Below are 120,220 nucleotides of genomic sequence, written 5' to 3' on the forward strand. Positions count from 1 at the left end.
CCGTGGCCCAGAGGCAGTACCTGCTCTCAGTCTCTTCTGCTCCTACAGCCCTTCGAATTTTTGTCCTTTGTAGTAGCTCATCACTTTCTGCTTGTTAGAATTCGTTGCCTGAGAGTTTCCCTGTTCTGGCTTTTGTCTCCCCACTGGACTCTGACACCGATGTGTTCAGGGTAAGTTACATTACAGCCAGTTACTCATTAATATGAATAAAATTTGTAACTAAATATTTGAAATTTGTCTACAAAACTGGCGGGAAGTTTCTGAAGGTTACTTCCAAGAAGCACTTTAGTGTTGAAGGTTAAACAAAACTTTGCCCCAAAATGTATTTTAAAAATGCCTTCCAAGAAGACGGCACCGATTCGCACTTTGACGGGTAGGAGACGTGAGGGTCCGTTAGGAAAATGTGTGCAGAGATGTTGGGATTATGTATCTTTGCCATATTGGTGGTGAGAATGGGGTCTCAGGAAAGGCGGGGTTTCATCTGATTTTTAGAGAGATTTCAGCTTTTCTGCGCTGACTGTTCCTTTACAAATCTGTTGTGGTTTCTTCGTCATATTGCCTTCCCTTCCCATGTTAGCTCATTAATTCACATGCACTGTCGTAACCGGTGGGTTTTGTCTTCTATTATCTTCTTGTATGCTTTCGGGGATGCTGTCTCTTTGCGCTTTCTTTTTGTTGGTGTGGTGTAATACTTCTCAGACCTTTCCATCAGGAGCTACCTGAAAGCACATCCATTTTACGTTTATTCTCAAAAAAATGATCTTTACATTTGAAAAGGCAGACATCGGGCTGGAATGATGTGGCCAGGCTCACGTAAGCCAGGCCCCCGCCCCCCAGAGGATAAGAAGTAGGAGCCTCAGCCCCACCCCGACCGATGCTCCAAGGTTCCCTCGATGTCTGCGGACTGTCACCTGTGTGGGACGTGCATGATGCTCCCGTCTAGCCGGACAGGGCGATAAGGGGCCAGGTGGCCATCAAAATCCCCAGGAGGGCAGAGAGCCAGGCTCGCGTGTTACACTCCAGGAACAGAGCGACAGGAGTCACGTTCAGGAGAATCACCAGCACCCACGACAGGGGACTGGACACGGCCACAGAGGCCAGTGTCTCCGGGGCACACGCACCAGGCAGCAGCACCCTGGGTCCCTTCTTCTGGCTCATCGTCTGGCGAACCTAGGCCACCGGCATCACGCAAGGAAGGGGTTTGCCACGGCGCCCTGTCTACACATTGAGTGACAGGGAAACGGCCACCGTCAGCTCCTTCGTCAAGAAGAGACACATTCCAGGCTTGTCCCCAGATCTCCCTCTGCTGGGGTAGCAGGCTTGTCCTGTGAGCCAGGAAGCACCCCAGAGCTTTGTAAGGATGGACTGAAACTCCTCACCCAAATCCGCAGAGGCTAAGTACTGTGGTCACTTTACAGACAAGGAGTGCAGGTGGCACAGAGTGGTTTAGTAGCCTGGCTGAGGTCACACAGGATACAAAGCAGGGCAGCTTTGTCTGCGGCCTGCGTTCTTTCCCATTTGCACTCTCCAAATGTCGATCACGGTGACTTCACACTTGACATGACTTTGGTTTCGCCCAGCCCTTCTGATCACAAAACACTTCATGCTTCACGTGCTCAGCACAGAACACTTTACGTGCTCAGCAAAGGCTTGAAAAGTCGGTTAAAGAGGACTTCAGTGCGCTCCCTCCCTGGGACAGGATGGGTTCCTGTTACAGGTGCATGCCCCGCCCCCACTTGGCCCCGCCCATCTTGGCGCAGGTGCACAAGCCTGAAGTGCCTTCACCCCCAGGGGCCTGGTCGCAGGTACCGGGGGAGATGTGGTCCAAGAGAAGCACGCTGGAAGTCGGTCCCCGGTGCCACCAGCGTGTCACCAGGCCCGAGGCGAGCGTGCCCGGCCTGGGTCTGCTCCCCGCCCGCTGGGGCCAGGGCTGGGAGCAGACCCTGGACCCCGGTAAATGAGAGCAGCGTCGCGGCGCCATCCATCCTCGTGGTTTTCGCTCCCGGCCACCCTGCTCCTGCCCATGGGGCTGGCGGGGCTGGTGTGGAAGCTTCGGGACAAGGGGCAGATGGAGGGCGCCACCTGCCCGGCAGCTGGGAGCAGGTCCCCCCGTGCGGGAGGACTCCAGAAGGTGCGGAGCTGCCCGCCCACCCGGTCCCCTTCCTCCACCCCTCTCCCTCCTTTGCTGTGCGTTCTGGGGGGAAGGCGGAGGCCTCTCTGGGCAGTCAGACCCAGCCTGCGCTCTAGAAAGAAGGGAAGAAGGGGCTTCGGTGACTCCCTGAGGGCAACGGGGGGTGGGGCTGCTCACTTTTCATACACAAACATACTGTTTGTTGGTAGCGAGATAAATAAAACCTTATGGCACGGAGGGAAAGCACGTAAGCGCATGGCTGTCCTTAACACTATGTGGTTTTGTTGCAGGAATAATACAAGAATACGTTCACATGACTTAAAAAAATAAAGCATCCAGCCACGCCCACTGTCTGGGGTGGGGGAGGCATCCATGGTGGGCTGCGCCCGCCCCGTTCTGTTCTGTGCTTTGGGGGTCACACACACACACACACACACACGCACTAAACGCATCCTGGGTACTTTTCCTCGTCTCTAAGGGCCGGGAAGTATTTCCGGGGCTGGCTGCACCTCGGCTTATCTCACCACTGCCCCCTGGAGGCGCCTTTAGGTTGGTTCCAGGGTTTTCCAGTTTCCAACGCAGGAGGATCGGCCACGGAACCGCCCCGGCCACTGGGTGGCGCCCTTGCTTCCTGGCTTTGGGAGGGGCAAGTCCGCCCCGGCGGAGGTGGCTCTGTTCCCCCCCCGGATCCACCCGGGGGTGGGGGGGCGGCACCTGCGGAGAAAGACCTCCCGCCCTCTGCACTGAAGGCAGGGCCCTTGAAAGCTGCAGCCCAGCCCCCGGCCACCAGTCCCCTGCCCCCAGCGCCTCACGCAGGCGTTTGCTCCGGCTTCTTCCTGGACCCCCATTCCGTCAGATGGGTATTTCCTGTGTCTGTGCTCCACTCAACGTTTGGCAACCTTTTAGTTTGTGAAAAGCTTTACCTCTCAAGTAAACAAACAAAGGGACACTCCTGGGAGGATTTCACAAGTGATGCTGCGTTTACACACGCTGTACAGGAGTCCCGAGCAGTCCTACATTCCTGGCCCGAAGCCACCTGTCGACTGGACACGTCAGCTTCATTTTTCCGAAACTTCTGTTCTATAGCCGACAAGCATTGTTCTCTCTCTCTCTCTCTCTCTTTCAAATGTTTATTTATTTATTTTTGAGAGAGAGTGAGAGAGCGAGCAGGGGAGGGGCACAGAGAGAGGGAGACCGAGAATCTCAAGCAGGCTCCAGGCTCCGAGCTGTCAGCACAGAGCCCGACATGGGGCTCGATCTCACGGACCATAGCATCCTGACCTGAGCTAGATCAACAGTCAGATGCTTAACCTGATCCCCCCGGGTGCCCCCATCACTCTCTATCTTGCATCCAACATGGTTGCAAGTGACTGGTTTCCGTCAGCACTCTTCTTGCAAAGAAGCCTGAATTCCGTTACCTCTAGGTAGGTACTCGATCCTTTTTGGAGGAGTTGTGGCAAGGACCCACTGGGTGCAGGGGGACCCACTGGGTGCAGGGGGACCCACCTCACAAACCAGCCAGCTGCTCCCACACTCGTGACCCAAGGATCGTGCTTCAAGAAACTTCCCAACTGCTATGTGCTGTGGACGGCAGTGAAGAGTTAAGTCATTGGCAGTAAATTTACACGTGAGAAGGATCCGTTGTCCACACCACAGCACGGTGAGAGGAGGGTCGCAGCACGAATGATGTAAGTAAGGAGGAGGAAGACCCCAAGGTTCTTGGGGGTGATGGCGTGACAGCTGTGTCTCAAAGGAGGAATAAGACGTTTTGTCATCAAGATAAAATTCACCATCTTAAAGTGCACAGTTCAGTGGTTTTGATACTGGCCGTGTTGTTGTGCAAACACCCCAACCATCCAAGTCCCAAACATTCTCCCCCTCTCCCCACCTGCAGGCACTGCTCTGCTTTATGTCTACGGATTTGCATATAAGGGAAGCGCAAACCAAAACCACAATGAGATACGGCTTCATACCCCCTAGGGTGGCTAGAATTGAAAATTCGAGTAATCACAAGTACCGGTGAGGATGGGGGAGAGCCAGCCCCTCCCACATCGCTGGTGGGAACGTCAAATGGTAAAGACAGTTTGGAAAGCAGCTTGGCCGTTCCTCGGTGAGTTACACACCGAGTCATCATATGACGCAGCATCTCACTCCCAGGTGTATACACAGGAGAAGTGGAAGCCGACGTCCAGACAGAAACTTGCACGTGAATGTTCATGGCAGCGTTGTTCGAAATGGCTAAAAAAAGTGGGCATGACCCAAATATCCATCAGCCAATGAAGAGATAAATGAAATGTACATCCACACAGTCCAGTGTCGCTCCACCAGGAAAAGGAATGAATTACTTCTCCCTTCTGCTCAGGCAGTGAAATAGGGCAGACACAGAAGGTGACGTCACTGCATGATTCCATGAATAGGAATAAGACATTAGCAGGTGAAAGGGCGCCTGGGGGGCTCAGCGGGTTGAGCGTCTGACTTCGGCTCAGGTCACGATCTCACAGTTCGTGGGTTCAAGCCCCATGTCCGGCTCTGTGCTGACAGTCTGGAGTGTCCTTCGGATTCTGTGTCTCCCTCTCTCTCTCTGCCCCTCTCCTGCTCATAGTCCGTCTCTCTCTCTCTCTCTCTCTCTCTCTCAAAAATAAACATTGAAAAAATAATTAAAAAAAGACATCAGCAGGAGAAGAGTGAGGGGACCCAGTGGGTAAGCAGGAACAGCAGAAAGAGCCACAGTGAACACTTACTCTGCACAGGAATTGCCTCGCCATCCTCCACACAACCCACAAGGCAGATATTATTTTATCTCCATTTTACAGACGAGATAGGTCCCAGGCTGAGACCTCACCGAGGAGACACGGTGGACCCCCAGCAGGCTGGCGGGCTCCAGAACTCAAGCCCTTCCCAAGCAGGAGCCCGAGTGCGGGCTCCACCTGCTGCCGAGGAGGTGAGAAAGGAGCCCCTTCACCCTTTTGCCCTCAGTGTCTGCCCTCAAACGCCAGGCCAGTCGCCAGGCTGCATCTGACATCCACCGCGAACTCCCTCTCAGAGAGTAGGAGCACCGGACCCCCGCAGGGGCAGGGGAGTGGTCCCTGAGCTTGAGCCCTGCCCTGAAGACGCAGGCCCATTGTCCTGCTCCCCACGAGGCCGATGACACATCACAGCCTTAGCATCACTGGTGCCCAGAGGGATGCGCTGCTGAAGACGTGACCCCCTTCCCCCTCGCTGCCCCACAGCGCCCTGTGTCTTCCCCACGGTCAGCCCTCGCCGCCGTGCGGTCCCTTCTTTGCCGGCATGAGGAGGCAACGTCTACAGAAGCTGGGACCATGACCACGTCCGCCAACAAGCCACTGCTTACCTCATCTGAAGGAGGGAGGGAGGCAGGGAGGGAGCATTATGGCTGTATGTTGGTGTCCCCCAAAGCTCCTGTGTCAAAGCCCTAACCTCCAGTGGGATGGCATTAGGAGTGGGGCTGTGGCAGGTGGTTAGGTTTGGAGGAGGGTGGAGCCCCCTCCAAAGGTCCAGCGCCCTTTGGTGGAGGGTGGAGGATTAGTGTCCTTTCTGTAGAAGAGGGAGACCGATCTCTCCCTTCGCAGGCATGCACCAAGGAAAAGCCCCATGAGGACAGTGAGAAGGCAGCCAGGCACCAGCCGGGAACCAAACCTGCTGGCACCCCGACCGTGGACCTCCAGCCTCCAGAACCGTGAGCAGTAAATGTCTGCCACGGAAGCCGCCCAGCCCGTGGCATCTGTCGCAGTGGCCAAGCTGACGAGGACTGGGGAGAGAAAGCAGTGGGTTGGGGTGGGGGGCTGAACTGCGTCCTCCAAAAATGCACATCCACCAGGAACCTCAGAGTAGGATGTTGACTGCAAATAGGGTCTTTGCGGATGTCATTGGGTAAATTAAAATGAGGTCTTAACTGGATTAGGGTGGGCCCTAACCCCAAACCGGTGTCTTGAGAAGAGGAGGGAAATGGACACAGACACGGACGCAGAGGGAAGGCGGCCATGGGGGGACGAAGGCAGTGATCGCAGCGAGGTGGCCACAAGTCAGGGCCCGCCAGGGACTGCCAGCCGCCATGACGGGCTGGAAGAGTCCAGGCAGGGCGCTCCCCCGGAAACTTCTGAAAGACCATGGCCTCCCAGTGTGTGGCACTTTGTTAGGGTGGCCTGGGGACGCTAGGACAGCCTCTGGTGAGTTTCTTTTTTTTTTTTTTTTCTTTTTTCTTTATTTATTTATTTTTTTTTTTTTTAAATTTTTTTTTTTCAACGTTTATTTATTTTTTTGGGACAGAGAGAGACAGAGCATGAACGGGGGAGGGGCAGAGAGAGAGGGAGACACAGAATCGGAAACAGGCTCCAGGCTCTGAGCCATCAGCCCAGAGCCTGACGCGGGGCTCGAACTCACAGACCGCGAGATCGTGACCTGGCTGAAGTCGGACGCTTAACCGACTGCGCCACCCAGGCGCCCCCCCTCTGGTGAGTTTCTATGCAGGACAGCCATGTGCGTCTGGGCTTTTCAGGCCCTGGGGCTTCAGCGCTTACGGAGCCCCGGCTGGGCCCACAGCACCCCTCCCAGCCCTGTGCACCTGCTGTGCTAAAGGGACAGAAGAGGCAAGCCAGGAGGCCTGGGGGCAGAGGCCGCTGAGCTGCAGGTGAGGGTCTCGGCGAAGGGGGGGGTCACGCACGTCTCCTACCTCCTCCCCCTCCCCACCAACCTGCTGATATTACCATCGCTATGTCCTGGGGCGTGACGGGCATTTAAACACATCAGGAGGAGCCAAATGCTCAGAGCGGTGCCTGGGGCACAGTGAGCCCCGTGTGGACCGCTAGCGAGTTGTGTGTATGTATGTATGTGCTTCTGGCTGGACAGCCTCTTCGCAGGGGCCCGAGAGCCCACACACGGCCGCCTCCTTTCAGCCACCAAGGAGCTCGTCCTCCAGAGCCGGGCCTGTGTAATCAATACCAGCCTTCAATCAATACCAGCCAGGGGCCTACTCTCTTCCTTCACGTCAAGAAGGGAAAGGTCAAGTCAGGATGAAAAGGTTAAGTTGGAAAGATCATCAGCGTTCCTGTCATTTTCTAGGTCAGGTGGGTTCCACTTGAAATGCTGTCAAACAGAAATTTAGCTGAAATTGTTTCAGGGAGAAAATGCAATTAGAAGAAGATGGAACCAACGGGGCCCGATCACAAGCCGCCGGGTGATTATTTGACAGGCTCTGCGTTGAGTTTGACTGTGTGTTTTCCTGCCCCCCGCACACTCACCCACATAGGTGTGCACACACATGTACGTATAAGTGTGCACACACACGCATGCACGCCCGTAGAGGTGAGTGCACACGTCCATACACGTCACTGACCATTAACACCCATTCCATCAAATTGCATCATTCGAGCCTTTCCCAGATGCAGTCTCTGAAGCAGGATGTTGTCCTGGGGCAGGGAGGGTGTTGGGCTGGGAAACAAGCATGCGATTCTTTTTTTTTTTTTTTTTTTTAATTTTTAAAAAAATTTTCTAACGTTTATTTATTTTTGAGAGATACAGAGACAGAGCGCGAGCAGGGGAAGGGCAGAGAGAGAGGGAGACACAGAACGTGAAGCAGCCTCCGGGCTCCAAGCTGTCAGCACAGAGCGTGACGCAGGGCTCGAACCCACGGACCGTGAGATCATGACCTGAGCCGAAGTCGGACGCCCAACCGACTGAGCCCCCCAGGCACCCCCTGTGCAGTTCTTCTAAGTCATCAATCTGCCTGCAAGAGTCAGGCTGGGGGCAGGTGGGCTTCATGCAGGTGACATTGGATGGGTCTTGGAGATTCAGTAGTGCTTCCAGGTGGACAAGGACAAGAGCTCCCAGCTGTCGCGGAGAGACCACGGGCCTGGGGGTGGGGTGGATGCCAGCATCCCCGCAGCCCTGCCCGGACCAGTGTAGGCACAGGCCAGTCACATCACCAGCTCTCACGGCCACAGCACACCGCCATGCTTGGCCCTCTCAGCAAGTTGGGGCTCCCTCCAGTCACCACCCTTGGGAACACCAGGGACTGTGCCCATCCCTCCCCGGGCTGGCTGAGGAAAAGCTCCAAGAGCCCCGGCAGCTGTCCCTGGAGGCCTTAATGTCGTAGCTGCACCAGAGACACAGGAGCAGCCGGGGAACCAGGCACGGCTCACCTCCAACGCCGCAAAGGGAGACGCCGCCCCCAGATAGCCGGGGCCCTCCCAGGACGGGGCTTGTGAACCCCCCACCACAAACCCCACCAAACCCCACGCGAACATCAAGTATCCGGGGCCCACGGCAGCGGAGCAGAACGTACCCATGAGCCCGTAGCCCCCAGCGTCAGGCTGCGCACTGACCAAAGTGAGGCGGGCCAAAGTCACGTGGGGCTCAGCCTCCGGCAGCCGTCCCCGGTGCAAGCAACCCCGGACCGTGACCCTGCCATGCCGAGCCCCCTGCCCACGCACGTGGGCACCAACCAAGAGCAACAGAAGGAAAAGCAAGATAGCACCCCCCCCACAGCGGAGTCCCCCCCTTGGAGGGGACGTGCGCCGTGGTCTGTTTCTTGGGGAGCGCGTGTTAGGAACGCTGACCAGTAGCATGCGCCCTGTCACCACGCAAAAGCATTTCCAAGACCTCGGCTTGAACAGCTATTCTGGACACGTGGGTGATTCCCGCGTCCAGGCCGTGGGGGGCACCAGGACCGCCTCCTGAGACGGTGTGAGTGGCGGCCAGAGGCTCACTCCCCTCCGAGCCCCTCTGGTGTCTGTCCCCGTGCGCGTGCTGAGAGAGGTCGCAGATGTCGCCACATGGGACATCTGAGTGTGTGAGGACGACCCCCCGGAGGCCTGGAAGTGAGGCAGGAGCTGGGCCGTGTCCCTTCCGTCACCTCAGAGCCGCCTGAAGCCCGGCCCTCCCAAAGGAGGACGCGTGCTGGGTTGACCTCCTTGTGACGGCAGGCCAGGCCAGTTAGGTGCTCGGAGCTGTGAGTGATTTTTGTCCCCAGGGCTCTGGCCTCACTGCCCTGCACGACAGGGTGCCACGTTCACCTAATTTAAGGAAGCGCACGTCAGCACTTTCTCTCACTCCTCGGGGAGGCCCCTGCGTCTCCCTGTGAACCAAGAGCGCGAGCAAAAGGACTTAAGGGCACAAGTGCCGGGCCCAGGGCCCTTCCTCCTGCCTCGGGAAGCCCGAGGGGTGACGTGTCAGCCCGCAGCTGCTGTAAAAGATGGTCACAGACCTGGTGGCTCAAAATGACACCGATCTTTCCCCACACAGTTTTGCAGGCCGGAAGTCCAAACTCAGTTCGCAGGTTAGCGCTGAGGCAGGGCCGGCTCCTTCTGAGGGGTCGGAGGTCACACCTGCCCCTCGACCCTTCCAGCTGCACGTGGCTGCTGTCATTCCTTGGCCTGTGGCCACGTCACTCTGATCTCCACTTCTATCACTGCGTTGGCTTCTCTTTCTCTGTCGTCAGACCTCCCCCTACCTCCCCCCACCCCGTAGGATACTTGTAATTATAGTCAGGGCTCACCCACGTCATCCCAGGCAGTCTCCCCATTTTAAGCTCCTTAACTGATGACATCTGCAAAGCCTCCCTTGCTGCACACGGCAACGTCACAGGCTTGGGGGATGAGGACACGGGCAGCTGCTACGGGCCTGAACCTGCCCCCCCAACCCCCCCCCCCCCAAAATCTCCCACTGAAGCTCTAACCAGTACCTTGGACCATGACCTCATTTGGAAATAGAGCTGTTGTGGATGTAACTAGCTGATAGGACGTCACCCTGGAGCAGGGGAGGCCCCTCATCTGACAGGTGTCCTTATAAAAAGGAGAAATGTGGACACAGACTCGCACACACAGGGAGAAGGCCATGTGCAGGTGCGGGCAGACAGGGTGATGTGTCCACAAGCCAAGGGGTGCCAGAGATGGCCAGGAAACCCTCAGAGACTAGGGGAGTAGCCTGGAACGCATTCTCCCCAGGCGCCTTAGAAGAAAATAGCCCACTGACCCCTTGACCGTGGACTTCAGGCCTCCAGAACCGTGAGACAATGAAGGTCTGTCGTCCAGGCCGCCCGGTCTGTGATATTTTGTTACAGTGGCCCCAGGAAACTGACCTAACATCTTGGGGGCAGGACTCAGGCCAGCCGCCGAGCGGGTGGCCTATGTGGTGACCTGAGGTGGCGCCCAGGGGAAGTGGGGTCAGGTGAGGTGGGGGAAGTGAGATGGGGCCCAGGTGGGGTGGGGGGAGGTGAGACGGCAGGGGGAGAGGTGAGGCGGGGGGAGGTGAGGCAGGGGGAGGTGAGGGGGGCACGAGGCCACCTTGCTCTCCAGTTTTTCCTCCAAAGATGAGGAGCAAGAGCCGTGCACCCCAACCTCTGAGTCCACAAACTGCACCCCACCCACCTGGTCACCTGCTGTCAGCACCGCAAATGAGAGACCCCCACCCAGGAAGTTCCTGTGCGCGTGCCCGTCACTACAAAGGAAGCCCGTGGATGGCTCTTGAGGACAGTGGGACCCCGCACATCCCTCCGTCGCCCCCCGTCCCTGGAGCCTGGCCCTGCCCCCCAGCAGCAGCGGGACCAGGAACGCGACGCAGGAACGTGTTCCGTGCTGAATCCCCTCTGTTGCCCTCATCCTCAAGCCCCGTCTGCGAATAGCAGCCCCCGGAGTATTGTTGGGGTCCTCAAATCCCCCTCGGTTTCCGTGGTTTGCTAGAAAGACTCAGAGCACTCGGAAATGCTGAGATACTGGGGTTTACAGCGGCAGCAGGATACGGGCCGTAACCAGCAAAGCCTCGAGGGGCGAGCCCAGGACAGATGGCGCACAAGCTTCCAAGGGCCTGTTCCGGGGACCTGTGCGGACGGCCCTGAATTCTCACAGCAGGGACGCGTGGCCACACACGTGGAGCACTGCCAGCCGGGGAAGCTCACCCAGAGCCTTGGGTCCGGGGATTTTGTGCGTGGCCGACCTCAATTCTCAGGCTTCAGCCCCTCTGCAGGTCAAACCGAGGCAGTGGGCCCCGCGGCCCCCGTGAATCACGTTGCCCGCCTGGCAGCTGTCAGGGCCCAGAGCCCCGGATAAACAGAGACGCTCTTGTCGGGCAGGACATCACAGGGGCTTAGAGGTGACCCCTGGGAATGGTTAAGGACCGCGCGTGTCTCTTAACGCTTCCCCGCACGCTGCTCCAACCAAGCCCAGTCCCTGCTGGTCACGCCGGGAGGCCCTGGCAGGCAGATTCCTTCTGCGCACCTCTGAATCCAGCCGCCCGGACAAGACCCCATGCCTGGATCTCGCCGGATGTAACCGTCTGTGGACGTGAGTCAACGACTGCCCTGCTAACCTGAGGGCATCTCACCAGATCCCTTCCTCCAGTTGGAAGAGAAGCCCTTCCCCGCCAAGGTCTCCACATCCGAGTCCACAGGCCCCATTTTTAGGGCCTTGAAGAGCAGTAGCACAAGGAGCAAAAAGGGAATTGGCTTCATAACTCTTGTAACTTCTTCAGTGTTTATGACAAATCAGTTATAGATTTTTATAATAAATATAAGGGCGGCATAATGAATCTGTGAAGCTGTGGCCATAAAACCCACTGCCCTCCAGGGCGGAGTTTGCTGGTTCCAGCGGTAGAGTGGATTTGGAGTCCACAGAAGATATTCCTCACTCTTAGGATTTTGCAGATCTTTTTTCCTTTTTTCAGTTCTAGAAAAAAAGGGGCAGCCTGATTTCCCTGTACTTGTTTTTCACCACAGCACATGGTTTCCTTTCCAATATTAACTTATTTCACAGCCCACCTGAGGGGGGGGGGCACCCACCCACCCTCAGGGGACCCTCTGGCCAGGGGTGAGTGAGCCCTGTGGCCAGGGAGGGAGGGAGGGGTGTGGAGGTTTGCAGGGCTGAGGGAGCCTACCAGTGAGGCAAGGGCGCCCTCTCTCTTCCCTGCAGGGAGACAGCAGCCAGAGCTTCTGGAAGGCCGTGGCAGCGGGGAGGGGGCAGGAGGGGGGTGGGTAGACCGCGATGCCCACCTGACACCCCCTCGCCCCACTAGCAGGCAGCAGCGGGCAGTGGGGGACACATGTCGGCGGACACAGCCCATCCAGGAACCCGATAAAGCCGAAACAAAGCGTCGGCCGTTACGTGGCTCCCTCCTGGCTTCAGCTTTCCTTCTCCCAGTGCAGAAGGCGGCAGGCACGCTATCGAAACACCGAACTCCACCCTCCGGTCACAGCTAAAAGGAGGACTTGGTATTTTAAAAATCTTGGTTCAGGGGCCCCTGAGTGGCTCAGTCGGTTGGGTGTCCGACTTCGGCTCAGGTCACGATCTCAGGATCTGTGAGTTCGAGCCCCTTGTGCTGACAGCTCAGAGCCTGGAGCCTGCTTCGGATTCTGGGTCTCCCTCTCTCTCTCTGCCCCTCCCCTGCTCAGGCTGTCTCTCTCAAAAATAAACATTAAAAAAAATTAGAATAAAAATTCTGGTTCGTATCTGGATTCCAATTTTCCATAAAAGAAAAAAAAAAAAAAAGCACCTTGATTCCTAAATCTAGTTGCTGCTGCTTTTGGTAACGTGAAAAAATTTTTCACTCACTAAAGCTTTGCTGTCTGTTTGTTCCAGACTTTCTTTGGTATGTAATAACGGAAGCAAGGGAAACGTGACCACGTCCCCATAATAGTTTTCAATTAGCAATAATCGCGCCTCGGATCAACCTCATTGGCTACGATGCTGCCACTGCACAAAGCTACGTCCCCATAATAAACCAGTGAGCATCTCAGGCAATTTCTGGGTGGCGCCCAGCAGGGTGCTGATCCTGGGAGCAACATGCTCACAGGTGCGTGCACAACCCGCCCCCCCCCCCCACCCCGCCTCCAGAAGGTTCGTGATCTATTAGGAAGATGAAATTGAAAAGGAAATGCCACTTTCTTGCCATGATATAGCAGATGTCAAAAGGAAGATCAACTGGCCAGTGATGATTCCAGGACTGAACACCAGAAGAGACAAAAACAATCCTTCTGGACCCCTTCAGGTGGCTCTGGGGGGAGAAGGGACCCACGTGACGTGGGCGAAGGGGCCCGTCCCAGAAAGGGTGGACAGAGATCATGGAGGACGAGGTGGCCCCCGAGGACAGCCGACGTTCGCTCGGCGCTCCAAGAGACATGGGACACACAGGTGGAGACCGAGGGTGTCAGGGCCTCCCAAACTCAGGCAGGACCCCCTTCCCGGCACCAGACCTATGCCTGGGGTCTTCTGAAAGTTTGCAACGAGCTGAAAATCCAGGACACGAAGAGCGAGGGAGGCCTGCCCCGAACACCCCAACTGCTTTGATCTGTACTCCAGACAGAGTTCAGCACCATTCACTGTACCTGGATCTCTGTGGACCCCGCCCATCTGAGTTTCTCGAAAAGCGGCACATAGGGTGCTTAACCTCTCTGTGCGACGGTTTGTTCCTCTGGAGGTGGGAAGGACCCCTGCGCCCTGGCAGCGGGGGTGGTGACGGCGTGCCAGGCCCCTGAAGTCATTAGCTCACGTCCATGAATGGTCCAGGCCCAGTGCCCCAGCCATGCCGACCCACCAAGTGCTCACGACTGCAGCCTCCTCTCAGCGTCAGGCCCACCTGCGTGGCCTTGGCCGGAGGCCCCGGTGTCCCACACCTGCGTGTACCGGGAGAAGGGCCGAGGGAGGGGAGGAGGCGCCAGGGACAGAGGAAGACGGCAGAAGCTGCCAGAAGCTGGGCGAGTCAAGATGGAGCTCCAACTACCGGCTGGGTTTGGAGCGTGCTTTTCCAGAGCCCGCCTTGGCGAGGACCCGCACGGTAAGCGTAAACACCGACCGCGAAGGCCAAGGCCGACGGCAAACCTCCACATTTCACGAACCAGGAGGCTTTAGCCTCACCATCGAAACACATCAAGCCGGGCGGCTCTCATCACTGGTTGCTGCGTGATGAGAATTTCCACCGTCCGGGCCAGCTGTCCACAGGGAGCCACGGATCAGGCCACAGTCTGGAAGCTCACGGGACTCAATGATGGAAGTGGAGGTTTTTCTGCCCAAACCGGGCAGCGGCTCTAAGCTCACCGGAGGACCAGAAGGGTGGCCGCGCTGCTTGTGAAGAGCCCCCCACCCCCACCCGCCACAGTCCGGATGTGTCATCACTTCTGTCCCACCTCAGGTCTGCCTTGTGGCCCCGAGACCCCGCTCCCAGGGCCGGGCTTCAGTGTCCTCACCTGGGGCAGAGCTGCCCCGGCTGGGCTCCAGAGCCCTTCCGTCTTCACAACCCTCTCGTGATTCCCCTGGGGCCGAGCACACACCTGCTGAGTAGGCTTGCATTTGGCCACAGCCGTCCACACCCATCACCGTGGAGACACTCGGGACTTCGGGAGATTCAGGCAGGAAGAACTGAAATCTGCGAGCCGCCCGCTTCTTACCAAAACTTTAAAGGACCCACAAGAGAACCTTCGTGTGACCTGTAACACTTGTCAGTGCCTCAAATATCCGGGTTCAGAGGTCACAGAGCGCGCAGCATCTGCAAGAACCCAAGTTGTGTTTATTGATCTTGCCCGCAGTTCACTCCAGGGCCTCGTAAGCCGTGGGCTGGCCCTTGCCCGGGACCCACTGAAGCCAGGAGACTAAAGGTGCATGGAACCGCCAGCTTTGTCCACGGTGTCTCGTGACAAATGACTTCTGAACTGCCCCACCCCCACGGAGCTGTGGAAGCACAGCGAGGAAACCGAGTTTCAAGCCATTCTTGACAAGAATTAGCCCCAACTGTGGGGTGTTTGGACTGTTGTGTGTTTCATCCTTTCTCGGGCAGCCTCCTCTGGTCATGTAAGTTACCCCACGATGGGCCAGGACTCTGCCACTTAGCAAATACCGACAGCACACCCTTCTCCTCTCCCAAGTTTCAGGAAGATCATCACAGGGCGAGGGCAACAAAACCGTGCACACGTGGGCTGGTCTGTCTGCATCGCAGAGGTCCCACCTCCTGCACTGCACACAGAACGCCAGGAACCTGGGAGAGAGACGGCGAGGACACGAGGCCCCAAGCAACTCCAAGAGGCGGTCACGGAGCAGTGGCCACAAGGGAGCTAATTTGGAATCGTGGGATGTCCCGCGGACAGAGTCACTGTCGTGACCTGCAGGTGACCGACCTGAAGCCGTCACAGGACAGTGGGTGCAGGTATCCCCAACTGGGGTGGGTGGGGGTGCTCACGTTTCAGGTAACTGCAGTCTCCCCATCCCCCTCCCCGAGGCCCCGGGCTCACAGGCGTGACCTACCAACTGAGCGGGCTTCTCCCGGAGGCCGGGGGCTCCGCAGATCGCGCCTTTCAGAGAACCGTGGGCAGAAACCCACCGGGGGTGTGGGGCCACTGCCCTCCCACCCTGCCCAGTCCATCAGGTGGCCTTGCCGGTCCCATCCCACCTGCCCGTAGCTGCCCGCGGCCACCCCTGCTCACCGGGGCCACCTCAACGTCCTCCTCCTGCCCGCTCTCCGATGAGCGGCCACAGTGACTTAGAAGCCCTCCCACTTCCCGTCCGTCCTGGCTCACCTCCCTCTAGCCTCTGCTTCTGCACCTGCTCCCGGCCACCGGCCTCTTACGGTGCCACCAACGTGCCAGCTCCTTAACCCTAACCCTAACCCAGCTCAAGCCCTCTCCTGGTCGGTCCTATTCGCAGACACACCTGTCACTCTGCCTCCAGCCACAACAGGGACATCTGGCACATCAGTTGCTTTCTGGGGGTTTCTGCAGCCTTGCTGGAAGGAACTCAGGTGCACCTGCTTGGAGCACCCTCGAAACCTCTGTGGAAGGGAGGAGCGGATGAGTGAGGGTTGTACCAGGCTGTGGCTGAGGAGTCTGGCACGCGCACTCCACGCAGGGGGGCGGCGGGGGGGGGGGCTGCAGCTGACACTCACTGCTCTGTAACAATTTTTAGATACTTCCTTGTAAGTTCTAAATGTGTCACATTTTAAGTTACATTCTGTTTGGCTGTTTCAAATGTGTTATTTCTGAGTGATATAATTTGACCTACGAGAGACGGAGACGGACGCGTTTCACTGGAAAGTCTTATCAGTACGCAGTGGTATCACACCATCCCCTTGTCAGAAACGGCACGTAAATAGCGTCGTTTGAGTGGCGTTCCTGAACCCGCCGGGCTGGCGTGGAATGCGAGCGCAGACTGCCTTTCGGCCCCATTTCTTCTGCGCACAGCCTGGCACGTCAGCTGGATTCCGATTTCCTGAACCAGTGATAAAATAATTTTTCGCTGCTCTATTTAGAAACTTCAGGGATATGAACTTAGAGAAGCTCCCCCTCCTCTTGAAAGGAAAGCAAACGTTCAAACACAGACACCACCTGGTTTCCAAAGTTTATTAAAAATCAAAGAATAGAAAAACTTTACATAAAAATATGTCAATTTTAGCTTCCACATTGTTGTCCACACACAAAAAAAAATCGAAACATGATATCGTTTTGTTCAACCTGTAGTGCGTGACCACAGTGGTAGCCAGGCCAATTCATTCGGTTCACCATGACGGGGACGGGGTGTGGCGCCTGTGTCTACGAATCGAGCTTTAAAATGCACACCCCCCGGGGCCCTCGCCCCGCGGTGGCTCCTTGATGTAGGGTTACAGTCAATATTGCTAATGTGCGGAGATTAGTACAGGCCTACGTATCAGTTTTTATAAATATTTCTTTATCAATAGATTCACAATTTAAATATCTTTAAATATTTTTGATAACTTTCAATCAACAAGAACTGCAGACATGTGCTACTCTGTTCTGGAACGCCGCCCCCCCCCCCCCTCCCACCCCGACAGCCCACAGCCCCAGCTCTCGACGGCGCTGTGAGCCAGTCCTGGGTCCGAGGCCGGCCGCAACAATGCGGAGCCGCCCTCCCTGGGGCCCCACCACCAGGCCGCACTCCAGAGCGCCCACTCGGCACATCGATCAGGTGTCATGGCAGTAAGTCTTGCGACTCGACATTCTCCACTAGTGGACTTCAAAGACCAGCCTACCTGTAGTGTTCAGCAGGGCCGGAACCCCCATTTTAGAACTGGGGGCTCAGACGGCCTCTGAGATGCAGCCAACAACACCCAGGACAACTGTGGTGCTCCGAAAACTCAGGGTTAGGCAGGATGGACATATTCTTGTTGAGAACAAGGCCAAGGACAGTGGCCGCCGCGGCAGACTGCGCCCGCGTACTACGCCTGTAGGCTTCTCCAGTCGGGCGCCAGCCGCCCCCGGCCCCACCCCTGGGCTGTGCTCTCCTGCAATACGTTAAAAATACTCCCCACGGTGCACTGAGCAGCTGAAGGACTCCTCATAGGTTTGCTCTTAACAGAACGAAGGCATACTGCTATACAGATTCCTCAACGGAATCAACATAATTCCTTTCTCCACATTCCTAAAACTGGGTACCATTGTCCGTACTGATATTCACCAGACCCATCCTTACAGGCCACGTTACTAAAACTGACGGAAGCATCTCAAAGTTCACATTTGTTTTTTTAGGATTTTATAATGTGACAACCCTTTCTCCCCTTAGAAAGTTCTGGCACTTTAAATGCTGGATTTGTTGTCTACTTTAAAAGAACCAAAAACCAAAACGTTAAGCTCTGCGGTCAGAGCGAGACAACAGACGGGCCGGAGGGCAGGGCCGGCGGGCAGCTGGTCAGAGGGCTTGGGGGCCGAGCCGCTTCCGAGAACCGCCGGGGCCACTCGGCTCCCCCGCCGGGCGCTGAGAGGCCTCGCCCGCGTCTGACCAAAGGAAAACACGAAAACAAACCCCGAGCCCCTCACTCGCGGTGTTGGTAACGGTGCTCATCAGACAACCAGCCGACACGATGAACCCAACTTAGAAAATGCGACTCGGGAAAGGACCTAAGCTTGTTTAAAAAAAACCTCCTCCCTTAAATATAACTTATGTGAAAATATGAATTAAATAAAAATATCTGAGTTATTGCACAAATCATAACTTTTCAGTATTTACATAGAAAAACAGTTCTGACACGGGACACGAAGCGTGAGGGCAGTGAGACGATGGCGGCCTCCCCGCCCCGCCCGCCGAGGAGGACACGAGACCGGGGTCGGCCTCTGTCGCGCCGACAGACGCGCCACGAAAACAGCCGCACCGCGAGGGAGCCAGACCCGCGGCCGAGGAGCGCCGAGGCCGACGTCGTGTCCTGCAGGCCCCGTCCAGGCCCGCCCAGGCGCCGAGGGAGACGCCCGGGCAGGCGGAGGACAGCGTCCGCGCCGAGTAAGGCTTCACAGACGAGCACAGGGAGCTGTTCTTGAAGATGGACGCGACCACCACACGAGGAACATGCAGAGTGAGCGGCGGCGGGCGCCCCGAGGGGCCCGGCCCACGTGCTGGATGCTGGTCTCAGTTCCCGGCCGGGCGCGAGGCCGCCCGGCGTGAGTCTGCGGAGAGCGGGGGCCGGGAGGCGCCGTCGTGGCCATTATCTGCTCAGACTGACGGGCAGGCTGTCCCTCGTGTGTGTGTGTTTTTTCCTCCTCCAGCCGGTGCGGTTGTACTGGTGGTGGCCCCGGTTGCCCACGGGGGGCCGCACGCCTCCGCTGCCCACGGAGCCGTATGTGCCGCCCTGGCCGTGGCTGTGCGAGCCTTTCATGGACAGTTTCATGCCACTGTGCTGCTGGAGAGACAGAGGGGACACCAGGGTCACAGGCCGCCCCGGAGCCACCGGGCGCCACGGCCACGGCCACGGGAGGCCCCCCACGCGGCTGCCGCGGAGCGTCCCCCAAGCCACGTTCCCCCCCACCCCCACCCCGGCTGGAGACCGGCCCGGCCCGTGCACGGGGACGGCGCACACAGGCTGCCCGTGGCGGCCACGCAGCAGTCTGGTCCCCGCTGCACGCACAGTGTCCCCGTGACACTAAATGTGGAGGAGCTGAGAGAAAGTCGCCTCTTCCAGGTCACGTCGGCCACTGCATGTGAGGCGGGAAGTCCCACGCCCACTCGGCGACCCACCCGGGTCAAACCACACACGTTCCCGCCCAAAGATGTTAGCACCACACTTCCAACTGGTCCTATGTGTCCACAGAACTAAGGGGCCCCTCGGTTTTTTTCCTCCGCTTTGGCTCTGAAATTCTGGAACACGTGCACGAGCTCTGTGCCCAGGAGGCTGGGAGCTTGAGCCCCCGGGGGTGTGACGCTGGACACGCCGTGGCCGGCGCTTGGCGCTCCTACACCCGAAGCTCCACGCAGAGCAGAGCGGAGGAAACATGCCCGCGGTCAGGAGTGTCGCAGCAAACAAGCAGCAGGGGGTGGGAAGCAAAGCCAAGCAAAGCAAAGGCTCACGAAAGTGCCTCCCTTCTCGAAGTCGTCCCTTCACCCTGTTTCTAGCAGGGCAGCATGATGCCCGTGGGGTGCCATGAACACCCCTCGTGACAGGATGGGTAAATCCAGGAAGGAATGTCTATTACTCGGCCCCAAATAGAAAAACCAGTCAGGACTTAATGACCTAGCTCCCAAGAGCCAGACCTTAAGCATCAAAAATTCACTGGCAAAATACGATCAGATAAGCATCAGAGGAACTGACTGGAGTCATCGAGGGGAGTGTCCCCGTATCCTCAGAGACAGGGGACATTTGCCTGGGGACACTGCACCCTCATTCCCATGGGCAGACACCTGCTCTCGGAAACACTCCGGCACTTTGAGAGCATACGAAGTTGATGATGACCTGTTTTCCCATCACCCAAGTTTCTCACGTGCAGCATCTGGAGAAGCCACAGGGGGAACGGACATGAACATTCTCAGGGACCCCGGTGAAACCAGGTCAGATGAGGGCCCTCTCAGCGCACCCCGGCCCCTCTCCACCCCTGGGCGCACACACAAAGAAGGGGGGTGAGATCACACGGCCACACCTTGCACTGGGCCACGCCAGCATTTGTTCTGGATTGTACCACTGGCTTCTTGAAATCCAAAGCATTTGGCATATAATTAACAAATGAACATGAAAACAAAATATTCCCCACTTTCAACCTTCTTTCCAACTTCAGTTTTATGCTAACAGGTTCAATCAAAGAATTATGGGAGATGCTTAAAACTATATTACACTTGAAAATATCTTAATACTTTTCTTTCATTACAAACAAAAGCAAACATGCATTTTGTTATGGATTATCAGAAAAGAATTCCATCTTAAAGAACGTCTCTGTGGGGCAGTTAAGCATCCGACTTGAGCGCAGGTCACGATCTCGCGGTTCACGAGTTCAAGCCCCAACGTTGGACTCTGTGCTGACAGCTCAGAGCCTGGAGCCTGCCTCGAATTCTGTCTCCCTCTCTCTCTGCCCCTCCCCCCCCACTCGTTCTCCCTCTGTCTCTCAAAATAATCAAACTTAAAAGAATCGTAAGAGTAAATAAATAGTAAAGAGCATCTCTGTGGAGCCCTGTCTCGGGCGGAGAGAGCATGGAGCCCCGGCCTGTCACAGACCCGCGTGGGTGGGCACCACCAGCAAGGGGGGCGGCCTACCTTGTGATACAGGTGAGGACTCGAGAGCGGGTTGGGAGATGCGGACGGAATGGCCGGGGAAGACATGTGGTGAACGGCTTTCAACGCTGGAGCTCCTTCGACGCCAACCTGTCTGCAAGCGACAGGGGCCACCCCGAGGGTCGGTGGAGGTATCGTGAACCTGGTCTAGGAACAGAAGGAGCAGAGACATCAGCGAGGCAGCAAGCCGACAGAGGTCACGGTCCCAGTTGTCATGCTGAGCCCGAGAAGGGAGGGCGCTACTTTGGAACAGCACTTGGCAAACAGGTTCACGAACGTCGTTTGTGTTTTCCTATCACCTGACAAGACTTTGTTTTGCCGCAAGAATACTTCACATTCTGAAACAGCATTTGCAGTATAAAGTCTGCCCGGGAGGCCAAGTCATAAAAGCTTTTGCTCTTCCTGGAAGACCAAACACCAATGTAACAAACGAGTCATCAGAGTGACAACCACCCCTCGCATCTCTGGAAAGAGCTGAAGCATAGTCCCCGCCCCAACACAGGCTCAGAGGCCGCGCGCTGGCCTGTGGAGGGGTGCTGGGGAAGGCCGGCCCCTCCCCGTCCTCTCCGGCCCCTGGACTGCTTCTGTTTCTGCACAGGGTGCCCCTGGGAACTCTCTCAGACCGTTGAGAAAGGCACTGCCCACATCTTAGAATCCTCCGTGTGCCCCACAGACCCCTGGGGACTGCAGCCCCCACCCTGAACAGCGCCTGGAACAGGTTGCCGGGACAGGTGCTGGGGTGTCCCAGATGGCACTCTGAGGCTGTGACACCTGCAGCCGCAGGGCGACAAGGGCACCGGACACAGGCAGTGGCCCTTCCTTACGCTCTACCAAACGAAGCTCCCCACTGGGGCCTGCGGCGCACACGGGCCCTCTCTCTTGTCGGTGGGCGCTCTGCCCTGCCCAGGAGCTGGCATCACCGGGAAAAGCCCACTGGGTCTGACAGACTCATGCCCCAGCTCCACGTGCCCATTTCGTCTCGAGCGGGGGACACCTCCATGGAGACCGCACGCACGAGATATTGCAGACAGGAGCGGTTTACTCAGTTACTCTGCTAGAAGTAATGTCTGAAGTTCAGAAAGAAAACCAAGTGGGCCTCAAGCCGTGGCTTCAAATCTGAACGACCGCAGCTTTAGGCTCACTCACTGTCAGCACGAGTGACAGAGCAGACCATGGCACCAGCACCCGGCCTTCGACCCGTCCCCCAAACATTCCTGCACTTCCTGCCAGAATCACACGGTCGGCATTGGCTGGACCACCACGCGGCGGCCGCGCTGGCCTTTGGGGGACCGGGGGCCTCAGGCAAGGTCAGACCCGATGACTGATCCAGGAAGACCGTGGCCACTACCACCCCCAGAGTTCGTGGCAGAATATATTTTAATTTTTTTTTAAGTTATTTATCGAGAGAGAGAGTACGAACAGGGGAGGGCCAGAGAGAGGGAGGGAGAGAGAATCCCAAGCAGGCTCCACGTGGACAGTGTGGAGGCCGACGTGGGGTTCCAACTCACGAACCATGAGATCATGACCTGAGCCGGAATCAGAAGTCGGACGTTTAACCGACTGAGCCCCCCAGGCGCCCCCAGAATCCACGTTCATAGCACAGGAAGCCGCCTCAGCACTACACCCGCACGCAGTTCCCGGGAGCTCTGGCGGGGCCCTCCCGCCTGCCACCGCCGCCACCCCGTGTCGTGGCACGCTGCCCTCGGCCTGCGGTCTGGGGCACGTCCTGTGAGGCCACCCTCCCGGGGCAAAGCTCCAAGCCACAGAGAAATGAGCCCGTACGTTTGCGCCCACGTCCCTCTACGCTCACCTCATAACCCGCACTGTAGAGATGACCTTTCTTGAAAGGCAAATCCACGTGTTGGGTTTCTCCACACACGTACTCAATTGTGTGTAATTGGGAAGAGCCACCAGATTTAGTGTTTTTTGAGATTACCTTTCAGACATCTAGTTTTGTCTAAATTAAAAAACAACAACAACAGGAAACATATTCTAACAGAAAAAGCCCTATAAATACTGCCTAATGAGTGACATGAGACAGTCGAAGTTTTTGGAGACCGGGAGAGGACGCCGAGACCACGGCCCCTCCCTGCCCAGGGGCAGCGCCAGACCCGCCAACGACAACAGTCGCACGCGGGGCTCAGAGGCGTCTTGAGACAGACGGTCGGCCCGCTCCCCGTCAAGAGCCCTGTCAGGGTGGGAGGCCAGCTGTCCCCCCAGTGCACGCCTGCCCAGAGTGGGCCTCGGGGACGCGCTCTCCCGCAGAACGACCCAAGTCACAGCCCACCAATCCGCGAAAGACGAGGGTTTCCTGCGAGGCAGAAACGTGCCTGCCGCAGACTTCAGGAGTCGTTTACGCTTCAACAGCATCGGCCGGTCCCAGGGCCCGCCCCCAGGACGGGCGCCGGCCGGCCACGTACCTGAGTGTTAGTTGTCACCACCAGCGTCCTGGAGGTGGAGGGCTGGGCTTTGCCGCTTGTCATCGGCAAGGCGGTGGGCAGGCTGGCCAGCAGGGGGGTGGGCGCCTGCAGGCTGAACTGGTAGACGCTGGGCGTCACGCAGGGCGGCGTGTCGGAATCCTGTAAGCAGGAACAACGGCGGGGAGCTGAAGACGGGCGCGCCGACGTGAAGGTCGGGAGCCCACGTGCCCACCGGCCCCCCGCCACAGGAGCCCGAGGCTGCCCAACGGGGCCTCCAGTCGTCTCCAGACGGAACGGCATTCGAGCCGCGCAGGAGACCCCTCGCGTCAACGTTTCGTCTCCAGACGGCCTTTGAAAAACCACTCGAGGGCGTCCGCCCTAGCGACGTGTGGACGGCACGCCGGCTCCTGGGGCCCGCAGAGACCGGGGTCCCCGAATGTCGGCAGAGGCCCGAGGCAGAGCGGGGACCCGTCGGTGCGGTCTTGGGGTGCCCCCCACCCACACACGCACGGAGGAGAGAGGACCCCCGGGCTGCTAGAGTTCAAAGGCCAGCCAGAGACGTCTTCCGGCCGGCGCACTCACAATGTCGCTTCCCGACAGCGAGGACACGGAGGAGGTGGAGGAGCCGGACGAGAGCAGCTGGGGGCTGGGCAGAGACAGGGTCAGGCGCTGGCTGTAGGCGGACTCCGGGTCCCGGCGCTGCGGCTGGTCCCCGTCACAGGCGCTGATTCGCTCCTTTATCTTAATTCTGTCGTCTGCGGGGGAGACAGGCCTGAGTGACCTCACTGAGAGGATTGGGGGGGGGGGGGGGGCGCGGGAGGCCACAGGTGCCGCTGGGCCCGGACCCGGTGCGAACGAGACCGACCAATTCAATTCCTAATTTTATTCAATTTTCTTAGTTTTTAAAGCTGTGCGTTTCAGCACTGGGACACCTTCAACTGTGCTTAGAACAAGGTGGCTACAGGAACAGTTTCCGGCTGTAAACCTTACGAAATCTGAACACGCAGCCCGTGTCTGGGGAGCGTGCGGTGTGCACGCAGGGTCTCACGGGCCCAGCAGCACAGGAGTAAAATCTCTCAAAAATGTTTTATACACGTCGCGTGTTGAACAGAAGTTGAATAAAATACGTGAAAATGAGTTTCACCTGTTTCTTTTCACATTTTTAATGCAGTTACTAGAAGAGACGCTACAAGTCCACGTGTGGCACATGTCGTACGTCCAGGGGCCTAAATCTCATGGCTGCAAACTCTTACGTTACAGAAGACGAGGCACTTAGTCTGACAGTTACCACGGAAGGACCGAGAGGCACTGCCACACGAGGTGCCAAAGTGCGCAAGTGACAGACGCGAGCAGGGAAGTCTCACCAGGCTCGGGCGCGGGGGGAGCCTTGCCGCCCCACTTCTCCTTGATCCACCTCCGGTAGTCGATCACCTCCTGAGTGACCTTGATGATTCTTCCCAGAGTGCTGCGGGAGGACACGGCGGGTGGTGGTCAGCGGAGGGCGGCAGCTACCATGAGCCCACAAGCCCTTCCGACCGGCTATTCTCTACTTTTAACAACATATCCCTTTGCTAAGTGAAAGGTAGTAGGAAGAAAGCTAAAATAAGTTTACAAAACATATATGAATTCTGATGCTTGAGCCCAGATGTGCTTTGAGATCATAGCATAGAAATGGTGGGCTCGCTTACACAGACGTCCCGGGACCTACAGCTACCTACAAAAGACGGTTTCCAGGAGGTGTCTGAGCAGGGGAGTGCCCCCCGCCCCCGCCCAGCACTCACGAAGGTCGGACATGGCGTTATCTCCTGCGGAGGCAGCCAGGGCCGAGACTCCCAGCACCCAACACCCAGCACCGGGCCGAAAGCCCTGCCGGAGAGCACCGTGCGCGGAATGAGGCTCGAAACCCTCGACAAGCCGATCACCGGTAGTGCCGGGCCTCAAACTCCCCGTCCGTCCGGCACAGTTTCCACGAGCACTGGCCACCACCTCATTGTTCTTCCTTCCCACCGCCCCCTCACTCCGTCCGCCCCCTCAGCCATGCCGCAGGCACGTCTCACAACCCGTAAGAGTCCTCTGAAATGGAGACTCAAGAACGAGCACGCAAAGGGAGGAGGGCTGGGGCCTGTGCGCCCAGAGGCCCAGACGCACTCACTCAGAACTCAGTATGTGCATTTTGAAGACAGCCTCAAGGGAATGCATCACGTTCCCAAGTTTTAAAAAGCCAGAAATCACTTCCCCAAAATCAAACGCCCTGAAGAAACCGCCAAGTCCCCAAACAAGAAAGTTTCGGTGCCGAGCCACCCTGAACTCCCGCCCGGCCTTCCTCATCAGCATCTTTCTGGGCTACAAGGCGGGGGCACATCTGCCAGTGACTTCACGGAAGCAATGACAGGGGCAGGCTCCGCAGAGGCCGAGGTGTGTGGCCGCCACACCGCGGGGGCCGCGAGCCCAGGACAGCGACAGGGGACTTGCGTTACCTTTCCGAGTCTCTGTTTGGATAGGACCTCGCGAGGGGCGACACGGCATGACTGAGAACAATGTAGGCATAGTCAAACACCTGCTTCACCTGCATGGCCCCATAGGAACTGCGGCCCACGTCATTTCCTGAAAGAGAGAGGCAGCTGTCAAACCCTGCCCAACATCCGGCCCTTGATCCAGATGTTTCCCGTCTTCTCCCGTGAGTCACTCTGCAGCGGGCCCTCCCCACTTCTGGACGCACCAGGAAGGCCGAGCCAGGCGCCTGCCAACACGCTGCCCGTCACTGGCGCCATCTCCTGACATTCGCGGGCTACGATCCGGGTCTACCTCCGTGCGATGTCATTCAGAGACAGAGTAACAGTCCGTGAAAAAGTCAGGCAGCTCCCCAGGTGGCAAAGACACCAGAGAGTCAAGGCAGCGACTGTGACCGACCACGGTGGTGCTGGCCAGGCGTGCACGAGGCGGGCGGCTGGCCCGAGACACAGAAATCCCGTCAGCACCGCCGGGACCCGCGGGGAAGCCCGCCCTTCGGGGCGGAAGGCCGCAGGCCCAGACTCTCCCACGGTGAGGACCGGCCGGGCACGGGGCGCATGGAGCCAACAGGGAAGTTACCAAGTGAGCCACAGTCGAGGAACTTTTGTCACAGGACAGTTTTGAATTTTAATCAGCATCCTTCACAATCCAAGTAAGCAGGACTTTTTTAGGAGACATTCTAAGTATTGGGATTTTTCCTTTTCCAGATTTGGTAATACAATCCAGTGATAACGTGGGCTTTCCTCTTTTAAGTACATTTAAGCAGATAGTGAAGACACTGGAAATACCTCCAACTTAACTGATTGGACACAGACAGACGTGAAACGTGTTCCTACACTGCTGGGGAATCACTACAGAAAAAGCACGGCATTAAGTCACGTCATTTATGAACGACAGAACAGTCAGCACATTTCCTTTCAAGAGGCTGTTAAGAAGTAAATTCCACACTCCAGCAGCCCCGAAACAAAACAAAACAAAAAAACTGTTACACTTGAGGACATTAAAAAATATATAGTAACTGAACAAGAAATGCCAAATACAGATGTGAGAGACAAGCTGGGGAGAAATAAAGGACAGAGTGATGACAAGGAAAGCTTCCCTAACACTCGCGCAGGATCTCCCAGAACCACTCAGGGTGAAGGGCAGTGTACCTGGAGCTGACATCCCGCCCCCCCCACCTTCTCTGTCACCTGTCCGTCACTGATTTTATCACCAACAGTAAGAACAGTGTCTCACCTAATAGACGCTCAATAAACATTTGTGGAATCGATAGATAAAAATTGGGTCAACCTCACTAAACCACGAAAGAAATCTAAATTCGGAGCACGTGGGTGGCTCAGTCGGGTGGGTGTCCGATTTCGGCTCAGGTCATGATCTCACGGTTCATGAGTCTGAGCCCCGCATCACGCTCTGTGTTGACAGCTCGGAGCCTGGAGCCTGCTTCGGATTCTGTGTCTCCTTCTCTCTCTGCCCCTCCCCAACTTGTGCTCTATGTCTCTCAAAAAATAAATAAATGTAAAAAAAAAAAAAAAAAAAAAAAAGAAAAAGAAAGAAAAAGAAATCTAAACTCAATGAAAATTTATACTACGTGGTTCTGTTAGACCAGCAAAGATTAAGAAGACTGTCCCTACACTAACGGGGACATGAGCGCCATCAAATCTGCTCGTGGGAGTAAAAGTGGAGAAAGAGGAGGCCGCCTCAGGACCGTCTGCGCGGCAATCCTTGTAGCAGAACACGCCTACGCACAGAGGAAAAGGGCCTGGGATGCGCTGTTAACTAGAACGACGAGTTGTAAAGCTGTGTGCATTATGGGGGCCACTTAATTAGTAAGATCACAATAATAAATGTTAATATCCGTGTAGGAAAAACCTGGAGAGATAACACGCCGAAACGGAAGGGGATTGCGGCACACTTTCATTTTCTGTGTGACCTGCTTCTCAGAAGTGAATGGTCTACGATGGATATGTGGATATGTTATACTTTACTAATCAGAAAAAATACACTTTTCTTAATTTTCGCTTTCTACATTTTTCTGGTTAATCAAGGAATGGAAACAAAACTCCGACGTTGTAAGAACTAGAAGCATTAAACGAAAGAGTTCTGAAGGTATCCCGCTTAACTGTTAGCACAGTAGGAACCCGCCTGGAACCCAGTGCACTGCCCTTGGCTGCAGGGACTGTAGACACGCCCCCTCCCGGCCCCGCCCCACCACGGCCACGGCGTGCACTGGAGATACCAGCTAACTCGGAGCAAGGTGCCCTTACCTGGCAGCAGAGGGTCCTCAATGCACAGCATCGATGGTCTGTACCCACTGGTCATGGCTTTCATGATCTCTTCTTTGGCGATATAGGCACCTCCTTCTTTTATTCTAATACCAGTTTTCAAGTAATTAAAATTTCTTCCGTAGAGTTCAAAAAATTCTACAAGAAGCATTCCAAGGTTTTCATCAGCTCTCCGGGCATCAATTCTTGGATGCAACTGTAAAAGCAATATATCCACAATTTGGATTCAAGTCACTTTCTAAATAGACGGCATGAAATCAGGAGACCTACAGGTCTCTCCAAGGAAACGCCCTCCGGGGCACCTGCTCTCACCAGTTCTGTGAGGACGCTCCGAGCAGCAGAGGGGAGGCCCTAACCGAGCCTGGAGAGCCTTCGTCAACAGAGAGAGTTCAGAAGAAATAAAACCTTCTCATCTCTGTTTTTTTATTACAGTTTAATTCTCCGAAATTCGTGACCCACAGAGCGTCTTCCTACTAACGCAGACATGTGATTAACCACAGATTAGCAAATACCGATAAACACGCAGAACGTCTTCTCCACAACGTAGAGTCCTCTGGCTGGTGAATGCAACGTTACAGACTCCATCCAACCTTAATTCCGTTATTCCAAAATACAACCCATAGAGGGCAGTATCAGACCGGAGAGTGTCACAGTGTGACATACAACCAGAACGTGAGATTAATTTTAACTGTGTACAGGTGATTAGTACTGTGTCATAACATTTACACCAAATTTACATCCCTGCTCGTCACACGGATTAGTGCCAGCCTCAGTTTGGTGCCCCATTTTCTGTAAGCGGGTGACGGACTTATTCTGAACCTAGGACGCAGCCTCTCGATACCCTCCTGGTTTAAGAGGCTCGGGAGGCAGGCCTGCGCTGCCCACAGTGACAGCCACAAGCCATGTGTGGCCATTCATAGTTAAATTAATTAAAACAGATTAATTGAAAACTCTGTCGGCCTTGCTGGCCAGGCTGCGAGGGCTCAGTGGGCACGTGTGCTCATGGCGCCACTGCGGGACACGTGGGGCGTCACGCCGGCCGGGGCGGGCCTGGAGAATGACGGCCACGTCCGGGTGAAAGCCACAGTTCCTGAAAACTCACACAGGTCCCTGAGGAGAGACAGCTCCTGGCACCGACAGGTGTTTCCGGGGCTCACAAGAACTGAGGATGTGCACGTGTCAACGGCACAAGGGCAGCATTCGTGCTCCTGCCCTCCCCGCTTCTCTTCCTTCCTGCTTGCCCTCCAGTCAAAACCAAGTACCTGAGCACCACCCAGTGCAAGGTTGGGGCTCTCACCTCTGTGGGCCGCGAAATGGACTCAGACGCTGCTAGGGGCCCAGGTTCGCGGCACGATGCACCGGGCAGCAGGGGGCACGAGGCCAGTGGCAATCCCACGCACACCGCGTGTGGCCTTCTGCGGGGTCACAGGACTGCGCCCGGGACCCCGTGGGGAATGTGCCAGGAGGCACCGAGCTCAGTGCCCGGCACCATACAAACAGGCAGTAGCCATGACGACAGGCGACTGAAATAGTTCCAATCAGGAAATCGGGAGGGAATCAGAACAGTAGGTTGTACTTAGTTCAAAATAATGGGAAGAATGGGTCCAAGGGCAGCATCACGGAGGCCAAAGTGGAGGCAAAGCGCTGGGAGCAAACTGTAAGAAACTGTAAGAAAACAGGTGTGGAATCCCAGTGTCGCTCTTCTTAACGCATCTCCGGCAGAGACGTGCCCCGGAGTCAGAGGAGTCAGACGAATGAGAGGCGGTGTGACCATGCCTTGAGCCAGCAGTATGAACAATAAGGAGAAAAAGGGGCCAAACCTTGGATATCAAATCCCAAGCACGATCACAAGTACAAAAATCAACGGTAAACATGGAGGAGTAGCCCGGCACAGCTAAAATACACACGCAAGGTTTGTGTGACGAACACAGAATCCTTCAAGAAAATGTAAACGGGGTCATCAAGGTTTCCATTCACTTAGAAACTGTCTTACATGGTAACAAGCGTAAGCACAGTTTATCAACGTCCCAGCATTGAACACTCGGGGAGGTTTTCTACTGACAGGCTGCTCCACGGTCCTCAACAAAACAAGGGCAATGTAAAATTCAAGACCAAGTATTTGTGTCTTGTCAATCTGAGAAAAAAGACTCTCTTTTCAGCAACTTTTCAACTGTATATGGCACCCAATTTTCTTCTGCGACAAATTTTTAATAAGCCACAGTTAGTAACCAAGAAAACCAGCTTTTTATGGTCTATCGAGGCACGAGAGCATCCACATGTACGGAGCCCTCGAGTTCAGACTGGTGCACGCCTGACTGCTCTGAGCAGACAAGCCTGCCCTCCCTGTAGCAGCTCAACCAATTAAAAAAATAACCTATAAAGGAGAGAAATGAAAGAAGCATTCATGAAAATAATTTTGTCTTGGCAATCAGAGGTTCATTTCTCCTGGACGGGAGCACAGGAGTGAAGGGCAGCCAGGACCGTGGGAGCACGTGGAGCAGGGACTCCGGAACATCACGGAAGCATCTACTCCTACAAAGTCTCAGTGCCAAGGTCTCTAGGGAGAACACACACACACACACACACACACACACACACACACACACACACACACACACTCACCTGTAGAAAGCTAATGGCCATTAAAATTAGGCTGTATGAGCTAATTCCACCTGTAAAAACTTCATTCAGGTCCCTCTGCAGGAGGAACTGTTTCAATACTAAAATCAAGTAAGGCAGCAATGAATATTTCTGTAAATTCCAAAAAAAAAAAAAAAAAGAGGGAGAGAGAGAGAAAATATTGGTTAGTTAATATACCTTTAAAGATTTCACATAGCCAATTTCACATAGTAGGAAGAAAAGCTTAATCCTCTTGCCACTTGGAAGGCTCTGGGCCCGTCATCCTCAAACTTTAGGGGCCTGAGAATTCATTATGTGAGGGGCTTATTAAGACATGCCCCACCCCCCACCAGGAGCCACATCCAGGGTTATGGTTCTGCAGGGATGAGGTAGGGACACTTGCATGAACAATCCCCAAAGAGGAGGTCAGGGAACAATGAGTGTATTCCTTCAAATGATTTCCCATGGCCCGGCTTGCCCTGTGACAGGTGCAGGGTGGGGGGCGAGGAGGCGCAGAGGAGGGATGTGGCAGTGAGCCAGGAAGAACCCGGAAACAACACCTGAGGCACCCAGAGAGGACCAAGTGGGGTGTGTGTGTGCAGCTCGTGAGTCGGGAGGGCAGGAGCAGAGGGCCACGGACAGCAAGGTGAAGGGAACAAGGAAATGCAGAGGCTGGAGAAGCAGGGGGGTGGGGGGTGAGGGGTGGGGGTGGTGGGGAGACAGTGTGGAAGCTGCTGTTGTTTTTCACGTTCTGCTGTGGCAGAGGAAAGGGAAAACTGAAGGACCAGGGTCCCTGGGCCTGCAGGAAGAGGCAGCGTCCAGGCGGTGACACTGGGGTTGCCTCTGTGAGGGGCCTCACCTCCTTCCCTGTAACAGGAGGGAAAGACCGCCTGTCGCACTGGACCCCCACACCTGTTGGGCTCAGTGAACAAGTCGGCTACCCCGCCCTCAGGCACTGAGACAATCCAAAGTAAGCAAACTATGTCAGGACGTCTTCCACTTCCGGTAAACTACCCCTTGCAAATCAGGCACACTGAGCTCCAGGGACGGTCAGTTTGTAATAATGAGAAAGAACATTTTAACCAAGCTCTCTAAAATAACACTCTACTTCCTGGTCAGCGTGGAAAGTGAAAACTTACAAAAGAGCTACACAATTTCAAAGCATCTCTAGAAATAATATCGGAGATAAGCAATTCAACTGTATTGCCTTTATCATGAAGACTATCACAGAGTTTAAAGTGAGATGCTGACGTAACAAGGCCCGTTTTTACAGCGCTAACGCGGACGACAGCACCTTCATGTAATTCTTGATGAGCTCCGCTGCCCGGACCCCAGTCTCCATGTTAAAGCTGATGTCGACTTTAACTTCAGTCTCCTGGTCTGTGAGCTTTATTATCGGTACCTGCAGAGATTGAATTTTAAAAAAACAACTAGGTTCTACTGGCCAACATTCACCACAGTCTGATATCAAAATGTTTCCGAACTTGTACAGAGGGGTTTTCTTTTCTGTCTCACAAAAGAGCTGAGAGATCATGAGTCCCAGGCTTTAAAGAAGAAAAGAGATTTTGCAGTGTGAACCTTGACCTCATGGGTCCCTGGAGCCCCAGACCCTCCTCCAAACCCCCCAACAACAGCTGGTGCTCACCTCTGCCCAGCCCTCTTGGCCGGACTCAGCATCAGTCATGGCCACTACCTGCGGGAAGGCTTGGGCTCCACAAGGAGAAGCTGGCTAAGTTCTTGTCCCGCCCCCGGGGGCACCTGGTGATGGGGCGACACTCCAGGTCCCCAAATTATGTTTGCGAGAATTTTTGCAAACGCTCAAAGGAACTCCAAAGCCAGCTTTTAAATTATGTTTCGTGCTGATGTTTCTCCAAACAATCCTACTTTGGGTTTTCACTAAGACAATTTAACTAAAAAACAAAACCAAAGCAAAGCAAAACAAAACACAAAAAACCACTTTCCTGAAAACCCAGAGTTAAGAAGCTAGACTGGAAAGGTTCTCATCATAAAGACGTGCAAAGTGCTCAAAACCTGCCTCGTGAGGGCTGCCCAAGCAGCCATACTGACCACACCCCTCCGCACCCCACCCCCCACAGAAAATGAATTGTGTACTTCCAGAACAAAAGGCAGCCTGGAAGCTACGAAAAAGCACTTTCCCTCACCAAAACGACTGGTCTAATTAAAGGTCTGGATACAGGGTGCGCACCTCTTCTGGGCCCTGAAACGCACCTGGCAGGAAACTGCCAAGGCCACACAGGGATGTGACAGGGATGGGCCAGCGGGTGGTGACTGTGACTCCTGGAGACCAGCAAGACCAGAAAGCATGGGCCGCTACAGTGAGTGTGGTCCAAGAGGGCAGAAGACCAAAATGCTTTCCCAAAGAACTTCCCAGACGGTGTTTCAGAAGGAGCCCACGTGTCCACAGCACAGTCAATTCCTCATGAACAATCCCTGCTCCCCATCACCGCTGGGCACGGCACCTCCTTGTCTACACTCACGGGACGCTTTCCCAAAACCCCTCCCGGTGCTCGCCTGGCTTACACACACACACCCACACACACCCTCCTACACACTCACAGATTCTAGAGATTAGCGACAATACCACAATACTTATTTCTCGGTCGCTCAATACAGACAAGCTTCCTTCTTAAACACCGCTCTCAGGCTGGCCTCCGGAGCCCGGGACGAGAAGCAGGTGAGGCCACCAGCAGAAAAGGCGGCCCAGCGTCAGCTCATGCTTAGAGAACCGAGCAGTGCCGGACCTGCATGGCTCGGTTCCCCTGAAGTCTACACCGGGCCCCTGGCAGCAGAGGGAGAGGTGTGCACAGCAGCTCCTGTGACACCGACTGGACCGTCTGTCCGCCCCATGCTCCGAGCCAAGGGCAAGCAGGGCCTTCTTCCGCTCCTCTGCATCTAACCCGGACATTGGTCAGAGACCACCGCCATCTCGTTCCCGTCAAGGACAAACGGCAGAGCCCCAGAGGGCAGGGTGGGGGGGCTCTGAGAGGCACCACGCGAGGCGCCAGTGAGAGTCGAGGGCCCGAGCAGAGTGTGCCCCAGACTTGGACTTGGGTAAACCTGGATGAGTGCACGTCAGAGCACCCGCATCTTGCAACTTGTCCCCGAGATAAAGGTCTCCACAGGTACGTGTCTGAACGATGAAAGGAACGGGCAGGTTCTTGCTTAACTAGAAGCCGGCAAACAGTCATTGTCTTCTGTGTAACAAACGCCGTGTTTTAATCACTGGGCTACGGGAGCGAGACTGGGCAGCACAGAACGCGTCGGTTCCTCACGCATCCGGACGGAGGCTGGCCCTGGCCCGAGCATGCACTTCAGCGCCAAGTACCGTGTGATGCTCTCACAACGTGCCATGAGGTACGTGCTCGGCTGGTAGTCCTAACTACTCGAACACGGCTACATTTACACCGGAAGTAGAGAACTCTTCAGAACCCTACGCGGTGACGCCCATAAACAGCATGAGCTCAGACACAGGAGAGTCACCGCAGCTGGCAGGTGTGCAAAAGCGCCAACCGGGGCTGAGGGGCCCGAGCCGCCCGCACTTACCGTCGCTTTGTCAAGGACTTTGATGGAGCACGGCTCAGCCACGTTGTGCTTCCGCAGGGCCTGCTCCAACAGCTGCAGAGGAGGCCGCTCCCATTTTCCAAAGACCACTAAGTCGATGTCGCTGGACAGAAGAACACGTGACCGTGAGCCACCCGCTCACATCACTGTGCAGTAACACGCGAACGTAGGGCACACGCTCACAACTCCTTCGAGGGGCACACCCACCCCCACCGAGCACATCCCTCTGAGGGAGAGAAAACGCGGTGTGCGAGCTGCTGGTAACGTGTGGGCGGAGAGCCGAGAGGCGGGAAGAACCTCCCAGCATCCTCAGGTAAGTAAGGAGGTTGAAACGCTCCTTGGAGGTTTCCTGGCCCTCCGTCTACACTGTTGTCTACACTGCACCACTCTGGCTGACCTGTGGCTCCTGGGTACCCGGGATCTGTTCCGTTCCCTCCGGGCCCTGCCACGGCTATCCCCAAATCCTGGGATTACAGCCCTGTTTAGTCTCCAAGTGTTAAGAGTGGGTTCGGAGAAAATAAGCTGTTAATGAAACACTGCACATAAAACTGATCTGGGTACCAAGATAGTTCTTGACGAGGAAATACTGAAGCACAACTTTAGGAGGCTACCTCGTTGGCTGCTTTTCAATAAATACAAATACAAAATACTGTTTGAATAGAATTCTGCTGGAATCTTCATTGAAACATCAGATCAGTTTTCAAAAACACACCCAAACTTTCAGAGTTTTCTCTACCGCGTTGTCTTCCCGCTCATCTTTACGTTCCTAACGGCCAGCATTTCTGCGACACCCCAAATCAAGCACAAGACAGGAAATGCAATCAGTTATTATAACACTAGATTAAACGCTATTTCCTGCCCTGTTCCCTCTGTGCTGCCGTCTCTTCCTTTAGCTTACGTTTCTAGCCTGGGATCTGAATATGAGGAGCCTGCGTTTAGCCCTGACCGCACACTCAGATGTCGCCCGCCCCGGCTGAGTGGCCGTCGGGCCGGCCTGTGCAGGGCAGCCTGGTACTCACCTCGTGGGAAGATAGAGGCCTGTACTAAAGCTGCCGAATATCTGTACCTGAAAGAAAAGAGTGGTCGTCTTACAGCACAGGCCAGTGTGAGCAGGCAGCCCTCCACCCCCCCCCCCACACCCCCCTGCAGAAGAATTTTTTAAAACTCAAAATTGAGAGATGAAACAATTACTGGCCTTTCCCACAAGTGCTCAGAGCAGAGGACTTTTCAGAGCTGCTTTCAAACCCTCCAACCCCAGGGCGCAGAGGTTGAAAGACAACCGTGTGGGAGGTCATCTTCCAAGAGGAAGGGAATGCAGTGGCCGCCCGTGCCCACGGGGACCCCCCCCACCCCGCCGCGCCCTCCACCAGCCCGGCCATCAGGAGGGGGGCCCACATCAGGATGGGTGCCGTGGGCACAGGACGCTTGCGGAGTGAGGGCAAGGGGTCGGATTTCGGAGTCCGGAAGGTGCAAGGCGGGGGCCTGGGAACGTGCATTTCTAACAAACTCCTGGGTGATGCCTGCTGCCCCCCCAGGGCCGCCCCTGGGGAAGCACGGCCCCGGGCAAGGAGAGCCCAGGTCCTGGCCTGACACAGAAGCACAATGAACAGGGCACCCACATCAGCTGCTGGCCAGAGGTCCTTAACCACCGTTTCGATCCGTTTCACCACCTCCCGTCTCATGGCTGCTTCTTCAGGACAAGGGGACATGAAGTTATAAAAGTCAATTATTTCCTCATGAAGTCTGGTGGACAAAAGAGAAAACACACGCATTATTGCTCTGAAAGTCAACCACGTCCACTCTGCTGTTCGATCAACAGGACTCTGGAATAGCCGTTGGGCCCAGAGCACCCCAGCTCTTCTCCCCTCGGCAAGCACAGGACGGAATGAACACGCCGTGGGCGACGGTGGCCCGGCACGCCTGGCCACCACGGGCGGACTCGGGGAAGTCTGCCAGGACACAGAGGCTTCCTCTCGGCCCTGCAGGACCCTCCAGAACAATCCCCACGGGGACCACGTTCAGAAGCCGAGGGAAGCCCGTCCACAGAGCGCAGAGCGGGGCCGGCCTGGCATCCAGGCCTCCGATCCCACCGCACCCCGGGGACGAGAGCCCCCTCGCCCTTGCCACCACACTTGGGGGTACGCCCCCCAAAGGCGCCAGCCGACCAGGAGGCCCACAAGCAGACACGGGCGCGGTGCCAGTGCGAGGCCCTCTCTCCCTAACAGAGATCTCCTTAAGTAGCAGCCGGAAAAGCCCATCCCGTGGCAGGCCCTGGCTCATGGGGCTCGGTTTCAGGGCCAAGGATCTACACGGAAGCCTCCTTCTGCAGGAGGGAGATACGGTCATCCTCAGTCACTTTCAGGGATTAAATTATGGGGCAGGTGATCTAATCCTGGGAAGCAAAACAAATCCAATTCACCTACTTCCTCTCTAAGTCTGATCAGTGAACAAAGAAATGACAAAATAGAATCTGCTCGAAAACAACATAACGTTACTGCGACAGCCAGCGGAACAGTCCGCATGACAGACGGCGACACTTCTCAACAGCACCTGTTAGTGTCAAGTGACAAAGGCAAGGGGCATCACATCCCCTCACGAGTCACATCGGCCCTCCACTCCCTCGCCTGGAGCTCTGCCCCGGCACCCCCGAAATCCCTGTGCAGCGACCGTTCCTAGCACTCAGCAGCCGGCTGACAGGCTCCTGGAGGCCGCTGAAAGCTCGCTGGGGGCTCTAGCTGGCAGTCGGCGATCCCCCACACCTCTGCCCTGGGTACGCCCGCACTGGATGTAGGCCAGTTAGATTCAGGCCACCACTGGAGCTTAAAATCAGGTCTATCTTGTTCAGCTTCGTAGGAAATCAAAAAAAGAAAATCCCACCCAAGCACGCTGCTGCCTGAGCCAGCACAAGAGCACACGGGCTCCAGGGCCTCTCAGGACCCCTCTGATGACAGAGGTATGAAATTTGGAGGCAAAATTATAAAGACACAGATCTAGAGAAGTTAAACAGCTGACCGACCCAAGTCGCAGAAGGGGAATACCCAAGCCAGCATCTGGAATTCTATCCACATCCCACACGCCTAACCCATGAAAACATCTGGCAAACGGGGCGTGCCACTTTCCCACAACGTCACTGCAGGCCGGCACCTGCAGGGTAGAAGGTACCGAGGACCGTCAACTTCCTTCTAAGCCGTGTGCAACTCAAGTGACAACCTAAGACTTTCAGCCCCCGACGTCCCAGGCCTCTGCCCTCATCACCCTCAAGGCTCCAGAAAAGGGAGGAGCAGGAGGGACCCCTCGCTGTCGTCTGCACAGACACCACCAGCGAGCGTCGCGCCGTGTCCTTTTAGCGCAGGTCCGCTGACCGGCTGGAGACAGAAGACGGGGCTGCCTGGCGTCTCCCCTCCCACCCCCGCCCACATTTCAGGAGAGGTCGAGGCAGGCCCACGTTCCCAGAGCTCGAAGCGGTGCCAAGTGCAACACGAGGCCTCCCGGTTTCAGGGTCGCGTTCCGCCGAGAAGAGAAGATGCACTGACAACGCACCGACCTGAAATGCGGCCTTCGTCGGGCCTAACCGGTAACAGCTGTGACAGGGACCAGACAGCAAGAGGACTCCTGCTTTGCCTTCTGGGAATAAGAAGGGCACTCCCGGCGCACGCAGGGACTGGATGAGAAGCCCCCGCTGGCCCTTTCTGCAGGCGAGCAGGGTCGGCGAGCCACAGTGCGACTCCTGCAGCTGCGGGGACCACGGCGCTCTGGGCTGCGATGGCACCGTGGGCCAGACGGACAGGAAGCTCTAGCCATCACCACAAGTGGGCAGACCCCAAGAGCCCCCTCGGCTGCTTGCTCTTACTCAGCAGGGTCCTTGCGGAGCCCTCCCTCAGCTGAGGAGGCACCCAGGACTGGGCGAGGAGGGTGGGGGACTTGAGCAGGGAGCGGACGACCGCCCAACCCCAACCCGAAAAGGACTGTGCCATCAGAGCAATTCAACAGACACCACAGGACAGGGGCGCCTGGGTGGCTCAGTCGGTTAAGCGTCCGACTTCGGCTCAGGTGGTGATCTCACGGTTTATGAGATGGAGCCCCGAGTCGGGCTCTGTGCTGACAGCTCGGAGCCCGCTCAGATCCTCTCTCCCTCATTCCCTCCACCCCTCCCCCACTCTTTCTCAAAAATAAACATGAAAAGAAAAAAACAAAAAACACAGGACAAGGGGGACAGCACGCCTCTGCCCTCCCACCCCTCCCCCTTCACTGCCCCCTGCGTCCTTCCCGCAGCGTGGCGAGGGCCTCCCCGCTCACTGCCTGGCCTCCAGCGCCCGAACAGTGCTGGTTCCTGGGGAGCATCTGACTGGAGTGTGTGGGATGAATCAAAGCAAGCTCTGATTAAACGAATGCTTTGCTTAGGACCTTGTCATTTAACGTCTACATTCCCCATGAAATACACCCAAACTTAACATTCCAAACAGGGCTAAATACAAGTTTGAATTATTTTATTCACGCCTAACATTACGCGTAGTTTTCATCACTTTAAGAAAGTGCATCTTATGTTGTCGACGATACACTTTCACAATGAAGTGTTATCAGCCACAGGCCCAACTGCAGGCATCAGACACCCCACAGGTCAATTTATTAGTCTGTTACTCCCGACCCTGAATCCACCGGCACACTCAATTCTCCAAAGTGGTTCAGAGTTTCGTCCGTCATCATTTATGTCCACGTGATCATTTCCACACAGCGACAAAAGCGAGGAGGCTCACTCTTCTCACACATCAAAACCTCAAAGGCATTGCACATCTGACAAGACACCTACATAAAACCACACTGAAGTCTCCGTATCTACGATTAGTCATGATCTCTTAGGGCTCAATGTCAGCCACCAGCATTCGGTCTCCAAATCTTCCATGGAAATTTCTGTGCTGTGACCATCATAGAAAAATCTCCTCTATTAACGGATCACAGAGGGGGCATCTCAAAACCACCAGGACACTACGATTATTTAATGAGATTTCCTGGCAAGGTTTCTTAAGGGAAGAGAGGCCCACGCGATCGATTGCGAGAAAGGCCCCAGGTATGGAACAAGGAGGGCAGGTGAATGCAGTGGGCCAACCCCATGATCTAGACTGGACCACCAACACCCCATTACTCCTGTTCTCTGTAGCCAAACTGAATCCTGAACAGGAGCCTAAAAACAACGGTGTAAGAGTCCCACCTTGTTCGACACTTGAGAATGTAATACAGATGCAGAGTGGAACTTTTTAAGTGAAAAAAGCCAAACACGAGAAGGAAAAACCCACAAGGAACCATCAGCAGCTTGGACTTGAAGACGGCCTTTCTACACTCTCATACAAAACGACAACAATCACAACACAGAGACTGAAGAACTTCTCTCCAAAAACATGCTGACAGTAAACAAATTAAAAAGCGACCGGCAACTGCACATGGCAGAAATAGGACGAATCCGACTCTGCAGAAAGACCAGGCCCTGGCATACTCTGGGGTAAGCTGACAATTTATCAAAAGGCTGAGCCCAGTCACTCCACTTCCGGAAACCTGTGCTGAGACCCTGAACCACCCCCGGAATCTGCAGGGCCTGCTCAGTGCAGGACTGGGGCCATCAGGTCTGGGCCATTGGACCTGGTCCCACAGGAGACGCTGTCCACTCATTAAGAACACGGAAGACGTGAGTGCCCCGGTGAGGAAGATCCCACGACAGCCTGCTGGTACGAAGACTGATAACAGACCCGGCCCCACTTGCGTCTGAGTGCCCGGCCCCTCCCTGTGTGCAGCACTAAGCACAGGACAAGGTCTAAAAGGCCACCTGGTGACGCTCACAGCGTTTCCCACCCAGGAGACTCAGATGGGCTGGCCTGAGAACAGTCCACTTTCGAATCTCGAGACTTCTATGCAGATTGGGTTTTTTTTTTTTTTTCCAAGAACGTGCTCATCATACAAATTAAAAAATGAACACAAAGAGTCAACTGCATTTTAGACGACCAGAGTGTGATTTTTAAGTTCTCTTTGCCTTGTGCATTTTCTAACGATGAATATAGATGCTGTGAAAAGAAAAGAGGGTATCGAGTCAGGCCTCCCATCTGCCCCACACGAGGCAGTGGACTCCGGGAGAGGTCTCCCAGAGCAGACCGGCGAGGGGCGCGCAGGTACCAAGGCCGCCTCCGGGGAAGGAGGGGTACCTGCCCCCCACACGGTTGGCCGTGGGGATGGCACGTGCTGTGCGAGGGCCACTGAGCACCCGGGACGTAGTACTGCACGTGCACAACCGCGGACCCGGGGCTCTAATCTGCCTGAACGTAAATCTAAACAGCCACACGCGAACTAGCGGGCCTCTCGCGCGGCCCTGGCGGCCGCTTCCTGACTCCCCCCCCAGGACAGGCTAAATGAGACACGGGGCAGGCAGGGGCAGCCCCACTTAGGGCACACTTGTCGAGCTTTCCCAGAACTGCACGCACGGGCTCTGTCTCATCCCCCAGATCCTCCCTCTTCTCGCCCTTGGCGGACCTGGCAGCCCCCGAAAGCAGAAGTGACCCCCCCACCCAAGGATCGGTCTCGCTTGCGGGGCTCCACCAGGCACACACAACCCTCCAACCAGAGCCCAAGTGGACAAAAACTCACTGTGGTAAATAATGCTGCAAAAGAACACAGGGAGGCACAGACCTTTTCACAGCACTGACTTCGTTTCCTGTGGGCAAATACCCGGCAGAGGGATTGCTGGATCAGAGGGTAGCTCTGTGCACATTTAAGGAGCCCCCAGGCTGCTCTCCACAGCGGCTGCACCAACTGACGTTCCCACCGACGGTGCACAGGGTTCCCTTCCCTCCACGTTCGCGCCAACACCGGTTATTTCTTGTGCTTCTGGTACCAGCCATTCTGACACGTGGAATCTCATCATGGTTTTGAGTTGCATTTGGGCGTCTCTTCGCGTGTCTGTTGGCCGTCTGTACAGACAACGCGTGGAGGCAGCTCAAGTGCCCTCTGACAGACCCATGGACAGACATGTGGCGGACCTACACAACGGAATATCACTCGGCCACAGAAAAGAGCGACATCTTGCCATCTGTGACCACAGGATGGACCTGAAGGGCATGTTATGTGAAGTGAGTCAGATAAAGACAAACAGCATATGATTTCACTTATATGTAGAATCTAAAAAATAAAGCAAGCAAGCAAACAAAAAACAGAAGTGGACTCATAAACACACAGAACAAACCGGTGGTTGCCGGAAGGGAGGGGGGTGCGGGGATGGGCAGATAAGCGAAAAGGATGAAAAGAGGAAGACTTCCAATTATAAAATTGGTCACGGAGATGAATGAACAGTACACCACAGGGACCAGAGTCAACGGTACCGTAATAACTGCACGGTGACAGATGGTGGCCACATCTGAGTAATGTAGGGAACTGGTGAATCAATGTTGTGCACCTGAAACTAACACTGCATACCCACTCTACCTCAATTAAAAACAAACAAGACAAGGCAACTTCTAACAGGTCTTGGGACTCTCTTTTCCAAACTTTTCTCCAAAACGGATGTTCTTAAATCTCAGGGCTAAAAGTGGATAAGAGAGAGTCATGTCTGTCAAAACTATACATTACAGTTCTTGATAGAATTTAGACACATACTTACTGTTACATTTACAAAACTGTGGTTTAACAGCTTAACAAGATGTTAGTAACAATGGTGCCTGATTATGGCATTTTCCAAAGATGCTGATCTAATTACAGAACTGGGCAGACTATTCTTCCAGTCTCACTGGAAGGCACTCTTTTCCCCCAACGTTCTAACATGCCTGGAACTGGGATGCAGTTTTCAATCAATGCCCGGGCATCAGATCAATTTTAAAATTAAACACTTTTCTTCCTTCATGGTACATTTCACAATGGTGCATCTTTTTCGGGTCAGCTGATCTCTCCAGGAAGTTGTCTATATGAAGTTTATATTTCTGACCCACGAAAATAACTTCAAATGGGTCAGGGTTTTGCATACAATGGCACCAGGACCCAAAGAAATGCGGGAACTAGAAGCTGACCACAAGGCGTCCAGTCCCGGGGAGGCAACAAGAGTAACAGCAAGGACCCCCAGGAACGTGACGCCTTCCCCGCCACACTCTCCAGCCTCAGAGCCGTGCGCAAACCCTGGAGCCTCTGCGCAGCGCAGACTTCCTACTAAGCAGAGAAGCCAGGTGTACGTGCTGCTGGGGGCCGTGACACTGCTCTTCTGACTGCTCAGTGGTGGCGTCGCAGCCTCATCGGAAGCGGATCACCAATTTGGGCAGGCGCGGTGGTAAAGGAAGCCGCGAGCAGCGTGTGCGTCTCTGGGCGGTGGAACGCAGGTGCTCCAGCAAGGCGCCCGGCCCATTCGGGTCGGGTGCGCTCTGAGATCCCATGTGGGAGATCTCACCTTTGCACGTGGCACTCGCTGCAGAGAGCCCTGAACGATGCATTTTCTGGTATTTTAAGAAAGACGGGAATGGTGAGCGCAGAGTTTTCAGTAAATTTCAGTTTTAATCATGAAAGTACTTGACTTCTGAAGCACCATTTCCCAGCGTACTCTTAAACTAAGGATTAGAAAATACAGTTCTTTCAAAAACAAGACACTTCTCATCCACAGTTTGCTCTCTTCCAAGAGTCCAACCCCATTCAAAAGGTAATGACTGCTCGATTTCTAGTCGGTTTTGCAAATTCTGCTTTTAGTACCAAATATGAAGATCAGTAATGTTTCAGTATCTATCTTAGCACCTGGTGTATGGTTGCTGTAAATATCTATGAAACCCAACTCCGTGAGCTACTTGGAGGGTGAAATGTACTATTTGGTTAGCAAACCCAACCATCTGATTTAGCAGCTCCTGGGGCTACTGATGAACACAGACGACCACTGCGGGAGGACGTCTGATTTTAGAAGCTGAGCTGGCGGGCTTACACGGTTCCCAACTTCGTCTAATCTGCATCGAAGCCAGCGAGGAGGGCTGGCTGGTTCCGAAGGTGCTGCAGGGCGAGCACCCCCCTCCCCCAGGGAGGGGGGACTTGGTGCCCAGCCCCAGGCAGAGCCAGCTCTTACCCCCCTCCCAGCCCCGGCACCCTCTGCCAAGTGACCCAAAGGTGGCTTCTCTGTACCCACCACGCAGGACAGGTAGGGGTGCTGCTGCAGGTAACGGACACAAAGACACAGGGGCCAGAAGCAAAGATGATCAAACGTATTGCAAGCAAGACACACGGGAAGAAAAGTGGCAAAGGAAACGTGCTGAACAGGTAATGATGCTGGCCCGGGAGGCGGGAAGCACAGGTGGGTTTGCCTGTCCCCCTAGATTTCAAATCCCGCGGTTTCTTCCAAGGAAAGCGATGGCCAGAGGTGAGGGTTTGGTCACCATCTCCTTAAGGGAAAAGGGATGCCAACGAACGTGCACAGGGCCTCGGACGCAGCCCCGATTTAAGCACCCGCCTCTCTAAATACGAGCTGTGCTCCACAGGGCCACCAGGGTGGATGTTCCTGGCTCACTGAAGTCTCAAACCCTAAACACTGGTCCCCAGACCCCTCCCTGGTCCCCATGGTCCCTGTCAGTCCTGTTAGCCACGCGTTCCAGTACACCTTCACCATATGCCCCACGAACCTGGTCAATTCCAAATGCTGGGGGAGAAGCAAGCTTTCCATTACAAAGGAAAATGCAATAGAAAACACCAGAAATTGCGTTTGACTGTTAACTTATTCCCTCCTCTCCCCCACTTCCTCCAACTCTTCTTAAAACCTTTCAAAAGCGTCAGAGCACCTGAGTGGCTCCATCGGTTAAGCGTCTGAATCTTGATTTTGGCTCAGATCATGATCTCACAGCTCCTGGGCTCAAGTCCTGCATCAGGCTCTGTGCTGAGCGCGGAGCCCGCGTGGGACTCTCTGCCCCCGCCCCCGCCACTGCGCACCAGCAAATGCTCTCTCTCAAAATAAATACATAAACTGTAGCAAAACAAAAAACCATTCAAAAGCCTTAAAAAGCCAGTGGTTTCTCATAAACTGGAGCTCCTTCCCCTTGACTCCACATGTTCACTGTTGACATTTTTGCCAAAACCACTGCCTTGATGAAACTATCTGGAGTTAACCACTGGAGTCTGTCCATTTTGAAGCACGCGCCGATGAACCTGCAGGGGGACGAAGGACTCAGACTCCACCCCACTGCACAGACGGCAGAGAGGGAGGTGCTGACTCAGATCCGAACCGAAAAGAATGGGCTGCTAAGCCAACGGCAAGTGCAGACTTCCACGAGGGAAAGGCTGAATCATTTCTATTTTCGGGGGTGAACGATCCTCTTTAAATTACCCATTTACGGGTACGGTTAATGAACTAATTATGAATCATTTTTATTTATTTTTAATTATATTACAAGGCAATTAACATCCGCACCAAGTATTTAGAAAACCTTGAAGAAGGCTTTCAAAAATTTATTTGTTTTTTAAAATACAAGCTCACTGGGGTGCCCGGGTGGCTCAGTCGGTTGAGTGACTGACTTCGGCTCAGGTCATGATCTCACGGTCTGTGGGTTCGAGCCTCACGTCGGGCTGTATGCTGACAGCTCAGAGCCTGGAGCCTGCTTCGGATTCTGGGTCTCCCTCTCTCTCTCTGCCCCTCCCCCACCATGCTCTGTTGCTGTCTCAGAAATAAACATTAAAAAATTTTTAAAAATAAATAAAATAAAATAAGATAAGATAAGATAAGATAAGATAAGATAAAATAAAATAAAATAAAATAAAATAAAATAAAATAAAATAAAATAAAATAAAATAAAAATACAAGCTCAGAAGTGGAAGGAAAACCACCAGAACTGCAGATCAGAACCCAGTGCTTCCAGGGCGTTCCTCTACTTCTGCTGTTGACGCGGCAGCTCCACGCCAGGCTCCCGTCAGCCTGCGTGAAGGGCCTGCACCCCAGCACTCCCGCTCCAGAGACCCACCTGTGTCCCCGTCTCTCCGCAGAAGGGCTTTGAACAAAGCTGACCTGCACGTGGTGTAACATGTGAGTGGAAGAGCGAGGCCCTTGGGAAGCTGCTACAAAGGGAGGAGGTTGAGAGCAACAGAGAGGAAGAGGAGGTACTCCCTGGGGGAGGGCAGGCAGGATGGGCTGGGAGGGCACAGCTGCCGTGGGGCAGGCCACGGCCAACCCAGGTTGAAGAGGCTAAACCCAGATGGCATTCACAAAACAGCCAGGTCAGAAGGGCGCTGCAGCTTTGGAATCATCAATGCTGTAACTCTGGTCCCATGCACATTCAGCTCCCAATAAAAGTGCGCTTTCTATCCCCTTCCGTCCAAGACCCCTCCTGGGATCGTTCGGCCGACAGTGAGTCCTGGTGCAGGCAGATGTCTGAGGGCCTTTCAGAACCTAAGCTGAAGGCCAGCAAAGGAAATGACACTCTTCTACCTTAGCAAAGCAAACCCAAGCGCACTGCACATGCCAAGCAAAGGCCCTGGGGCCACTCAGACACCACAGATCCACAGCAGTCTTCTCTTCTCCTCACAACAGAAAGCAAGAACTCAGATACCAGAAGCTTATAATTAATCCATGACAAAAGTACTTAATTTAACGCATTTCTCCTGAACTCACTGCTAGAGAAGAAAGGATATTCTGACATGGCTTCTAGAAAGAGAACTCTAGTGAGGCACCCGGGAGCTTCCTACAGACCAGAGTGAATCTAACCCAGCATTTCACAAGCTGAGTCAATAGAAAGTCCAGTGGTGGGGTTAGTGCTACTCAGAACCATTTTGTATTATTACCCCCGAGAACCTATCCCATGCCACGGGTACCAGCTGGAGAAAACCCGTTTGCTTATTAGCACGTCCACAATCCATCGGGGCAAAAATGACCAAAGGGCTCAGGCTCCTGACACTGGTGCCCTACAGAGCCCACAGTGCAATCCACGACCTACAAGTCTAAGGACTAGCTCACAGCCAGGAGAGCTGCTGGGGGGCAAGGAGAGGCCAAGAAGGCACTCTGCTGAGCCACATATGCTGGCTTTCTCCTGCGCCGGCTCAGGCCATTGCCACCAAGACTTGCACAGCAGCCACGGCACAATCAGGAAGCACCGTGGCCACCTGTAGGGTGCTCAGGGGGAACCGTATGGCTGCATCTAAAAGCCCAGATCCCGAGCCCTGTTTGCCAGCTCGAGTTGCTGCACCATTTTTGAAATGAACACAGCTATACGTTCTGTCCTCGTTCCAGAGATCCCGACCCTCCATGAAGACAATCATCGTTTGAAGAAGATTAGTAAGAGTCTGAAAACGTTAATATTCCGGAATGCTACACAGTATCGTCTACGTTACCAGCATTTTCATGAGCCTCCCAGTCCTGAAAGCAAATACTGTCTTCTCCTTACAAATGAGAAAACTATTCGTTAGGCAGGTGGTAGCCAGCCCAGGATCATGCAACCGAGACTCAGACCCAGAGCTGTGTAGTTTGAACTTCAGCATTTAGCCACAAAGCTGGGAAGCCACACTCAGGAGGTGGCCCGACATACAGAAACCTGTGCAGAAACTTCTGCAACGTGGGTCCCTTTATAAAGAATGCAAAGTCATGACTATAACTCTCCTTGGGGAATAACGTACATCCACATAACGTTTTTAAATTGTTTAAAAGAGCTTTCTTTCCAATGACCGAGGAAGCACTGATCGCGAATTAGATTTGAACAAACACAAAATGACACCTGTGCAGTGTATTTAAAGTAGCACTAAAAACAGCAGAGAAACACACTTGAGTGCCAGCAGGAAAATCATGGGTGACTCCTCTTCCCTATTGTCCAGGTCTCTTCAACAAGTACATTACTGCTCTCATAACCATAACCCACCAAAAAACCATCCCATCAGCTTCGTGAACTGACACCTCTCTACCTCCGAAGGTTCCAGGGCAGACATCCCTGTACCTGTGGTAAGTCTTCTCTAAAACCCTGGTCTCCTGCCCCTACGTCTCGGGCACACCAGCAAGGGTGCGTCCTCTGGCCCTGTCAGCCCACGAGAGAGCCGTGCCCAGCGCCGCGACTCTCGAGGAGACTCCAGGCCCGCTCAGCTCCGAGGCCCCTTCACCGCTAACGTTCTGGTTCTGGAGCCAGCCAAGCCACTGGTTCAGGAAGCTACTGCAGACCGCAGCGTTCACCCCCTGCCCCCGCAATGCCCACCCAAGGACGGGGCTCCTGGAAACACTACCCTCACGTTCCCAGAAAATCCTCCGCAGGTGCCAAAGGATGAACCCAGAGGAGACGTGTGCGAGGCTCTCTGGCCACCCCACACCAGGCACGGCTGACAGGCCCGCTCTGCTGGGCCAGGTCATCAAAGGCACTGCTGCCCAAGGGCTGCATGTGGAAGGAGGTCCGAAGGCTACACGTGGACTCGCGAGAAAAACCCCACAACTCCCTGGCCACATGCGTATCATCAGCTGACATGTACCACCGGCTTGCTCTGTGCAGGCACCGCGGGACACGTTTCCTGAGCGCGACCCGGGTAACCACCAGCATCACCCCATCCGACGGGAGGCTCGGCAGTTCAACACCCACCGGGGCTGCGCTCCTGCACAAAGAGCTGAGGCTGGTCAGCGCCCCGGCGGCCTCTGCTCCCGCTGCGCAAAGTGCTCCCTGGAGCCTCCCACTCAGCCGCCCTCCCGTGTGCTTCCTGCAGAATCTGGGACCCCCAGCCTCCACCGCCACCCACTGCTTGCCTGGCCTTGACCACTCAGCAGGACCAGAGGCACGCACAGTCTCACTGCCGGTGCTGTTCTAAGGAGACAAGTCGTCCCGACGCCCCTGACGGAGGACGTGAGGTCACCTTCCCTGTCACTAAGACCGGAAAGGCACTGGGTAAGGCCTACATCCGGTTCCAAGTGGCCCCCCCAGACAGGCACACGGCAGGCGGTCATCACCTGCCCGGCGCCAGGGCCGCGAGCCCCCATCCACCCCACACGCTGGCGCGTTCGCCTCCCCGGGACCTGCCCACGTCCGGTACCACGTGTGTCACAGTTCAACGTCCACTCCCCAAACGAGAAAAGCTCCCGGGACTTTCACTTACTGTATGCATACTCTTCAGCCAGCCACGACTGCTCCCGTCCAGTTTACAGGACCGACTGTCAGGGGCCCACGCGGGACACCACAGCCTCTTTAAGGCTCGGGAGAGGGTTCAGCACTCAGCAACCTCCCAAGGTCCCTCCAAGAGGACTGAAAACGTTTTTAAGAAAAAGCACAACAAGGGGCGGCTGGGTGGCTCAGTCGGTTAAGCGTCCGACTCCGGCTCAGGTCATGATCTGACGGGTCCGTGAGTTCGAGCCCCGCGTCGGGCTCTGTGCTGACAGCTCACAGCTCAGAGCCTGGAGCCTGCTTCGGATTCTGTGTCTCCCTCTCTCTCTGACCCTCCCCCACTCATGCTCTGTCTCTGTCTCAAAAATAAACATTAAAAAAATTAAAAAAAAAAAAAAAAGAAAGAAAAAGCACAACAGGACTGGGTAATTGCTGGGGAGGGGAGAGGAGGAGGGGGAGGGCTTAACGGATCCAAAGGTTTAAGGCAACACGAAGTGCAGAAAGCAGACGCAAGTCCTCTCTCTCCAGTTTCCTCCCGCAGACCTACGAGACAGCAGGCACTACCCTGCTGCTGGCTCTGAGTAGGGAGCACGACGAAGTAAGTAAGGCCCTTGCTCAAAGTCTGGGAGAGCAGAGAGGGCAGCGCGGAGAGGGGAGGCAATAACCACACGCACAGCCCGGCCGTGCCCGTGCTGCCGGAGGCTGGGTGCCGAGGGGCCGGGGCTGGTGCTGGACTCTCAGGGCCAGCAGCAGCCAGACCCCACAGCTGAGGGGGCAGCGTTCCGGGAGAAGGACGTGCGGCAGGGTCCCCGCGGCAAGGGTGAGCTCGGGAGGCCTGGGGAAGCGGAGAAAGCCTAAGCCCGGGACACAGGGGCAGCTCCCCTGGGCTGACTCCCGAGCAAACAAGACTGTGGGCATGTGAAGACACCCCATGGCCAGAAGGAAGAGGGCCCAAGAGGCCTGCAAAAGCCGGAGTCATTCAGGAAGACTCCAGCCCCCACAAAGGTGCCCGCCGAGTCCCCCAAGCCTCTCCTCTAGACCCGCAGGGCTGCTAGGTCCCGGAGAGGCCGGCCTCGGACACGGCCTTTCAAGCCTGAGCTGAAGCTTCTCAGTGAGGTGGGAAGGGTACAGCAGGAACACACTTGTGCCACGTGGGCACAAAGGTGGCCTGTGAGGAGGAGGGGGGGGGGGGGGGGAGGAAGAGAAAAGAGAAAAGAAACAGAACACAGCGAAAAGAAAAGCTAAAAGAAACGAAATGAAACACAACACAAAGAAAAGAGAGGAACCCAGTACGCAACGGAAGCAAGGAAGTCAGCCGGGAGGCAGGCACAAGCGGAGATCAGGACAAGTGTGCTCTGGAGCCTTGTTCTACAGAGAAGAAACCTCGGTAAGAACGTGCCCAGGAAGTCGGGGTTACCCGACTTCTGCTGACAAACAGCAGAGTGAGGGGCGGGAGTGGTCAGTGCTAAGCACACCGACTGGGAGCTGAAGCAACAGGAGCCTCGTTCCACAAAACAAGCGCAGGGTAGGAGGAAGTGACTGCAGTCATCCGAGGGGAGAAGGTTCCGGAGGGAAAAGACACCCCATTAACAGGAGGACGAGGCGTTCGCGGCACAGCCGGTCTCCCTAAAGTGAGGGCAGAGCCCGCTGTGCGGGTGCGACCGACGCTGGGACAGCCGCGGCACAGAGGACCGTGCCTAGGCGAGGGGAAGGCTTGGGACAGGCGACTGACAAACCGACCAATGCGAAGCACCCTCACCCACGGGGGAGTCCCACCTGCCTCCGATCTCGGACAGCATCCACAGCCAGACACACGGCCAGGTTGAGGCAGGGAGACTGGCACCGGGGCCCACAGCGGGCCTCCGGGAACGTGGCCCCAGTTAGAGCTCCCCTTTAGAGACCTGAGTGCAGGCACATACCAGAGAGACTCCAGAGGCTTCTGCACGCAGAGCTGCTGAGTACGCACAAGGGCTGCCGGGGGCCCCCGGTGCTCAGCGGAGCTCCATGCGAGGAACAGGGGCGTCCCGGCCAGAGCAGAGCAAGGCCGGGGTCACGGCCAGAGGAGCAGGATCTGCTCCTGCGACGCCGACGACAGCACCTTGAAGGCAAGAAGGCACGGCTCCTGAGAGCTCTGCCAGCGAAGCCGCACCCTCGGTGAGGCCCACTGGAAACAGCGACCCCGCCGAGAACTCGGAAATCTTCAGGAACCCCGTAAGAGTCCTGGTGGTGAGCACCGAGTTGACATAAACACAAAACCAAGACTAATCGATTGTAAACTGTGGTTTCCGGTGTCCAGGCAGCACTGCAGAGTCACCAGGCATCCAGAAGGCCTGGGGTCAGAGGCCCTGCTGCTTTCCAGCTGGGAGACCTCGCGGGGCCCTGCGCTGTTCCACGTGAGACACGCGGATGCGCACGGTGCCCACCCCTCTCCCCCCCCCCCCCCACGTCACTGTCATGAAGATTTAATGAATCCAGACGAAGCACTTAGAATAGGATCTGGCACTCAGTAAAGGCTCAGTAAATGGTAGCGATTCTAATTGCAGAACAAAATACAAACGCTTAACTCATGATGACAAACAATGTAATGCAAATCGGGAGGTAAAGATGTATAAAAGGGCTCTTTTAGTCTGCTCAGGCTGCCGTAACAGGGCACCACAGACCAGGCAATTTCAACAAGAGAAATGTATTTCTCACAGTTCTGGAGGCTGCAAGTCCAAGATCAGGGCGCCGGCGTGGGCAGGTTCCGGCGAGAGCCCTTTTCCCGGGGTGCACACGGCTGCCTTCTCACGGACAGGGCCTCGGAGCTCTCTGGCCTCTTGTCTCACAGGCACTAATCCCAGGGTGAGACCCCCACCCTCATGACCTCATCTACACCTAATCACCCCCTCAAGGGCCCCTTCCCCAAATACCACCACACTGGGGTTTGGAGCTTGGAGCTTCGACAATGTAGGAATCCAAGGGGGACGTGATTCAGTCCTCAGCAGGGGCTTAACATCTCTATCTTACACAGCAGGAAGCAAACTGCTATGATTTCATTAAAAGTTTTACTCTGATCTTTTTGCACTTAGCCACTTAAGGTGTCCATCTTTTTTTTATGTTCTTGGTCTTCACAACACCTCTCAGAAGCTAGTATTTCTATCTGATGCTCAACATTACTTTCACTTTAGGCAAAATTAATAATGTAGTGAGTGTATTTAAAGAGACGTGAATGGTAATGCAACTATTTCTGTTGGTCAATCCACGTGTCCACCCGTGCGTGGGCTTAGAGAGAGAGGTCCCCAATGGCAGTCACCTAATTGCACTTTGCTTTTCTCCAGGTGGTGAAAGTAATGATTTTTAAGCTTTCTTTTTTTAAGAAAACACAAACACACACAAATCCATTTAATAAAATAATACACTTATTTAAAAATCAGCAGAAAGCACTCTTGGAAACTCCCTCTAAAGCAATTAGGGCACAGGGGCACCTGGGTGGCTCAGTCGGTTGGGCATCCAACTTCGGCTCAGCTCATGATCTCATGGTCCCTGAGTTCAAGCCCTGTGCCGGGCTCTGTGCTGACAGCTCAGAGCCTGGAGCCTGCTTCGGATTCTGTGTCTCTCTCTCTCTCTCTCTCTGCCCCTACCCAACTCGTGCTCTGTCTCTCTCAAAAATACATGTTAAAAAAATATCAAAAAGAAAAAAAAGCAATCAGCACACAGAACTGTAAGAGGCACAACATCACATGTGGCAGTGGCATCACTGGCCGCTTACAGGAATCACTTCGAAATGCCGGGTGACGGCACCAGGACCTCACACTTGGGTTTGTCCGAAACTACTTCGGGCTCCTTCTGGGGAGATCAAGGCACAGAAGCCCACCTTCGGGGTCCCTGCCTCGTTCGGAGCCTGGGCAGAACTTCAGGCTGCCACCTGCAAGCCGAGAGACGGGAATTCAACGTAATCATTTTCTTCCTATTGCTGTACCTCTTTGAACAATTCCCTCTTTGCTCTGCACGTCTCGCGGTTGACACGACGCACTGTGGACTCAGACTGCCTGGGACCCAAAACCAGCATGGCACCTGCCAGCTGTGTGAGCCAGGGGCCACCCTGCCCAGAGCCACACCCTCCTCCTCTCCCGGCCGTGGGCCACAGGAGCCGCTACACAAAGGGGTGAGAGTCAACAGGGCCAGTGATTATCATTACAGTGACAGGTGCTGTAGGCCATTGGCTAGACGGGAGCAAAGGGAAGACTGGAGTGCTCGCCTGTGAAGGAAGACTGGAGAACGGTGAGCCATCTTCCCCAACCACAAGCTTCTCACTTCTGCCCGTCTTTACCCAAACACAATCTTAAAAGGCCATTTTCACTCTTACCAATTTTGCAAGCTTCAGTTCATTCCAAACTTTAACCTGTGACAAATTCTCACCTGGAATTGGTCTCCGTTCCATGCTCGTTTACGTTGTGCTTGTATGCAGACCTGCATCTCTTGTGAGTCGGTCTCTGATAGAGCCACAAACTCTCTAGACAGACTCATCATCAGCTTTTTCCCAGGAGCTCACTTATAGCAAGACCTTGGGATGTCTGCATTTCACAAACCCATGTAAGGTATCCTCTTCTGTATTTTGGATCACTCAGAGTTGTCCTTCAAGTTTTAGAAATCTCTGCTTAAACTTAGAGATGACGTCTATAACCAAGATACTCCACTGCGTTGCCCTATGGTTCCCTTCTCTGCCAATTCACCGAGTCCTCGCGTCTTGCTCCTAACCCGAGCACACCAGTTCTGCTCCCGGAGGGGCAGTGGCGAGGCCTGGGGGCTCTGTGGTCAAGCGGGCCCGCCATGGGGCTGCAGCTCTTCTGGTTTTCTAGGTGCACCCTGGACAAGGTGCCTCATCTACTAAAGCTTATTCTCTCTTTAAAACGAGCTCTTGTCAAGAAGAACCGGGAGGAGGCAGTCCAAAAACGCTCACGGGTCCTGCTCTTGGCCTTCAGTTGTGTTCAGCTAAAACAGCAACTCATCACGGGCTCCACTTTTCCTAGATGGCAGCTCGTAAGGAAGCTCCAGATGGGAGGAGCCCTGCTCCCTCCAGGCCGGTTCTGGAATGTCTGCAGAAGGCAGGAACCGCAGCTCCCAGGGCCGCAGGACTGGCTCCCTGTCCCCGAGCCTCCCCCACAGCATCTTTGTCATCATCTGCCGTGTCTCACAGCCCCCACAGGAGGACCTCGCCCTCCCTCTCCCCCATGCCATCTCACTCTTCAGGAAAGCAAACACATTGGAGCCAGATCTGCAGGGTGAGCTGCGAACCGTCGCCCGCGAAGACGAAGACGTCTCCGTCATTCAGCGTTGCTTGGAGCTCCTGACGTCGACACTGGAACGATCGTGTTTGCCTGTCTAGGCGTTAGTTACTTTTCTGTCTGCAAGACAGGGGTGGTATTTCCCATTTCCTGGGCCTGCTCTCAGAACACAGGGAGGAGGCTCGCGCAGAGAGCCGAGCCCCACAGAGCCTCCGTGGCCGCTGCGTGACAGGGAAGACGGGACCGTCCAGGTTCCGGCACGCGCCCGGCAGAGGGGGCTTGACACCACCGCCCACGGGCCAGACTGGACGCTCTGATCCACACGCAGTCGTTCCGTCTGGTACCCTGCCACGGACGGAGCCCAGGCTTCGTGTGCCACCGAAACAGCAGCCCTTTGAAGAGGATATATGCTAGGAATTCCAAAACGCAATTTCTAGAGCTTTCCCAGTGGGGACCGGCCGAGCACCACGGCTTTTGCTGTTGTTCAGGTTTGGGCTCGTTTAGGCAGCAGCTACTGAATCAAACTTTGTGTTTCGAATAAAGAATCTAAAGTTACCCTAGTTCGGTGCCGTCCAAACACAAGGCTATCTAAGTTTTCATTAAAATTAAATGCAACTAAAACTCAGTCCCACAGTTGCATCAGCCACACTGCAAGCGCTCGAGGGTCACGCGTGGCTGGTGGCTACCGTACTGGACCACACAGACACAGAACTCCTCCATCTTCCCAGAACATTCCGCCAGACAGTCTGCTCTACGTCGCAAGTTCCCTGCCCCTTCCTGCTGTGTGCACCACCACACCAGAACGGAAGTTAGAAGCTGCAAGGAGCTTCTAGAAATAACACAGAAATAACACAACAGCCACTCCTACCATGCACACAGGACAAAAAAACCCGCAAGGACTTCAACCAGGTGACATGCGGAGACAGACCTAAGAGATCAGGAGTGCCCTTAAAGCTCTGGAAAGACGCTTATTTAAAAACTGCAGAACGCATTACTCAGGCACAGTTTAAATTTTTAAACTTGGAGAAGAATTCCTTCAAAGGGAGAAGCGTCTTCACAGCATGGCAGGGGCCCCAGAGGACTTGGAACTTCAGGCTTTAGCAATTTCTCCGAGAAAAGCTTTGGCCGGAGGGGGAAACTTGTATTTTCAAACCCGGAGCGAAAGGCTTTTTCTGTCCAGTTGGCAACAAGCACCGCCTAATTTTTGGTTTCCATTTCCTCAGAGAGAAGAAAAGGGGAGGCAAGGAGCGGCCGTCCCCGTCCTCCACGTGACAGCTCACATGGCTCTTCCAAGTCCCCTTTATTCGGTCCGTCCTGCGAGGGCGATGTGGCAGACTGCACTTCAGAGATGGGGAAACTGAGGCTCAGAGGTCAAAACCCAACCTGCGAACGAGGCCCTGGGGTGCGGGAAGCAGGCCAACCGAGCTCCAGGCCACAGGCCCGCCTCAGCGGTGGGAGACAGACTCCCGTCAGAGGGTTCAAAACAAGAAGGAAATGATGTGATTCTGCATTTCCCTTGGACTCCTGCATCCCAGCCACTCCTTCAGATCCACGGGATCGCAGAAACAGGAGGATCACACACGGAAAGATAAAAACTACCTACATCCACATGTTATCACTTAGGAAATGAACTCCAGTCTTAAACCACAGGGGAGCCTAAACGGTTCCACGGAGCGGCTGGTTTAGGAATTAAAAACGAGCACAGACCCACCATAAAAAGGCACGTCGCTGACAGTGAAAGACATTCCTTGCCAACGGGAACCTGGGCACCTCCAAGACACTGCCATCGAGGCTTCCCTGTCAGTGGCTAACCTGTGCAGAGGCCTGCTGAGCCTGGAGACCCAGCCCTGCCTCGCCACTGGCCACCGACACACGGGAAGCAGGCCTCGGGAGCTCAGGACCCCCTACGTTGATCATCGGGCACGCACCAGGTGGCCGAAGGATGGGCAAGCTGTCTTTATACTCTTAGTGTTTCCTAACTTTTCAGGGTTAGGTATTAATTTTACAATAACAAAGAGAAACTGGCTAAATCTAAATGGATGCCTTTCAAATACAGGATTTTTTTTTTTAAAGCTTTCTGCTTTGTGTTCTACGTTGCAAGATATTAAACTGGTTTAACCACGCTCTTTGGGATGATGAGCAGATAAACTGCAATCAATTTTATTTTAATGTTCTGCATTAATATAACTTCAGGTTGGCCATCAAATCTTCAAAAGTTCTAAGACAAACCATATGAGTTACCTTCAGCATTTGACTTCAACTATACAGCCCTGCCCCTCCTCATCCGTTCACCTAAGTGGGCAGATCCTGCTATTCATTCCCTCCCTCGGTCACCAGGCGCTCACTGGGAGGTGGCCGCCAGCGGGTACTGGCACTGGGAAAGCAGGCTGAGACCCGGGGCTGCAGGAGGACAGAGGTCAGCAGTGTCAGAGCAGAGGGAATCGCAGGAAGGGACCAGGGAAGCACCGTGTGGGGTTTTCATGCTCCGCCTGGAGGCGGCACAGGGCTCTGAAGCCAGGGTCACCCCCACGAACTTGGGCCTCCGTCTAAGTGGTGTGGCGTCTTCTCAAAGCAAAGACGGACTGCTATGGATTTAGAAGTTCCAGAGACAGCTTGATGGATGACCTAGCACCCCTGACCTCCCCCCCGCCCGACCCCACCGCAGGAAGGACAGCTTTCCTAAGCGGGCCCATGCAGGATGCCTCCTGAATGGTCCGTCAGTCACTACAGTTCTCGTGCGTTCAGTCACACGGCTTCCACGTACACTTTTCTCTGATGACAGATTTTAAGAGAAGTTCACATGAGAGAGGCACAGAAAGGCACTCAGAGCTAGTCACTCTGGTTGTCCGAGTTCAGTTGTGACAGCCAAGCCCGAGGACAGGGACCAGAAATCTACCAGAGTCATCATGATGGGCTGGAGTCCAGTCAAGGGAGAGAAGAGCTGGCAAAAAAAACCACAACCTCCTTGTCACCTAAGGCAGGGAAGTCTACCTACAGGAGCACGCCTCCACACATGGCAGTCGGCCTCCAGAAGATTCTGGGCCCCAACCCCCAGAACCTGTGGCTAAGACGACATCACCATCACTCCCATGGTCCCACTGTATTAGTACATGCCCTGAAAAGAGACAATCGCCTAGGTGGGCCTGATCTGAGCACACGAGCCCTTGAAGCACAGGGCTTCCTCCGGCAGGCAGAGACCTGGCCAGAGAGATTCAAGGCACTGTTGCCAGTTGGAAGACGGAGGGACCTCGAGTCAAGGAAGGCAGATGGCTTCAAGGAGCTGAGATAGGTCCCCAGCTGGCAGCTAGTAAGGAATCGGGGACCTCAGTCCTACAACAGCAAGGAACTGAATTCTGCCCGTATCAGGAATAAGTCTGCAAGAGGTCCCTGTGCTCCAGCTGAGAATACAGCAGTCTGCCTTCAGCCTGGGGAGAGCCTGAGCAAGAACCCAGCCCAGCCATCCCAACCTCTGACACGCAGAGTCTGAGGCACAGCAAACGAGTACTGGTGTAAGCCGCTAAGTCTGTGGTCATTTGTTACACAGGAAAAAAAACAACACTGCGCACAGGATTCTTAAAATAAGACACTTACTTTGCAGGGCAAATCCCACGCCGTAGGGACGATGCGCCCCTGACCACCCCGCTTGAGACGTATACCTGCACGGGGGGCAACTGTCTCTGTTACCAAGATCACCTGTCTGCCTTTATTCGGCCGCCCCGCTCCCTCAGCAGCCTTAGGAAAAGAGAACCCCCTGACAGGCTGCCCAGAGCCTTTTGGAGGGGCCCCTCCAGAGCCACAGCCAGCAGCAACTTCCAGGTGGCACTGTGGCTACACAATGTCCTATGGACGTAGTTAGCACGAGGCAGTTACCCCTCACCTGTTAGGCTGTGTTGTGGCAGCAGGGTCAAAATCCGGTTTCCCAACCTCTGCATCACAGGGTGTTTCGGTTTGTTGTATTTTTCACAACCCACTTTTATCGCATAACCCAAAACCTAGATCCTAAACAATACCAGAGTATACCAAGGTATAGAAAATCCTCATTTCCCAAGGATAACGATCATCCCTCCTTCCATCGGAGGTGTGGGACTCTCTTTAAAACAGGAACCCAAATTTCCTATCAAATAGCAACCAAAAGGAGGTTTGAGGCCTAACCTTGAAGTACAAATCTTAAAATTATGAGAACCCGATACTTTAAAACACTGACTTACAAACCATCATCGAAGGTATTCGGTCCAGGCCACGTTATTTCTAAGGCACGAACAGCACTGTGTCATTGTTTCTGGTCACAAGCTCACAGCAGCAACATGGGGTCCCCGTTCCCCCACTCAGACGTCCTCAGCAGGAGCGTTACCAAGGCCAGTTTTTGCAGAAGCATTTGTGGGCTCGATTTTCCCACAGGACTGCCCCATCCTTCTCTGGGGCGCCCGTCCTGCCCTCCATCTCCTCCTGGGTGCCCCTCTCCCGTGTCCGCAGTCCTCACCCTGCCCATGGGCATTTATCAGGGAGCAGGTGGAAGTGTGTCCAACCTCACCAGAGCGGCACCCTGCACGAGCTTCCCGACATCACTGTGCAGTGACAGCCGCCAGCAGGATGGGCTGGACCAGGCGATGCTATTACCAAGTGGGGAGGAATTCCGGGGTGGGGGCTCATCTCATGTGTGCACCATGTGGTCACTCCTATTTCCATCTATGGCCCTACACTTTTGGGGTCACAGGGGACAAGCATGAGGAAGGGAGGCCCATGTGCACCCCCATCACCTTCTAAAAATTTTTGTTAACTTTATTTATGGGGGGGCGGGGCAGAGGGCGCGAGAGAGAATCCCAAGCAGGCTCCACGCTGTCAGCGCACAGCCTGACATGGGGCTCGAACCCAGGAACCCTGAGATCATGACCTGAGCCAAAATCAAGAAAATCAAATCAAAATCAAATGCTTAACCAACTGAGCCACTGAGGCCCCCCACGCACCCATCACCTTCTGAGGAAGGTCTCGCACTAAGCTCTGCCATGCATCGCTCGGGGTGTGCGGGCAAGGCACGCTGGGGTCTGCGGCAGCCCCGCGGGTCTCACCTGTGCCCTCCCACCGGGTCCCCGCAGGGCCATGCTGCGGGAGGGAGTGCCGGGCACTACGTCCGGCATGCCAAGTCAGGCCGCAAGCACAGAGGGGGACGAGGGATGCCAGGCGCGCCTCCAGGCTGGCTCTCAGAACAGAGCGAAGAGAGCACACGTGGAGTAACAAGGCCAGCGTGGCTGACCACATCCTCTGAGCGACATGTGTCCGTCTCTCACCAACTTCAGATCGAGAGCTGTCTTTCTCTGAGTGAATAGATGTCAAAAAATTAAACATTGCCGAGTACCCCGCAGAGAGGATGTGGCCCGAGCGAGGCACGCCAGAGAAGACCTGCCGAGGGCCAAAGCCCTTGGGAAGCCTGGGCGGGGCGCAGGCCTGCAGGTGCCTGCCAGGAGCTGGAGGCTTTGCCTCGTTCCCCTGTGCTCTTCCCGGGACTTCCCAGGGCACCTGTCAGGACATGGCCGAGTTCTGTGGTCCACGCTCCCGCCCTCTCACCCGGGCCTTCTCTTGGCCTTCAAGGAGGTTTCTGAAGGATTCAGGACCAAGCCGGGCAAAGTAACAATGCGCTGCTGGGCCGGGGGTGAGGAGGGGAGGGCATGGGGAAAGGGAAGGGGCAGGGGCAGAGGCTGGGATGCGCAGGGCCCGTGAGCCTGTCCACACCCACCTGCATCTCCGAGTCAGAAGCCTGGGTAGAGGGCACAACTCACACCGCTCCCAAAACAAAAAGCTGGACGGTTCAACCAAAACGCAGAACACGAACTAGAGTGATCCGGAGCACTCCGGAACCAGCGTTTTGCCTTCCCCGCTTCGGAAGTTCCTGTACTGATCCCTGTGCCCTCCTCCACTCTCTTTCTTCACCTCACTCCAGGAGGAAAGCAGACCGGCAACCCTCCCCCAGGGCTGGGCCACCAGGTCAGGTTCCTAAGGGCAGAGCCCCCTCCCCAGAAAGGAACGAGCAGTGCAGGCTGCCTGCCACACGGGCTACCACGCAAAGGCCCGAATGGCCTTGGCTGATGCTACTCTGGCTCCCGCAGCACCGGGCTCCCGCTCACCCGTTCTCGGGGCCACAGACACGATCTTTCCAGCAATGCCTGTCCTGGGAACTCACAGGAAGCCTGAGCAGCTCCTCATCACCAAGGCTCCTTGCTACTGACCGGGCCAAGGGCCCTCTTTCTAAGCTACAGAAGAACCACGTCGTGGTGACCTTCCTCGTCGCTTGAGGAAGCCGGCGCCCGGAGCCAAGTTCTCGACCAGCGCTACTTCTCGATGCCAGAAAGTTCTGTCGCGTAGGCCCAGCGGGCCTCGGCGGAAACCTCACTGCAGGCACAGCTCAAGTGCTCGCGAGGTTTCCCATTCCTCTCCTCTGTCCCTCCTGAAACGGGGTCTGCTGGAAGCGTGCAGAGTAGCAGAGCCCTTGCAGGCGCCCGGCAGGCAATCCCACAGGGTCCTCCCTCCAGGCACAGATGGCAGGAAGTGGGGAGACCCAGAGCGGGGCACGCGACCCACAGAGGCAGGCAAGGAAGGGAGGCCAGCAAAACAGAAAACGGGAGCGTGACCCCACGCGTTGCTGCAGTGGCTCCCGTTTAGGTAAGTTAGAATGCAGAGTTCCCGGGGGCCCCCGGGGCCTACTCTTCAACCCTACACGTGGCCTCTGCACAGGTCCAACAGGGCCGGCAGGGTTCGTGAAGGGGCAGGACCATCAGCAGGCCCCCAGACAGGGCACCGAGCAGCAGGGCCCGGGAGGCATGCTGAGGGCTCAGGCTGAGGACGCGGGAGGTGCCATCACCCGGTTCTACGCGGATGGGAGCTGACCAAAGCTGCTGACCGAGGCCATTATCCCACTGGCAGTTCTGGGAGAGGCCCAGAGGCCAGCAAGTGCGTGTCAGATGACCACAGGCCGCTGGAGCAATCTCGAGGAGAGGGGACCGCTCTGCAAAGGGTACAGAGAAAGAAGAAGGCGCAGAGGACCTACTGAAAGACAACACTGGGGACACAGACGAGAAGGAGGACCCGCACGCCTGGACAGCCCGGACTGCTGTGTGCTGGCCAGCGGCATTCACGGAGGGCCTGGTTTCAGAGTCAGGATCTAGAGACGGGGCGGGGGGGGGGGGGGGGGGGGGTGTCTCCCAGGCCGACCCTGCCCCCAGATCCTAGCAAAGAACCCGGTACACAGTGGGCTCGTTTGTAAAGAAAAGCAACACCAACGTACGTACTGCAGCTCACTGGAAACCGAGGGGTGAGGAAAGGGGTTCTGGGGCCTGAGAAATTTGCAGAAGGGCCTGGCGCCACCAGCACTAGAAGCTCACGGAAGGAAGACGTGGGACTTGGGACTGTCTGGGCCCCCAAATGCTCTCCCAGTGAAAAACACGTGTCTTCCTACTTTCCTGGGGCTAAGACACGGAGTCGGAGTCGGTTCCAGCGACAGGACAGGCTGGAAACCTGTGGTTCCTGTCCCCAACCCCACCCCAACAACTCAGGTCAAAGGCCAACATCAAGAACCCACTGCGCGACACCTCTTCTTGGACAGCTCCACAACGGCTCCTACTCAGGGCTGAGGCGCATGCTCCGGCTTCGGCCAATTTACCAAAGTAACACTTCTAACCCCAACCAGGTGAAACAGGCTGCTGGGCATGGAGCTTTTACCGTGGGCACCTCACAGACTTTAAAGGAGCACCAGCTTAAGTGTTTTCCAACTTGAATGAACAGACATGTTAAAAAAAGAAGCAGCAAGAAAAAAGAGAATTTCTTAAGAAGTAGCCTCAGTATCTAGCCATTGCAAGATTTATAGAACTCTAATATCTGTGAATACCCTAACAGCCTAGAAGATCCTTGACTGAGCGCCTTTTTAAATCAGGATGCGATGTGCAAGGAAAGTTGATGAGTTAAGTCTTGAAATACTGACATAAAACCTCGGTACAAATACTTCATTTCTAGGTGCTCAGAAGAGCACAGAAAGGCAAAGGAGCAGGGTAAGTGGTGTTTCCACCTGAGCAGCCTCACCTGGGACTCCTTCAACCCACACTCCCACCCCCGCCCACGCTGTCTTTGGTTTTTTGCTTGTTTGTTTGTTTTTAACCGGACCTTGCCATCTGCAATTGCACTAAACTTAGAACTTCTCCTCCTCTCCAGGCTGAGAAGAACATATTTCAAGAAAAGATGGCATCTTCCAAAGAATATGTGCTACAAATGTTTTTATTCCCCTCAAATGCTATTAACTGGCTTTTAAAAACTACAAAATAACTTTTATGTTATTTTCTGCATACAATTAAATCACAACAGGCAAGTCCTTATCCCAAAAAGTCACTTGTAAACTCACTGTTGGTTAAATTGTATCACTACCAAAGAAACCAATCATCCCTCAAAAGGATTTTCTCAGGAAAAAAAGTTAGTATTTAACCAGTATTTGCCTTCAACTTGATTCAAGTTCCTGGCAAGGCTGACACCGTCTGCAACTGACGTAAAACTCCCCGCTTTGACCAAGGAAGGGTACCTAACATGCGTTGGGGAGAGGACGAAAGAAGTATCCGTACCCCCTTCCAGGGGCACTCAAGAGGCTGAAAAGGAAAACCTCTGCACATGTCGGGTTCGGGGGCCCCTTCCTCGCGCTTGTCAGTTTTAGGGCCCGAGCAGAGCCCTCGTTTACAAGAGGAATTTAACTGTTCATAGAACTAAACACCTCGGGGCACAGAGTGGAACCCGGGCCTCCCGCAGCCACCCTCCGGACAAAGCGGGCCCCCCTCCCCTCCTCTCCCCTCCCCCCCCCCCCCAGCCCCGGTCCCCGCCGGCTCCGCACTCACCCCTGGATGCCCGGGCTGTACGCGCGGCTCTTCCACGGCGTGCCGGGCCGCGGCGCCTGGGGCCCGGGGCCGCCCCCTCCGCTCAGCGCGGCCGCGCGGCTGCCCGACAGCAGGTAGTTGAGGCCGTAGGTGCTGGCCTTGTTCTCGCGTTTCCGGCGGCCCGGGTGGAACTGGTGCTGCGGCGGGGAGCCGGCGGGCGCGGGACCGCGCGGCCCCGGGTGCCCGTTGGCCGCGCCCGGGGCGCTCGGCGGGCCGTCGGCGAAGTGGAAGAAGGCGCCGCCGCCGCCGCCGCCGCGGCCGCCGCCCGCCCGGCCGAGCGAGGCGCTGCTCGAGGACGACGACGAGCAGCCGGGGCTCTCGGTGCCCGACTCGGCGTTGGACGAGGACGACGACGACGACGACAGCGACGGCGACTTGTGCAGGCGCCGGGCGCCCTCGGCCGCGGGCCCCAGCGCCGTCAGCAACGCGGGGGGCAGTGCGGTGGGGCCGGGCACGGGCGACGGGGGCGACGCGGCGGGCAGCGCGGGCCCGGCCAGGCCGCCGCCGCCGCCGCCCAGCCCCGCCGCCCCCGCCGCGGCCGCCGTGTCCAGCGCGGGCGAGTTGAGGCAGAAGTAGGACGCGAAGCCCGAGCCGCCGCGGCCCACGCCCTGCGAGGTCTCCCAGATCTGCATCCACAGGGCATTGGCCGGCCCCTTCTGCTCGGGCTGGATCCAGGCCACGCGCGGATCCATCCACGCGCCGCCCCGCGGGCCCGCGCGCCCGCCCGCCCCGCCGCGGCCCCGCCCCCGCCGCGCCCCGAGCCCCGGCCGCGCCGCGCACGGACGGACGGACGGGCCGCGGGCGGACGGGAAGACGGGCGCGCGGGCCTGTGCCCCGGTTCCGGCCGGGTCGCGGCGGCGGCGGCGGCGGCGGCGTCTCCCGTCGGGGTCCCGGCGCGGCGCGGGGCGGGCCCGGGCAGGCCGCGGCGGGCGGCTCGGGCCTGTCGGGCTCCCTTCACGCGGCGCGGGGCGGGCGCGGGGGCCGCGGCGGCGGCGGCGTTCCACTCGGGCCGGGGGGAGAGGCCATCGGAGAGGGGCGGGCGGCCGGGCCGAGGGGGCGGGCCCAGGCGCCGCGCGGCCCGGGACCCGCGGGAGGGCCGCCGCCGTGCGCCGGGCCCTCGGTCACGCTCGCGCCGCTCGCTCCGTGCTCCTGCAGCGGTGGCGGCGGCGGCGAAAAGACACTCTCGGCGGCGACAGGGCGCGGGGGAAGGAGGGGGCGCCGCCGCCTCCGCTCCAATGAGGGGCGGGGAGGGAGCGGGGCGGGGAGGAAGCGCGGCCTCCCTCGTCGGGGCCGAGACGTCAGTGCGCACGCGCGGCTGATTTCAAATCCTCACTAGACACCGCCGCCTTGGTTACCGCGCCTGCGCACGAGGGCGCTCCTCCGTGAGGGTGGGGAGAGCAACGCGTCGGAAGGAGACGCGACTGGGAGGGGCTGAACGGGCGGTGGCGGCGGTGGCGTGGGTCTCCCTAGACTAGACTTGGCTGCGGTGAGCGAGGGAGAAACGAGGAGGTCGCTGCGTCGCCTTTGGCCGGGCTACGTCTGCCGGCCCCACCTCCCGCCGCCGCGAGAAGGCCGAGGCGTGGAGACATGCGCGCTGTGGCCGGGGTCCCCGGCAGCCGCCCGGTCACGTTGCGCGTGCGCAAGGACGAGACGCCGCCGCCGCCGCCGCCGCCGCCGCCGCTGCCGCGGCTGGGTGGAAGTTTCCGCGCCGCCGGGCGGGGTCGGGGATCCCGCCCGGTGCCATGCCCTGGGGCTGCCCGCTGGCCAAGCGTGTGGGCCAGGCCAGCAAGGACCGCGGATAGGCCGCTCTTTTAGAGAAAGGACAAAAATGCCCCGAGTCCCGTCCCGTGCATCCTCAGGCGCCCGTGTGCAGCCGGTCACGCTGCGGTCACTCGTGCCCGCCCACGTGTTCGCCGGCGGCCTGGGCAGCACTGCCTGCTAAGTCGCGGCCCCGGAGCAGGACTCTCCTTGGCGGGGTTTTTTTTTTTTTTTAAGGCTTTTTTGTTTCCTTTTAAAAATGATTTTCTATGAAGAAAATGAAGTTAAAACTTACAAGCTAGCTCGCTGGTGCGATTCCCCGAGGCCGACTCGGCAGTGCTGCCTGCGTGCTTGGGTGTCTGGCCTCTAGGCCGGCACTGGGTTGGCAGGATTCCGTAGAGGTCCTGTACGCAGTGCGAGTCCCGGGTGCCCGAGGATGCTCTAAGCCCGGTGTGACAATGGTATTGTTTGGAATGTGACGCTAACCACACGTTTTGTGAAGTCCAAGGCAAACGCCAGAGTGTCATTATGTAAGTCTGCGTGTAGCCACTGGAGCCCGGCCAGCGCGGACACCATGGCCCTTCCAGAGCCCCCACACCCCCTCCGCCAGAGATCTGGTCCCCGCCCAGCGGATGCAAGCCCTGGCCCGGCAACTTCGAGGAAGCGCAGCGCTTGGGCTGCATTCCTTTGAAACATATTGAAACAAGGCCTTTTCAACATGCTCTCCTGCCTGGCCTCTGCCGTAGGTGAGTACACATTACTAAGCGCTGACACTTCAAACATCCTAACACGGCGAAAAATCCGTGGATTGGCTACGGAGGCGTTTTGGCAAATGGTATAAATAATAAAAATGACTATTTTGGTTCAGACATTTTTCAGCCAGTGTATATTGTACACGTGGAAATCACGACCAAGGATTAGAACGTGTGCGTTAAACAAACTGGAGAAACAAATCGTTATTCTGGAACCCCTTGCTTCCAGGGCCTAGGGCCAAAATTCTTGGAGTCATCCCAGCTTCCTCTCTCCATAACCAAAAAATTTTCCTGGGTTTACCCGCAAGAAACATCCAAATCCAACAGCTACCCCTTGCTCCCTCCCTGCTCTCACCTATAGCCCCTTCAAGCCACTGCTATTTCTAGCATATTTTAAGCCAGTGCCTCCTTGCTAGTTTTCCACATTCCATTCTTGCCCTCTTTGGCATTTTTCTCCACAGAGCAGCTTGTGAGTGATCGTTTAAAAAGAAAAAAAAAAAAGGTTATCACGCTCTCTTGCTCAAAACCCTCCAGTGGCTTTCTTTCTCGAACTGAGGCTTACTGTGACCTATAAGTCCCTACCTTGTCTTGTTCTCATCCCTTTATCTCTCATTTAGTCTTTCAGCTCTTCCCCTAACCCACCCTGCTCCAAGCCACGAGCATTAGCAGACAGACTTGAGCCTCAGGACTTTTGCACTTGCTGCATCCACTTGGATTCTCCTACCCCACGTCCGCACCTGGCTTTCTCCTTCCCCACTCTCGCAAACCTGATCCTCAGCACTCCCCCCGTCCATTCCGTTTTATTTTTCTCTTAGCATGCATCTCCATTGGTTTCCTAGGGCCACGAACATGACAAAATACCACAAACTGGGTGACCTATAACAACAAATTTATTCTCCTACGGTTCTGGAGGCTAAATGCCCGCAGTGTAGGCAGCAAGGCCAGGCTGCCTCTGAGGTCTCTAGGGGAGGACCTGCTCCACGGCTTTCTCTTAGTTTCTGCTCTTTTCTTTGGCATTCTCTGGCTTATAGGTGCCCCACTCGGGGCTCTGCCTCCGTCATTGCGTGGCGTTTTCCCTGTGTCTATGTCTCCTCTTGTTAGAAAGATGCCGTTCATACTGGATTAGGGCTCACCCTCATGACCCCATGTTACCTTGATTACATCTGCAGAGACCTTATTTCAAATAAGGCTAACATTCTCCTGGAGGGTTAGGACTTGAAGTTCATCTTGGCGGGGCGAGGGGCACAGTTCAATCCGCTATGCCATCGCGTGAATTTTATTTACCTTGTTTATTATCTATGTCCCCTCCCCCCATTAGAATCTAAGGCTCCACAAGGAGAGGGCTGTTTATCTGTGCTTTTCCCTGCTGTGTGCAAGCTTGAGGACTGTGATTGGCACATGGTAAGTCCTGGATGAACGCTGGTGAAATGGCCAACGGTCGGTTGACCAACTCAACAGGAATGAAAGCCTTTCCTGGCTTCCAGGATCTCTTCCACAGATTGTTGTTTACTCCTTTTCAACGTTCTCAGTTTGTTTTCCCCGTGGCTGTCTGCTCTATGCTTGTATTTTGTCTCCAGCTGATCCCTCTAACTTTGGTTCATCAGCCATAGTTAACTTCCTATCATTAAATCCAGGGTTTCATTATTTATGTATCTGATCATGAGTTTTTATATAAATGAGAAGCAATATATTTCTTTCTGTAAAACAAGAAATGATACTAAGTCAGCTGCATCCCCTGTGACTCTGGGTAGGGGAGGTCTTGGTCGTTGCTTATCAGTTTTCACAGATAAGCATGCTTTTTTTTTTCTGTGGCCAAAATCAACTTTTCTCGGTCTCTCTCCTGATGTTAAAGGACAGGTAATGTTAGAGATTATACTGTGGTTTAGTGATTCATTCTCATGAACAAATGGTTTCCGAAGCTGACACTACCATGCGCTTCCTGTGCCAGAATCAGATATGCTGGTTAAAATGCAGATATCTGGAGCTCACCCAATCTATGGAAAGTTTCTAAGAGTGAAGTCCAGGAATCTGGATAAGTAAATTCCCTGGCCAATTCCCAAGCACAGTGAAGTTGGAAAAACTCTGGCTAATTCAGGGTCCCCGAGCCCAATTGCTCACAGGAACTGAATAGGTTATAAAAACAGCTGGAGGGGCGCCTGGGTGGCGCAGTCGGTTAAGCGTCCGACTTCAGCCCCGTCACAATCTCACGATCTCATGGTCTGTGAGTTCGAGCCCCGCGTCGGGCTCTGGGCTGATGGCTCAGAGCCTGGAGCCTGCTTCCGATTCTGTGTCTCCCTCTCTCTCTGCCCCTCCCCCGTTCATGCTCTGTCTCTCTCTGTCCCAAAAATAAATAAACGTTGAAAGAAAAAAAAAAAAGCTGGAAAAAAATCTGGGTGTGCGTGTATTAGTCAGCTACTGCTGGGAGATAGACCACTCCCAAACACAGTGGCCTAAAATTAAGGTGTAGTGTGGCTCAGAAGTCTGCACACCACCTGTGTGGTTCTACTGATCTGCTTCAGACACTCATCTTGGCTAACGGATCGCTTCCAGGCTGCAGTCCTCGGCCAGGTGAGCTGAAGCCGGCTGGTCTAGAGTGGCCACACTCACACGGCCGGCCGTTGGCTGTCTGGCTGTCTGGCGGGCAGCTGGGACACCAGGGTCAACTGGTGCATGTATCTCTCATTATCCAGCAGGCTAGCCCCAGCTTGTTCTCAGGGTCGCTGAACAGGGTTTCAGGAAGGCAAGCAGACATGCACGAATTATGAACTGGCATGCCTTCACTTCCTTCCTCACCATTCTGTGAGCTCGAGCAAGTGATGAGGCCTTGACAAGATTCAAGGGGGGGGGGGGGGGGGGTGTAGCCTCCACCTCTCGATGGAAGAAGCTGCAGAAGCTGCAGTCACATTGTGAGGGGCATGGGACACTGGGAGGGGAATAATCAGGGCCCCAGTATGACGTGAGCCAGGAGCAGTAGGGACGGTAGGGTCCTAGAGAGCACCTGCCTGGTGTAAAGGGGTGTAAAGCCACTCCTCTGCAGCTGGGGGGAACGCGGGAGCCACCCAAGGTGCGAGACGGCCATTCTCCTGAGAAACCAGCTGTGGCACCGTGAGCCTGAATTCTCCTGTCTTGAAATGTCAACCTCTAGGTGGATGCTGCTGGTTGCCCACACAAGTCCCTTGTCCCCACTGCCCCTTTCTGCTCTAGCCGGCAGAGCCCTGATTCTGCTCAGGTATTTTCATGGCCAGGCACTGCTGGTGGTCTCATCCTCTCTGCCAGCACCAATGTAAGCACAATACCCACCTCCGTTCTAGAGGAAAAGGCTGCCAGGACACTACACTCGTGGGAAAGCCTTCTGGATGAATAAAAAGAGACACGGCAGGGGGACACTCCCTGCTTCACCCCTAGACAGGGTTGCATCCGCAGAGGACGCCTGGGACAGCTGCAGCCACCTTGAGGCCAGAGGAGAGATGTGACCACCACCCCAGGAACCAGGCCGAATGAGGGAAAGACAGCCTGGACCGTGCCACCAAGCAGCAGAACGAGCTCCACCATGGGCCCCCTGCAGCTCCCTGGCATCGGAAGCGCTAGGCTCTCTGGTGACTTGTACCATTTTCTGGACACATCTCACTGCCACTTGCTACGGACAGCACCTTAAAGCAGCAGCCAGTTCAGAAAGTGCCAACGCAGCATGGAAAGCGGACAGTAGGAGGCGAGTAGTGTCTGGCTGGTGAGTAATCTCCGATCCCCAGAAAGCACGTGATACGATGGGGTGGCCGGGCGATACCGTGCGCATTCACGGAGACAGGCTTCCTTCGGAGAGCGGCGTTCCTGCCCAGGTGGCTGCTGAGGTTTTTGAGTTTCAAGCACCCAGTGTCGCTCGTGAAAGGAAATCTTGGGAATGGATTTTTTGGCAAAATGATCATCCTTTTATCCTTAATTAAGGAAAGTTGCAAACTTCGACAAAAAGTGGAGAGACCATACGTATTGAACTCCTGTGTGCTCCTTACCCAGCTTCAGTAACTCCAAGGCGAGGTCACACTTGTTCACCAGTGTCCTCACCTGCTTTCTCCTTCTCCAATCATTTTGAAGCCAATCCCAGATAATATTTCATCTCACCCATAAATAATTCAGTATGCAGGGGTGGGGGGTGCCTTTGTGGCTCAGTCAGTTGAGCGTCCAGCTTTGACTTAGGTCCTGTTCCCGTGGCTTGTGAGTTCAAGCCCCACATCGGGCTCACTGCTGTCAGCACACAGCCCACCTTGGATCCTGTCTCCCTCTCTCTCTGCCCCTCCCCCATGCTTGTTCTCGTTCTCTCGCTCTCAGAAATAAAAACATTAAAAAAGAATAATTCAGTATGCATCACTAAGTTATAGTCATACGCGTTTTGAAACATAAGTACAATATTATCATATCAAAGCGTGAATGATGTTTTACTTAATATCACCAAACATCTGATCTATAATACATATTTTTGATTATCATAAAATGTGTTATTGATATCTCAAAAAAGAGGTCTATAAATTGCAATTCATTGATTTGTGTCTTCTAATGCTTTTAATGTATGGTTTCTCCTATCTTTTGGGGGGGCAGGGGGGCAATCTGTTGTTGAAGAACAAATGGTTCGTTTGTTCCCACAGTCTGCGTTTTGCCAATTATATCTCCCTGTGGTATCATTTGACACATTTCCTGTCATCTGTGTTTTTTGTAAACTGGCCATCGAATCTAAGGTCTTGATCGAATTCAGGTTCTGTCTTTTATCGGCAAGACAACTGCAGAAGTGATGCTGTGTCTCACCTGGAGGCCTACGGCATCTGGTGCTGTCTTTGGTGATGTGAGCATGGGCCCCTTTGCTGAGCACTGCCCCAAGCCCTGCTCCTCTGTCTCTGCAGTAGGAACCATCCCCTTTAAACAGCATGGGATCCCAGGACTGCCACTCTCCCGGGATTTGAGAAACCGATGCCCTGCAGATGGTCAGGTCAGTCTCCTGTCTTTCCAGATGAGGAGTCTGAGGCTTGCCCGCAAAAAAGGCCCAATAGGGACGATTAGAGTTGGGGGCTCAGCAGAACAAGTTGTACTAATTAGACCCCATAAAAATTAACTTTGTTATGTCACGCGGAGTATGACATAATCGAACGTGCAAGGATTGGGGAGATAGTCTGTTAGGGAATCTAGAAACAGGGAGCCCCAAATTATGCCTTGACTCTCTTGGACCAAGAAGGCACTCCCTGACCGTGGTGGGCACAACAGAAGGTGGGCTCTGTAGGAGAGGGAAGATGTCAAAGGGCCCCACCTAAAGAAAAGGGGGGGAGTAACTATGTGAGAAGGTGGATACGTTAATTAGCTTCACTGTAGTAATCGTGTTACTGTGTGTATCACATCACCATGTTGTATACCTTAAATACATACAATCATTATTAAACTAATATAAAGGAGATTGAATTTTTTTTAATTCTCATAAATTAAAGCATATTTTTAAAAGATTGGTTTGAGAAAGCAGAAAATGCATATTTCAAAATGCTTCAGGATTAATGTTAAGTAGGTATAGAGTAGAGAATATTAGAAGTTTGTCAACACAAAGTTCTCTGTAGTATCAGTTGGTGTGGAAAGTCCTGTTCCCTCAGAGTGTAAGATAAATGATGTATTATGTATGGTGTCTATTTTAAACATCTCAATGATAAAAAATAAAGACTAAATTAGTGGTAAATACTTGGAGCCCATTTTTTTAAGTTTATTTATTTTGAGAGAAAGAGAGAGAGAGAGAAAGCACGAGTGGGGGAAGGACAGAGAGAGAGAGAGAGAGAGAGAGAGAATCCCAAGCAGGCTCTGCACTATCAGCACAGAGCCCGACATGGGGCTTGAACTCACAAACCATGAGATCATGACCTGAGCAGAAGCTGGATGCTTGGGGCACCTGGGTGGCTCAGTGGGGTTGGGTGTCCGACTTCAGCTCAGGTCATGATCTCACAGTCTGTGAGTTCAAGCCCTACTTCAGGCTCTGTGCTGACAGCTCGGAGCCTGGAGCCTGCTTCTGATTCTCTGTCTCCCTCTCTCCCTGCCCCTCCCCCACTCACACCCTGTCTTTCTCTTTCTCAAAAATAAACAGAAACAAAATTTTTTTTTAAATTTAGATGCTTAACCAACTGAGCACCACCCAGATGCCCCAACAGGAGACATTTTTCATTGTCACGACTGAGAAGTAGCTGTTGAGGCCCTTCTGTGTGTCAGGCACACAGACAACCAAAGCAGAGTTTCTGTCCTAAGTGTTCTTGGTGCAGAAGACATGGTGACGTGCACAGTGTGCAGGTTCTTGGCCAGGGTGGGGTGGGGGGGTGGGGAACCACACGGTGGACGTTGCCAGACTGATCCTACAAGACGCGGAGGGGTTAAGCTGGCCGAGGGAAGTAGAAGGCAGAGAGATGGAAGGATGTTCCAGGATGAGGCTGGTGAGAGAAACAGCCCCAAGGGCAGAAATGCCCAGCAGTCCCGCGGCCGGGCCCCCGTGGGCGGTGCTGTAGACCCGACAGTCACAGGAAGTCCGTTCGCCACATCAGAGCCCCTGGAAGGCTGTGTCTGGAGACGCCATTGAAAGATTTACACTGAGGAGCCGATGGACTGACTTGTGGCCTAAGAGCCTGAGTCTGCCTTAGCGGCTGGCATTGTGAGGCAGAGTTTGTAGGTGGAGGAGAGGTGTCTCCTAGACTTGGAGAGAAGCAGAGAGGCAGTGACGGGCACAGCATTAACTTCGGAGGGATTTCCAAGGAGAAGAGATTGGTCAAGCAGCCGCGGTTGGCAGAGGAAACAAGCTCACATCTCAGGGCCTGCCCGAGGCCGAGTTCCTTCTCACTCGCACGCGAGTCCAGTGTGAGTCTGTGATGGGGCCCGGCTGTGGCAGGGGGGGCCCACGCCACGCAGTCACTCGGGGACCCAGCCTCCTCCATCCAGAAGTTCTGCCATTCCCAGGGCCTTGCGGTCCTCGGCAGAGTGCCAGCGGCAGAGGGACCAAATAGCACGAGAGATCCTGCGGGAGGCTGAGGGCCCAGGCCTGGGGAGCCCACACGTAATTCCTGCCCGCATCCCGGCTGTCAGAACCAGGGCCGCGGCCCCATATCCCGTGAGGGAGTCTCGAAAATGGAGTGGAGCGGGGAGCCCAGAGCAGAAAGGAAGCGGGTCTGGCCAACAGACAGCCCTGACTGCCACAGAATGTTTCAGGGGTAAAATCATCATCGGGCCGCGTAATTGATTCCACATGGCGGAGCGGAGAGCCTCCGGGTTCCCACCAAGGGGCTTGGGGTGGATGCCTTGGGGGCGCGCGCAGGAGCCCCTGCCTTAGCAGGTGACGCAATGGGTCCATTCTAAAAGCACCACAGGACACTTGACGTGTGGCACGTGTTTCACTGTGTGGCCTGTGTTCCACTTACACCAGTGTCTCCTAGTATGCTCCTTGCTCCCTGCCTTTACTCTTTCCAAGAAGCAGTTACTGTTTTACGTACGTGGCGCGTGTGATGCTCCAGATCCCCTGCCCTCCTCCATCCCGACACCTGCAGCTGAGTCGCCCCCAGGCTGCCATGTCCCTCTCGCACTGAGCTCATCAGCAGCCTTGTCCAAACCTTGTCTTCATAACCCAAAGCGCCGTGAGCTGTGACTCTGTGCGGGGACGCCGTTGTGGGTAAATGAACCCGATGGTCCAGCTTAGGGAGTTTGCTGAAATTCCTCTGTTTTTGGACTTGAGTCAGGGCATACAGCCCATTGCCAAACTCAGATCTGTCTCTTTGGTTAGGAGCAGGGACTGTGGAGTGAGTTTTCTTTGCAATGGCTGTACCGTTTCCTGACTGCGAGGTCTCGGGCAAGCTCATGAACCTCGGTGGCCTCAGTTTCCTCATCTGCAGAATGGGACAATAGTTGTAAGTGAAGCTTTGGATTGTGTGAAGGTTAAAAGGATCAGTGCACCTCAGGTGCTTGCCAGAGTGACCCATACACGGCACCTGCCAGACCTGTGCTCAGGATGTTATGCCTCCGAGATTCTTAGAGAAGCTGGAATTTCCCTTGCAATGTTGTCTCCTGCCGGTCTGTCCTCTAATGAGGGGGAGACGGGGCCGAGGGCGCACGGCTCTTGGGCAGGCCCCAACTGCCCGTTGATGGAAGGGAACAGCTCACTGCTCCCCACCCTAATGAACTCATTAATTTTTCTATTTCTCTAACTGTTCTCCGTTCCCAGCCAAACCCTTGGGGTGAGTGTTTTGTTCTGTTGTGCAAACTGGGACTTGGGGGTGAGGAGGGGGGTAGGCCGAAGGCACCTCGCGTTGCTAAACCACCGTTTGACTCAGGAGCTTCTGTAGCTGACATGTAACAACCAGAGATAAGAGGGGCCTCAAAACCCACAGATACGCCACCCCTCCGTCACAGGCCAGGACAAGAGGTGGGAACCACCTGGGTGTCTGTGCCAAGCAGTCGAAATGGGGTTTACGTTCTCTAACAGATCAATCTGTGTGTCTGTGAAAAGGTACCTGGGCTGGGGCGGGGGGCACCAGTCTCGAGGCAGGGAACAAGTTCCTCGGGAAAAGGCAAGGGCACTGGTCGGAGGAGCAGATTCAGCGGAGAGTCTGAGGGGAGAGTCATCAGGCTCAACTGGGGAGTAAGGCAGAGGGAAGAGCAAAGCATCGGACCCAGTTTGGCGGCCTGAGCAGTTGAAGAAGTCGTCTTCTCCCCAGATGCAGCGCCTTGCGGGGAGCAGGAGGCGTTCCCTTTTGGAAAGGTCAGGTTTGAGGACAGGTCCCGGAGGCAGCGGGGCACACAAAGTGCTGCATTTAGAAGAGAAGCTGGTCTGCAAAGGCGTGCCTGGGCACGAACCGGGCACTGCTGGCCTGTGAGGGGTGGCTGTGGCGTGAACCCAGGAGCGGGGTGCGGCCGGCCCCAGAGTGCAGGGCCAAGGTGCCTGCCATTTGTCTTTGTGAGTTAGCTGCAGCTGCATGGCATTTTAAACCTGTTTAAATTTCCGAGCAGATTCAAGATGTGTGTTGTTATTTTTCAAGGCCCTATTCAATAAAATATTTGGATAATTACTACACTCGGGAAACTGGCTCAGGTCCACCAAGACCTAAAAATAGCGAGTTTGCGGACCTGTGGATTCTTTTCTCATGGCAGCGAGGCCTCCGGGGCCCAGCCAGGAAGTGGGGGGGGGGGGGGGGCGGCGGCGGCGCAGGGCCCCCTTAGAGGCACAGTCGGAGGCTGGACACGGAGACGTGCTGGCAGAGAGCTTTCCAGTGAATTCCGTGCCACCAGAAAAACAGATGGAGGCTATGACTGGGCTGTCTCCAGCCCACCAATCGGCTGTTGGTTGAGAAAAAGTGCTCATCGTAATGTCTCCTTCCTTCTGAATGTGAGGCACAGCAGCAGGACGTTGGCCAGATCCCCCGCCCCGGCAAAGGGGGGCCACGTGGCAGGTGGGAGAAGCAGAAGATGGACCCCGTCTGTGAGAAACACAGGGCAACACCCCAGAAAAGGCGTGTGCGATCGGGGGAATGCATTTCCGAGGCTGTGAGTCAGTCGGGGATGCTACAGTGCTTCCTTAACAGATCGGTAGTTGTGAAAAAGGCAGGAGTTTCCCCACCAGCAGAGAAAGGGCACATACCAACGTTTAAGAAAACGATAGAGGCCAGGACGCCATTCTCTGCCGTTGTCCATTCAACTACATCCTTGAATCGGAGGAGTGTTCAGTTTCAGCCCGACCTCCTTGGGAATCGGACGGAGCCCTTCAGCCCCAGCCCCACACCTGCCAGCGGGAGGCGCTCGGTACGCATGGGCGACTTAGAACCTCTGGCACCCTCCCCTATGATTCACGGAGGGACAGGGGTGTCCTGAGACCCCTGCATCGCACAAGCAAGCGGCGATTGGGTGTAGGTCTTTTGGAAGCATTTGAGAAGCAAACATATGAAGGGGGAGGAGGAAGAAGAGAGAGGGAAACCACAAGAGACTCTTAGTGATGGAGAACAAACTGAGGGTTGATGGAGGGAGGTGGGCTAGATGGGGGGTGAGCACTGAGGAGGGCACTTGCTGGGATGAGTATTGGGTGTTGTCTGTAAGTGATGAATCACTGAGTTCTATTCCTGAAACCAATACTGCACTGTATGTTAACTAACTAAAATTAAAAAAAAAAAAAAAAAACTTAAAAAAATCCCAAACTAGCAGGTGATGGATACTGTTCACCTCCAAACGCTCCGGACCGAAGACAGAACAAAGGAGTCTGAGGACAAAAATGTATCTGAATCTGAACATTTCAGGAGTATCCCCTCCAGGCCCAGGGTGCCTGTCGGCCTCTGAACCAGCCACCGTCTACAAGTCCTTGATAAGAGAGAGGTTTTCACACTGGTTTGGAAAAAGAAGTACTTATTAAGTAAAAACTAAACGACTGGAGTGGGTTGCTTAATTAGTCAAGTAATATTTATGAACTCAACAGAATCGCTAATCCGTTGGATTATCTGGGTGCTAAAACTTTCAGAGAAAATGTCAGTTACAGTAAAGGGAAATATTCAATTTATTTAGTCTTCACCTTTGGCTCAAGCAATATTTCTAAAATTCACTTCCGTTCCTTTTGTGATGGAATTCGTGCTTTCTCATTGGAACACTACATTTTATCATACAGTTTGAGTTGACTAAGTTTTTTTTTTTTTTTTTCTCCTCCAAAGAAGCTGGCTCTTTTTAGGACAATGCTCTCAGCCTATTTTAGAGACACAGAACATAGTACATGTTTTCCACAGGGCACACAGCTGCTGGAGGGAGATGGGGGAAACTTGCCCTTGTTCTTTACCACTGATTTCTAGGAACAAGTCAGTGAAACTTGAAGTGTCTTAGGAAATATACGCATAAATGCTGTAATTATGTTAGTAGTTAATAAAGGCTTGACTGGTGATGGACAGATGAATCCACCTCATGTCCAAACAATGAAATGACAAACCATGGGAGTGTTTTTCAAATTATCTTGGGGGAAGACAGAAAGTACTGTTCCAAAAGCATCTTATTTGCAGAATGCCCAAAGCAAACAAAACATGCCAGCCAGGCAAAGGCACTTCCAGAATTCGAGATTCGAAAATAGCTGTGAACAATTATTGCCAACACAGGCACATTCTCTACGGTTGGTTTTTAAAAGGTAGAAAAGTTGAAATTCAACCTGGGACAGCTGAGGACCCAGTCTCCTGATGTTTAAAATGTGATGCATAATTTCATGGGAAGAAAAAAAATATTTATAGTAAATGTAAGCCCAGCACTGGAAAATACGTTCTACATTTGTGAGGTTTTTTTTTTTTCCTTGTATGATTGAATAATTTGAGAGAAAAGCCTGTCCACTGTTTTCAACTAGTAGGTCATGAAACATAAAACAACAGTTTGATGGGTTAGCATAATATTTTAAGAATGGTGGTCCAGGGTGCCTCCCTGGCTTAGTTGGTAGAACATACAGCTCTCGATATCGGGGTCATCGGGTTTGAGCCCCACGTTGGGTGTAGAGATTCCGTTAAAAAAAAATTTAAGAATAAAAAAAATAAAACAAAGCCCAAACTTGAAGGCTAATGATCAACCAAAGCAAAGAGAAGAGCTATTTATGGGATACTTTTTCTGTGAGTCATGCTTAGCATTTCCTCCCCCAGTCAAATACATATATTTCCACCATCTGCCTTTGTATTTTACATTTAAATCTTCAGTGCATTTTGAATTGATTTTCCTATATGATGTGAGATGGGAAATCTAATTTACTTTTTTCAAATAATTAGTCATTCCATCCAATATACTATTTCTATGATTATTGAGATAATGACCTACTAAATTCTTACAAACGCTTGAGCGTGTTTCTGAAGTTTCTCTCTGCTCTGATCATTATTAGTTTGTCTGTTCCTTGACCAGAAAAATACCATTTTAATTATTAGATTGTAAATTGAGATGTTTAATGTCTGGTAAGGAAGGGGGAGCTCCCGTCCTCCAAAATTGAATGTTATTTTATAAGAAACAAATTATCATGTTAATTTCAGTAAATGTATTATTGTTCTAGGTAAATCTTGGAATAATTTTTCAAGGTTAAAAAAACTAATAGAATTCTATAGATGTAAACACATTAACTATTATGTTTTTAGATTCTATAAATTAGTTCTATTAAATCATATTAGGTATATATAAAAATTAATATAAATCTTCCAACCCAGAAGAATTTTCTGTCTCTTCCCTCATTCAGGAATTTTGTGTCTCTTAGTAGAATACGATTAGCGACTTCACAGAGACTGTGCATTCTTTTTAAGTTTATTGCTACTATCTTTATTCTTTTTATTAAAAATATATAGACGACTTTATTGTTGCATGTCAGAAGGATATTGATTTCTGTACATTGGATTGCTAACTGGCCCTTCCATTTGAGTTTGTGATTAATTAAGGTAGTTTTAATAGGTTGAATCCCTTGGGCTCTTCAGGTAGACAATCTGTCTGTAAAGACAGACAACACCGTTTACTACTTTGCAGTATGTGCGGATTCATGGTTTTCTCATCTTATTTCATTATCTAAAACTTCAAATCAATGATGAACCAAACCAGTGATGCAGGCGTTTTCCTTAGTCTTGATTTTAATGGGAGTGCTCATATTTTTTAATTGCTAAATATACTTTGATAGTTTCCTGTAGGTAATTAGATTACTAAGAAAATAGCATTGTATTCCTAGTTCTAGAAGCTTTTTTTAAATTTTAGCAATGAATATTATCAAATACCTTTCTTATATTTATCAGAAGAGCATATAGCCTTTTCCCTTTGACCTATTTATTCATTCAAGAATTATAGAATGGCTGGAGCACCTGGGTGGCTCTGTTGGTTGAGCATCCGACTTCAACTCAGGTTGTGATCTCACAGTCCGTGGGTTCAAGCCCCACATCAGGCTCATTGCTATCAGCGCAGAGCCCGCTTTGGATCCTCTGTCCTCCTCCCCTCTCCCCCTCCCCCATTCACACTTGCTCTCTGTCTCTCAAAAATGAATAAACATCTCCTTAAAAAAAAGAATTATAGAATGGCTTCATTTACGTTAAAATTATTTTTACATTCCAGCAATAAGACATACTTTGGGTGGGTTATTACTGGAATGGACTACTAGATGATATACATTAATATTGTATTAACGTTTTTGCATCTGTGAGACGCTTATATAGTTTAAAGAGTGGCATTTGTTCCCTAAAGATTTCATAATAACGATTTGTAAAATTAGGTGGCTACAACAATATTACTGAAGACAGATTTTTGATAACTTCTAAAATTTCAAGAGCTCTTTCCTGGTTTCCTATTTCTTATCAAATCCTGAGTTATTATCTTGAGTTATTTGTGTCTTTCTAGCAAAACATCAGTGTTTTCAAGGTGACAGAGCAAGAACCGGCGTTTCTATCCATTTCTTGTTTGTATTTCCGAACAGTTTCGCCTTTTGTTTTTAAGCGCTGCTGTTTGGTAACCGAAGATTCATTAGAGTCATATATCCATTCTGAACTGTATAATCTAACAGTGTAAAATGGCTTCCTGTGCTCCATTCAGTCCTTTTTGTCTTGTATGTAAGTCAGCGTTCTATCAGAAGAACAGAGCCACTGTTAGCACGAAGAGAATAAGGAACTTCTCCTAGGAATGAAGGCTTACAGGCCCGGGCGGAGCTCAGTGAGTGGAGGTCTAGAAAGGGAAGGGGAGGATCAGAGAAGCTACACACCAGCTCCCCTCAAGTGCCAGAGCTGGTGGACATAAGGCAGTTTGCAAGTCTAGCCTCCAGAGTGGGATCACAGAGGGTGGCGTCTGTGGTGAACTCTACGGAAACTTCTGCCTCAAGGGAGAGCCTGCCTCTGAGTAACCGCCATCTGTGCAGGTCCACACCAGGTGCCTGGTGGTGGCCTGCAGACAGGGTTGGTTAGCAGGGCCAGCAGTTAGGAGGATGCGTTGGACCCAGAGCAGGGGGGAGTGAAGAGAGCTGGGGTCTGCCACTCATGTCTGCATTTGCCTGTCATTGTGGCCGACCAGGACAACCTGTTAGGTTTAATGACTTCTGCCTCTAAGGCTTAGGAATCCCACCTTCCAAATTTTGCGCATTTCTCCTTTCAACTCTAAACAGAACCATAGAGAAAAGGGGGTTCTGGGAAATGTAGTTTCATCAGGCCTGCACTCAGTTTATATAATACAAACCAACATACACTGAGTTACAGTTTGTCATTGGTATTTTCGTTTTGATAGATTTTCCCAATATGCTCTGGAGCACGCTTTGATACTTGTTTAACTAGATTTTTTTTTTCTCTGATTTTAAAATACAAAGTTCTCTAAGCAGTTTAAGAGTATTGCAAGAATGTGTAACCGGTATATTATTTTAAATGTTTATTTATTTTTGAGGGAGAGCAAGAGAGCACAAGAGAGCGTGTGCATGGGGGAGGGGCAGAAAGAGAGCGGCACAGAGCCCGACACAAGGCTTGATCCCACGAACCATGAGATCATGACCTGAGCCAAAATCAAGAGTCAGACACTTAATCGACTGAGCCACTGAGGCACCCCAATGTGTAACCAATATTAATGTGGGGAAAATAAAATGATGCAAATATCTAACTAGCACAAAAGAAGGCGTGAAAGAGAAAAAACATAAAGCAGGGGAATGGAATAAAAGGCAAGTTTAACACAACTCTCGTCACTAACTACATTAAACAGAAACAGTGTAGATATTCCATGAAAAAGATGAAGTCTGCAACTCAAAGCTTTTAAAACCCAACTGTATGCTGTTTACAAAATCAGACTTTAAATATCAAGACACAGAAAGGTTGAATGTACTAGGATGGAAAATGATATGGCAGGTAAAGCAAACAAAGTTGATATACGTATACTGACATCAGACAGGGTCAACTCTAAGGCAAGAGTTGCTAGAGATAAACATCTGAACATGATAAAGGGGTCAGTCTACAAAGAAGATACCACAAATCTTAATCTATGCAACTAATAACAGAGCTTCAAAATATATGTAAAGCAAAGTTGACAAGATATAGAGGATAGAGGAATTCACAATCATAATGGTAGATTTTAACACTTTCATATGTGTTACAAAAAGAAAAAAACCCAAAACTTGAATAACACAAATAGCAAATTTGGCTTAATTGACATATGTAGAATCCTGCACTCTAAACCCACGACATGCACATTCTTTTAAATCACATTTGAAGCATTTTCCAGAATTGATCATGGCTGGGCAATAAAACAAGCCTCCAAAAACTTTTCAAAAATTAAAATAATAAAGAGAATATTCTTCCCACAATGGAAGTATCATAGCGGGAGAAAAAAACTAGAAAATCTCCAACTGTTTGAAAATTAAACTATACAGTTTTAAATAATCCACAGGTAAAAGGAGAAATCAGAAAAGACATTAGAGAATATTTGGAAGTAGGTGATGATGAGGATATGACATATTAAAACTGTACTAGAAAGCTAAAGCTGAAAGCAAATTTCACAGCCTGAAATTCATATATTACAGAGAAGACAGGCTAAAAGTCAGCCGTCTAAGCTTTCATCTCAAGAAACTGGAAAAAGAATAGAAAATCTACAATGTATAAGAAGGAATGAATAAAAACAAGGGCAGAGATTCATGAAATAGAAAGCAAATTTACAATAGAGAAAAACAAAGCAAAAAGCATATTCTTATCCTCAATAAAATTGATGAAGAAAAAGGAAAAAGAAACAATTTCTATTTGGAAATTCAGGTTACTGAACACAAGGCCAATACACCAAAAAAAAAAAAAAATCAATTGTATTTCTAAATATCAGCAGTAAACAAGGAGAACATGAAATTTCAAAACTGCGTCGTTTACAATAGTATAAACATAAAATACCTACAAATAAAGATTTATCAAAATACGTGCAGGATTGGGGCGCCTGGGTGGCTCAGTCGGTTGAGCGTCCGACTTTGGCTCAGGTCATGATGTCACAGTTCGTGGGTTCGAGCCCCATATCGGGCTCTGTGCTGACAGCTCAGAGCCTGGAGCCTGCTTCGGATTCTGTGTCTCCCTCTCCCTCTGCCCTTTCCCACTCACTCTCTGTCTCTCAAAAATAAATAAATGTAAAAAAAAAATCTTTTTTTTAAATACGTGTGGGATCTTTACACTGAAAGGTACGAGGCATTCTTGGGAGAAAGAAAGGAGGATTCTGTGAGTGGAGGACATTCCATCTCCATAGATTGGAAAGCCAGCGTTGTAAGGATGCCAACTCTCTTGGATTGATCTGTGGGTTGAACCCAATCCTAAGCAAAATTCCAGCATCGTGAAGCTTGGCAAGCTGATTCCATAATGTATATGGAAATGCAAAATGCTAAAATAGCCAAGAGAGTCTTAAATTAGAACAGAGTTGGCTTCCTTCTGCTGTTAGACACTTCCTTCAACTTCTAACCTATGAACATCGGCTTTTTTTGTAGGCATGACTCATAAAGAGCACATGCTTGTATTTTGTCTTAAGGAACTTTCTGGAAGTTTTCTTTCTTACTCTAGGGTATTACCCCATTTATATTTTTTTAGTCTATTACTTATTTCTCTTGTTCTTTGGATTTGTCTTCCACTTCCTTGATATCCCTTATTTGTTTGTTTATTTGTTAGTTTTTATTTGTTTCATTTATTTTTTTGCTGGTTTGGAGGAGGTGCTTTATATGCTCTGGTCTTTAAAAGTTTTATATCCTGGCTTTTAATTCCGGCAATGACTATATGGATTACTTTTAATATACGCTTATGAGCTAGCCTTCCCGAATTCAGAGTGAAGGTTTACATGTTACTTCATGATTTATCATCCATTTCTGGATCTCACCCAACCCCCCAAGTACACACAAGTGCACACATGCCCCCTACGCTGATTTTAGCGCTATCTTCTATCCACTTTTGCACACTTTAAATATGATCTGGCATCTTGTAGCCACTCATTTAATTTCACTGGTTTTTACATTCTCAATCCTCTCTTTTAAGAACAAATGCGTTATTTACATTCCGAGAGTCCTACACTCACTGCCAGCCGTGCGTCTGACTTTCTTTCCAGGCTCCAGCTTTTGCTTTACATCTTAGCCGAGAGGCGCACATCCTCATCTAACTCACTCGGGTGCTTCAAGCCAGGAAAACTTGAACAAATCCCTCAGCAAAGCGTACTATGGGTCATCTAGCCCCCTTCCACCGGCAAAAATTGCACGTGGGATAAAGTAAAACTGACGTGCAATAATGGAAAATGTCTGAAAGCATTAACAAATGTTTTAAACGAGGAACATTTTGAAAGAAAACTAATGAGAGGAAACGTGTCCTTCCGGATATCAAACAATAGTGTAAAAGGATCAGATTCCAACCCATTGGGTGTACTGGGTAGTTGAATACGCTCCAACAATAGGGTATTCTGCGACTCTTGTGTTTGGTGCACTAAGAAGCAAAGTAGGGAGCACCCAAACAGACCCCAGTGGATGTAAGATCCAGTGGGTGAAAAGATGTGGTGTCCCAAACACTTGACGAAAAGGTCAGGAACTGGCTTTTCCTAGAAAAGAAAAAAAGGTAACGTGGCTCGGAAGCAGTCGGTTGTCAAATTTCATGAACATCGATGCAGGCGGCCCCGTGTTGGGTCCCTGAGAGGCTGGTGCATTAGCGAAATGACTGACACTTTTCCGAGCCTGTTGTGGTGTGGGTTCCCGCGCAAGAGTGTGTGTATGTGGGCGAATGTGTGTGAGTGTGCCTAGTGCGAGTGAGTGTGCGGGGGAATGCATATGTGTGAGCAAGGGTGCGGTGTGCGTGCGAGGGAGCGTGTGGTGTGTGGGTGTGTGTTGGGGCGCAGTTGTGTGTGGGAGGTGGGAAACGGCTCCGTCTCAGGAACATCTGATTTTTATAAAGCGGAAATGGGAACAGTAGAGGGAAGTGATCGGGTGAGGCAGGTGGTCCTAACGGTTGTCCGCAAGGAAGACGGCATCCCCGAGGGCCTCCAACTCCACGATGGGAGCGTCCCCGTTCCCAGGTAAGAAAGCGAGGTTCGTGGGCCACTCTTCCCAGGAGTCCAGCCTCGGGCTGTCCGGGCCCAGGGCCCGCTTCTTGCCCACGGCAGCGTGGCCTCCGTGTTGCTGGTGTATTTCCCTGTCCCCGTGAGCCATCCGCCCCCGCCCCCCCCTGCCCCAGGCGTGGCCCTCGCTCGCCCTGCACTGCTCACCTGTGCGGGGCGGGGCGCGCCGCGGGATGCCGCAGGGGACGGTACTTAAAGGTCAAGGCCACACTTTTCATCTCTTGCCTCCGGTCATCAGACTGTGCGCTCTCCACCCAAGTGTGGCCACAGGGGATGGCAATTCTCTGGAACTTGGTTTTTCTTTGTAGAGCCTGGATGGCGGCTCTACGGGGCGGGCTTTGCCGCTCACGGACTCAGCCTCGCTGACCTTGCGCCGGAACACCTCACGGGATGCCTGAGACACTTCTGCTTTTCAGAACGGCCTTGTGAGAGCAGCAGGGAACAGCGTCCGGCTTAAATTTGGGACTCCCTGAGAAAATCAAATGTCTGCTATCCTACAAGAGATCTGGCATCTATTGGAATGCAATGTTGGTCGACCTTGGCTCTTCTCTTTAGACACGCCAGGGCTTGGGCAGGGCAGCTGGGGACAGGACAGCCCAGAAAGGAGGTTTGGGTGTGGCCCTGGCCCTTTATACCGCTGGGATTCTGACCCCTAACCACCGCCAGGAACACCCGAGCCCCCATACCAGCCTTCCTCCTTCCATCAAGGCACGGGCCTGACACCCCGCTGGCTGACAGCAAGAGACAGAACGGCCAGGAAGACAGAGTGAGGCCTTTGCGCACTAGAAATTTAATTTGGTGGGAATAATTGGGCCAAGGAGTTGGAAGCACTTGTCAGGCTGATCTGGCCTTGGGGATAATGGGGGGAGGGCATAAGAGGCTGGTCTTGAGGACAGAAAGGAATTCCTATAAAAACTACCCGACTGAGAAAACATTCCAGGTCTCTAGCACTGTCAGATATAATAGCAGCCAGCTACCAGGAAGGCAAAGGCAACTTCTGGGGTTAAAACTATACCAGATAGTCCCTATGTTTCTATCAAGCCCAACCCCTTCCTGGGTCCTACAGATCTGACCCAGGTCTCCCCCCAGCCCATCTAGTCCCTCGGACCCCACTGAACCCAACTGCAGCCACTTTGGCCTCCTGGCAATGCCCGGAGCCCCTGGCCACTTCCTTCATCTGGAAGGCCCTCCACCCCCTGCCGTGTCTGACTCCTCCCCTGTCCCACCTTCACCTTAGTGTCACCTTCTTGGAGAGGCGGTCACAGACACCCCTCCTCATTTCCCCAACATCTAAAGAAGTGCTAAGGGCTGAATGGTGTCCCTCCAAATTACTATGTGAACCCTAACCCCAGGACCTCAGAATGTGACTGTCTTTGGAAGCAGGACCTTTAAAGAGGGGATTCAGTTAAAATGAGGCCATTGGAGTGGGCCCTAATCAAACAGAACTGGTGTCCTTATATTTTTTTAATTTTTAAACATTTTATTTGAGAGAAAAAGAGCATGAGTGGGGGGAGGGGCAGAGAGAGAGAGGGAGACACAGAATCGGAAGCAGGCTCCAGGCTCTGAGCTGTCAGCACAGAGCCCGACGTGGGGCTCGAACGCATGAATGAGGAGATCATGACCTGAGTGAAAGTCGGATGCGTAACTGACTGAGCCACCCAGGCACCCCAGAACTGGTGTCCTGGACGCACAGAGAGACACCATGGATATCATCACAAAGGAAAGACCACATGTGGCCACAGTGCAAAGGCAGCCATCCGCACACCAAGGAGAGAAGCCTCAGGAGAAACACCTTGGTCTTGGACTTCCAGTCTCCAGAACTGGTAGAACATAAATGAGGAGGAGAACGAAAGTAACAAAAAAAGAATCGTCTTACATGCGGCTCACTGATGCACGTCTGAGACAGACAGATCATGGCATCCCTAAAGGGTCTTATGATTAATGTTTCACTAGATAATAAAGGGTAATCTTATCTTGACAATAGCCAGCCCTCTAAGATCCTGTAAACCTCACTTTCAGCAGACACAAATTCCTTAGAGACATGCTACCCCTGACCCCCACTGACTAAAAAGCATAGAATCAGTCAGTCCCACAATCCCCGGGCAGCTCTTCCTGCCCAGGGTCCTGTCCCTGTGCTATAACGAAAGCACCTTTTTGCACCAAAAACATCTCAAGAATTCTTTCTTGACTGTTGACTCGCTGACAATACATCATATTTCGGTGCCCAACATGGGGCCTGTCTTCTCATCGGGACTCTGAGTCTTAGTGCAAACTCGGTGAGTACTTTCTCTTCCTTTACTTTCATACCAGGGCCTTTTCAGAGAGTGTGGTCTTACTGGAACACTTTCATAGCGATTGCTCAGGCTGCAATCCTGTAGCCCGTGGCTACTCTACAGGGAGGCACAAAAGCCTCCCTTTTGACCAGAAGTTAGTACCCTGGCCAGAATGGTAGTGAGACCCAGAAACATGATGCCTTCTCTTTATTTCTGTCCTTGTAAAAAGCTGCCTGTCTTGGGCAGGAGACAGCCACCTAAGTGACTAGCACGGCTTTCAGTTAAGACTTAGGTGTGAGGAGCGCCTTGGTGGCTCAGTCGGTTAAGCGTCCGACTTCGGCTCAGGTCAGGATCTCACGGTCTGTGAGTTCGAGCCCCGCGTTGGGCTCTGTGCTGACAGCTCAGAGCCTGGAGCCTGTTTCAGATTCTGTGTCTCCCTCTCTCTCTTTGTCTCCCCTGCTCATGCTCTGCCTCTCTCTCTCAAACATAAATAAACATAAAAAAAAAAAAAAGACTTAGATGTGAGCTGTCCTCCTCATGGGTCTAATGTGGTCCACTCCACATTCCTGGTCTAGCCACTTTGGGCCACAAGACCTCCACCCAGAGCCAGCTGAAACTAGGACCCGACCGAATTAAAGCCCAACCAGGGGCATTTCCCAGGGAAGTCAGCTGTGACAACCTCGTGTGTTGGGATGTCACTTAGAATATGGCGGATTTCCGTCTCCACTGGTTTTCATCAGTGTCCCCTACTGACTACTTAAATTACAACATTGGGTAGTTTCCACTTGTAAAACTTTTCTGGTGTTTTCCATGGGTTAAAAACAGCATGTTATTTATGTCTGTTCACTGGCACCCATTTGTAGCCTAGGGGGCCATGGGGTAGTGGAGGGATGCCATGATCCCTCCCAGAGGGCAAGGTTGTGTTCATAGTGATTTTGTTTGAGGAACGCCTCCAGTCACTTTGACACTAGGAACCTCTGACATACCCTGTATAGGGTGCCACCTGAGAGTTGGGGGTGGGGATGGATTTTTGGTAGTAAGCCTTCCCTATTTTTCCAGGAACATGAGATCTTCTTCTTTAGTCCCCAGGGATGCTCCCTTGGGATGCCTTTTAACCCACTGGAATCAATTCGGATTGCAATATTTAAGAAAGGAAAGCCTGATCTTCTTCTGTAACACTGTATGGCCTCGGTACTTCTTAGGAGACGAGGAAAAATGGCCCTTAATGGGACATTAAACTTCAGTATGATCTATCAGTTAGATCTCTTCTGCAGGAAACAGGGCAAATGGGCTGAGGTACCCATGTCCAGGCCTTGGTGGCTCTAGATCAGGACCCCAACCTAAGGGCTTCTTGCGGAATGTGATTGGCCACCAACCAGGCTCATAAACCCCTCCCAACATATCGGATGATGACTGTCTAAATGGGCCCATTCCTCCTAATAAGCCCAGGCTACCAGAGGGATCACAAGCCTCTCCAAAGAGAGAGGACATTGATTCTGTCACTATCCCTTAATTTATCGAGGGTTTTCAACAAGTATCCATCATGTTTGATTGGACCTGACTAACTCACCGCTGCACCCCTGAGGAAGAGAACCGTATCTGGGTAGGGGCTCCAGGGTTTGCTGACCAACAGGCGATAAGAGACAGGGGACGTTACCCGGTAGGGGGCGCTGCTGTCCCAATCCGGAGCCACGTTGGACCTACCAGGAAAAGGGTCGAAGAAGAGGGAGATGGGCTCCTATGATCACTGGTCTGATAGAAGGAATGGAAAAAAAAAAAAAAAAAGGATTCTTCAAACCTGTGAAATTCAACAAAATTCAGAAAGTCCTTTAAATTGCTGATCAAAATCCAGCTCTATTTCAGGGTCGCTTAACAGAAGCTGTCTGTAAATACACAAACCTGGACCCGACTACACCTGAGAGGGTACCTATTTTAAATATGCACTTTATAAATCAGTAGGCACCTTACATCTGGTGAAAATGAACTGAAATGGCTTTGGGCCCTCAAACTCCCACTCAACACCTCCTGGAGGTGACTACAGGAGTTTTTAATAATAGATACGTGCTATTAAAACAGGAAAATAATCAAAGGGCTAAGTTACAGGGTAAGATACACGTCCGAGTATTGGCTGCCGCTGTTGTGGGCTCTGTATAACACCAGGCTAGCCAGGGGCCGAAGGGCCGGCTCCGCATTAGAAGTCAGGTGAGAGCCCATGTTTCAGATGTGACCAGACTGGCATTGGAGCAGAGGATGTCCCTGGGCCTTGGAAGAGAGACTGTCCTCGTCACCAGAGAGGGGGGTGGTCAGGCAATCACTTCCCCGCCTGAAAGCAGGAACTGGGGGATCTGGCATGACGCGGCCCTGAGGCTGGTCTGACTTCCTTTGACATCAAGATGTCTGAGCCCCGGGTTACCCTGGATGTGGGAGGTAAGTTCATCAATTTCCTCGTCTTTTTTTTTTTTAATATGAAATTTATTGTCAAATTGGTTTCCATACAACACCCAGTGCTCGTCCCAACAGGTGCCCTCCTCAATGCTCATCACCCACCCTCTCCTCCCTCCCACCTCCCATCAACCCTCAGTTTATTCTCAGTTTTTAAGAGTCTCTTATGGTTTGCCTTCTCCCTCTCTAACTTTTTTTTCCCCCTTCCCCTCTCCCACAGTCTTCTGTTAAGTTTCTCAGGATCCACATAAGAGTGAAAACATATGGTACCTATCTTTCTCCGGATGACTTATTTCACTTAGCATCACACTCTCCAGTTCCAGCCACGTTGCCACAGAAGGCCATATTTCATTCTTTCTCATTGCCACGTAGTATTCCATTGTGTATGTCAACCACAATTTCTTTATCAATGTTCTTACTGATACAGGAACGGTTAGTCTTTTCTTATTCTGCACTCCGGTATTTGTCTTTCTCACCATAAGACTGTTGGCATAGAGGGGGGGGGGGACTAAAACGTGCCCTCAGACAATGCCTTTGACTTGTAAATACAGAAGTCAGTTGGTTACTCATGTTTTTTGAGCCCTTCCATCTTGTCCCACTCCATTACTTGGATAAGAGTTAATGTACAGTCTAGGAAGCAGGTTTGCTGTTACTAAAGAAGGGCATGGCTTATTCCCTTTAACACCTGGAGAATTAAAACCTTAGCCTGATATCCCTTCTAATATCTGGAAGGAAGTAAATCTGCACGTCTGGGATTGCAGGGTCCCAGGACAGGCTCTAAAAACCCAACCAGTTCAAGTGACCTTAAAGGGCCCAACCACTATACCTCATAAGAGACAGTATCCCTTAAAACCAGAGGCAAAAGCTGGGTTCCAATCGCTTATTGGCAGGTTTCTCCAACTTGGTATTTTGAGGCCTCGTCAGTCTTCTTAGAACCCTGCCATTTTACCATTCCCAAATGGGGACTATCGAATGGTCCCAGATTTAAGAACCGTAAGTGAAGCACCAGGGTCTCCCCATCCCACAGTGCCAAATCCATGTACCATTCTCACCCAGGTCCGTGGGGAGGCTAACTGGTTCACAGTACTTGATTTAAAAGATGCCTTCTTTTGCAGCCCTCTAAGTGAGAGAAGGCAGCCACTATTTGCCTTTGAATGGACCTCACCTTCAAGTCCACGGGCTGCTCAATGAACTTGGACAGTCTCGTGGCAGGGATTTAGACACAGTCTTCACTTATTCGGGGCTGCACTTAGTGAAGACCTCCGTGATGTCGCCTTGCCTCGAGCGACTATATAATTCAATTTGTGGATGATATTTCAATGTGTAGTCCCACAAAGGAAGCGTCTGGTAACAATTCTCTAACCTTACTTAATTTCTTGGCAGACAGAAGGTATCATGTCCCCCCCCCCCCCCAAAAAAAGCTCAAATATCTAAACAGAAAGTACAATATTTGGGATATAAACTAACACCAGGCCACCATACTCTATCGACTACTCGGAAAAAAGCTATATTAGATCTTGAGCTCCCAACTACAAAGACACAACTCCGCACTTTCCTGGGCATGGCAGGCTTTTGCCGCCTGCGGATTTTTGGATTTGGGCTCTTAGCCAAGCCATTGTATGATTCAGTGAAAGGCCCTGATAAAGAGCCTTTATTCTGGACTAAGGCCCAGCAGACAGCCTTCAAAACATTAAAAGCTAAGCTTTTATCAGCGCCAGACGTGGCTCTACCAAACTTAGAAAAAACCTTTTACTTTATATGTAGCAGAGAAACGGGTCAAGCTTTGGGAGTTCTTACCCAAAAATTAGGAAATGAAAAAAGACCAGCGGACTGTTTCTCAAAGTCCCTCGACAGTGTAGCACAAGGGTGGCAGGCTTGTCTTAGCGCGGTGGCTGCCACAGCCCTCCTGAAAGAGGAAGCCTCGAAAGTGACCATGGGACGGTCCCTGACCGTGATGACGTCACGTCTGGTCCAAAGTGTTTTAGAAACTCAAGGCCACCGATGGACGACCCACGTGCTAAATGACCCACTGCTTTGCAGCAAGACTGTAAAAGAAGGCTGCGCTTTCAGACACACCTGAAGTGGTCCTCAAGACCTGTCCGACTTTCAACCCGGCTTCCCTTATGCTGGGACCTGACCGCGGTACGTCTACAGAACATAACTGTCCAGACGCTTTTGATCTTGTTCATTCCAGCAGATCAGACCTGAAAAGATTCTCCTGTTGATGGTGCAGATGACAATTGCTTTACTGATGGCAGCAGTTTCACGGTGAAGGGTAGGCTGTAGTCAGTCTAACCCAGACTATTGAGGTCAAAGCCCTCCCAGCAAATACGTCGGCCCAGAAAGCGGAGCGAAAAGCCCTCGTTCGTGCTTTACAACGGGCAAAGGGCCTCAGGATTAATATCTATACTGACTCTAAATATGCCTTCCTAGCCCTACACACGCACGGGGCAATGTGGAAAGAGAGAGGGTTATTATCACGTCATAACTCTCCCATTAAATACGGACCTGAACTAATAGCCCTTTTAGAGGCAGCACACATGCCTAAGAAGGTGGCTGTAATTCACCTCAGGGGACATCATAAGGAAATGTCTATGGAATCTGGAGGAAATAACCAAGTAGACCGTGCAGCCAGGCAAGCCACACGAAGCCTAGAGGACCTCGAACTTCTCTTCAAACGACAAGAAAGGTGGCACTCGTCTTCCTCATTCTCTTTCCCCCCGTTTATACTGACGATTCCCTCTTACCACGGACACAACATTATGCCGAACTTCAAAGTCGAACGGCTGGCTAGATACGTGGAATTCTGCCTGCATCGAGCACATTCGGTCAGCCTTGGTGGGTCTCCTCATTACCGCACACAGATTGGCGTTCCTTGTACGCCTGTGTCTCAGATGCGACGCGTGACTCGAGGACCACTGTATTTCGTGATAGCTCCATCGCAAAACAAAATGTCGCCCTCTGGCCTACCGTCAGAACCACCTGGAATCTCCCAGGCCGCAATCCGATCTCTTCACACCCTCAAACCCTTAAGGTTCTGACTGGCTTCACTCGTCCACAAATGAATGGGCACAAGAGGGTGCCTAAATTACAGACCCCAACTAACCGGTATACACAGGAAGGCATGTATCAAATCTGGGACACATGCATATGGCTCACCCCCACAACTGGACAGTTAAGGCAAAAAGCAATTCTATGCTGGGAACAGAGAAACCATACTTACGATACATGGGCAAACAGCACACGACAGTTAAGAAATATGTTCATAAATTATTATTCTTCAGGCCACTGATTGGTTTGCTACTGACTGGAGAAGGAGGCCCAGAATTAGGTGGCTGGTTCCTAATAGAACCCAATGGCTGTGCAGCTCTAAGCTATGGGCATGGCTTCTTCCAGGCTGCAGAGGTCACTGCACTCTGGGTTTTGTCTGAAAAAATGGACACGCTGTTAAAACCATCCCAACCCAGCCAACCTTCCAAGTTCAAAACAACCGTGGACATGTTCTACGTTTCATTGGTATGACCACCTAACATGCATCTTTGATCCCTATTTAGGACTAGAAGATGTCATTTGGCACATGGAAATCCTTAGTAAGTGCACAGTCAGAGCCCTACATGACTCCCAAAATAGCATGACCCTATTAGATACTGAAGTCACACACCTGCATAAAGAACTTCTATAAAACAGAACGGCACTGGAGGTTCTGACAGGAGCACAAGGAGGTATTTGCACCATTTATTTAAATGTTTTTTTAACGTTTTATTTATTTTTGAGACAGAGAGAGACAGAGCATGAACGGGGGAGGGGCAGAAAGAGAGGGAGACACAGAATCGGAAGCAGGCTCCAGGCTCCGAGCCATCAGCCCAGAGCCCGACGCGGGGCTCGAACTCACGGACCACGAGATCGTGACCTGAGCTGAAGTCGGACGCCCAAGCGACTGAGCCACCCAGGCGCCCCTGCACCATTTATTAAAATGGAATGTTGTGTATATATTCCAGATGATCGCAAAAATGTAACAGCGTGGCAAAAAAATATATGAATACTCAAATTGGTGCTTGAAATGATCCCTTCCTCTTCTTAAAAAATTAAACTCCTGGACTGGAGGGGGATTGTGATCATCAAAGATTTCTTATTCGGGCTTCTTTTCCTCAAAATGATTTTAATCACGTTTTGATCTTTTTTTCCAATGTCTCTCTCACTGCCGTGACTTGAAGCCGACAGATGATCCTTTCTACTCAAGGAGACTCATACATGTTGTCCACCTTGGATTCGGCAGCCTCTGCCTTTCGAAATTCCTACATACCGACCAATGTTGGCCTCTAGGAAGGGATGTCTCTACACCCCTCGTTCAAGACAAAGAAGTTACAGAAGATGAGACCTACCACCCTCGGCAACCTTAAAGATTGAAGAGTCAAAAATGTTCAGGAGGGGAATGCGGAGGAGAACCAAAGCAAGGGAAATGTAACCAAAAAAAAATCATCTTACACGTGGCTCACTGATGCACGTCTGAGACAGATAGAACATGGCATCCGTAGGCGGTCTCATGAGTAATGTTTTACTAGATAATAAAGGGTAACCTTATCTTGATGATAGCCAGCCCTCTAAGGTCCTGTGAACCTCACTTTCAGCAGACACAAATTCCTTAGAGACATGCTACCCCTGACCCGCAGTGACTAAAAAGCATAGAATCAGCCAGTCCCGTGGTCCCGGAGCAGCTCTTCCTGCCCAAGGTCCCGTCCCCGTGCTGTAATAAAGACAGCTTTTTTTGCACCAAAGACGTCTCAAGAATTCTTTCTGGACCGTTTGCTCACCGACCCCACATGGATTAACATCTCTGTGCCCTGTCTGTGTGGCGGCCGCACAGGCATCCGTGCTGTTCCTCTTGCTGAGTCCCCGAGTTTCATTCGCGTATAAATTAAACTTCTGAGCACACATTCGTTTCTGCGCCCACTTTCCCCTCCAAGAATGCCACTGAATAGGGGCCGCTGTGGCGAGAGGGCCTTCAATAAAGAACTGTGGTGTATTAATGACTCATTAACTCCCCCCTCAAGCGGAAAGGCTCACACCGTAAATGTACACTCGGATGTCCCCGTGGGTTTGTCAGTTTGCTGGGTCCTAAACTTGCCTTGATGGATCTTTCAAAGGCACTCGGCTAATTTAGGTGGCCTCCAACCTGCTTCACGCCCGTACTGGATTTTCAACCTTTTTGGAAAGGCTCGCGTTGCTTGCTGGGTTTTGAGCTGCCTTATAGATGGCGTGTAAATGAGTCTAAGTTGTCTTGAAGAGACTTTTATGAGATTTCCCAGAGATAACTTCTGAGAACCCCGATTCAGATGCACGGGAAATAGGAGAAGAGTAGGCAGATGGGAGTTTGTGACACTCAGCTCGGACCGTTTATATAATTCATGTCACAGAGAAAGTCTGAAGTCTTTCCTAACATGTTGTATTTCCCCACCATCATTTGGAACCTTAACAAACGGCCTCAGGTTATTTGTTTTTACAAAAGGGCTAAAGGATTTTCAAGACTGCTGGGGGTCACCTCTTCCAGGAAGCCTTCCCTGACCTTCTCAAAATGTAGGAATGTCCCTCCCTCCTTCCTCCCCTCCCCCCTCCTCCCAAGCTCCCATGACCACCCACAGCTAACCTATCCCTCCCACAGTCAGCCTAGAGGCCACCCCCTTCTGACTTCTGGGTTTCTGGCTTCCTGGTCTCACATTCCAGGGCCAGCAGATACTCAATGAATATGAAGGTGGGAATAAATCCACTGTGAAAGGAAGGGTAAACATAGGTGGGGGTGGGGAGGGTTGAGGGCAGGAACCTGCCAGCCTGGGACCTCCCCAGGGATCTGACCCCAAGCACACGGCAGGCGGGAGCCCAGGAAGGCCTGTGTGACTTCATGGCAGCCCTGGGGGCTGTGGGGTGATCCCAGAGCAGCAGGCTGTGTGCCTTCTGTACTTCCCTCTGCTTGAGGAGGCGTGCCTGCCTCCCCAGACAGCTTCCAACAGCCAAGTCCTCGACCTGCCCCGCAGCGTTATAAACTCTTACAGTGGATCCCTCTTTTTTTTTTTTAAGTTTATTTATTTGGGAGAGTGAGAGAGAGCAAGGAAGGGACAAAGGGGGAGAGAGAGAGAGAGAGAGAGAGAGAGAGAGAGAGAGAGAGAACCCCAAGCAAGCTCTGTGCTGTCAGCATGGAGCCCAGCTCGGGGCTTGATCTCACGAACCACGAGATCATGACCTGAGCTGAAATCAAGAGTCGGACACTTACTGGACTGTGCCACCCAGGCGCCCCTAGTGGGATCCCTCTTGATTAAAATTTAGGAATAGGCTATGGGCTTGTAAATGTTACTGGGATGGTTAGCTTTATGTGCTAACCAGGCTAGGCCACGGTGCCCGGTTGTTTGGGCAAACACTAATGCGGGCGTTCTTGTAAAGATATTTTGTAGGTATTATTAACATTTATAATCAACCAACTTCAAGTCAGAGAGAACAAGTAATACCATGGGTGGGCCTCATCTAATCAGATGGAGACCTTAGAGCAAACACTGGAGTCTCTCAGAGAATAAGGAATTCTGTCTCAAGATGCAAACATCAACCTGCCTGCCTGTGGATGCAAACATCAACATCGTCTCTAGCCTGCCTTCCTGCTGGTCTGCCCTACAGATTTTAGACTTGCCAGCTCCACAAAAATGCGAGCTCATTACTTGAAATAGATCCCTCTATTTCTATCTATTGATTGATCAATTGATCACCCATCCATCCATCCATCCATTCAATTGGTTCCATTTCTCTAGAAAACTCTGATTCATAAGATACATATTAAAAGTGTTTTTGTTTCTGTTTTTTTTTTTTTAGAGAGATTGAACGTGTGTGTGAGAGAGAGAAAGAATCCCGAGAGAGAGAGAGAGAATGAACTTCGAGATCGTGACCTGAGCCGAAGTCTGACGTTTAACCAACTGAACCACCCAGGCGCCCCTGAAAAGGTACATATTTAAACGTGATGTAGGTATTGAAACAAGTGTGCCTGTATGTGTGTGATGTTCTGTTAAAGAAGGCACGCGGACCAGAGCTCATGTTCACTGAAGACTGAATGAATACAGGAAGCAGACCTTGAACTGGGCTAAGCAGACCTTGAACTGGGCTAAGAGCCAGCCTCGCCTGGGGTCCCCGCCTTGGGAGCTCAAACGCTGTCTTATTTAATCAGAGGAACTCTGCCAGGGAAGTTCGATTGTTCCCACTTTGCAGATGGGCAAACTGAGGCTTAGAGCAGTTAGGGACATGAAGAATCACACGGTTGGTGAGGGGGGTGCTGGGGGCCCATCCAGAGCTCCAGCTCTTTCTGGAGCACGACGCAGGCCCCCGGGGGGAGGACAGGAGAGTGAGACAGGGATTCTAAGCTGGCCTGGAGGAGAGACCCTATACCTGGTGGCCGCCCCTCCCGAAGGGTCTTTGTCTCACCATCCTTGCCCACCACGCGGCCTGCTCCAGGACAGGGGTGGCCTGTGACCATTTGGAGGTTAGCTGTACATGCGCCCGAGGGAGAAAGACAGGACCTGCATGCAACCAGGCACACAAACACACACAGCAACTCAAGGGCCACGCAAGCCCGTCCCACTGATCGGGCCTCTCACTATTTTGAAATGAATTAGCTACAATACTTCATCAGGTTAGAAATTTCCCCCGCCCCCACTTACCCCCCAATTACCCATATTGAAAATCCCGGTTTCTAGATCCCACGCAGTAAATTCAACACGGGCTATGCATATTCAAGAAATTCAAAAGCAACTTCTTTCGGAAAACACAGAATCACTTACTCCCTGAGAACAATCACTGTTTAATTTATTGTGAGTATCCGCCATGCCAGTTTATCTCGTAACAAAATACATCTTCCGCGTACTTTAAAATCCTTCTAGAAATGAAAAGTAAATGTAAGCTTTCCCTGTAAAGGCAGGTATGAAATAATTCATAGCAGATGGATGCCCCGGGCATATTATCAAGTCCCGAGTGGTTTTTAATATTCTCTGTGTGGTTACGGAGGGTCTGTGATGGTCGCTGATTCATCTTACTCATCATTAATTTCGTAGTCTGTCTCCCATAGATCACGGGTCGAAAAGTATGGCCCTTGCCCGCTCTAGCCTTCTGTCTTTGTAAGTAAAGTTTTATTGGGACACAGTCATGTCCGTTTGGCCCATATTGTTTCTGGCTGCTTTTGTGTTTTCACATTAGAGTTGACTCATTGTGACTGAGACGCTATGGCCCGCAAAGCCAAAAATATTTTCCGTCTTGCCGTTCAGATAAAGCTTGCCCAACCCTGCCACGGGCGGTCAGAGGGTTTGCCTTTTCCCTCTACTTTATCTTCCTCTTTCATCGTAATGACTCCAAACATCTCTTTTTATTTAATTTTCATAGAAAGCCCTCACTGTTATTATGAATGACTCATCCTAAGATAGTCTTAATATTATGCATCATATTTTAATATTTAATTATCACATCTAAAACACAGTGTTCTCAGTTATATAAATATTGCTGAGTTTTGACTAGAGAAGAAAATTTTTAATTTTTTTTTTCAACGTTTATTTATTTTGGGGACAGAGAGAGACAGAGCATGAACGGGGGAGGGGCAGAGAGAGAGGGAGACACAGAATCGGAAACAGGCTCCAGGCTCTGAGCCGTCAGCCCAGAGCCCGACGCGGGGCTCAAACTCACGGACCGCGAGATCGTGACCTGGCTGAAGTCGGACGCTTAACCGACTGCGCCACCCAGGCGCCCCAACTAGAGAAGAAAATTTACTTAAGGTGTCCGTTCTGGTAGGTTTCTGTGTTCAAAATATAGAGGCACAATGTTCAAGAACAAGCTGAAGGCAGACTTCCAAGCATAGCACACACGCCAGAGAGCGTATAAAACGCGGGGCAAACAGGAGGGCAAAAGAAAACTGGAGCCCGGCTTCTTTCTGGTGACTTCTCAATTGGGCTTAAACGAGGAACATTGTACTTAAAAGGCACGGGCTGTTTTGTCAGCGGTCTTCTTATACTCACCGAACAGGCAATAGAATGGCAAGAATCTGCATTTTATTCCCGGGGACTTTCATTTTTGGTCATGATGAATAGAAACGTGTGCTGCATGAACATTTGTGCTTTTTCTGAATGGTTCCCCTCGGGTGGGAGTGGGGGTTGTTTTCCGCTGCTTTATATCAATTTAAGGTATCGATTTGTTCTTTTCAAAAAATTGAAACAAGGTAAAAAAAACTTCCTTAGTTATTTTCTTTTATGCGTAAAAGCGTCTGTCTTAGTGACCACTGACAAATGAAAACACCATCTGACCTTTGAAATAAAATCCTCGCAGCCGGAGATCTGGTGGTAGGAACCCACCGGAATGTTGCAAAGGTGGTAGGACTGCCGAGCGGGAGCTGGCAGGGCTGTGCACCTGCTGCCCCTGCCCTCCAGCCCACAGACTCTCCAGTCCCCCGGCACTGCTCCCCCGGGGCTGGGTGCTCCGGGAGGGCTCTACGCAGGACACGAAGCCCCTGAGATCTGTCACCGGATGGAAGCTTCCGAGATTCGTTCTCCCCGACTTCTGCGACACCTTGTGCCCTCCCGGCCCTGTCCGCAGTCTACGCCCCAGTAATGGGTGTGCTGCAGCTGGCGTGGGGGTGGGCGGGGGCCGGGATGCTGTGGAGCTCTCCCCGCTGTCTCGGCACCTGTCTGTGCTGGCCTCCTGACCCCTCCCCATCACACACACACACACACACACACACGTAATGTTCACATATGTGGACACACACATATGGGGTCAACCCTCATTATCATGGATTCCATATCCATGAATTCACCTACTTGCTAACATTGATAGTCCCTCCCCGCCAACCACCTGCAGCACTGCCGCGGCCATTCACGGACATGCATAGAGCGAGGATAAAAATAATCACCCAACGTGCACGTTTCCTGCCGAGAGAGAACAGAGCAGCACTCTGCCTTCTTGGTCTCCCTGCCCCCAACTGCACACTGTAAACGAGAGTCCTTTAGGTGGCGTGTGTAGGACCCCGTTTTCCTCACTTTGGGGCCTTTTGTGGATTTCCCCGTGTAAAGTGGCCCCGGCACATGCTGCCGCGCCGTCTAGTGACCCTAAGGGCAAGAGGGCTGTGATGCACCTCACGGAGGAGATCCACGCGTCCGATAACCCGGGTTCACGCATATGCTGGTGTACTATTGACAGTGAATCCAACGTGAAATGATCAATATCAGGTAAGGCGTCTTCAATAACTCATTAATTAATCAATGATGAAACAAAATATTGTATTGATTGGTCGGTGAAAATGTCATGACGGGAGGCTCACGGGACGCTAACCCTGCACCTTCTCAAGGAGCGGTGGCTCGGGATTTGCCAACTTGACACGTGGGGCAGCTTCGCAGGCGTAAGGAAAGTGGGTGGCGGGAACCGGCTGTATCTAATGTCGCAGAAATACGACGCGCAGCATGGCCTAGGTGTCGTCAGCTGTGGTAGCCGTTCTCCCACGATAACTGAGGCCGCTGCACAGCACCCCGGCTCACCTGAATCCCCAACCTCAATCCTCAGAGCCCAAAATGAAGAAGCTTACACATGTCTCCTTTTGTCTCGATTTTTTGTTTGTCCCAATTTGTCCCCGAAGTGCAGGCACATGTCAGGTCTCCAGCGCTTGTTTAATTGTGTTTTTACAATTTACGAGTGTCTCAAGGACATGGATTTTTGGGCCTGTGCAGTGTTTTTGAAATGTTTGAATTAGTTACATCTAAAAACTGCAGAGATTTCACATAAAATTCCGAGAGAATCATGCACGTACCTGCTCCTCCCCTCTCCTCGTTACCAGTCTCCCAATCCTTTGCCTTCTGAGTCTCCGAGCGACCACACAGATCAGCAGTCATGCATAAATGAGTGTAGATCTGTCCCGGTCGTTCTCGGTCCAGGCAAAGTGGACGAGTGGATGAACTGCTTCACACCCCGCCTTTCGGGGAGCTCTCCCTCCAGCATGGTCTTCCTGGGACTTTCCTGACTGGAAAGTCAGTTGACATGCTTCAGTAGACCGCTTCCAGTCGGGTCCTCCGCGTCGTGCAGGACCATCCATAACACACGCAAGACGGCCTCCCCCGGTCAACTGGAATACAGAGCTCCCCACGAGGAAAAGGAGGCAGCATAGCAGGGACAGGTGTCAGACCCTGAACCTCGCGATCATGCAACTCGCTGGGGCCTTCTGTACCTGCTGGAGGCCAGCTGCGTGGACGCCAACACCCGCCTGATGATGAATGTTGCCACACTCAGCCCAGCCGGCTGGGTCAGGTAGCACCTAGCCCGTAATGGAAAGGTCGGGTTTCGCCGGTAGAATACCGAATCTTGACCATCTCTCAACCGGAGATAGGCTCTTGTTTTGGCTGGAGACGGCCTCTTTTCCCAACTCACCTCGCCGCTCTCCACGTCCAGGCTTACCCACGTCTCAGCTCCAAGGATAAATCTTGGCTGAACACAAAAAGGACTGCAGAGGCGCCTGTCCCATCTCTGAGACTGAGTCACCCTCGACATCCGTTTGAGTCAGGACTCATGCCCCATCCACGTTCACGGGCAGCTGGGGTCCAAGTCTGAGGCCTTGACTGAATAACCTGTACGTGGCTTTGATGGCTGGAGGGTTCCACCTGCCCCTCTTTCCACCTTTGCTATCCTACCGGCCTTCCCACCCCTCCCCCCACCCACCTCTTGCCAGAGGCCTTTTTGACAGAATTCCTGAATGCCTGCTCCGCTGTTCAATCTGATACCATGTCCTGCAATGTGTTTTTTAATTCTTTCACTTTGTCATGGGCTTAGATGAACACAGAGAAGTTGCAAAGTGGTAGAGAGTACCTGCTACACCCTTCATGCAGTCATCACACCGGGAAATCAACACTAAATTGCAGGTCTCGTGACTTTTTTTTTAAAAGTTTATTTATTTATTTTTAAGAGAGAGAGAGAGAGAGGGAGAGCATAAGCAGGGGAGAGGTGGGGGGAGGGGAGGGAGAATCCCAAGCAGGCTCTGCACTGACAGCAATGCTTGATCCCATGACCTTGGGGTCATGACCTGAGCCAAAACCAAGAGCCAGACGCTTAACCAACTAAGCCACCCACGTGCCCGAGGATCTTGTGAAATTTTACCAGAGATGTCCTTTCATTGCCCAGGATTCCACATCAGGTCTAATTTGTTGTGTCCTTAGTCTCTTCCAGCCTGTGACAGATCCTCAGGCTGTCCTTGTCTTCGGTGACGTCCATCCTGGTCCCCTCCAGTGAACTCACTTCAGCATCTGTCCTCACTGCAGCAGAAAGACGTGCAGAAGCATTTGTTGTTTCTTTAATTTTTTTTTCTTTTTTAATGTTTATTTATTTTTGAGAGAGAGAGAGAGAGAAAGAGAGAGAGAGAGCCGGGGAGGGGCAGAGAGAGAGGGAGACACAGAACCCGAAGCAGGCTCCAGGCTCCGAGCTGTCAGCATGGAGCCCGATGTGGGACTCGAACCCACAAACCGCAAGATCACGACCTGAGCCAAAATCGGACGTGTAACCGACTGGAGCCACCCAGGCGCCCCTGTTGTTTATTTAAATAGCACAAGCCGACACAGCCTCGCATCATTTCTGCCCATCAGTTCTGGTCAGAACGAATCCTAGGTCATACCCACAGGCGGGAGAAAGGGCAATGTCGTTTACTGGATCCCAGGAGGAAAATGAGCAGCCTAATCAAGTGCTAGCTAGAATTGTCTCTGCCGCTGGACCCGTCGAGTCACCAAATTGCTTTCTTCTTCTTCTCACATAATAATACAACTTGCCCCCCTCTGCCCAAGGCGGAGAACGCGGACACCCATCCAGGATCTCTGAATGGATTCGGCCTCTCGGTGAAAAGCAGGAACAGCCCTGAGGTCCAGTCGCCTGTGACCTGAGAGATCACTGATCTGTCCCTGGCTTCCCTGATTTCCAATCAGCAGTGATGGATCAGGGCAGGGGACCTGCATGGAGGCCTCCCCCCTTGGAGAGAGGAAGTAGGGGCGTCTCCTCCCAGCACTAGCCCAGAGACGTGCTTCAGTCCTGCAGGACAGGTGTGCCAAAGTTCCTCTGCTCGGGATGCCGGGCCCCCCATGGTCCCGGCCCCCGACTTCACCCTCTGGGGGCTCCTCGGTGCTCCTTACTCTCTGCAGGGCCACATGGACTTCGGGTGGTGTCCTCCCCTTGTCCCCTTGTGGCAATACAGCTTTGGGAGCTCGCCTCCTGCTTAAGAGAGGCTGGGGACTCAAAGATTGTTTTCGAGTCCCAAACAATCGAAGGATTTTTTCTTTTTCTTTTGGTCCAGATACGTGTGGTCTTCTTGGCGGTGTGATCATCTCAAAAACTTAGTGACTTCTGATCTGTTTGTATCAGTACCACAACTCCACGTCGTTTCTTGGATGTCCTTCCGGAATCGATTCCACTCCTCTGAATCTGTCCCTCAACACGACGGCAGCCTCTCGGAGGCCCCAGGGCTGAGCGGGACGTCCACACCTCTGCTCCGCGTCACTTCATGTAGCTGAGACGGCTCACCGGCACTCGATCAGTTCAAACTATTCTTCCTTCCCATACTTACCATTTGGGGACTAGAAGCAGCTTACCTTTGGCAACCCTACACGGCCAAGGATTTCTGGACTCCATCTATTACCTGTCATTTTCTGCTTAAAAACAGCCAGTTACTTCCTGAGCTCATCTCTTTCTGGCATTGCCTCTCCAAACAGAGCCAACTTCCAGTTAAAAGAGATTTCCAATGTTCCATTTTCCAGTGACTCCTCCCAGGAGCCTACAGTGATGGGTCTGCCTTCCAAGTCCCTGCGGACAACTGTTTTGCCGTGTTTTGTCAATAGGTACCACAGCTGTCCAGCCCTCCAGCTTGCCTAGGTCTTCCTCACCTCTTGCCCAATTGCTAAGAAAATGGCCACATCTCTTTGTTTTAGCAGCAAGATACCCCTGCAAGATACCAGTCTCCATGCTATTAAATAAATCATGCTAGTTGCTGGAAACAGCCCCCAAATTGCAGAGGCACAGCAAAATAAATGTGCTTCCTGTCTTCCCCATGTCCTTTGAAGATTTTCCAGTGAGGGCACCTCCTTCAGACGACGTCTCAGTGATCCAGGCTCTTTCTCTCCTGGGATGCTGCCATTTCCAAAAAGTGGCTCCAATTTTGCCACAGGAGAAGGAGGGAAAGGATCGGGTGTACTAGGCAGTTTATGGGGCCGGACGTATCAGACGTCACATCTACCTGCACTCCATCAGTCGGGCTTAGTTTTACGGCCCCATCAGGTACACGGGGGCTGGTAAATGTCATCCTCTGGGGTGCCCAGGAAGGTAATTAAATGGTTGACAATAATTAGAATTCTTTCTGCTGCAAAGACCAATCTGAAGAGTCACCTGACTTCTCTGCAGAATCAGGCGGTTCCCGTCCACGTATGCTGTGTCTCGTACGTAACTTGCATCGTGGCAACAAATTATTTTATTGTCTGTAGACCCGCCGGGTAATGAGGGCCTTGGGGTTAGGAACTGTCCCGAACACGTCTCCTAGCCCGTGAGCCTGGTGCTCTGGCCGGGCCTGGCACACGCGGGTGCTGAGAGAGCGTTTGTCAAGAGAAGGTCGAGGTGGGAGGGAGGCCAGGCTAGGAGTAAATATTGAGAGGCTATCCTCTGTGTAGAGCAGGATGGGTTTTCTCCATCAGGAAGGGGGAAATCAAGGGTCGTTATCAGACATATTTTCTAATAAAAATGAAAGTAACGTCCTTCTCTCTTTAATTTATTCAAGTGGGCAAACTGTTTCCCCTTCTCATTCTTGGCATTTACTTGGTAATTTTGCATTTCCCAATGGATTAGTCTCCATGCAATGAAAGCTCTCAGTACAGGCCATTATTTCTATTTCTTTGAATAGTATCTCTTCTCCTATATTAAATTGTTACGTATAATAGAAAAAAAAAAAAGCCCAAAGATGTGGGCATCGGACATTCTCAGGACCCAAGTTGCCACTTAGTACCAGAGGGAGATGTGTGGGGAGTCTGTCCCCTGGAGATTTAGGACTGTGTCCCAAGGCTTCTCTATCCAAAGGGCTCAAGATAGAAACCCTTTCTGGTCAGGCAGAACTGAGTCCAATCAACTGATTGAAATACGTAGACATGTGGGACAATAGCCCGTTTGTTTCCTATTAATCTAAGAAACAAAGGACTCCTGATGAGGCTGCACAAAGGGATTCTGACCATCATCTAAAATGTCTCTGGGTCCTAAGCTGGGCTGTGCGAGTATGGAGAAGGAAGCTCCTCTGGGTCCTGGTCTGTCGTCCGGGGAGTCCATCACGAGCCGGGGATGTGCCAGGAGCTGATGGGTGGTGGCTGAATTGGGGTACCACATCTCGGGGATGCCCTCAGAGGTGTGAACAGCACAGGTTTATGTTTCTCTAAACAGTAATATAGGAGGACGGAAGGGTCTGGTTCTGAAATAATCAGAACATTGCAACAATTTTCTGACAGATAGATGTGAAGTGTCTTGAGGAAGGGCACCTTTTTATTTTTTGTAACTTTCTTTTTTTTAAATTTTTTTAATGTTTATTTATTTTTGAGAGAGAGAGACAGACACAGAGCATGAGCAGGAGAGGGGCAGAGAGAGAGGGAGACATAGAATCCCAAGCAGGCTCCAGGCTCCGAGCTGTCAGCACAGAGCCCAACGCGGCGCTCGAAACTCACCGACCCAGAGATCATGACCTGAGCCGAAGTCAGATGCTTAATCGACTGAGCCAGCCCGGCACCCCAAGAAGGGCATCTTTTTATAACGTGCCCCAGAGTGCCACCTGAGATACAACCACGTGGGGCAGGCCCATCCCACCTTAGCTGTCCCTCCAGATGGTCTGGTTTGCAGAAGGGACCAGCTGTGCCAGTGGGTCCTGGGATCGACTCCTGGGAGGGCAGCCCCTGTTGGGAGTTCACACACCTGTCTGTGAGAAATCCGTCCAGCACAAGGGCTCTGTGAAGTGGCTCAGAGTCAAGTGTCCATTTTCCTGGCCGTCTTTAGCAGGAGGGCGCTGGAGCAGAGCCCCGTGAAAATCCGAGCCTCAGAAATTGGGTGGGAAGTGGGGTTCCCATTTACCGTTCTTACTGTGCTCTCCCTGGACACAGATTCCCTTGTTAGTGACATCGTCCGTTGGCGTGGCACATTTGTAACAGCTGGAGATATTAATAGTGTAGTGATAATTCAAATGGAGGAAAACATAAATAGCATTTAAACTTAATAACTACAATAGATTAAAATTTAAGCGATAAACCTAACTATAATGAAATAACATTATGGTAACAATCCATTATTAGGAACCGAAGTCCGTGGTCTCCGTTAGCGTGCCTCCTTGGTGCTGTCCACCCTGTGGGTTTGGACAAATGCATAATGGAGTGTGTCCATCGTTACAGTATCATACAAAGTAGTTTCACTGTCCTAACAATCCTCCAGGCTCTGTCGCGTCATCCCTCTCCCCACCCCCAACCCCTGGCAACCACTGGTCTTTTTATCGTCTCCGTGGTTCTGCCTCCTCCAGGATGTCATGTAGTTGGAGTCATACAGCATAAACTCTTTCCATATTGGCTTCTTTCACGCGGCAAATGGGTCAAGTTTCTTCCTTGTCTGTTTGTGGCTTCATAGCTCATTTCTTCTGATCTCTGTAAATATCACACTGTCTGGATGGACCAGTGTCTTTATCCACTCACCTATTGGAAGGCATCTAAACTTTGACAATTGTGAGTAAAGCTGCTAGAAGCGTTCGTGTGCGGGGTTTGGGGTGGATGTAAATGTTCAGCTCATTTCAACCAGGTGAGTTGACACGCTGGATCATTTGGTAAGAATGGGGTCAGTTCTGTCTTCCGAAGTGGGTGCCCCAAGTTGCATTCCCGTCAGTAATGTACGAGAGTTCCTTGTGCTCCACACCCCATCAGCATTTGGGGTTGTCAGGGTTTTGGATGTGGACTATTCTAATAGGCATGTAGTGGTACCTTGGGGTGGTTTTAATTTGATATTGAGTGTTTGTTCATATGCCTGTTACCCAGATATTTTTTTTTCTTCTTCTTCTTCGTGGGCCTAATGTAGATATTTCTTCTTGTAAGCAGAATAAATTGGCTTATCATTATGAGAGAAATATGTTTCTAGACTAATTGGGCCAAACCTTCTCTTAACACATCTTTCGAAAGTAATGGAGAGGGGCCCCTGGGTGGCTCAGTCCGTTACGCTTCTGACTCTTGATTATCAGCTCAGGTCGTGATCTCATGGTCTTGAGATCGAGCCCAGTGTCAAGCTCTACTCTGAGGGTGGAGGCAGCTTGGGATTCTCCCTCTCTCTCTGCCCCTCCCCCACTCATACTCTTGCTCTCGTTATAAGCCTCTCTCTCTCAAAATAAATAAGACCCCCTCCTTAGGGAGTCCCAGCTGGGAATGAAGTTTTCCCAGCCACGTGGAGCCTTTGAGAACAGATTTTGCCGCCTTGCCGTGGAGCGAAAGCAACCAATCCAGACTGCTGACTACTTTGCAAAGAGTAAGACACTAAGAGATGTGAGGTATTTCCACAATCCTGCCTCTCACGTGTGTGTGTTAGGCCAGCCAGCTGGATTTGAAGAGAGAAAGAAAATCATCATCTCACTGACAGAACCAGCTTGCTTTTAATGCTGTCAAACTGAAGAAGTTCAGTGTCTGTGCTTGCTCGAGAAAATTCTCCCTAAGCCACTGCTTACTAGGACGGTAACACTGAGGACCACCGAGTCAGGTTCAGCGAGAGATGCACAGAGCGGTGGCTCTATCCTCACCACCGTGGGCAGACAGTATTAATATACAGACATCAGCAGGGATAGCAAACATTTACTCATAAGAATGTGACGGCCCAGGACACCAGGGGGGCTCAGTCGCTTAAGCGTCAGACTCTTGGTTTCGGCTCAGGTCATGATCTCACAGTTCGTGAGTTCAAGCTCCACGTTGGGCTCTGTGTGGTTGGGATTCTCTCTCCCTCTCTCCCTGCCCCTCCCCAACTCTCGTTCTCTGTCTCAATCTAAATAAATAAATTTTTAAAAATTAAAAAAAAAAGAATATGATGGCCAGGACTTTTGGTGTCCAGTTTGACCATGACCCTTGAGCTGTTGCAATCTCCAGTTGGACGCTGTCTGCTCTCGGGTGCACCTCTGGAGGTGGGGCTGCATGACAGCTGGGTGGCTGTGGGCCACGACACTTAACGGGACCCCGCAACAGTCAGCGGGCACGCAGCGCTGGTCCTAGAGGCTTCGATGCTTTTTCGCCCTAAGCATTGGGAATTGATGAACGTTTCGCTTTCCGAGATGTCTCTTTAATTCATCGTTCCCGGGTATCCAGGCCAAACTCTTCCTAAACTCACCCACACTTGTGCAGCCTGACCACGAGCTTCCTACTGCTCGTTCCCGTCCTGGCCGCGCTCCGAGGAGCGTCGCTCTGAGCAAGATGGGAAGTGACGTGTCTTGTAACATCATCTGGGGTTTGTGGTCTGGGCCAAGGCCCCTTCACTGACTGTGGTTTTCAGTCGGCTCTGAGCATCACACAAAGGCTTCCCACATATTCTCTCCAGCACACAGAGTTTTAACAATCTCGGTCATTCTTTCTTCTTCTTCTTTTTTTTTTTTTTTTTAATGTTATTTATTTTTGAGAGACAGAGAGAGAGAGAGAAAGAGATGGAGTGTGATTGGAGGAGGGGCAGAGAGAGAGGGGGGGAGACACAGAGTCCAAAGCAGGCTCCAGGCTCTGAGCTGTCAGCACAGAGCCTGATGTGGGGCTCAAACCCACAAACCGCGAGATCATCACCTGAGCCGAAGTCGGACGCTTAACCGACTGAGCCACCCAGGCAGCCCTTGGTCATTCTTTCTTAACCAGCTCTTTTGTAGATGCCGAAGAACCCATCCTTCCAGTGTAATCCATAAAGCCACCTGGTTTCCAGCATCTTCTTAAAGGAAGTGTAAAGTTGGAGAGGTCCCCTGGCAAAGGGCCACTGTGGACAAGGCTGTCCTCCTACCAGGAGGCCAGCATCTGCCTTCTGGGGACATAAGCCTGCATCTGCCTTCCAGGGACATAAATTCCATGTTCCCTTCCCATTCAAGGCAGAAACAACGCTCATCACAGGACTAGCCGCACGAAAGGTGAAGACACCCGGTCCCTCCGAGACCCTCCCTCAACCATCTATGCTCCAGCCCAGGTCTTGTTTCCTGCTTAGTGGGAGAAAGAGGCCATCATTCTTCCAGAATGCAGGTGTCTAACCCCTCATGCTCCGCCCCACAGACAGACAACTGTCCGTTTGCCAGCAGATATCTAGACAGACCACTAAATGCGGAAGGATTTTTATATTGCCTATCGGATAGCTATTCATTTTAAGTAAAAACTGATTGCCTTAGTGGAACCAGGCATTGAAGAAATGACAACGTAATAGTTCACTTGTATCATCTTTGACAGAGATGTGGGTTTTTTTTTTTTTATAAATGACAGGTGAGCATTCTGAAATATTATCGTTGGATTCCGTTAGTCAGCAGTGACAGAAATGTGACTTTCCGGCCCCATTGTCTTCAGGGAAAGGGGAGAATGTCATTTAAAAAATAAAGCCCAGGAAAGCCGTCTCCTTCCAACAGTTTCCAAACTGGTTTTCAGTCGATTGGTAGTGTTACTTAGACCCCATTCCTCCACGGTGAGGTCCTGAAAGTCCAGGGAAACTGGTTTGCTTACCTAGCAGTTCTGTTTTTCTCTTCCTACGCTTTGGGTGTTGAAATGACCCAAAGCAGCCAAAACAGTATGACCAGAGCGTTCTACTGCCAGCGGGGTTGGGACAGACAGACAGACCAAAGGCCATCAAGGTCTGTTCTTTGCAAGGGAGAACTGATATCTTGACACATGGATATTCGTCTCAGCCATTTTGAGTTTCCCGTCCCTGGACAATTGTGGTTTTCAAAAAAAGCAAACCCTCATGCTCGTGGGCGTTGTAATCGTATTAGTTGTCTATCATGGCATAATGATGGCACCACAAACGTAGAGGGGTCAAACCACACGCATTCATGACCTCGGAGTATCTGAGGCTCGGGAGTCTAGGCACAGCTCAGCCGGGTCCTCTGCCCAGGGCCTCTCCAGGCTGTAGACAAGGTGTCAGTGGGGCTGAGGTCTCATCAGAGACTCGTCTGGGAAAGGATCTACTTCCAGGCCAGTGGCTGTGGGACTGAGGGCTTCTGTTTCCTGCTGGGAGTCTGCTGGCCGTGTGGCCTTCTCTGGGGGGCAGCTTCCAAAGTGACTTTGAAGAAGCCAGCTGAGGGGGGGGGCATCTCCTCACAAGATGGGTGTTACAGTCTTGTGTATCATAATCACACATGTGTAATTATAATCCTCCTAGCACCGCTGCATGAGGAGACGTAACGGTCAGTTCCCTGTTACCTTGACGAGGAGGACAGGGGTACCCAGATATTTGGTTCAGCTTGATTCTGGGCATGTCTGTGAAGGTGTGTCTGGATGAGACAGTATTTGCTTTGATAGACTGAGCAAAGCAGGCGGTCCTCCCCAGTGCAGGGGGGGGGGAGGGGCCTCATCCAGTCCCGCGGAGGCCTGTGCAGAACAAAAGACAGAGTGAGAATGTCTTTCTCTCTGCCTTTTCGAGCTGGGACATTGGCCCTCATGCTGTTGGCATTCCTGGTTCTTAGGCCTTTGGATTCAAACTACTTGGAACCACACCCACCGCTGACTTTCCTGAGTCCCAGTCTGCGAGTGGCTGGTTGTCGGACTTCTCGGCCTTCATAATTGCATAAGCCAATTCCATATACTAAGTTCTATACATATGATCCTAGTCATCTCTGAGCCTAGCCTGGTCATATGAGCCTAGCAGGAGGGAGGGACCGCGGGACCGCTGTAGGTGCATCCTACAACCACACATCTTACAGAGCTATTAAATACTGTACTTCTGCAGGGAGAAATGTCACTTTCAGAGCACGAGACAAGGAGGTGAAGGTGCTCACGGTCCTAAGAAGGAATCTAGCTGAGACCAAGAGGCAGACAGTATCCTCCCGAATGGGTGATTTCAACAATAAATGGGTGCAGAGTCGGAGGCTCCATATTGGTATTCTCCAACAATGCAGACGTTATTTTTTTAGTATTTATTAAATACGTCCATGTGCCCAACAGTGTCTGAGAGCTTTCCAAATGTTATTTTTTTTAAGTTTTTAATGTTTATTTATTTTTGAGAGAGAGAGAGAGAGAGAGAGAGGGAGAGAGAGTGAGCAGGGGAGGGGCAGAGAGAGAGAGAGGGAGACAGAATCCGAAGCAGGCTCCAGGCTCCGAGCTGTCAGCACAGAGGCTGACGCAGAGCTCGAACTCACGAACTGCGAGATCATGACCTGAGCTGAGGTCAGACACTCAACCGACTGAGCCCCCCAGGCGCCCCTTTCCAAGTGTTATTTTACATAATGCTCACGCCTGTGCCAGGTGGCCAATGCTATTGCCCTTTTTTGCAAACGAGGAAATGGAGGCACAGGATTTGGATGATTTGTTCAAGGTCACATGGGTAGGAGACTGTGGAGCCAGGGTTCAGTCCAGTGATTTCAACTGCTCTGCATGTCCTAACTGGTCTACACTAAGGTGGAGGTAGCCTGTGGCCCGGGGACACGTGTCCTCTAGTGAACAGGTTATCCGTGCCCCCTAAAACTCACACACACGGGGCAGGTTGGGACATGATGGAAGGAAGAGGCAGGGATCCGGCGGAGGAAGAGGCCTGGCATCGGGGCCGGGAGAGAGGCAGCTGAGCCTGAGTGAAGTCCTACCAGTGCTAGAAGCTGGGACACACAGTGCACCAGGTGGCCCGAGACACCTGGACACAGGGTGGTGCATTCAGTGTGTGGCCTCGTGCTGCCTGCCTGGCACAGCGGGGGCAGCGACTCGTGGCCGTGGTGGGCTGGCCTGGCACCATCCCTTGTGACGAATTTGGTGAAAGTCTCCAAGGGGTGAGGCCTCAGACGGCCAGCACAGCTGGGTCCTCAAAGCAACCACCACACGTCTCCAGAAAAGAAGCAAGATGTGACTTTTCCTCTTGTGAATTCTCCATCTATTGGCATCGTATCTGATGTCTTTTTTCCCCCAACTGTTCTAAACAGTTTCTGAACAATGGATTTCTGAATAAGGGATTCGAATCTAAGTTTTGTAAAATCTTGATTCAAAGGAGGTAGAGTTTTTTTATGTTTATTTTTGAGAGAGACAAAGACAGACACGGAGTACAGGTGGGGAGGGGCAGAGAGAGAGAGACAAAGAATCCAAAGTAGGCTCCAGGCTCCAAGCTGACAGCACAGAGCCCAATGTGGGGATCGAACCCACAAACTGTGAGATCATGACCTGAGCCGGAAGTCAGACGCTTAACCACCCAGGCACCTTGACTCGAATGAGTTTTTTAGAGCTAAAGTGCTTGCCCTGACTCCCAGCAGCGACTGCAAATCTCAGAGCACAGGGTGCAAGTGTGCCTCGGGGGTGGGCTTGGTCCACAGGACCCCCTCCCGCTCCCCTCCAGGCTGGCTAGGGGAGGGCGAGGCTTCCCCTCAGGAGCTGGCCCCTGACGTGCGGCCTCTCCTGAACTTCCCTTCCTGTAATGTAGGGTCCTACCCAGCAGGATCAGCGATTCTCGAGATGGAATCGTGGGACAGCGTCCCAGAACCCAGAGCAGTAGATGCCCCTGGATCCAGTCAGTATGGAAGGACCTAGAAGGGTTTGAGGAAGAATGCACCGGGATGAAGCCTGTGCTTGCTACAAGCAGGACACAGGGAAGTGTGTCCCCAGGAGGGCGACAGTGGGCGAGGGCTGGAGTGCGCTGATCAGGGTTTGGCCATCACAATGGCCTGGGAGGGACCGTAAGCCCCTCACTTGGCCTCTTGTTTATTTATGTCACTTTTTCCTACCAGTCATTATTTTAGCTACTTACTAGTTTCTTGCGTTTCACGGCGCCTGGGCGGGGACTGCTTCAGCTGCCCATCAGTCGGAGCATCTCTGACGGCGCTTGGCACGTAGTCTGTGTTCAGTAAATAGTGCTGAGTGCAGTCGTGGCCCTGGAGAAGCGTCCCGTGAGGAGGACACGGGTCCAATGAGTCCCCTGCCTCGTTGCAGTTCAACTTTAACCAACATGGCCGGTGGGTGAAGTCCTCCCTAGATGGCAGCCCATGGCACGTCCCCAGAGAGCAGGTGACCGTGCCCAGTGGCCTTGCTGAGCGAGGAGGGAGGACCCGTGGTTTGGATGAAAAGCAGGTAAAAGGTGGGAGGGCGGTCCCCGCCAGATGCTGCAAAGCCCAGTGGGGAGAAGCTTCCCAACGGAGCCCTCAGGGCACCAGAGGCAGATGCTGCTGGTGACTGGAAGATGGTGACAACCTTGGGATGTCCTCCAACTCCCACCCCTTCCTGCCAGGCCAGTCCCTCCCTCCGCCCTGCAGCCCGTGCAACATCCCAACCACAAGGCTGATGAAAGAGCAGACCTAGGCCGGCCGACTAGTGACTGTGTCCCCGACGTGGCCGCAGAAAGACGTTCCCGCTCAAACCTCACAACACGCCTCCTCCCCTTGAGTAACTTATGTTTTCTAAGAAAGCAGGCTACCGATTGATGCATTCTTCCGAAGTCTGAGGTGGGAGGAAGGGGAGTGTGAGAGGCGTGGAAAATGTGAGGAGAAGAGGGAGCGCTTCTCTCAGGTGGGGGCCAGAGGCAGGAGCCCTCAACCCTGTCCAGGCTTAGAATGACCTGGGAGCATTTTACCCCTCCCCAAACCAATTCATCGGAGTCTCTGGGGATGGTGTTTGGTGCTATTTATATAGCACAGCAAGGCTGACAGCCAATGGTTAATAGGTGACCAGTGAGAAACGTTCTGTATACACTGAGGCCAAACATGTTAGAGATCCTCAGACACAGTGGTTCTTAAACTTCAGGTGCATCAGAATCTCCTGGAAGACTTGTTCAAACAGATTGCTGAGCCCCACCCCCAGAGTTTCTGATTCAGTAGGTCTGTGACCACCAGACCCAACATTTGCATTTTTTAACAAGTTCCAGGTGATGCTGATAATTGCTGATCTGGGACCACATTTTGGCAGCCAATCGGCTGAGGCCATGATCCCTGTAAAACCTTTGTGCTTTTGAAACTCGTTCTCTCTCTCCGGTATCTCACCGCTGCATCGGTGCAGGTAGGGGATTGAGCTCAAGCTAGCTCGAATGAAGGCTCTTTGCTTTTGCATCGGACTCGGCTCCCTGGTGGTTTTGGGGGATCACGCATTCTGGGCATAACAGCTGACGTCATGGAGAAGCTGGGTTGCAGAGGACAAGCAGGGGAACCTGCCTCCTCCAACCCCGGGGACACCGAAGGGTGGAAGGAGGGGCTCTCCAGACCTGGCCGGAAGCAGGGAGAGGGTCAGAACAGGTGGGAAAGGGCTTTTGCCTCCGCCCCAGCCCCAGGTGCTGCCACAGCAGAGTAATTTTGGCAGAGGAAGGCAGGTGTGGGGACACAGGAGCTCAGAGGGGCCTCCAGACTCGGGGGGGGGGGGTGTCTCCAAAGGGAGCAGAGCAGTAGGCGGGGCTCTTGGATGCACCCACTTCCCAGAGGGAGGCCTGGGGGCCACCACCCTGACAAGTAAGGCTGGGACACAGGTCCCTGAGGAGAGGCTGCAGCCCCAGCAGCAGGGCCGTCTTCCTATGGAGCAGCCTCCTGCCCAGCCAGCCCTGGGGGACAGGGCGCGGGGCCCATGGTGGTGTGGCGGACCTGTGTTCCCACATGGGAACTGACAAGGCAGTGAGTCCTCCCCGGGGGGAGTGGAAGGCCGCAGAGCCAGGAACCACTGAATCATACTTAGTACAGCTTCTAAAGCCATTTCTTTGGTGATCTTGGACTTCATTGTAGCCCAAGGAAATTGCAAATGTCATCCTTGGCAAAGCCAGTTGGGGTTGAGTGAGGGCTTTGAGAAGGAGGCCAAGTAACAGGAGAGAGGCAGATGTAGGGCCTCAAACCGGCCTAGGGAGAGGCTTTAGCTTCTGGAAGTTGCTTCTGCCCCACAGGGCCCCCTGACGGGACACTCCCACAGCCACCCCCATAGGCATCCACGACTGTCATAGGTCTGAAGATACACAGGCAGTTGTGTGTGGCAGCAGACGTGAATGGCCTTTAGCCAGAGGCAGAGACCGGTACAGTGTTGCAGACGGTCCTCCTGAAAGCCACCAGCTCCCCGCGGGACGCTTCGGGACCCAGAGTCTCAGGCTTTGTTGCCGTGTCCCCACTCTCCCTGAAGCATGGAGCTATTCGACCTTGGCCTTCTCGTCCAGCTGGGAGGCAAAGTGGAAGTCGTTCTCTTTGTTTAACAATTTTCTGAGCCCGGACCATCATTCCAGGTTCCCTACCGGGTCTTCTCGCGGTCGGTGGCGGACAGTGGGTGTAACCGCAGAAGCCGTGCAGTGCTCGCCTCGGATCCTTGGCGGCCGGCCTCCGGGGCACTGACCAGCTCGTGTGAAGGGAACACTCTGGGTGGTCTACTGCTTAGGATGGCCCCTGGCACGCTCTTCAGGCAATAACTTGGGAAAATGCCAACGTTCGAGGTAAGTAGCGTAGAACCAACCACTCAATATCTGGACAATTTAGCATGTTGACAATCGACCTATTGGTTCTGCTGAATGTGTGTCTGACGGTCCATACACTCTCGTTACCGTCACATCTTCTGCAGACGCTGTGCTGTGTGCCAGAGGGTGACGGAGTGAGGGATTCTAAGGCACAGAGTGGAAACTAAGATAGGAAATTATTCAGGTCTCTTTCACTGTGATTGGGCAAAGGCCCATCTTTATGGGATGAGGCCATTTCTGGACTAGTTTTTTTTCAATTTAAAAAAAGGCTTAAATTTTTGTTAATTAAAATTGATATTTTTAGTTAATAATATTTCCCTTTTTTTCTGGTCCAACCAGTGAAGGTTCACTTTGAGCAAACCTGTAGTTTTTAAACTATGTGATGTAAATGTAAAAATATTTAACGAAGTATTGTAACTTAGTATAGCATATATAACTATAGTATACACACAGAGTATAGTAGTATCACTTATAGTATATACACAGCATACATATGCTATATCCATAGTATAGTTTCTTATAGTATATGCATAGCATATATATGCTATATTCATAGTATACTAGTGTCTTATGGTATATACATAGTATATCGATGCTATATCCATAGTACAGTAGTATAAATTAAGTTATGACTTTTGAGTGTTACTGGGAAAATGTTCATATTTTGGTAACTGGCATATTTAGAATAAACTTTTATAGATTTCAACTCTTAACATCTGAGAGCTCTATGTAAAGCCAGCTACTGTAAGAGCCTGTGAACTCTTGGGTTATGACTCGTCAAACGTCTTCCCTGCTTGACCAGCTGCAAGTTTCTCGAAAGAGTGAAGTGGGGCAAGGGTGTGGTAATGGTTCCTATGTGCACATTTCATTCTTTACAATGTCAGGCCTTTGAAAGTGAAATTAGTTTTATTTATCCAAATTGAAATTTTACTCTTTTTTTTTTTTAATTTTTTTTTTAACGTTTATTTATTTTTGAGACAGAGAGAGACAGAGCATGAACGGGGGAGGGGCAGAGAGAGAGGGAGGCACAGAATCTGAAGCAGGCTCCAGGCTCCGAGCCGTCAGCCCAGAGCCCGACGCGGGGCTCGCACTCGCGGACCGTGAGATCGTGACCTGAGCGGAAGTCGGATGCTTAACCAACGAGCCACCCAGGCGCCCCTAAATTTTACCCTCTTAAATACAGAACTCGATACAGAACTCTAAGTCTCGATGATGTTTTGCCTGTCGACTTGAGCTGGAATATCTGACCGTATTAGTCTACACTCAGCATGTGACAAACCATTTCCAAATCCTCTAACAACAGGCTTCTAATTCAGTATGCCACGGGATAAATACTCCAGATCTTTGACACTGAAGGAGAAAGCTTTCAGCAATTTTAAGTCCAGGGATGATGAATGTCAGAAATGTACTTTCTAAACTTGGTAGTGGTGCTTTTACTAAATTCAGTTCACACCGTGAATGTCCTTCAAAGAACATGCAAAAAAAATGTTTTTTAATTCAATTGTTTATGACTAAAACCTAAGTTTCAACAGAAATTCAGCTAAACTTTGAAACTCAGAGTTAAAAGATTAAGAAAATGTTCTGCTCTTGTGTATGGATAGATGATAATGTTGTAGACCAATAGCGTTTGCCGTTTGTGACCAAATAGTGGTAAAAAGTAAGACCATGAATGACTGGGCTTTTGATTAGCATTAAAATTCTGAAAATTAAAAAAAAAAAAGTGAGAGGGAGAGAGAATGAAAAAATGAAAGGAAGGGAAAGAGAAAGAGAGAAGAGGAAAGAAGAGAAGGAAATCGGAATTTGGAAGTTCCCTCGAGTGGCCTCACTCTCTCACGTCCCCCCGTGATGCAGGGTGACGGTTTGGGCGGCTGGGGCCCCTCGCCCTTCTGCCTTTCAGCCCTGCTGCCACCTGTGTGGTACGTGGTAACGGTTTTAACTTGCATTTTTCTAGTGAGTAAAGAGGTTAAACATCGTTTCCGGTACTTCTCAGTCGCAGGTGTATCTTCTTTGGTGAAACGTCTGTTCGAATGTTACGCTCGTTTAAAAATACAGCCTTCAACCGCCAGCTCCCAAATGGGGTTCATATTCACCCCCTCCCACACTCTCTAGTTCTGATCCTCATTTTCTCTCGTGGAGACTCCCTGCCCGTCTCCCAGCCACGGCCCCGCCACCTGCACTGCGCCCCCGCCACGCTACCAGAAGAAGCACGTCCACGCGTGGGGCTCACGTCCTCCGGTGCAGGCATCGCCAGAGGGCGCCGAGCGACAGGGTCTTTCCATCGTCCTTCAGCTGCCACGTGGGCACCTTCTCGATCTGCTGCTCCCCTGTCCGTTTCACCCTGGCGCCCATCCCCTACCCCCCTTCTCACTTTATTTTCACCAACATCAGCCTAAACGCAGCCCCGGGAAAGCCTCCTTGGAAGAGCAGGGGCTCTCCCACACTTTCGGCCCCTACAGGTATGACTTCTGCCGAGACTGTTTCTCCTCGAGTCATATTGGAGCCACACTCTCTGAGCAGACTGGAGGTCCCTCTGCCCTCGTAATTTTCCATAACGCAAACATCCCATTGTATTCTCATGGTACGTCTGTCTCCACACTAGACCGCAGGTCTCCTGAGGACGAAACTGCGTTCTGCCTTTGGCCTCTGTCATCTGATGCGAGCCTGACCACAGTGGGCCACGTATCGGGTGACCTGCCCCTATGCTACTCCCCTGGGTACCAGGGCTCGGGGGATATAGTGTTGATCCTGTTAAACTGCCCCACCCAGTCTGCAGGAACTGTCATTGAACTGAACTCCCTATGTGACCCCCAGCCCCAGAATAACAACTGATGACAGGAAAGAACAGGGTAAGACTCTCGGTCCTAAGGACACAGTGGCAGCCACAGGTGCCTGCGTGGGGCTCTCCAGGGCCCTGCCCTGAGACACATTTTCTCCCTTTCCATTTACATACTTTCCTCACAGTCTAGGCTCCACGGCCTTCTCTATATTCTTTTTATTTTGGTTAAGAAATAAACAGTACATAAAACTACAAAGTATAACATAACCACCCAGTATAAATAGTAACATCCAAAAAACCAGATCTGATCTATTTGCTTCAGATTTCTCAAACAAGAAGAAATGCCCATCACAGAATGTGACAATCACCTAGATTCCCTCTTCAGTCCCCTCATCTTCAAGGACAACCACAGTCATGGGCCTAATGAGTCTCCAATCCATATTTTCATACTTTTACGACACTCGCTCTCTGCGTGTGGTGTTGGTAGTGTTGCTTTGGGTTTCCTCACGACGGCAAACCCTGTATTATTCTCCAGTGAACTGTTCTCCCTCTTGCTTCCTTCCTTCACCAGAAGGGTCTTCGGTTCTGGTGAGCCCGCCCTGTCTCGAGGGTCACTTCGAAGCAAACCTCTGATGAGCTTTTGTGGAGGGAAGTGTCCGAAATCACCCAGGCCAAAGAAATGCTGGGAAGGGTGCTGTTCTGTGACACCCACCGGTCTCATGTCGGGCTCCCACACCATCTCGTGTTTCTTGCTTCTTGGCCTTTTGTGATTATTTTCTAGGATGGACTTGATTTCACCTTCTATCTCTTCTACCACATTTTTGTTCTCTCGTTTCCGAGAGTCACTGCCCTCGGATAATTTTGCTTTCATGGCGTCCTGTTGTTAATGCGGGTATAATAAACTTATATTTTTAAAAACAGCTTCATTGAGGTGTAATGGACGTTCAGTGAACCACATGTATTTATAACGCGTATAACATGATGCATACAGATGTGAAACCATCGCACAAGCAAGATAAGGAGCATCAACCCCGAATGTGTCCTCTGGTCCTTTTGTGAAGGCCCCACCCGAGCCCCCACCCGCAGGCAAACACTTCCTGTACCTAATACAGCATGCGTTCTTTTTTGTCTCGCCCCTTTCCGTCAGCATGGTGACGCTGAGACGTTATTTTCCTGCTGGTGTTCATAGTTTCTTCCTCTCTTCCTGCACAGTAGTATTCCATCGTATGGATATACCACAAGACAGTTAGTCATTCACCTGCCTACGGACAATTGGGTTGTTTCCAGTTTGGGGCTGTTGCAAATAAAGCTGCTATGATCATTCCCGTAAATGCCTCTGTATACATTCTACGCTTTCATTTCTCTTGGGCAGTTACCTAGGAGTGAAATCTTTGGGTCATATAGCAAGTGTATGTCTAACTTTTAAAGAAACTGCCAGAGTGTTTTCACCATCTCACATTCCCACCAGCGAGTGTGTGTGAGTTTCAGAGTCTCTGCTTCCTCACCAAGCCTTCGTTGGTCGTTTTCTTCGATTTCAGTTATTCTAAGGGACGGGGAGTGTGGTGTGATTGGCGTTTCCCTAATGACTAGAGGTGGTAAGCGTCTTTGCACCTACTTACTGGCCTGCCGCCTGTATGTATTCTTTGATGAAGAGTCTGTTCAAATCTTTTGCCCGTGGTAAAGATTGTTCTGAAGTTTTTATTGTTGAAATTTGAGAGTTCTTTGTGGATTTGGATGCAGAACTCTTATCGGACACGCGATTTGTCAGTCACACCAGCAGTCCATTCCTGAACATTGCTGGGTCACATTCCAGGGCACCGCATCCCTCTGGCCACTCACCTGCCGAGGCCCAGCATCCCCTGATGTTACAATTTGTTTCTAAAACATTTCCCTTTTGCTTCTGGAATGATGTTTTCTTCAGAGGCATTTGCTTTTCTTTTTTTTTTTAATTTTTTTTTTCAACGTTTATTTATTTTTGGGACAGAGAGAGACAGAGCATGAACGGGGGAGGGGCAGAGAGAGAGGGAGACACAGAATCAGAAACAGGCTCCAGGCTCCGAGCCATCAGCCCAGAGCCCGACGCGGGGCTCGAACTCACGGACCGCGAGATCGTGACCTGGCTGAAGTCGGACGCTTAACCGACTGCGCCACCCAGGCGCCCCAAGAGGCATTTGCTTTTCTTCCACGATGTAACCTTTTCTACGTATCTGGCGATCTCTGACCTTCAGCGCACATTTCTGGAAAAGTTCCAGAAGGGCTGAGTGGGAGGGAGCCTGTGACTGCGGGGACCACGCCTCCTGGGGCTCTCCTGCAACACGAGGCAGAAGGTGGCCGGCTACTACACTGGTGGGTCCCTAAGAACCAAAATGTGGGTTTATTTTTTTCTGGGATGCCAACATCTGCTAACTCTGGCTGTACCCAGATAGCTAGTTTTTACTTAGCTCCTTCCCCGACCCTGCTCCCACTGCATTTTCCCCAGAAATGGGTGCAGAGCTCCTGGGGCTTATGTGCTGTTTGTGGGGAACAAGAATGGAGAGGGCACTGTTGTCAGCTCTGAGTCCAGAGCCCAGGTGCACAGGTGCACGGCCTCACTTCCAGGGGCACACCTCACCTCCCCCTCTGTCCTGCCGTCTCAGCAGGGCACACCGTGGGCTCTCCAGCGCCACGGCCCCCTGCCCTGCTTTATCAGTCCCAGCCGTGGGCCCTTAGATTCCTTCACAGCGATTGTAACGGCTCAGGACCGGGAGGGGGAGGAAAGGCACGTGTTCAGTTCATCATTTTGAATTGAGAGAGTTTAAATGTACTCCTGAAAATATAAAAACCATTCCTAATGTTGCCTTTTTTAAAGTGTATTTGAGAGACAGAGAGAGAGAGAGAGAATGCACGTGCACACACAAGCAGGGGGAGGGGCAGAGAGTGAGGGAGAGAGACAGAATCCCAAGCAGGCTCAGAACTGTCAGCGCGGAGCCCGATGCGAGACTGGAACTTGTTAACCGTGAGATGGTGACCTGAGCCGAAATCAAGAGTCAGACACGGGTGCCTCTTTAAAGGAAATATTTCCCTAAGTCACTATAGAAAATTTTTTTAAAAAGGAAGTTACAAATACTAAAAATAGAAAACACGATAAAAGGACATTTCAGTATCGCAGTTAATGAGAGAATCTGAGCCAGCTTATTCCACGGCCAAGTCTGTTTCTCGTGTTGTTAAAGAAAACGAAACAAATCTGAGTGCTTGGAAGGGCCGGGAAACGCCGGGTGAAAGTGCCAACGAAAGCCGTAGCATGGCAGTGTTCGGAGCAAAGCCGGATCCCAGGAGAGCAGCACTCAGCGGGAAGATTATCTCACATCGATAACAGGGTGGATGAAAAGTTTTGCAGAATGCCAGCAGCAAAACACAAAGCAAAAACTATTAGACACACAAGGGAAATCTGACCTGGAAGAGAAATAAGGTTGCAGACAAGTTTAACAGTGGGGTCAATATCTCTGAATTAACACACGACAGAACAAACAGCATCAGCTTTGGAGAACGGCCTTGTTATTAAGAGCTTGAGGCCACAGAAGGAAAACTCAAAATCTGCGCGGGAGAGATTTCACAGAAAATGATCTCTACTGTATCCATGTGTGTGAAAAAGAAGAAAAACCTTTCAATGAAATCTCTCAAACGGTTGAGAAGAAAAAAAGCACCCTTTCAAACCAAAATGAATTTCCTAGAAATAGTGAGATTGAGACAAACCTAACAAGTACAGCTGGAGACTATTTAGGGTCATAATTATAGGAAGGTCATTAAACTCTAGGAAGTGCAGGGGCGCCTGGGGGGCTCAGTGGGTTAAGCAAACGACTTTGGCTCAAGTCATGATCTCACGTTTGTGAGTTCGAGCCCCGTCTCGGGCTCATGTGCTGACAGCTCGGAACTTGGAGCCTGCTTCAGATTCTGTGTCTCTCTCTCTCTGAAAAGTAATTTAATGTGTTTAAAAAAAAACAAAAAACCCTGCACAACCTTAGGAAGTGTCACGTAGCAGAAACACACAGCCTTAAAAGCTGCAAATACACCTGCTAGGCAAACAGATGACTGAGGTGGTCCTCCCGAACAGTTATGAGCACGGTGAAAAGATTTCCCCTAAATTAGAACAGTGAAGATAAGCAAATAGGAAGTCAGGAGACACAGAGGAAATCACCATCATAAAGGACACGCAGAGAACATTTAATGAAGGAAACCCACAAGATCAGCGTCCCGTGTGGGTGTGTTCTCAGTTTGCCTTCCCCCTCTGCACCTGACGGAAAGCCCTCTTTCTCATTTCTGATGTGTATGCAGTCCCCTTGAAAATCT

General features: G+C 52.4%; 1 protein-coding gene and 1 pseudogene across 2 annotated transcripts; both read right to left on the reverse strand.

Annotated features, from left to right (window-relative positions):
* Positions 1–12,657: 12,657 nt before the first annotated feature.
* On the reverse strand, positions 12,658–12,843 carry LOC125146838 (uncharacterized; annotated as a pseudogene).
* A 3,605-nt stretch (positions 12,844–16,448) lies between these two features.
* Positions 16,449–62,969, reverse strand: TENT4A (terminal nucleotidyltransferase 4A). 2 transcript variants are annotated; one of them, XM_047855175.1, is made up of 13 exons: positions 62,193–62,969; positions 35,639–35,762; positions 35,039–35,085; positions 34,002–34,122; positions 31,732–31,839; positions 30,441–30,569; positions 27,801–28,014; positions 25,503–25,629; positions 24,390–24,490; positions 23,608–23,780; positions 23,026–23,184; positions 20,588–20,752; positions 16,449–18,745 (listed from the first exon to the last, which is right to left on the reverse strand). In XM_047855175.1, the coding sequence occupies exons 1-13, from the start codon at positions 62,921–62,923 to the stop codon at positions 18,554–18,556; spliced, it is 2,391 nt and encodes a 796-aa protein (XP_047711131.1). In that variant the 5' UTR covers positions 62,924–62,969; the 3' UTR covers positions 16,449–18,553. The 2 variants fall into 2 exon arrangements, with proteins under 2 accessions (XP_047711131.1, XP_047711123.1); XM_047855167.1 differs by having other exon boundaries at positions 16,449–18,748; positions 62,193–62,968.
* Positions 62,970–120,220: the final 57,251 nt, after the last annotated feature.

Source organism: Prionailurus viverrinus, chromosome A1 (assembly GCF_022837055.1).
Source record: "Prionailurus viverrinus isolate Anna chromosome A1, UM_Priviv_1.0, whole genome shotgun sequence".
Lineage (NCBI taxonomy): Eukaryota > Metazoa > Chordata > Mammalia > Carnivora > Felidae > Prionailurus > Prionailurus viverrinus.

Coding starts and splice junctions, on each gene's coding strand:
- TENT4A (XM_047855167.1), bottom strand. CDS start 62,923: ATGGATCCGCGCGTGGCCTGGATCCAGCCCGAGCAGAAGGGGCCGGCC. Junction 30,570..31,731: donor TCATCAAGAATTACATGAAG/GTGCTGTCGTCC, acceptor TGGAATTTACAG/AAATATTCATTGCTGCCTTA. Junction 23,781..24,389: donor TCCCCCCGCGCCCGAGCCTG/GTGAGACTTCCC, acceptor TCTCCCCCGCAG/ACGACAGAATTAAGATAAAG.